General features: G+C 45.5%; 1 protein-coding gene across 1 annotated transcript; it reads left to right on the top strand.

The window, feature by feature from the left end:
• The first annotated feature begins 61,845 nt into the window (after window positions 1-61,845).
• LOC126532033 (cell surface glycoprotein MUC18-like) lies at window positions 61,846-135,499 on the top strand. Its single transcript, XM_050179732.3, has 12 exons — window positions 61,846-61,858; window positions 77,987-78,307; window positions 100,501-100,617; window positions 107,549-107,752; window positions 110,663-110,959; window positions 113,408-113,698; window positions 114,971-115,365; window positions 116,848-117,160; window positions 128,044-128,071; window positions 128,296-128,384; window positions 129,665-129,762; window positions 131,834-135,499. The coding sequence occupies exons 1-12, from the start codon at window positions 61,846-61,848 to the stop codon at window positions 132,065-132,067; spliced, it is 2,400 nt and encodes a 799-aa protein (XP_050035689.1). The 3' UTR covers window positions 132,068-135,499.
• The last annotated feature ends 8,680 nt before the right edge of the window (window positions 135,500-144,179 follow it).

Here is a 144,179-nt window from a genome sequence, read left to right as displayed (position 1 = left end):
CATAAGAAATGGGACGCCAAAGACTTGAAAAATTATAGACCGATCAGCTTACTGTCCGTTGCCTACAAAGTATTTACTAAGGTAATCGCAAATAGAATCAGGAATACCTTAGACTTCTGTCAACCAAAGGACCAGGCCGGATTCCGTAAAGGCTACTCAACAATAGACCATATTCACACTATCAATCAGGTGATAGAGAAATGTGCGGAATATAACCAACCCTTATATATAGCCTTCATTGATTACGAAAAAGCATTTGATTCAGTCGAAACCTCAGCAGTCATGGAGGCACTACGGAATCAGGGTGTAGATGAGCCATATGTAAAGATACTGGAAGCTATCTATAGCGGTTCCACAGCCACCGTAATCCTCCACAAAGAAAGCAACAAAATCCCAATAAAGAAAGGCGTCAGACAGGGAGATACGATATCTCCAATGCTATTCACAGCGTGTTTACAGGAGGTATTCAGAGACCTGGAGTGGGAAGAATTGGGGATAAAAGTTGATGGAGAATACCTTAGCAACTTGCGATTCGCTGATGATATTGCCTTGCTTAGTAACTCAGGAGACCAATTGCAATGCATGCTCACTGACCTGGAGAGGCAAAGCAGAAGGGTGGGTCTGAAAATTAATCTACAGAGAACTAAAGTAATGTTTAACAGTCTCGGAAGAGAACAGCAGTTTACGATAGGTAGCGAGGCACTGGAAGTGGTAAGGGAATACATCTACTTAGGGCAGGTAGTGACCACGGATCCGGATCATGAGACTGAAATAACCAGAAGAATAAGAATGGGCTGGGGTGCGTTTGGCAGGCACTCTCAAATCATGAACAGCAGGTTGCCACTATCCCTCAAGAGGAAAGTGTGTAACAGCTGTGTCTTACCAGTACTCACCTACGGGGCAGAAACCTGGAGGCTTACGAAAAGGGCTCTGCTGAAATTGAGGACGACGCAACAAGCCATGGAAAGAAGAATGATAGGTGTAACGTTAAGGGATAAGAAAAGAGCAGATAGGGTGATGGAACAAACGCGGGTAAATGACATCTTAGTTGAAATCAAGAAAAAGAAATGGGCATGGGCCGGACATGTAATGAGGAGGGAAGATAACCGATGGTCATTAAGGGTTACGGACTGGATTCCAAGGGAAGGAAAGCGTAGTAGGGGGCGGCAGAAAGTTAGGTGGGCGGATGACATTAAGACGTTTGCAGGTACAAAATGGCCACAATTAGTACATGACCGGGGTAGTTGGAGAAGTATGGGAGAGGCCTTTGCCCTGCAGTGGGCGTAACTAGGCTGATGATGATGATGATGATGATGATGACTCCCACTGAAAGTAACTATACGTTACCGACAGCGATATGAGAGAAACGTCAGTGTAATTTAAGATCACGAGGTGATTGTCCCTTATCGGACTGTCGTTCGGCTATTACGAACAGATGTAATCAGAGAAACCGCATACCACAAGGTTTTAGAACTTTTGAAAGTGAGTATAGTGAAGCAGAAGCAGTAGATTGTATTAAGGTTTACTGCCGTTATTATAAACAGAAACTTCTTTTCAAAGAATCAACGGAATCAAATTCCTTCGTTATGATTTGAAATGGTTAGAATTCAAGCACACATGTTGGAAACCTACAAACTGCTGGTATTTGAACAGCACTAATGTCGCCCAAATTTGGCCACCCTTTACGAATAGTGTCTAGGCACGTACGCTTATTCAAACAGCAAAGCACCTTCGAGGTATTGAGCAGCAATTGCTCTCCGCACATGCTATCTGATGTCAGCGCGATGTGTTACGTCTTTCTGCCACCTTACCGCATTTTAACGTGTCTAAGAAGCGGTTTCCTTTCTAAAATGTTTGATGGTGCGCCTAATATAACGGTGCGTCTTATATATGAAACTGACCCTAATGAACATGTCGCATGGATTCACTAATGAATTAGCGAATCAGTTCGCTGATTCGCAAGCCGCAAATCAGAAGATGAGGGAGATTTGCCGAATTCATTGTCACCTGAACCTGCCCAGCTGTGCAGGAGTGCGTCGGTAGAAGATTTTGATGGCTTCGACTAAACAACGTGCACTTGACGTGAATAAATAAATTTCCTTTGGTGCACGTGGAAAACAGTGTTAGATCTTTTTCTAGGATTGCCTAAATTTCTGGTAATTATAGCGGTGCGTAGCAGTACCGTGCGTAAGAATCGGATAAGGACGGCATTTTCCGACAAAGATACGTGCATATGAACCCGTTGGTATCTCTGTGCAAGGTATGTACCTTTGTATAGAAAATGCGTCTTATACAAAGACACGTATTATATACCAGCTTTTTCATAAAAATGGCTGTTTTTAAGGAGGGGGCGTCTCATACAAGGGTGCGAATTATTCTCTGGGAAATGACGCTCTTAAAATTGGAAAGAAATAATACACGAGGCCTGCTCTAAAAAGGCAGCAGCCTTATTATAGTAGTTCCCATGCTTACTTCAAATCCACATTAGTCTACCACAGAGCCCATAGTAGCATAGATTTTACGTTCATGTTTTTACGTTCCGGATTAGCGAAAAAACCTATTCGCACTGAGATGTAGTGCGTACCGCATCACCGTGCATAGTAATCTGCGCGCTACCACCATACAGACCGTCATTCAACGGCTCGTGCTCCTTCTAGCGTCCCTGCAATATAAAGTGTCGTGCCATCGCTGTAGTGTTGTACCCAAAACGTCTGTCCCTTTTTGTTAGTTTGAAGGAAACATGCCATCATGGTTGCGCGCTTGGCACGCATTGACGACTTATTCAATTACAACCAGCGACTCACAGGGGCGTACGCTGAGGGCGGTTCCTCTAAGGTAACTATTTCTAGCTCGCGCACTCGGAACTCCTCGGTACCTGTTGTTGAGTGGGGAAGTCAACAAAAACGACAGCGTGAAGGAAACAAAAAGCAGGAAAAGAAAAGGTGCGACGCTGTAGTCATGTGTATGCAGCGTGCCTTTTCTCAGCGATAACAGGGAAACGAGAAAATAGTCTGCAGGAAAGTGCGAGCGAAAGAAGAAACAGGGGTTTCCCCTCTTTCTCTGCGTCTATTTTACCACTTGCCTTGCTAAGGGCGTTGATCCTCGCAACTCAAGTCTGTTCTGCATGCCCCGTCTTACCGCTGAACGTGACTTGAATTCTACTTGAACAAGTACGATAGGAATGGGCTGTGTGGAGGAAGTTGAGGTTGTTATGCAGCGCACAAGTCGGAACCGACGTGTGCAGCCCGCTGGGTTTGAAAATTTCTGCTTGTGCATAGGCATGCCCTTTCGAGCGCTACAAATTGTGCTTCGTGAAATGGGCAGAGCCTGTGTGTGGCCAAAGTTGTTTTGATGTGAGGCAGCTGATACTGCCGGAAGAGCTTCAGTTGAGAAGTCCTGAGTGGGAAACGATAGGCATCCACACGTGTATATATACGTGAATGCACAACGCATCCTGATTCTCCGTCTCCAATACCAGCATGTTCACCTGCCTTCAGGGTGCAGACATTGAACAAAAAGGCAGAGAGGCGTCTTGACGGATAGGCGCAGGAAAATAGAGTTGTTCCGTGTTTTTGTACTGTCCCCCGGGAAGTGCTTTGAAAAAATGTAAACGAGACAAATGAATAAAGTAAGTTGCGGTTTCGCCCGATAGGCGAAGCATCCATTGCGATAGCAAACTGGTGGACCGCGATAGGAAATAAACATAGTAGTTTTATCGGCGCTATACACTTCTAAATATAAACACACTGACCAATTTAACAAGCATGGTGTCACGCGTGTAAAAGCAAACATCAACACATCCGACTCGATGACCGAGGAAACTCGCTGTCATAACGGTGGCGCGAGAAAACGAGGCAGCAGCTGCGAGCGAAGTGACATTCGTGCCGTCCATCGCTTCAAGGAAAAGTGAGTGCCGAGAACCCACAGCACGCACAAAGCTACGAGCCGCCGGCACACCTGAACTCTGGCCCCAAGGCATATCGCTCTCAAGATATGGCCGGGCGACCGCGCGCAGCCGCAACATGCGCAGTTGGCAGCTGGAGAAGAACGCCGCACCCCCCCCCCCCCCTTCCTCCGCTCCTCCCGGTGCCTCACAACGTTGGGTGCCTCGCGCACAAAGGGAGAAGGCGCGCTTCCCGCCCGCCTTCGTCTCTTTCGCGCGGGCGAGAATGAGCCGCGATTGTCGGCTCCCCATGCGTGCCTTCACTCGCACACACAGCGTAGGGTGCGCGACAACGGTGTTATCGCCCTTGAACTTTATACGGGACCTCACGGCGACGCCGATGGCGGAAATGCATTTGGAGTGTCCCTATATTTGATAAAAATTATCCTCGTCGATGGTATCCTGTGGGCGAAAGCAGACCTTGTGTTCGCAAAACAAAACCTATACGCACGCAGACTACATTTATGCATTTCACGCGAGCTACTCTCAACATATTTGTCTACTCTTCTTGTGTCCCTAACACGGAATGTATGTTTCTTATTTCCCTCACATCGCTTATACATACATGAGAACCTCTTCAGGATCCGCGGAACGGATGAACTTATGTGGCGTTTAGCCCAGTGATACCTTCTCTTCTGGTCCCCTCTACTTTTTTTTTCTTGAGCGTCCTTTTCGGATGACAGCTGCATAGTACAGAGTAAATCTCGTAAGTGAGAGAGAGAGAATTTATTTAAAAGAAGGCAGAGAGGCCGGCCTGAGCGAGCTCGCTCTAGCCTGCTCTCTTGCGAGGGAGCTATCACATTATCTATGACTTGAACGTCGCTCAAGATAAAGCGGCTTTGTCCTTTTCGTTTTCATTCATTGTCTTATAATAATTTTAATAATAATACGGGCTTTTTTCACAGCTGCGTCCAGTTTCTTTCAGTGATGGGATGTAATACGCTTTTGCTTTACTTCCATGCTCTTACTGTGCTAACATCATTGTCAAACCTGATATACATAGGCGCGCGATTACATGTTGAAGCTCGCACGAAAAAAGAATAAATACTTCAGCTGAGACTCAACATTTTTTATCTTAAAAACGGCAATATGCGCTCGTTTTTTATTTTTTTTATGCGCTCGATATGTATCCGAATAGCACAACGAAAAAAAAAAAACGTATCCAAATACAAGCATTTAGCTTCTTACTTTTTGTGGATAGGACAGAAGTATTTTATTACTTAATAACCACGAGACCTTACTCACACTTTCCGGGATGATCTGTTCGTTAGCTTAACAGACATGGTAATCTTTTCGTCTTTATTCCGAAGCGTATCAAAGGCACATTCACTGCGAATTCCAAAGCATAATATAATAAAGGCACTATTGCGCATGGTCCTGGTATGGTGTACTTTTAGTTCAGGTTAACAAAAATAAGCAAAAGGTAACCCTGAATGAACGCGCACTCGTGCTTGCTCAATAAACCCCTTTTATTATCCTTTTAACGAAAGTTATTATTATTATTATTATTGGAAGGGAGAAACAACGACAAGCGACTTAAACCTATGTAGCTGTCGCTGAAGTTAACAATGAGAGTGGACGCAACGTCTTGTTGCTATGCAGTTAACCGATCTCACATGGTAAAGATCTGGATAAACGTGATAAAGCCGATTGAAGTTCAGCGTTATATGTTTGATATTTTTGTAGATTTACACAGGAACACTACACTGATACTGTTTTGGCAGTATGGTGGTAAAACATAATAAGCAGAAATAAAAGGGATAACATGCGACAACTAATAATTATAGAGTGCGCGAATCCAAATAAAAAAAATGTATGAAAGCTCCTACAGTAAACATTCAGCCTGACAGACACTTCTACAGACCGGGAATTTTTTTGTATATATGTTATTGGTCATCATGGAAGTATGTCAAGAATATTTTTGAGGAACTCTGCTGTTTATAGATGAACCAGTTCACTAGGATTTCTCCTACACATTTCCCCGACAGGCCCCACGCTGTTGTTTCACGACAAATGAGACATACGAAACCGCTTATTGACTTCTGACCACAGACGGGGAATCAAACAATACACCGTCACCATCAGCGTAGCTCTATAACATAAATGGCAAGTCAAAGTTGGTTTTGAATAAAAAGAAAAAAGAAACTTCCCAGAATAAGTCTCGCATCACGCCACATATTCGCATATTTGCATATTCATCTTATCCGCGCATATGCGTAACTCTGGACACTAATACTGTGTGATGTGCACTAGAAGCAAGCATGTCTTCTTGTAGCTCGCGTTGCTAACGTAACCGAAGATTCGCTGCCATCCTGCGTCATTTCCTTTGACTATAGTCAGCTTGGTCGTGAGGATCAGCGCTTAATTATACTTGATGGCAAAGCTCCGCCGGTGTAGACCTAAATAAATTAGCACATACGGACAGCATATCATTGCAGTTGTTTACTTAACGAAGCGTAGCCGTGAGAACGTTGTAGATCAGTAGCGTGGCCCTCTGGGAGAGGGGGAGAGTTCTTGATCGGAAGAGATGGGCTTGGCAGATGGGTATTATCGCACGTAGTTTTATGGCAGCTATCCCTGGTATGCAGAAGTTTCACAGTGGGGGGGGGGGGGGGGGGGGACTGGCTTGTGCCGGTGCATTACCCCCCCCCCCCTATCGCTACACCCCTATTGTGGACTACATCAGCGGAATCAACTGTCCGACAGCGTTTATGTAACCACTTTCCATTACCATTGGCGATTATTTTTGGAGTAAACTAAGATTACATTCAACCAGATCGAAACACTGCAGAACACAATGCACAATCGACACGTCAGTCAAAATTGCACTTGCAAACTTGTAACGCAAAAATTACGCGCAGTTTATCAAGCGCAACACCCTTATGCCCATATAGGTATATCTACCCTAACAGGCAAATTGAAATTTGAATTCAAACTAAGCAATAAAAAAAAACAATGTCACAATTTTGTAAACTAGACTTGTAAGCTTCTCTAAGGCAATAAGATCTGCTGCATTATACGCCGCCCTGAAATGTACCATAATATTGTGATTAGGGCTCTTTACAACCTCTTGTAAACACTATAATACTTTCAGGTAACTAACTTTTCACATAGCGTTTGTTTGCTTGATTAGCTTTAACAGGTGCAGTGTACAGAATTACGATATATATTTTCGGTGCTGAATTACAGATCTGTAAATTTCGTGCATCTATCTTTATTAAATTTGCCAACATTTAAAATTCAACGAACACCTCATACATTCCCTAAAAATGGGAGCACCTCAGAATACGTCGAAGTGGGTGGCGCGGGGATTCTGTTTAATAAAATTTAGCCTGTATTGAAAGACACAGCTTCGCACTCATATTGCTGTGCATCACGTTTTGATTCCTGCGACTTCGGAAAGGCCTACTTCCCGCTGCTCCCTTCTTTTTCATCTCTCTAGTTTTCACAATTCCAACGCCGTGCCTTCCAGTGCATTGTCAGAACGCTACTTTACATTGCTTCAGAAACGAGAGTAATAGTCCTAATAAGAAATGACCAAAAAAGAAGGGTTGAAGCTGATCAAACGTTGTGCAACAGTTGCCCTCTTACATTTCGGTGCGGTTATGCAGGCAGTTAATCCTTGATCTGACCGCAGTCATTAAAAACCTTGCGAAAGCAGGATTCTCGGCGCATAAATGCATGCGTACGAGCGCCAAATAATCAGTTCAGCGAAAGGTACAACTCCTCCCTGCAGACATTCAATTAACAGCATGAAAGATGACGTCGCAGCTTCGTTTCAAGATTCTGCGAGGCTCTGAAGGCAGTCAAGCCGTCGATGCTGTCATGCGAAAATGGGCTCTTTTGCGCTTTGTGTGCTCGTTTTTATTCCAAACTGGCATTTGTTAGAGCGGTTTCTTCAAGCCGCAACGCAGCCATAGAAGAAAAAGTTCTTGCTCACTAATGAAACGCCGGGGCAGTGACTCGCGCCCCAAGATTGATGGTACCCGGGTGTGCCGCATTGCTCGGTAATGGGTGCTGCGAAACACCGTGACCGAGATTTTTCTGCTGCTATGTTTGACCTTATAGTAGCTTTTTCGGCAGAGACTCAAAATAAAAAGTGGAGCACAATACTTCTGATAGTGACTGAACATACCGTGCCTCGAAGATTCCGTCATGCAGGAACAGTTGCGCACGGCTGGAGAATATATTGCGTTCCAGCGTACTGTGAAAGGTGACAAGAACTGCCTTGAACGGGTTATACTATGTCGACTTCGGCTCTCCGCTGCGTTTCTGCATGACGTCATCCTCTGCGATCACATTCTTGTATATCTAAGCCTATACATGTGAAAGGGTGGAGATGACATTGATCATTCTCACGCTTTCGTGTACAGGTGCCAGCAAAGGGTTTTCACAATCCGAGTAACAAAAATGAGGGGCTCGTGAAGGGAAGTTATGAGATGTCAGCAGAAAATGCATACATGCAATGTAGGTTTTGGCACAATGAACGTTTTATCAGTCGCGACCTGCTTTTGAAGTCCAGGATTTTATTGTTACCCATTCGGTGCGCCGGAGATATCAGAGGTACTCGCACTTTGTTGTGAAGCTCTGCAGATTCCGTAATTGAAGCACATTCGTCAGGGCAGTTCCTACAGCCCACTTATAGACCCAACACTCTGAGGCTCTGTTCCAATAGTGCAGACGCCTTTTAACTCCTCCGATCAATATTCCGGCCTCAGCTCCACTCAACCGTCTAGTGCTGAACTCCTAATTAAACGTCCTGACAGACCCTACACCCTTTCCTTTTCCTCCTATCTCCCAGTGTAGGGCAGCAGACCTGGTGTTACCTGATTAGCCGCCTTGCCTGTCCTTTTCTTTCTCTCTCTCTCTCTCTTTGTGAACCGACACTCTAGTGCCTCATTTCGCCTGTTTCGGACACTGCGATTGATTGTAGCAATCTTTTTCACAGCTTCACTGCGCAATACTTGAATATAGATAAGGGGCTCTATTGGATACTTGCGCTGTTGCAAATTGCCGTGCACTGCATGAAGGAAGAGGAAGGTTGTTGTTGTGGCCTCAACGTATATTTCATATCCACTAAGATGATTGGCCACACAGAGGTATTGAAAAGTGCACACAGCATACAACAAAAGGAAAACCAAAAAGCAACCAAAAAGGAGATAACGTGTCACTTCAGTACAAAAAAAAATTCATAAGTCTACCACACACACACACACACACACACACACACACACGCACACGCACACGCACGCACGCACGCGCACACACGCACACACACACACACATACACAGAGAAATTATGCAGAAACTCCACGGGAGTTCTCTCAGTAAATAGGTTTAGCTTGTCGGGTATTCGGGTAAACGCAGGTGGCCGTGGCGTTGGGGTGTTGGGGCCGAGGCGTAAACGTGAGCGGCATGCATGGTGCAGCCACCTGGTGGCGCAGAGCTCCAAGAGAATAAAACAGCTAATATTGCATGATCCCAGTGCATTCTACACTGCTACTGGTGTAAATTTTCGGCACTGGCATAATCGCGTCGCTGCCAAAAATTTATAGCCGCAGCTAAGTGAAATACATTTGGTTATTGCAATATTAGCTGTTTTTGTCTGTTTGAGCTCTGCGCCACCAGGTTCTTTTTTCTTTATTGCCTGACTTTGACAAAGGTTGAACAGCAATATCAGTACACAAAACAAAATATACAGGATACAATGACCACATCGTATTGACATAATCAGCCTGGTAGGGCTTCGTCACATTAAAGTTCATTTAGGGCCATCAATGGCTCCACCCTTGACAGCCACTCGGGAGTATCGCCACCGGCCTTCAAAATCTCAACAAACCGATGCACAGTTTCACGGAAATAAATTCGCGTAGGTCGTGCGTCGGGATCGCAGTAGTATCCTGCCATTCGAGAGCGCCACCAGGTATCTGCACCATGCAGGCCGCTACCGTTAAAACCTCCGCCCCAACGCTCCAACGGTGCGCCCCGTCCGCCTGCGTTTACCCGAACACCGGACAAGCTAAACCTCTTTAGTACACGTAAGCATTGTGCGATTTGGTCATCACGCATACTACGCGACGCATGTTGTTCACCGCGATTGACGAAGCAGTAGACGGTTCAATAAATGCATGCTTTATCGGCCTTGTAATCTGTTTTTGGCTCTTCATCCACCAGTATAATTCCTTGTTAACCCTTATCGGTCACTATGAACTTGATCGGACTCGATACAGTCCTTATCGACCCTTATCAATCTTTGTTGGTCGTTGTCAACCTTATCGAACTCGATTCGACCCTTTTCAACCTTATCGGAAATGATCCAACCATTAAGAACCCTTATCGGTCATGATCAGCCTTTTCGGCCTCAATCCGACCTTTATCAACCCTTATCGCTCCTTATCAAGCTTATCGGGCATAATCCGACCTTATCAACTCTTATCGGTCCTTATTTAGCTTATCGGACTTAATCCGACCCATTCAATCCTTATCGATCCTTATCAATCTTATGGGAATTTCTCCCACCATTTAAGACTTTATCACTCTTTGCACCTTGTCCATCCGCGTCAAACCATTATCAACCGTGATTAGACCAATATAAACCCCTCATGACTTCTTGTCATCCTGATAAACTCATTGCTTGCATTTATAACCATCGGATTTCTTTTTGCTTGTTTAGTTTATTTTTTATTATAGTAGTATTTTTCTTACGCAGCGTAAGCGTCACTCATCACGCGTTATGAGACAGATGGACAGACGATTTTTCTGGGTGAGGTGACATAGAAATGCTTACGCATTTAAAATAATAAAGTACGTTACTGTCGCAACTCTTAGCAGCGTAACCTTCCGGGAGCTTCAGTGAACTTATGTAGAGTACCTGTAAGTGACTTGTGGCTATTATCCTATGGACACGCGCCAAAGCAGAACAGGTTGACTGAATAAAGCCTACATTACTAGCCAGCACGTGGAAGTAACAGTAACATTCTACGGAGGGCGAAGAAAAGTTGGCATGAAATAAATTATTGGTCGATCGTTTCTGGATAACTACAAAAAGAAGTAAGCTATTGAGATACAACATCTACAAAGAGGAAGTTGAAGGCACTCGGCCTTCGCTGGCGAGTCTTGGACCGTGATACTGCGCAAGTTTCGACGGTTTCGCGATGGTTACTATTAAAGCCTGCAGATGCACTTTTCCCACATTTTATCACGGTGCCGAATGCTTGGTAACCCAGCCTTTAACACTAAGAGCTGTTCCGTTTGGTGACCAACCTCCTTCTGCAACCAGACCATCATGGAGCGTGCTAAGAGCAAGCGGGCGCCACGCCAATCACCGCGTACAAAGATTGTGAACGAGGTAAAACAGCTCTTTCAAACCGAACCGCTTGACTTTTGTGCGCTCCAACCGACGCTTCATGAATGTAATCTCACAGCGAGAGAGTACATGCCGTCAGGGTATAACTTTTCCCAAGAAACCGGCCACGGCGTCCGCCATTTGCGCGCGCCGGCGCATGAATCCATTGGAGGCCACGGAGCAGCGCGCCCGCTTGTTTGCAACACCTCCAGGTGGCACTCGCCTCGGCCACATCGCGAAGAACGACTGAGGAATATGAAAGAAAGTGAATGGGCTGGGAAAGTGTTGAAGTATCTGTACAAGAAAAACATTTATTCACAGTGGAGCAAAAGAACTAAGAAGCATACCAGCAAGTATGCGGCCTGTAGGGTGGGCAACACAGCAACAAAGAACGTCAAGCGCAAAGTCAGAGAGACTGAAATAATCTCATGGGTGGCGGTAATGGAAAAGAAACCTGGCACGAGTAACTATACCTAAGAGGAAAAAAGCAAAATCAGGAAAGAAACAATTTATGATAGCTCAAAGGAAGCTCATTACTTTTCGAAGCGAGATCAGAATGCCTTAGATCACGCACCTATCAAGCGAGATATAAGAAAAGCATGTGTTTGCTACGGTAAAGCTAGCAAAACGATGGAGCCTGTTTTATAGAATGTGAAGACATCTGCCCAGCGGTCGATTTAGGCACCATTGGCCTCCTTGAAGCCCTTGGGTTCACCTAGAGCAGGGGAAAGGCAACCATGTCCGCAATAGAGATTAGTAAGAGGCGATTGGAAGATTGATGGAAGAAAAGTAGGAAAATGACAAAAACGCAGACGTACAAAAGCAAAGTTCGCAATAGGGGGTCGGAAAATGTGGTTGTGGGAGTTCATAGTGTTTTTTTTTTCTTTTTCTCTTTTTTCACTTGGGTAGGATATTAGGCAGTATAATAGCAAGAGCTTGGTGGCGCAACCCACCACCCCATTTCAAAGGGGACGCTCATAACATCCATCCGTCCATCCATCCATCGCGGCCCACGTAAGAGGCCCCGTTTCAATCATAAAGCCCGCCTTTGCGCATCACCAGTGTTTCCCGGTAAACTTTACGGTTGCGTACACTCCAGTTGCTGGGAAGCGGGAGAAGCATTCAGGGATCTTTTAATGCTGTCGCGTTCCACTCTTAAAGGCGAAGCTTAAGCGCCCTCCATTTTCTCTCTTTCTTTAGCTGCACCAAATTTTTACAGCTAAGCTGCTTATGTGGAACCTGTGCCATCGTTGTCGGACTTCGCTAAATAGGGGCCACGTGGCCACGTGAAGAAAAAAAAGTGCTTAACAGGGGGAAATGGGTTGGAGCGACCCCTTTCCCCCTGTGAGAATGTAAACCCATGCTGGCCGGAATAAAAAGTAAATAAAATTAATAAAATGGCGTGGCAGTTGTGGCGGGAAAACATGGGGATGCGTTCCCGCGGTAGCCGCCGCAATGTGTAAGAACAGGATTGTGCATTGCAGAGGTAGATCATTGCAACGGTTGTAAATAAAAAAAATGGGAAAAGTGGGAACATCCCGCATTGTGCACACGGCCGAAGAACAAGCCGAGTACAAGGAGAGGCGCCCCCCCCCCCCCCCCCGACAGCAGAGAGGCCACTATAACAAACGACAACGTGCCCGCGCGAAAGCGAAGAATGCTCCCAGTGACTTTTCCTCCGAAGAACGTCCGCAAGAGCAGATACGAGAGTCTAATTGTCGGCGTCGAGCTCAAGCTACCGATGAAGATCGCGCACTGGAGGCCGCTCGTAAGCTTCCAGCTATAGGTCGTTCGAGTCTGCGTCCAAGCGGCAGAAGCGCGAGTTGCCACCTCCTTTCGAGTTTCACCGGTGCGATTTCCAAATTCAAGACAATGTTTCTTGTTGCGGAGTTTGGCCGTAGTTGCTCGGTCTGCGATCGACAGCTTCGCTGGTTAATCCGCCACTAAATGAATGGTTCGGCCCGAAATTACTGAATGTCGCTATTGGATATATTGGAAATGACAAATAAAACTTCACGTACTAGACGTTACAGCTATAGAGTGATATTGGGAATAAACATTAGGAAGAACTCGGAAGCAATAGTTTTGTAAGTTTTTTGGGCAGTAACTAGCGTATGTAATGCGGTCCTATACAAAAGGTGGGGGGCCAGAAATTGCATTTTCTTAATTTTTGTCTAGTTGCCCGGATGATCATATGGGTTGATCTCGTTTTGTGCTCGCAAAAATAAGAAAAGTCGGAAGCAGTGACTGCGTCGCCACTGCCGTTGGCAGAAAGGGCTTTCTTCATTAAGAACGTATTGGGCAGTAAACTGTGGTTTGCTGCAAGGGTAACTGTCCCGCCGTGACCAACAGTACGAGTAGTAAACTCACTTATTTTCTCATGGTTCTGGCTAAACAAGTCGCAATACGTAGCGCAGCAATTTTGCGTCGGCCGAAATCCACCGGAGGATGGCGCTTGCCGTGCATAGTTACATTCGGTAGGCTGTTGTGCACTAAGCGTACATGTGATCTACTTGAGGATGATGAGTACCCTGGTAGGCGAATGTTCCTTTATTGGCTGGGCCATTACCGTCGAATGCTTATGCCGCAGAGTACAGGCAACTTGCTTCCGACGGCGGTAACGCCAGCACCGCAGTATGCGGCGGCTGCGCGCTTGCAAAGCCAGCTTGTACAACTAATAATTACAAAGTGGTGTGTGACACCAGTTTCCAGGCTTTGTGAAATGTTGTGTGAGATAGCTGTACCTCCACGGACAGCTACACAAACATGGACAGCCGTGCTTTCACCTGATTTGCCCTCTCAAGTGAAGGATTTTCATTGGCACTATCAGTGGGGCATTCTACCTACAAGAGACAGGCTTGAACGCTGGCATAGGGTAGCGAATAATAAATGCATATATTGCGCACAAACAGAGACCAACGCGCATGTAATAAAGGAGTGAGTTGTAGCACGCACCTTCTGGAAGCTAGTTGCAAGTATGTTGGGAATATCCATCGTGCGGCCACCACAGCGACGAGATCGGTTTGCAAGTCTCGTCTACTACAGCGCTAGTTACGTTTTGTGGTGCTTCCGCAACATCGCAGAACGATCTCGGCAGTCAAATAGAGCAATGTACCCCAGAATGCGAAAACTAAGGGTGATAGTATGGTGTCATTTTGAAGAACAGCATTTTTTTTGTTGCGATAAAGACTTGCCCTTAAGGCATAATTCTTGGTGCGTATATGTGTATTATATGTGTGCTGTGAGGCCTGTGTTGTGTATGAATTGAAGCAGTGTTTTGTGGAATCTGTTGTCATGTATCCAGCGGTCATAGCTGGTTGTCACACTGTAGCGGAGGCCGGCTTGCAGTAGGAGACGCGAGCGTTCCGATTTTAAACTAGGACATGTCCATATTAGGTGGTATGCATCTGCTTCCAGTTGTTCAAACTCGGTGAAGCCAAGTTTCGTCGCCGCTGGTCTACGCGGTACATAACCGTCTCCCGAGGCAAAGTCTTTCTACAGCCAGAATAATGCTCAATTCCGTTGCGTGAGTTAAGACTGCATTTGTATGTGCCCCGGGTATCTTTCATAAATTAGAGGCTGACAATAATGCTTTTGCGCGCACGCTGTAATGAGTTTTGTTTTTGTTATGTGGCAAAGCCAGTGTCAAGTAGACACCATTTATTATTTTATTTGCTAATCTGTTTTGTTTACATCAAGTATGATGTATTACATGTGCTGTACCTTATATTGTACTTTTCGGTCATACCACAGTTGTAAGTGTGCCTACAGGTGAATAAATTTCCTTGTCAGCAACGATGCCCGGATGTTCTCGTTTCGTTCTCGTCTCGAGTGCCCGGTGTTAGGATCGGCCTGCATGGGTACTGCTCCGCAAAGCTATTTCAGCCCGCTGCACGTGCTTCGATCGACCCGCGGTGCTGGCGCCCTTCGGAGAACCAGCGAGGACGACAGCGGTAATCCACCATGCGCCTCGTTCGGAGAATCGGTGATGACAGCAGGGCGGGCCACGTTTGACACCCAACGTATTGTTGGTTGATTTGCCGGGTCGTCATGGTTTCTCTGCAGCAAGAAGAGCTTTCCATAACAAAAGGAGGCTTTACGGTACAGGGGCCCCAGGATTCGTCACAGTCTGCTGACACTCGTGGCGACTACAGGAGAAAGGCAGCTCTGGAATTTAGAGGCGCAAGACAATGGGCAACCGGCAGCCGCGCTGCGGGAGTCAGCTCGGAGAATCGACGCGCCTTTCAAGAATCAAGATAATGGACAACCGGCGGGTCAACTTCGATGACTGGTCGAACGGTTCTTCCCCCTGGGGAACTAGGGACCAATGGAGTGTTTATAAGCAGCTGTTGTCGGCTGCTAGAGTGTGCTCGTCGTTGTGCTCGTGAGCTGCGTGCTATTCAGTGTGTTTGGAGCTGCGTGCTCGTTTGTTGTATGCTTCGTTTGCGTTCTCCATTTGGGAGTCACGCTAGACTGTCCAATGTATCTTGTTTAAAATGTAAATACACTAAATAAATCCTGTATGACTAATTCCTCCCAAGTTCCTCTCTACGACCTACAATCCCTTCAACTGGTGGCAGCGGCGAGATCGTCCGACAACTCTTACAACTGTATGCCAGCGGTGGGATCGTCCTTCGAACTCTAACACCGGATGACAGCTCTGGCTTCTGGCTCAAAGTCACTTGAACTTCGCCGGCAACGGGAGCCAAAAGCATTTCATGCTTTTTCGTGATTTTTTTATACCAGCAGCGCTGGCAACTTATGGTCTCACGAAGAGTTTGTGTATATTTGGCGCTATCGACATTGATGTACATGGTTGTCCGGCGACTGTGTGATGTACGCTGCTGTTTTGCAAAATTGCAAGATTCGTAGCTTCCTATTAAAGGTAGCTTCCTATTATAGCTGGCGCAGCAGACACGCGTCCTCGAAATGCAATTTTAGCTCCTCTCATCGCGCCTTCCTGTTTGTTCCGAACGCAGCAACGAGAGGAGTAAAAAATGCTACAAGCGCCTTCCTTTCTCGCCTCTCCGCAATGCGGAAGCGGACAGGCTAATTACCGGAGCTAGTCCATCCCGTTCTATCGCGTTGGAGTTCTCTCAGACTGCGGCATCCTGGTTTATTAACTTCTTCTTTCATCCTAGTTTTCTGTTTAGCTGCGCGCTATAGTTTCTTGTTATTCCCATACAAGAACAAAATTTGCAGGCCTTGGCGTGCTCTATCTGTGCAATATATCTTGAAGTTCAGGGCTTTGTGGACTTCTCCCATTTCCTGGGCAGTTTACACTTCCCAAGGAGTTTACTTTCACCCAATATATCTTGCTGTCTGAAAGCACTTGATTTTTAAGAGAGCAAATTTGGTTGTCGGGATGCGTCACCTTCGGGTGCGTTGTTTTCCTCACGACTGCCTAAATGAAGGCCGTGCGTTCCTCCTCAGATGCCTCCAATAAACACCGACTACATCAAGTAGAAGGAATGAAAACCTAGCTGCGTTCAGGTTGCAGCTGATCTTAGAGTGGTGGCATGGTCGCCCTATTTCTCCTTGTTCTTACGTCTACTTCTCTCTTTCTCTCTTCTGCAAGATTCTTCTCTCAGGTTCTTTTATACGAGAGAACGTAACTATTCAGCCACTAAAAAACACCAGTGCAATTGATTTTAACTAAGCGCATGATGTACGAGTTCTACTCGCCTCCGTACGTTTGCAGGTGAACACAACACCGTGGGTAAGCGAATGTGACATCGTGCAAGCGAGCACAAATTCACCAATTTCATGTTAAACATAAACATAAAGTATTTTAATGACTGGAAAATGTAGAGAGGTTGGTCGGATAATGGAGCATCTGGCCTGCTACTCTACGTAAGGGAAGGGGAAGAGGGGAAGAAAAAGGGTCACAATGGGGGATGATATGGGAGGAACGAGGTAAAGGACACATTACATAACTGGTATCACAGGCGTGAGTCAGACGCTGACTAAACTGTCCGCGTACAGCGTGGTTCATTGAGATTCGCACATACCAATGTGCGAATCTCGCTTTGATGGCACTCAAGCTTGCAAGTGCCGGCTCAAGCTGTGCCAATGCACTGTGCAGGTGGAGAGAAAGGCAGCCGCGTCACCAAATGAAATGCAAGTCATCTAGCGCAAAGTCGGATCGGGTAATGTAACACTTGGCAAAGGGAAAAACATTTGTACGTTCTCAACTCTCATTTGCTACTTCTAACAGTGAACCACAGAATGAAGTACGCGTTAAATTATTCAACTCGTGAGAGATAGTCTAAACCCCTTACAAAAAATTATCTTTTTATTTCTCCGGTTTTTTTTTCGGACGTTGGAAAACAATATTTAGCCAGAGTTCAAATAGCAATAATAGAAATTAAATTGGAGTGCTTATATGCATTCTACTCATTCCTTGCGGACTACTTGGCGTTATTTAGGCCTGTTCTCTTCGCAATAGATAGTATTTGGACCGTTTGTAGAAAACGATAGTTAAGGAGTTTGCTATAGTTGGCCTAGCGTGGTACACGGACTTCCAAGCAAGGTGAAATTTATTAATTCTGGACTTTTACTATCCAAAACCTTCACATGAACTTGAAGCTCGCCGTAGAGCGAAAATCGAAAACATATTATGCCTGCCGCCGGTAGTTCATGTTTCGGTTCAGACATGCATTTTGCAAATTTCTATTGTTTGCGGCGAAAAAGACTCGAAATCGTGTGAAAAAAAAAATACGATTGGACAGCAAAGATCATCACTCGCAATGAATTTATTCTCAGAAGACTTCTGCACTTCTTGAGGCAGGAGCGAGCGTAGGCAAATAGAAGTGCGCACGTAACACAGACCACATAACAGTTTTTAGTTTTGATTTCATTTTCTAATTTGGTACATTTAGACATATTTACAACAAACCTTCGAGATGGTACAAAGGCGTTGCATGCCTCCTGACTAGCTTCGACACTCCGGGCAGTAAAATATCAAGATTACACTAAATTTTGGAGCTTTAGGCACGACGACCATGATCTGGTTCCAAGGCATGCCGTAGTAGAGGACTTAAATTTCGATCACCTAGTTCTTTACCATGCACCTAAATCTAAGTGAAACATAATTTTTACAGTTCGTCCGCACGAAATTGCGGCTGCCGTGGCCTGGATTGATCTCACGACCTAGAACGGAGCAGATAAGCGCCATAGCCACTAACCTACCGTGGCAGGTCATCCTAGGTAGTAAAAAGGCCAGTCAGCAGCTACTATGGAAATGGGAATTGAATTGCCAAAATGCACACTAAATAAAGTACACACTCGCAAAATTGATTTCCGTTGCTGCGCAGGGCAACAGACATATCGATGATACACAATGTCTGGTTTGCTGCTGACGTAATTTCTGCTGCTTGCCATAGCTCTCGTGACGAACTTCGGAAGCTGGAGAGGCGCTCGCTTTACCACTTTGCTGATTAAATAGGTGCAAATAATATCGTAAACTGTTTATACGCACTTCTTTAAGCAACCGTCGGTCGTTTCGTTGCAACCTAATGAAATTGATAGAGTCGCATAACGTCATCATTCCAAGTGAGGTAGCAAAACAAAAATTAAGCTTTCGTTTCAGACACCTGCCAATCACGATATGTTTCCAGGTCTATCCACAAAATCAGCAGTTGGCAAGCCCGCGTATGCGACAGGGAGGCGCCTACGGAAGCGACACTAAGCCGGATAACAGGAAGCACCGTACAGAGCGACAATCGAAAATTGCCCACCGACGCGCGACGAGTGCATTTGGAGCCGGCGGTTTCCTAGACGGTTGGGGAGGGATTTTGGACTTTGATCCTTTGGCTTCCATCTCGTGAGGCAGCAGCGGGTCTACAACTTTAGTCCGCGCACAACGACCCATCCTGTCAGCTTGCGTCGCGGGCGGACCGTTTTTACGTCGTGGCGGAAGAAATCACCGCGGGGTTCGTTCTAAACTCGTTTTCGGGGTTTGGAAAAGAAGCACTTTTCCTTAACGTAAAAGGGAAATGAATGGGTGAAACGGAAGCGTTATCCTGCGCTGTAGCGCCTCGCTTCGCAGCCGAAAACCTGCTCATTTATTCCAATCTTTCAGTTCGGCCCTCCCCCTCCTCCCTCCCCCTTTCCGTTTCCGCTTCCTCGTCCCTTCTCTGTCTGCGCTGAGCCAATCGGTTGAAAGTTCCGCCATTCTTTCGTCTCTCTCTCTCTCTCTCTAGATTGCTGTCAGATTCAAACGCGCCTCATAGCGTCGGCCCTCCATCAATTCGGTTCATCGGTCCCCGTCTCTCGTTCCCCTTCCGACAGTCCCTCGCATGACGCTGGAGTTTAGAAGAGCGGGGCGTTCCAGCAGACAGGTTCCCGCGCAGACTCCACCATTTTACCGTGACCTGCTTGCGCGGCTTTAACCATTCGCCGCTTTGTTTCAGCGCTGCAAGGCGAGCCGCGGAGCCGTTGGAAGCACCCTGATCAGAGTAAATGGGTCCTGACGGCATTCGAGAGTACGGATCCCCAGTGCCGGATATTAATGTCAATTGGCTGCTGCAGTCTAGGAGCTGAATATTGAAAACGCATTGGTGTTCTTTCTGTGTTTTTGGTTCTTTTATGGCCTAGGGGAGGGAGTGTACTAGAAACGTTTCCTCAGAGCATGCACTGCAGGAGTGCGAAGCGCCTCTACGAAGAGAAATTAAAAAAAAAACGCAGTTGAAAAATATTTTATCGGACTAAAGCGCACTGTGAGCAGCTTCTCGCGCCCCATGCGACACATGTAGACCGGTAAAGCGCAACGCACCGGCAGGATTTCGTCGCTTCCTTTATTTTATACATTGTTTTACGCGGTCCTTAGTGAAAAACGAAAGCTTGGCATGCGAGAATTATTGGCAATTGTTGGGCGTTAAATTTGATGTGCTGTCGCGGGAAACGAAATTCGTACGGCGGCATGCGTTGCCCGACGGATTCTCGCACCATCGCGCGAACTGTATGGGAACGCACAATTAGAACCTATATTCTCGAGCGGTAGGGACGGAGACGCGATATGATGATGATGAATAGAGTGTTCTGTGGCGCAATGGCCTAGTATGACCAAAAAGCGCCAGGCTAGGCCAGACCGACGACGCGAGAGGACGGCAACACAAGCACGACGTTGATATGTTGTCGCCTCCGTGTGGCGTTCCTGTTCTGTGGCAGTGGTATGTCGCATCATGTCAAGCCATCAAGCCTGACACAATGTCCCTGCCGCTCGGGAATGATGGTCCTAATTATGTGTTTCCATCCAGTTTATGTGATGGCGCGAGAATCCGTCAGGCTGCTGCATGACACGTCAACGTTACCACTGCTGCCTTTGCGCACTAAGCATCGCACTTGGTCGAAGGGACCGTCAACGACTTATTTTAAGATATACCGATGTCGAAGTTACTATCGGCACTTTTGCCTATACCAAATTAGCGCTGCATACCTAAAGTATTTCATGTGTATACGAAAGTTATAAAAAAAAGTTTTCGTGTAGAATTTCATGCACTTTTTTTTCAACAGCTCTGAAGTTTTTTTCCGAAACATATGGAGGTGAAATATTTTCAGAACAGTAAATAATCCCTCCTAGAAATGAATACCCTAGGCGGATGTTTAGTTACACTGTGGAGAATGGCAGAAGTGTACAGTCTAGTGCAAAAGTTTACAGACCATGGCATAATAATAATAATAATAATAATAATAATAACTTCTTCTAGCATAGCCATGCAACGTGAAATTGTATTACTGCATGACCCAGGCGCACGTAGGCAGTACCACTCGATTCCAGCTGTTATGCCTAGGCTGCGAAGAAAAACCAATTTAGTGAAAACTCTGGTTTTTAAACTTAATCACTCGACTGTACATAGTTGCTTTTTCAGCCAACAAGAAGAAAATATTAAATATGAAAAATGTAGGGAATTACTCTTAAAATGAAGCACGAATTAATTTCGGTTAAGCACATTTTTATATTTAAGGGCGAGAGCAACGAATGATGTCCATTACTCTGCTAGAGCTATAGAAAAAGAACCGCTCGCATGTACAACTGCATGACGTAATTCGTACTTCCACGGAGAAAAATAGCAGATGGTAGCACAATGGTTTCATAGCAATGTGCTACTATTTTTCTCCGTGGAAGTACGAATCGGAAGTACGAAACACTGACGGCTGTGTTTGACTGAACCCAATTCTGGGTGTGTATCAAGATGAAAAGCGTTCCTGGGAGATTTCATAAGAGCTGATTTCCATGCAACAACTTCCTGTAACTAGAATTGTTTGTAGACTTTTCAGTGTCGTCCATAGATGGAAAATTTAGTGAGCTGTTTGCCTTTGTCTGGAATGCATTATACTGGCTTAAGGGCGTTGCAAGTGCCTCAAAAATAATCATTTCTTTAATTATGTAAATAGTCAGTAAGCGTTCTATAAAATTGCTCAACCATGTTTTTTCAAATAAAATGAATGTCCATGCTGGGACAGTGCTGAACAAATTTGGAGGCGATAGCATGCAAGGAGTTCCAAGTGATTTTTACAGACGAAATAAGCATAATGGCTGAAGCAGATGTATTTCCGAAGCTTAGACGTTGGTGCTGTATAGGACGCAGTGTAAAGTATAATAAATATTTTTATGTTTCATAATGGGTCATTATGGGTGATTATGGGTCGTTTTTACGGGTCTGTGTATTTTCATCAGAACGCTTGCTTAAAACAAATTCACTTTACCATGAAAAACAATTTCAATGAGGGGGAAAGCTTATTGTGTCTTGATGCAATCCAGATTGCTTCTGTGTACATGTACCGCAAAGTATGAAGACAATCTTGACAGCAGCACATATAATGTTGTATTGGTATTACAAACATATCTCATACTCTGAGCGGTACTTCAGACAGTCAAGTGTGGTCGCCCTCACAGTTGAATTAGGCTATACGTTAATACATGATAACGTACGCCTAATGCAGCTCGGGCCACTGACCAACCACACACATAAATAAATAATGAAAAAGACACGGATGGGAATAAGATCTTTTAAATTTTAAAAGCTGGGGCCCAGAGTTGGTCCCAGCTTGATAAACGAACCTTGCTTATGTACTTTTTTATTGATTCCGGCAGCATTACATTCTGTGATGGTTTTCGCGATGATGACGATCTCAACTGGACGCGTTATGTTCTACCGACATTTCAACTACATGCATAGCCTTGCTCTAAATGAAGATGGCGCTTGCCTCAGTGGTCCTTGCATAATAACATCATCATCATCATCATCATCATCAGCCTGATTATGCCCATTGCAGGGCAAAGGTCTCTCCCATACTTCTCACCGTAAGAAACACCGTAATTTATATGAGCGTTATTTCGCAGCTCTATGCAGTATAGCGATTACTATTTATAGAGTGGCCGAAATGCCACATGGGTTGCTCCCAGTAAAGCTTGCGCCATACCCTCTTGTTGCAGCATTCCTATTGTAACAGCCATATCATACTTTGTTTTAGTTTATTCCGGGTCAAGCCCAAGCTTGGGAATATACACGCTTCCGCATTCGTGCCCAGTCATGCCGAATATACGCAAGGGGAGGCCTGCAGACCTCGTACACTATTGCTCCTAGATATGCGACGGGCAGCTTCATCGCAAATCGAATTTGCGTCCCTTCCATTTCGCTTCCTCCGCCCTATGGGATGTGTTTTCCGGCACTGATGTTCTGAGCGAAGCTTGAGTGCAATGTGCAAGTAAATCTATATGACGTGTAAGTCCGGAAGCTTACCAGAACTGACATTCGGGCGAGTTTGTGCAGAAGTGCCTGAAGTAACAGCAACGAAAAAAATAATAATGATAAAACACAGACACGAAAAAAAGTGCCTTTCTTGTTGCTTCTTCCATTCTTGCGATTGTCTTCTTTTTGCAGAGTTTGCCTTTGTTTACTAACAATCTCTGCGTCGTACACAGGCTGCATCGTGGGAATGTAAGCTTTGCTTTCACCTAGGTGCTACAAGTGCTGGCTGTTTGTATAGCTGAAGTGGCTATCTTGATTATTGACATTCTTGGTGTTAACAGCGTATGACAAAGAGCTGGATAGTGGGGTTATGTTGATTCTGTACGAATGAAAATGTGCAATTTGATGATGTTCGTATTAATTCCTCCTAGCGTATGAGACTAATTACTCTTGCTCTTCTTTGTTTTTTTTCTTCCTTTTATGCACACCGGTTTCATGACGCAGACAAAGGTGAGTGCTTAATATGCCTGTCGCTTCCTAATTTGACTCAGGGCCAGCAGATATGGCCAGAGTAGATGTTTCGTAAGTGACCCGCAGTATCGGAAGCACAAAACTAAATTATGGGGGTTGAGGTGTCGAAACTACAATCTGATTATGAAACACGCTGTATTGAGGGACTCCGGATTAATTTTGACCACCTTCGATTCTTTAACGTGCACCTAAATCTAGGTACATGTGTGTTTTGCATTTCGCCCCCATCGAGATGCGGCTGCCATGGCCGGGATATAATACCGCGACCTCGTGCTTAGCAGCGCAACACCAAAGCTACTAAGCAACCACGGTGGGTAGGAAGCACAGAACTAGAAAACACCTGTCATGCATTTTGTACAAATTATGCATGCTCCCTGCATACACTGCATAGATGTGCACACACGCATATACCTATATAAGCTCCGCTGCTTCAGGTGCTGTACAAATCATCCTCTGCATCAGTGTCTGCTCTCAGAATTTACCATAACACTTTGCTTCGTTATCTCCAATCTCAATTTTTCTCTCTCATTCATATTCGTTGCCCTGCATGTGACTTACAGCTAAACCCCCAAAACTTTAGTGAACTGCTGCGTATGCTATGGGGCCTCGTGACTGTCTATATCTTTGGCGTGTGTGCTTCATACAGTTTTCTCAGAGAAAGCTACAACGTGTCAAACCGCAAACAATATTTTCGTGAATATTTTTCGCTTCTTCGTAAATATCGCTTCAAAATGGCAAAAAGAACGACAAATGGTAAAATATTGTAATAAGAACGTGTTGCAATTTTTTTCTCTTATTGAATATTTTAAAACTATACGTATATGATCATGGAACACTTACTCAACCTACGACACTAGACTCGAACGTATAGGGGTTCCAGCAAGTACAGACACCAGCACAAGTAAAAGGAACGGACAAGACAACGCTGGACTTGAAAATGAAGGTACAACTGCTCGCGTCTACACTTGCCCTGGAGCCCCCTATAAGTTCAATTAACTTCAGTTGCAAGACCAGCGTTGTCCTATCCGTTCCTTTTACTTCTGCTCGCGTCTGTACGTGCTCGAACCCTCTGTGCGTTCACCATGCAGCAATTGGCCCAGCAAACCACACTACTACATTAGATTTGCTTTGGTATGAGAAAAGACAATAAGTATACTCGCAGTTTCGTTTCGCCGCACCTTGTGTTTATTATGATATACTATATCGGAAAGTAACTTTTGACATGTATCTTTACATGCATTTCATGGAATTCGTATGAGTTATGGGGGTGCCGGGAAGAAAGTTCTTAAGGAGAATGTTTAACTCACAATATTACACAAAAAAAAAGCACAGCAGCAATAGCATGAATTTTTTGTGAGAATATTTCAAAATTGGCTTACGTTTCTTCTGAAATGTTTGAGATGACTGAAGGAACTTCCTAAAATTATGTGACGTTACGTGCCGTGTCGTACAAATAATCAAAAATAGCCTGCTTCATCACTGTGGAAAGTTTACAGGCTCTAGTCATTTGCATACTTTGAAGTAAGCCCATCAGTTGGCATACATTTCCAGAACCGCTACAAGGCCCGAAGGTCGGCGGCCCCGCTATTATTTCAGGTATATCTTTCAGCGCGAACGGTGAAAAAACGTACAATATCCGAGTATTAAACAAGACAAGACTCATCCGGCTTCAAAGTACATAAACTGAAAGAAATCAGCATTTGATTATAAAAAAGACAGAGAACAAGAAACCTATATGAATAAAAAAGAAGCCTACTGAACAAAAGTAAAAAAAAGTGAAATATTTGATAATGAATTGTACAAAAAATAAATTTGCAAATATGAGCCACAAAGAAAGTTTTAATTAACAATATGACATTTTAAAACTGTGCAATGAGCTTGAAATGAAGGAAATGTGAAGTCTACTAATGCTCCGAAATAATTAGCTAAACAATCTACGTAAAGGTATATGGTATCCAAAGAAACTAATTCTAGCTGTAAGGCGTGGGCGTGCACAAAGAATAAGTAAGGGAGGGGGGGAGCGTCAATTGAATCAAGGCCACTGCCGAAGCACGTGTAAGAAGTGTCTATTTCTTAGTTATTTGTCTTCTGCTCGAATAAACACGGTTAAAGTTATTTCTTCTGCTAGCGGCATAACAGCATCGCTTAACACGTGGATGCATTTAAGATAGTAGCCTAATATTTTGCATGGTTGTCTTGGCGTTTAACGAGAACTTACGGAGGGCATGCAAGACTGGCGTGTTTCCGGAAATTGCCACAAATCAAGGGTAGATGATATTTTGCTGAGGGGATAAACGCTAGATGGAGTTATGCGACTGTGGCAGTCTCTGCCGCAGCTAGCTCTGCTCACGTAGAACGAACGGTACAGATTTATGACGCCAAACACTTTTCAGGTGACCTCATGCTTGCTGCGAAGTCAATTACTGAAAATGCAAAATTGTCAAAAGCATCAAGAGCACTAAAACAAATTGCCACAGGTGGGGAACGACACCCACGTCTTCGCAGTACGCGTGCGATACTCTCGCACGCGTAATGCGATGATGTGGGATCGTTCCCCACCTGCGGCAATTTGTCTTTTAACCCACTTTCATTGCCAATAATTTATCATTTAATTTTTCACTTAGTAAGTACAAGTACCGTCCTCTGTGTGTTCCTTAGTGTGTTTGTTGGCTTCTCATCATACAGAATACACTTTCACTTGCGAGGTAGTATGCTGAGACTGTTGCCCTGTTAATTGAAAACAAGAAAACAGCTCGTCTGGAAAACTCATGAAAGTAAATCTTGCAGATTGGAATGTTTTGGGTAATATTAGATGGCGCACATAGCCTTAGTCGCTTTCGTGCAGCGAAACCTAACTTATTTAACGAATTATTCTTAAATGACCGCGCATTCACAAATTCCACTAAAAAACGTGATTGGTGCTGCGTAAGTAATTTTTCTGATTGTCACTATGCTATTCGCAGTCCACATATTTCTAACTTCACGCCAGGATACTGTATGAAGTCGCAAATATCTGGCCATTGTATTAAGTAGTTATCGCTCTTTGCACCCAAAACGACATTCATGTGAGATGCACGAGCTAAAGATGCAAGAGAATGTATCTACCTTTCACACTGCAACCGTTAGCATCAATACTTTGTAAACTGTACACACATGACCAGCCACTGTGGCGCGCATGCAATTTATATTATGTCTGTCCACCTATGGCTAGAACTTTTCCATCCGGAAAGGGCATCTTTAGAAGACATTGCTCCTCCTGCCTTTATGCCATGTCTCATGGTAGACTAGGTCGAGAAGAGCATCAGGCAAGATAAATTTTTCTCTGTCCTTTGTGAACCTAAGCTCTTGCTCAAACTTCGTGCCACTCGGTGAAAGCGTAACTTGATTTCTGCTGTCAAAACTCGATTAGTGTTCCTAGGAGTGGCGTAGTAATTTGTCAAGCGGATGTCTTCTTTCCTATGTTTGCAGCAAAACTTCACCGTTAGTCTGAATGGCATTTTCGTCACTTTCCACTTACATAATTGCAGTTTGCAATAACTTTGCTTCTGCTGAGCTGCCTTAATAGAAAAGTGAAGCAAGCTCGTAGTGGGGAAACATTACTTACGCGCTTGGTCTTTTTGTTGGGAACGTAAATGTTTGTTCCTGCATTTGAAGTTTTTGTGACCAAAATCACCCCTTTTCTAGAGTGGTCGCTAGAAGAAAAAGAAGTGAAGTAATATGATTCTTCTCAAATGTTCTGCACAAAGCACAAAGAATAACCACATTTTATAACTTCGTATTTGTACGTCGTTTTATGTGCACGAACATTAGGCAGAGACAGCGAAAGCACAGGAGCCATTTGCTTATTATTTGCACAGCTCCTTTAACCTGTCCGCTTTCATGCAACAGCATGTACTCAGTGAACGAAGCTCGAGTCGCCGACTTTATTCTCTTGAGAGATTTCTTTTTCTCGGAAGTCAGGGATGTAGACAGGCAAACTGAAGATATGTTATCGAATTTAAGCGAAAGCCCTTCTAACGACTAAAGAATAGACCTGTGGAGAAGCATGAATCGTGTGCTCTAACCGCTGCACCCAAGTACAAGGATTTATTTAACTGATCTACATGTTAGAATGCTAGTATTTTTTTAAGGTTGATGCGGCAGAAAAGCCAATAAATCTTGTTTACATAAACTGCGTAACCCAAGTTCTAGCGAAGACAGAGTCCTCGTTGCTTTTCGTGAAGAGCGTCGAGTGCTTTTAGGTAGTTCTTAAGCACGCTTTCTTTATAAAGCTTAAGAAATGGTGTTTTCATACATCTGGCTAACTAAAGTAACAATAATAGAACATGTAAGCGGGACTCAACGAGGTCGTAGAAAGAGACACCGGGACAGCGCTGTTTTTGTGTGTAAACTTCTTTCTACGTCCTTGTTCAGTAGCGCTTACACATTCTATCATAGGTTCAAACCGACTAGCCTGTCAAATTCTTTTAAACAAATTAACCAGGATGGCGTCACGCGCACACAGGTAAACATGAACACATGTTGCTCGATGAGCGCGGAAACTCGCTGCAAACGAATTGACTGTCATGCATGTCTCGGTTCAGCGCGAACGAAACGTCGAGAGCACAGCTCATACGAAGCTACGGGCACTACGCGCACTCTGCAAACATTGCAGATCGCTTTGGAGGTGAGGACCCCGCGCGCGCGCAAATTAGACACGTCGCAGATTGCTTTCAATATACACGAGCGCCGGCAACGCGTCACTACGGCGTCCGCCAAAGCTTCTACTACAGCGTCTGCAATTCGCGTGACCAACGCCGTAGTAGACGTCGCGGTTGTCTCCGCTATGCACGGAGCGGTGGCCGAGGGAGACATCGAGGCGCCCTAGCAGCCGCCGGAGAAGAACGCCCTTCCTCCCTCGCCTCAGCCCCCCTGCCTCGCGCGCCACAGGAGAGGGCAAGCATACGAGTCGCGTTCCTCACTCGCGCACGCGAGATTGAGACGCGTTCGCCGGCTCACCCTCACAAGCTTTCACTCATACGGCATCTCACGGTGACGCCAACGGCAATGGCAGAAATGCGCCTGGAGTGTCCATGTAATTGCTATCGAACTAAAAACACTGAAGTTAGGAAGCGCGGAAGCAGCAACGAGCGAATTGACTTTCATGTTCACTCTCGCTTCAACGCTAACATCGAAAGCACATCGCATGCGAAGCTGCCGGCATTCAGCGCACGCACTTTGTGCACATCGCAGATCACTTTGAAGATGAAGCCCGGGCGGGCGCGCAGTTTGTCCAAAGCACACAGACCGCTTTCAATATGCGCGCCCACGCCGTAAGCAGAAGCCGCCGGAGTAGAACGACCCCCCCCCTCCCCCCACTCTCTCTCTCGCCTCCCCTCCTCCCGTGCTTCGCGCGGAAAAGAATACGGTGCGCTTCCGCCGCGCATTCTTCCCTCTCACGCGCGAGAGTGAGTCGCGATCGACGGCTGACCCTCCCAAGCTATCACTCGCGCGTACGGCACGCGGCGACAATGTCATCGGGTTTGGGCTTTATACGGATCGTCATGGCGACGGCAGAAATGCGCTTGGTGTGGCCATATAGTTGCTATCGCAATAAATGTAAACAGACAGCTAGTTGCACTGTGCGCTCAAGGAATAATAAATATATCTACTTAGTGTGACAGGGAGAGTAACATACTAACGTACATAATCTGTACCTTTACATGCAGTTGCTAAACAGCCTATGAGGAAGCCGGAATCCTGTCTCTAAATTCATTTTGCGACGGATAGCGCACCTGAAAGTTAATCACCAATAGAGATCGATTCATCATTCATAGGCGATTTATCGGCGATATTGAAGTAAGCTGGAGACGGGAGTTAAGCGGCGCCGCGCTGCAATGAACCTCCCTCTCACCGGTCGCAAGATATAATAAATGATATTATTCTCCATGTTCTTCCATGGCTTCCGTTTGTTTTCTTTCAGGATGCCTTGAAAATCGGCAACAGCGGTCATAAGGGGCGTCAGTATAAAGCACCGCTGGGACAGGGGAGACTTCTTTCTTCGAGATTACTACAGGTGCAGGCTTTGTGCACGTATACTTGCGTTTCAACAGGGGGCGTGTGTCTTTCTCCGGGCATGAATACGACTCCATATATTAGGGTATCTTACATCAATTTCAAGGAACTACCCAGCACAAGAATAGGCACGGCACGTGAGAGTGCGTGAGACCGCGCAATTGCATACGACAGATTACAAAAATTTAATTCACTTGTTTTAGCTGCCGCAACGACAATATGACTGTTGCGGAGGCCATAGTGAGGGACTCCGGCTTAGTTTTGAGCCCCTGTAGTTCTTTATCGTGGACCTAAATTTAGGAACACGGGTGTTTTAGCATTTCGCCCCCATCGAAACGTGGCCGCCGTGTCTGGGATCGAATGCCAACTTTGTGCTCAGAACGGCCACGCCTTAGCCAATGGGTACCACGTCGGCTATGAGTGAGCTAACAATGAATAAAAGGCAGCCTCTGTTGTAACGCTTGTGAAATACCTAGGTGAATGCCAATGTGATGTTCTCACACCCACAAAACAGCGCTTGTTTGCATGCGTATATTATTGTTATAATTCTACACGACCTAAAATACGGACCACTCTAACTATATTCTCGAATTAGCTGTATGCCCACAATTGCTTTGTAGATATGAATTGAAGGAAAATACGTGGTTTGAGACAGTATAACTCATAAAGGGATCAATAAATTCAACGCTTTAGTCATCAGAGTCTGCTAAAAGGAAGTCATACAGAACGAATACAGGGCGTTCCCTAGTTGTTGTTTTTTTTTTGTTGTTGTTCTCTCTCCCTTCCGACGCGAAAACGGCATGTGGCCCATTAGCGAAAAAGCCGGCGTCTGTAGTCCGTTGCAGCGAAACAGCACCTAAACTCGCGCTGCCATGGGCTGTTACGACACGTCGCGAGCTGCGTCTCGACGGAGCAAAGCGGGCGCAAGTGAACCCCTGCGACCGCATTAGCGCGCCAGGTGTTGTGTGAGGGATGTGGCATTGCCGCGACGCCACATCACCCTCGCTCTCACACTCGTACCGAGTGCTCCTCGACGAATCACAGCTAGATATCCGGCCTGTACACTTTTATTTATAACGTCCTACTACTTAGACCAAAATTTCCGCTGTCAAGCTTTGCGTGACGAAAGCGGCGACATCAAAATCACCGCGCCTTAGTCGGGAGTGTTCTCATTAGGTTCTATATCACTCGGGCAAGGTAGCATGACGGCATGGATCGAAATGCACAGGCCTTGTGTCATCTAGGAAGCGCTGGCTGAGCGGGCGAAAGGGAAGACATGCTGCCGCCTTAGAACTCCGGGTTTTGCCTGAGGGAAGAGGACAGCGCCGTGTCGGTGGCATGCGGCGTTGTCACCGCTGGCTATTGCTGCTGCTACTTGCAGGATCGAGCAGCACGTACCACCATGGCACACTACTCTCAGCGCGAAAATTGAAGGACAGCCGTTCAATTAGACAGTAATGCTTTCGCATTCACATCTCAGAAGAAGTGCTTAGGTGTCCTCGGATTTTAATTTGAATCCTCATAATTTCGCCTGGGGCCGCAATCCAAGCCTACCGCGAAGCTAACCTGATAATAATAAACTTTTCATCTGTCTCATCCTCTGTCTGTACCTTTTACCACGTGGCATTGTTTATTTACTTGCGTCCACTTATATTTGTATAGACGAGCGTTTCTACACATCTCCCCAGAGGTAATGCCCCTAATATGTGCGCGAATCGTTTTTCCTGATACAAGGGCGAATCAAAGTATTTCTCCCTATTTTATTAGGCAAATCACTGCTGTAAATGCGAACTCAACACATCCATACCAGGCGGCCGACATTTCTTGGACTGCCAGCCTTATTTCCCAGCGGTTCTGCGGCATAGCGCTGTTGTCAGTTGTTGAAGGTGGTGGTTGTGCTTCACAGGTTCAAGGTGTACGAGCAACGAAGTGTGATTCGTTTTCTAGGGAGCAAGGGAAGAATTTCCATCGAACTCCACAGGGAAATGACGCCCGCCTATGGGTAAAGGCGTCTCACTTCCAGAAGTGTGAGGTGCTGGTGTTGCGAGTTCGCAAAGGGCCTTGAGGACTTGTATGACCATGAGTTTTCTGGGGGCCGCGTGCGTCGCTCACTGACGACAACATGGCACGAGGGCGCCACAAATTTAGTGGTGCGATGGGACAAATGTCTCAAACGGTGTGGGGACTACGTGGGAAACTAGTGAAAGGTACGTAGGTTAGTACGTATATTTGTAATTACCCGTATGCGCCCGATTTCGGCTAATAAAGATATGGCGAAAGACTTTCTAATTGGCCCTAGTAATAACTGATGTATGGTTCTCGCGCCCTGTAATTCATGTACCGTGAACGCGAATTCATGCAGCTATAATGAGCAACCGGAATTGTCTGGTGAACTTTTGTTGCAAATAAGGGCTAATGAATGGTAAACTAGGTAGCATGCTAGAAATATTTTGTCGTTTATATTTTCTTTGTTACCGCAGGCCTGCCATTCTGCTCTTTATAAGAAAAAATGTGATTTCTTCGTTCAGTGAAACTAGTGCCTTAATTATGCGCATATGCTGTTATTCTTAATAACATTTGGAAGTTGTCTTCAATGCTGTTTTTGTAATGTTATTTTAATGCACAGCTTTAGCGCATACTATTGTTGTCTTCGCTTGTTTACTGCCACGGATGTTTTGAATTGGTCGTACCGTTACAGTGGTTTGAGAAGGTGTGTTATTCTGTATACAACGCTCCTATTTATACAATGAAAAGAAATAAAGAAAAACATTCTAAATCAGCGAACCCTGTAAGACACTCTTATTTATGCAATGAAAAGAAATAGAGGAAAACATTCTAAATCAGCGAACTCTACAAGATGTCTCGCATTCGTGTTGGCACAAACTATCGGCGACCGTGCAACCATAAACTATATAAATTAATTTATTAGAGAATGAGAGGTTGGAACAAGAGAGTCGGGGATGCGCTTCAACGAGCACCACTTCGTGGCGGTGCGATCGTTACACCGTAAAACTGTTGCCAAATGAAAACAAGCTCATTACAAGCAGCCTCGGTAGAAGCAGGCTTTCCCGCAACAACGCGGAGCGATTGCCGGGAATATTTCATGGAACGTAGGCTTATACTTCGTCGACATTAACATGCATGCCCTGGTAAAACGCATTCCCGAGACGGCGCCCGTTGTTAGGGTAGGCGTAAAACATAACCCCGGAACAGGCAGCCCGGCGTATATGGCCAGGTCGTAAGAAGTTTGCAGCAAATATGAGTTTTCGGACAGCTACACCGCAGAATTTTAGAACCAGCGCGCAGCGGCATCGCGTTGGAAAGTACAGGCCGGCGTGCGGGTGGTGGGGGTTGGTGCTCCTCCTCACCATCACTCAGTGCAGAGTTCAGGCAGGCGCGCTGAATTTTCGTCGTTCGGCCGGCGCTGCAGGCCAGCCATTGTGCCAGACGTTCGTATCAAGTGGAGAGTAATGACACTGCCTCGGCGTCTGTGTTCCGGACGGCCGATCAGTTAGCGCTATCTGCGAGTCAACCCGTGTGGGTACCGCGAAACAAGATTTTTCATGCAGCGTGGAAGGCACCGCCAGAGGGTAGAAAACAAGGGGTCTTCGGATGCTGGCTACTCATGCACGCATAACGCTGAAATGCAATATTTCTTGTCGAGAAGCATTGACTAGTATTTTTAAAATGCTCGCGGCAATAAACTCTGCCTTTCCTATCCGGAAAGCGCGTGTTGCGCTGCTCCCCAACCGCCATCGTATCCCGACGACCCAGATTCACGGGCATGTTTAGTATAGGAACTGCGACTCCTTGCTGAAGCCTTTGCTCATAACCCGTGTCATTTATAGCCTTCGCGCATCGTTGAGACTTCTCCTCTCAATATTTCACATCTATTTACGTATTTTTACTCATTCTCCACACCGCAGCCAACATATTTTGCCGAAGACGAGCCAACGTGCTCCAGTAAAGATTTGGCAACAAGACAAAGTATGTAAGTGTTTTGGGCTGCGGTGAGAGAGAGAGAGACAGACACAGAGATTAAATTTATGGCCCAAACATTCAGTGTCCGAGCCATCGTCGCTGGTAACACGTGAGATGCTTGAGACACTGGCAGAAGATTAATCTTCACAGATACAATTGCATTTGCTTCTCCTTCACTTTACAGTCAAAGCTACCTGACACGGTAGGTGGTGAAGTATTAGCTTCATTTCCATTTTCTGTTTAAACTCCGAGTCATTGTTGGAGTTGGAAGTTCAGCAAAGGACGCTGGGCCGATTGGCATAGCGGGCTCTCGGTAAACATCAAAGACTACGGAATGCAGGGTGACATGGGTGGGGCCTCCTTTGATGTCAGAGAAGCGCAGAACAAAATTATTTTTGATCAAACACTCACAAACATGGAATCAGATAAAAAGGCAGCTAATGTGCACAAATATGTCTACCTCAAAAGTGTGGGCGAAGAATGGAGGAAGAATTCAAGAAACTTGGTTACCAAGTAGTGGGCGATCCAAAGTGTAAATGGACAACCTGGAGTCATCAAAAATGAAAGAAAGCAAGAAAAACAGAGGCAGCAAATTCGCTGCAAAAGATGGAAACAAAAATGTCCATAGAAATTTGTAAAGACTACAGGCAAGAAATCAGGAGGGCAAACCTGTACGACATCACAGACAACAGTGTTTTTCTATTTGAGGCTCGAGCTGGTTGTATAAGGGACAAAAGGAAAACATACCGGAGGAAATATTTGTAACATGGTGAGATATGTGCGTTCCACATCAGAAGTCAGGAGACCACTCAGTACATCCTAATGGAATGCGAAGTGATTCACCCAGTAAGACCCCTTGGTAGGGTCCGCTTTCAAGAAGCGCTTGAGTTCAAATCCGATGGAAGCATTCCCTCGATAGCACTCGAGATAAGCACTCAATGTTTAGGCTGTTATAGAAAAATATGCAAGGTAACCATGAAGCATTGGTGTTTTGCGAATTTCTTGCTGTATGAGGTGGTTTCTTTCATTTTCTTACTACTCATATTTTTATATTCTTGTTTTTGTTATGCAAGAAGGAGTAGCCACCACTATTATACGGAGACTACATCGCTTTCTTTTATTTTCATTTCAATAAAAGAAAGCCTGGCTCATCGCAGGCATTGTCAACGGTACAATATAAACATAGAGGTTTTAATGAAGATAGAGAATATAAACTAGAAGCTCCTAGGCTGCATGGGATGTATAAAAGCTGATCAGCACAAGCAAGGTAGGTCGCTATTCGTCGCTGCCCTGTTTCAAAGGAGCTGCTAACAAAATCATCAGCGCCATCCTAATTAACATGATCATTATAATGATGCCTATTTCAAGCCTATTTCTTTCTCTTTCTTATTGTGCACCTCGACAACTGCTATGGCACTTAATTCCAGCGGTAGATATGTATATCTGCGTACATCTCCTCAAGGCAAGGAAGACATATTGAATTCAGACATTTCAAAAAATATGCACTACATGTTTTTCCAAGAAGAGGCGCGTGTCAGAAAGGTAAAGAAACCATTTTTTTACTCGGTTGCTGCATCTGAACATTTTTTTGCAACTAATACTATAGCTTGCATATGCTAGCACCACATCGTTTGTTCGCTTAAAAGGCGGTAATTGGAGACGATCACTCCATACGGATTGAAACGCGGCGAGTTGACTTTTCCCACAAAGGAATTTATCTGAAAAATTCGAACAGCGACACCAGAAACTGCTTTTAAGGCTCGCCACCGTTTTACGCTGCAGCGCTAGACCTGCCATTTGCATTTTTCTTTCATATGTTTGGAGCTGTTTTCACAGTGCAATCACTAGAGATGAAATCTTGGCGCACTTCTTTGTAATGAATAAAAACGCTAGAGAAGAGAGAAGAGAGAAAGAAACGTTTATTGTACGAAACAGTGTCCCGAGCGAGGACGGGTATCACCCTAAGGTGGGAAGGCTCCTTAGTCCAGGAACCCTCTGGCTTCGACTGCCCTCTTGGCCCTGGCGACGAGTTGTCGTTGGTCTTCCAGGTCCCCGAGGGTTAGCTTGGCCTCCCACGTTTCGAATAGGTCGTTTGCTTCAATTGCTCGTTTTGCGTGCGTCTCTGGTTGCATTTCGCTGCCTTCCTGCCACGGGCATTCCAGGAGCAAGTGTGCCAGAGTGTCGGGTACGTTGCAGAGCGGGCAGAGGTATCCGTAGAGCGTCGGGTAGAGGCGATGCATTATCATACCGTGCGTGTACGTATTACTTTGCAGGCGTCTGAGGATCAGGCTTTCTTCTCTGTCGAGTTTAGGGTGCGGTGGAGGGTACATTCGACGCTCGAGCCTGTAATGTTGCAATATGGCCGAATAGTTGGTGGGTACGGCCTCCGTCTCTTCTGTCGCGGGTCCGAGAGCGCGTGGGGAGAGGGGAGCCCGGCTGACGTACTCGCGGGCAGCGGCGTGGGCCGCTTCGTTCCCCTCTAGTCCCTCGTGTCCGGGTACCCACGTTACGGAGGTGTACGGGAGCGGAGTGCTTCGTCTTTGCAGTATCTTGAGTGCATCGGCCGAGATGCGGCCCCTCAAGAAGTTTCTGCAGGCGGCCTGGGAGTCGGTGAATATAACCGCTGAGTCTGTGCATGTAGTGGTGGCGAGAGCGATTGCCGCTTCTTCAGCCGTTTCCGGGTTGCGTGCCTTGATGGTTGCCGATGCTAGCTCGGAGCCTTGGGAGTCTACGACGCTGAGAGCGTACGCGTTTCGATGCGGATACTTGGCCGCGTCGGTGTAGCGGGCATTCGGGTCATGCTTGAAACTTCGTTTGATGGCGTTGGCTCTAGCCTGTCTTCTACTCTTGTGATATATGGGATGCATGTTGCGCGGGACACATGCGATGCAAATGCACTCTCGAACGTCCGGTGGTATTCGCTCTTTCTTGTCCGTGTCTGCGACATACGTCTCGCTGTAATTCAGGTGTCGCAGTACTGATCTCCCTGTGGGCGTGAGCTTGAGTCGTTCTAGCTGGCTGTTCTTGTGCGCTTCGGCGAGCTCTTACCACGTGTTGTGGACGCCCATCTTAAGGAGACGTGATGTAGAGGCCATGGCGGGGAGTCCCAGGGCGACTTTGATTGCCTTCCTTATCATGATGTTGAGCTTTTCTATTTCACCGTTCTTTAAAGCCAGGTACGGCGTGCCGTATGTGATGCGGCTGGTGAGCAGTGCTTGTATTATGCTTAGAGTGTCTTGCTCCTTGAGCCCGCTTCTTTGGCTTGAGATCCTCTTGACAAGGTGCGTGAGTTGCGAAAGGGTGCGTTCTAGTCTCGGTAGGCTTGCAGCTCCCGATCCGTCTTTGTGGATGTGCAGTCCAAGTATTCGCATGGTGTCGACTTTCGGGATTGTTGTCCCGTTGAGTGTGATGGTAGGGTCGGGCTCTTCGTAGTTGGGTGGTCGGCCTCTCGTTCTTGCTTTCAGGACGAGGTGCTCAGATTTCTCTGGGGCGCAGCGGAGACCGCAGTTTCGGAGATAGCTTTCGATGGTGTCGACGGCTTCTTGTAAGCTACTTTCTTGCCTTCCAACGTTCGCAGCTCTGGTCCAGAGCGTGACGCCATCAGCATACATCGCGTGACGCAGATCTGGTATGGTCTCGAAGAGTGGGGGTAGCTTGATCATAGCTACGTTAAAGAGTAGCGGTGAAATGACCGACCCTTGCGGGGTGCCTCTGTTTGGAAGTAGGAAGCTTTCACTGCGGATGTTGCAGATTCCGACTGTTGCCGTGCGGTCCATCAGAAAGTTTTTGACGTATGCGTAGGTCCTGGCACCGCAGCCGGTGTCTTCGAGATTGGTGAGGATCGCGTCGTGGCTAACGTTATCAAAGGCTCCCTTGACGTCTACTGCCACTATGGAGTATTTGCTTCGATTGTTTAGGTGATCTAGAAGGCCTTCTTTTAGTTGTAATAGCACGTCCTGCGTTGAGAGGTGCTGCCTGAAGCCGAACATGGTGTCTGGTAGGTGGCCGTTGTCCTCCAGGTACTGGGTAATGCGATCGTGAACCATATGTTCGAAAAGCTTTCCCGCGCACGAGGTGAGGGAAATTGGGCGTAGGTTGTCCAAGCTGAGAGGTTTGTTGGGCTTGGGGATCATGGTGATGTCCGAGTGTTTCCACACAGCAGGCAGTTCTCCTTTCTCCCAGCACTCATTGTAGTAACGGAGGAGAGCCTCGGTAGCCTGCGGCGGTAGGTTGCGTAGGTGTTTGTTAATGATCCGGTCTTTACCAGGGCTAGTATTTGTAGTCAGCTTGGATAGGGCTACGTTGATTTCGGCCTGCGTGAAGGGTCGGTCGAGTTCTGGATTCGGTTTTCCAGAGTATTCTTTGCTGCGAGTTGCCGCGGTAGAGGGTGCGTCTCCGCATAGTTTCTTTTGTAGTTATCGCAGGAGGTGTTCTTCTGATCCGGCGTGGTTGTGGATAAGACTGTGAAGATGTTGCTTCTGTTTCGTTTTGGTGGGTTCAGTGGCCAGGAGTGCGCGTAGGAGGTGCCAGGTCCTCTTCGTGCTCAGAGTCCCCTGTAGCTTGTCACAAAAAGCGTGCCAGTTCTGCCTGGCGAGGTGGTCCGCATAGTCTTGAGCCTGCTTGGTCAGGAGAGCGATACGTGTTTTTAGCTTTCTGTTAAGCTTTTGTCGCTTCCATCTCTTCAGGAGGCCACGTCTTGCCTCCCAGAGATGGAGGAGGTGCGTGTCGACCGCGGGTTTATCGGCATCGAGTTGTATGATCTTGGTGTAACGTTCTGCTGTGTCTAATACATTTTTGAGCCACTCGTCAATGTCAGTGATGCTTGCTCCGGAATCTAGCTTGTCCCTAAAGGATTTCCATTCGGTTAGCCGTGCAGTTCCGGTCTTGGTCTGTTTACGGGTGTGTGCTACATCTAATTGGAGGATATGGTGATCGCTACCTAAGGTTTCCTGGAGTCGACTCCACTCTGCCCAGGGGACGTCCGCAGTAAAGGTTAGATCGGGGTTTGTGTCCCTCGAGACGCTGTTTCCAATCCTCGTGGTCTGGAGAGGATCATTCCAGAGGGTGAGTCTGTGTTTCTGGGCAGCATCATGCACTCTAGCACCCTTCTTTGTGGTGGTATGATAGCCCCATGCCGTGTGCGAGGCGTTGAAGTCTCCCACTATGACGAGTTGGTGTCCATTCGTGGATTTCCTAATTTTTCGCACAAAGTGATCGAAGTCCGGTAGCTGGTCATGAGGCGGGCTGTACACGCTGGCCACGAATAGGCTTTTCTGCGTCTTTCGTTCCGGTAAAACCTCGATTAAGGTGTGTTCGGTCTGGGTGTCCTCTACGTCATGTTTTTGGGCTGTGAAAGTTTTCTTCACCAGTATGGCAGTTCGTCGGGTTTGTGCATATGTGGCGTATCCTTGCAGTCGGACGTTCTGCGTGTTGGTTTCCTGTAGTGCTATGACATCGGGTTGATTCAGCTTGACGAATTCTTGTAGAGTGGCGTGTCGAGGGCGGTATGATCGACAGTTCCATTGCCATATGCGTATAGTTGAATGCTGGTTCTTTGCCTTGTGGTTAGGGGTCGCCATCGTCGTAGGATTCGAATTCGCGTCGGCGATCGCGAGTGGGCGAGACCGAGTGAGAGTCACTGTGGCTGTTCGCCCGTGCCTTCTTCCGAGTCGTGGGGCGCGAATTGTCGAGCTGTGCCTTGGTGATGTAGTTGTTCTTTACATGCGCGATAAAATTGCTGAGCTGTGGTGCGATCCCATCAATTTTGGCGTTTAACGTAGCGATCTTGTTTTCGAAGGTAGCGGCTGTTTTTTCGACTGCTGATTGGACAACTTTTTCCATTGTGGCGTTAATGTTCTTCATGAAGGCTTCTTGAAATATCAGGCACCTTGCATCTACTATGGCTTCAACGTCGGCCTTGGTCAACGTCGTTCCCGGCTGTCTGTTTATGTTTTCGAGCTCCTGGCATTTTTGATGCAGCTTGTCTGTGAATTCTTGTTGTTCTTTGCATTTTTGAAGCAGTTTGTCGGTGAGCTCTTGCTGTTTCTGTTGACTGCGGAGTAGTTTGTCTATGAGGTCTTGCTGGCTTTGTAATTGGCTGTGCTGATTCTGCAGTTTGCTCTGCTGGTTCTGCTGCTTGTTTTCTAGGACCCGTATGACTGCCGCTTCGGCCGATGCATCCAAGCTGCCCGTACCACCCGAGTCGCTCGAGCCGTTTACCGCATCGGCGTAGCTCGCGCGTTTGACTGAGCGGGAGCGAGAGCGTGAGCGTGAGCGCGAAGCACTTCGCAGTATTGGCTTGGAGCTGCTGCGCCTGGGCGAGCTGCCCGCACTGACACTGCTCGAACTGGTGGCCGAGGTGCCCAGCTCCGGGAACTCTTCACTGCTGGAGCTCCAGCGGTTGTCTCTTTCTTGTAGTCTGTTAAGGCGCTGTTGCCGTATATTGTAGGGCGGAGGGCTTGGCTTCAGTCTCTTCTTGCACTCTGTACTTGCAGTTTCGTGCGCTTCTCCGCAGAGCTTGCAGGTCGGTTTGCAGTCATGGTCTTGTGGTTGTCCAGTCTTGCCGCACTTGTAGCAAAAATCTGGGATGGGTTTCGGACAGACGTCTTGGCGGTGTCCCGTGTTGCCACAGGTGCGGCAGTACTGCACTGACTTGCGATATGGTCTGCAGCGGAAGTCTACGCTCTGGAAGATGATGTAGTAGGGAACGTGCGGTCCTTCGAAGAATACGATTGCCGCGGTCGACTCACCCATCATTCGGGCGTGAAGGACGGTGTATCGTGCCGGTGCTCGGATTCCAGCCATAAGTTCTGCGGTGCTTGTTCCTGGTATGAGGCCATTGATGTCGCCTCGGGAGACGTCGTCAGGGGTTCGTATGTTGCCTTTGACGTTGTGGTAAGTACCTCCGAGCTGTATTCTGTTGATGCTGACCAGCATCTTGGCGTCTTCCTTGTCGGCCGTGCTTGCGATGATTAAATTTTCGATTCTCTGTACTTGTACGCGTACTTTATCATTGAAGTCCTGCTGTGATAGTCCACTCGCTCTACCGATGGCGTGCACGACTGCGACGGTATTCGATTTGGCGAGGTCGAGACCTGCTTGCGGGCGGTAGACGATCTTAAAGTCGTCAAGTGGCAGGGGCGGCATCCTGGGTCTGCGTTGTTGCTGTAAAGGTGCTGCATTGGGCGTTTGCTCATCGGTTGGTTTTTTTGCCGGCGTCTTTAAATTCGAGGTGTCCTTCTTGGCTTTCTTGCTTCTTGTGATCCAGGCGCTTTCCGCTTCGATTGTTCGGCCGCTTTCTGCATCATAGTTCCAGGTACCTTCCCCGGTGTTTTCTTCCGTCCGGTCTGTTTGCATAGCATTTGCTTCATCTTCTTTCTGGTTTCACATTTCGCTTGCAGCAGCTGCTTCTCGGCTCATCGTAGGGGCTCTTCGCCGCGGCGTGGGCGAGCGCTCGTGTGCTCGTGCTCACGCGGCGCGCGGCGCGAGGGTGTTTCTGCCGATGAGATCGCGGGAGCTGGTTCTGGCGTTAGGCTTAACCGGGCGGGTGGGCGGTCGTCGGGAATAACGCTTTATAATTTGAGATAACGTGCACTCACCCGAAAGTGGCTAGTGTCCGCCGGTTATTCTCGTCTTGCCGGTGGCACCGGTGCAAAACTTGGGTTCGTCACTGGCCTTGTTCCGGGTTGAGAAGCACGAGAAGCGGGAGCCCATGTGAGACACTCAAAACGCTAGAGAATAAATTTTATACAAATCATTGAGTTAAGTGCGTTGTCATTTATACTTTAACTTCTCGCCTGTTATGAAGCACTTGCGACAGGGGCCAGTATATTGGCAGTATATTTGGCTAGCAAATTTGCTTGTTCCGTTCTTGGCAGTAGTTGGACTCGCTTTGCTTAGGTGCCCACTGTCACTCACTTTGCGACGTTGACATATGTTTTGACGTGTAGTGTTCTCAATACTTCCCATAAATTTGTAACTGTGACTATCGTTTTTGTCTTTCGGAAAGCTGAACCGAAGCGTCGCGCTCCTAATAACTTAAAATAAGGGCTGAGAACAGGGCCCGTATGAATCAGAGGGCCGCAAGGGCCGTCATCCGAACATGAATTGGAGTTAAAACAATCACTCGTTCTGCTTTTGTGTAATTCAGACGATTTAATTTTTACCACACCTGCTCCAGCTTTAAAAAAGGTGGCTGCCAACCTTCGATAACGTCCCATATGAAAATAACCAAAAAATTCGTCAAATAATTTCTGAAATTCAACGTAAATCGTATGCAGCGCAACCAATCCAAAATACAAAGAAGGATGGCTTCACGGGCCGACCACGTTCGCCTATACTGACGCCATGAGAGGCTTACACGTTCGCTGCAATGACCAGCATCTTCTACTCGGCACGACATTACATCGCCTGCTTGCAAGGTCATTCGCGCTGACAAAAAGTGCTTGCACAGCGGTCAGGTACCTCACAAGCCCAGAAGGCGATACGGGCATTACTGCAGTTCCTGTAGTCGCATACCTCAGTGAGCGACTTTAGATCTGATGCGAACCAGCCGGCAAATTGACCCTCTTAGTGTTCGATCCTTTCCTTTCTTGTTCGCATTCCTTAACACCCTTTCTCCTGCGTAGGCTAGCGAACAGGCTGCACCGTCGGGTTTACCTCCCTGCCTTTCCTTCAATTTCTTAAACATATCTGCCCTTACACTGATTCGCCAATTATTTACGCTCATCCCCAGGCTCTCTTCGGACATGTGGTTTGGAATTGGAAGCGCAAGGTAGAAGAATTGCGCGTGCTGGGATGGCGCAAAAGAGTAGAAGGGCGGGGAGGAGGCGTTTCATTTGTGCCAGCAGGATTCCCACCTGCGATCGATTCAGCTCAAACACGCCGAGAGGGCGCGCAGTAACGTGCTTGAAAGTGCGAGGAGCGCCATCCCGTAATTGCAGGTTAGAGCCTATTCTCGGCATGCGAGCCAAATGAGACGGAGAAATGAATCGAGAACGTCGCCACGTGCGCGCGGTTTTTTCGGTCACGCGCGCGTTCAACCGATGCAGCAGCCCCCCGCTGTCGCCGCGTACGTTTTTGTCTGCGGCTTTTGCGCTAGGATTGATCGTGACAAGCACCAATCTAGGGCTCCCGCTTTCTCTCGTCACGGTAGGCCTAGCATACTTGTTCCCCGGTTAGGCTTCGCCTCGGAATCCTCAATTAGAGTCGGGACAACGAGTTGCCTCGCGAGCGCTCTCTCGGAAGACCTGCAGTTCCGTTTCTTCCAGCGAGTTTTGCAGTCAGATGGTACGAAATTACTGCATGAATGGAAATAAAGGAATGTCACACAAGGCGAGACGTATAGGAACAGTGTAAGCGCAAATTAGCAACTGGTTTCACTGAAGTGAAACAAAAAAAAGCAAGAAGGAAGTTAATTTTATCGGAAACCATCACTAAATCTTCGCGTGCGAGCAGCTGTGCCGTAACACGTGACCTAGCGAATGGCGGAAACTGTCTTCAGTAGCACACCACATGATTTAAGACTACCATATTCAACGCTCCCTTTTCAGGCACGTGTGTTCAGCTCCTGACCCGACTGCGCACAGACCTGTGAGAAAGTATAGAAGCGCATGCTCTCCTAGCTACGCTCAAGGCATTGAGGAAAGAAACAAAAGAGGAGAGGCCCTGACGTCACGTTTTTGAAGCCGCAAATGCATCCATTATGGTGTATCATCTGCCTTTGCGCCTCCAATCAGCTCGCCGGAGCAGATAGGCGCGAGCTTTGAACTTGTACTGCTACGAGCCGTCGGAAGTGTGTGCTGCCGACGGGCGTCAGAACAAAGCCGACGAAGCCAACTCACTCGGGTAGATGCCTTGGTTTCGACTCAGTTCATCCGGCAGCCCACAAGTGCTCAGTGGTTCGTTGGTTAGTTTAACGGGCCATCCGCCCCTGTTCTGATGCAAGCAGCCTGCAAGAGGAGCTTCGGATCATTGATGAGGACCTAACGAAGAATGGGTACGCCAAGCATTTTATTCGGAGGACATCGAAGTTCCTGATGAGTAATCAGCAGACTGAAAAACAAACCATGGGTGCTTCAGCACCGAGACAGAAGCGCGCTGCAGTGCCGTATATTCGAGGTGTTAGCGAAGCCCTAGCTCGTGTATTTAAGAAACGTGGTGTAAAAATCGTGCATATACGAGCAAGCAAGGTTAAAGATGACTTGATGAACGTGATGAATCCTCTCCGCCGGGTACCTTTTCCTGGCGTTGTATACAAGATTCCATGCACTGATTGCGAATCGGTGTATATTGGGGAAAGCGGAAATTTCTGCAGGCGTCTCAAAGAACACAAGAATCGTGTCGCAAAAAGCCACACAGTGACAAATTCCCTCGCAGAGCATGCCGAGAACACGGGTCACGAGATAAACTGGGGCAACGCGCGCGTCGTGGGCACAAAGAAAAACTTGTCAGCGAGGCTCAGTCTGTAATCGCTAATAATAAATGTAAGCATAACTACACATTTCATAAACATAAAAACCCGAGTGCGGAGCAATGGGAGGGCCTGCTCACCAGCAGCGAGCTCACCGCCCAAAGGGGCAGCGCGCGTGCGAAGTGGCCAGGCTCAGTGGAGCCCTGGAATAGGGGCACACCCGTGCTGAAGAGCCAGGCAGCAAGCGCAAGACGGCTCACCGCTAAACCCCTTGATAGCATCAATAAAGTTTCTCTCTCTCTCTCTCTCTCAAACGACAAATACGAAAATCAATAGATCACCTGAACTTTGTGTCATGTGCTGAACGTTATTTAACAACCTTGCGCTTAGCCGCGACATTCCATTGTGAACAAGGAATCTGTACAGATCACGAAACGTAATTTTATTTTTATTTTGACCTTGGTCAGTGACCTGCTTCGTTTTCTAACAATGGTTTTACAAGACCAGACGGTATTGTATGGAACCCTTGACTACTAAAGCCTACGATCTTCTGTAGTAGTTTTAGTGAAGAAACCGCGCTCATGTGCATTTCTGTGGCACGTTGACGAAGAGGACGAAGACCCGCGCCGTAATTAGTTGAGTATCTGCATTGCTGGCTAACACGCTCATAGACCCTAAACACTAATTTCAAGCTCGCCCACTACGCTCGAAAGTCAGCTTGCCTCGCGAACAGATTGCGCTGCGAGAAAGACACGGCCAGGAGAAGGAGGAGGAAATAGCTATATTGCGTGTCCTGCGAGTTGGTGGGGAGCGCCAAAGGCCCCGCCTAGGTGAGAGCCAGGAGTGCGTGTGTCCTGGCGGCACCGTTGGCCCGCTGGACGGCCCACAGTTGATTCTCGAGGGCGGGGCTGAGTTGCATGGCCTCCAAGCGTGTCCGAAGGCTGTTGCTAGAGGCCACGTTCTCGTTGTTGTTACTTAGCCCTCGACATTCCCGTTATATATGCTCCAGAGTGGCTCTGGATTCACATTTGTTGCATCTGTCCGTTTGGTATATATCCGGATATATGAAGTGCGAGGGCGCAGGATTCGGACACGTCTTAGTATCCGGATCCTGGGAATATGCGGGAATATGCGTCGCGGTAATATGCCCCTCTGTAACCTATAGTGTTTTTTGATGTCGTTATATCTAGTCGCGCTGTCCTCTCTTTTCCACCCATCAACCTCGCCGTCACGTCCGGAGGGCGCCGGGGCGTCACTTGCGACCGCGGCTCGGTCCGTAAGACCTCGAGCCGCGCCGTGTGTCGTCTCGTTGTTGCCGTCCTCCGCGAAGGCGTGAGCGTGTGTCCATGTCAAGTATATCTTCCTTTTCCACTCTTGACCTACTGCAAGAATAATGCGTTGTGCCTCCGGGGAGATTCGGCCGTCGGCAAAGTTTCTCATTGTCGTCTGAGAGTCGCTGACTATCACGGTTGCGTTAGTCTGAGCTACTGCGAGCGCTATGGCTACTTCTTCCGCTGTCTCGCTACTTGTGGTGCGTATCGTCGCGCACGTCTTACCGTGTTCCTCGCTATCGAGTACGGCGTATTGGGCGAAAAATCTTATCACACTTCTCAGAGGCCGAGAGCCGCAGCGACAGCTTCAGAAGCGCGGTTGGCATGGCAACACTGACGTTTGGGGTACCAGTCCCAGTGCTCCTTTGCGGAAAACAGCACGTGACTTTCGCCACACTTTCTCCAACACGTCCGTGCGAGCCGGGCCCTCTCCTAAGCTTTCCGTTATCCATGGCTGATGGCCATCGACGCTAGAGTTTTCCGTTGGACTTACTAGAGGAAACCCTGGAATTGTTCAGCTATCATGAGAATGATGGCTACTACATAGGTTTGCGTAAAATCTCGTGCTTTTCGCTTCAGAAGTTTTTTTTTTGTGTTATTATCGGCCCAAATTTCAAATCAATCGTATATTTTTGACCACATAAAGGCAATAACTTGTTGCCGACTACTGAGAATTCATTGTCAACAAAAAACAATTAGGGCGTTAAAGATGAAGTTAGTCAGGTAGTGAATCAGGATTACGCAAAACACATGAAACGTCCTTTTGTCCACCTTTGCTACTTGGAGGTGTGCACTTTATGCATGAAAACTTCCTCACCAGCTTTCAATTTCACAGAATATCCATCGCGAAATTTTTGTATATGCCACATAGCAATTAAAGCGCAATTTTGATTTCCAGAATAGCGTACACGCTTGCGGTCTGATGCAGCATATGAGATGAGAAATGATGAAGGAATAAAACAAGAAGTGGGCGAATTTTTGGTTCTCCTAAAAGAGTACGAATAATAAATATTGAATATTGTGATGATTATCCAATCGTAAAACAAAGATGCAGATTATATATATATATATATATATATATATATATATATATATATATATATATATATATATATATATATATAATATGCATCTTCGTTTTACGATTTATAATATATAGATTGGTTTCAGGAAGTTTCTGAAAAAGCATGATCAGCTTTCGCAAAATATAAAAGAGTATGATTTCTGAGAATGGACCATAAGCTTCGACAAAAGAAAACAGCTGCTGAAAGCCAAAAGGACTTCTTGGGCAAGTTGGTGCTCAGATTTCCTAGGGATACTTCATTGTGGTGCCATTTGTGTAGCAGATATAGGTAAAATGGCCTGTTGCAAGAAAAACATCACATGTCTGAGTGCAAAAGATAAAGATACTAAATAGACCTGCCAGTAAGACTAAATGACAACCTGCAAAATAATATTACGGGCTGTCACGTAGGCTTCCATCCCAAGACCCAAAACAAAGCTTGCATTTCCCATTTTATTATTCCATTGCTGATAAAATACTGTCGTGTAACTATCGATTACTTGCAGTACTTCCGAGGATTTACGAACTAGACTGTAACATTTGGTGGTTGCAAAATGTTTGGTTAGTTCGGTATATTCGAAAATGCCAACTACTTCCTTTTCGAATACGAATACGAATAGTTTGTGTGTAGTACTCGATTTGTTAATCAAAACTTTGAATAATCGGACACTTCTAAAACAAACACGAGGCTTGCATTTTTATCGCTTATCCAATAGCGATTCCGGCAAAATCTATACGTATATGACTTGCATACATTGCAATAATGACATTGCATAAGTGTTACGGCCGGAAAAGCTGGCTAATTTACCGGCGCGTTAATCGGAGGGTCTTATAATCTTCGTACAAGTGGTAATTACACGAGGCAGCTGAGCAACGTGTCTCCTACCTCGTTTATTTTGTGCACATTACAAGTTCTTCCAGCAGGTTCTAGCTACTTCTAGCTATATATTTTTTATTCTACCCTCCCGATAACAGAATACAGGCTAAGGGCATAGTCGCTTTTATAATCAGTTTTTATTAGATTGGTGCACTAAGAGTGTGAGAAGCGCAGTCTTTATTTAATGGTATGGTTAGGTGATCAAAACAAAGTCTCCATTTAGGTACATAAAATAACCCTCTCCTTCTTAATGTTCTTGTAAAAACCGCCATTGTTTTCTTAAACGCAGAATTGCATATGCAAAACTGTATGGTGTGTTGTTACCGTTAATGTAGCATCATATAATCTCATGTTGGCAGCGATTTAGAAAGGTGTTTTCGCTGTCTGTGATGAGACGGCTGTCTAAATCAACGCAGTCCCAATCCCCTAAAAATATGACGGCCAAGATTAGAATAAAACCACTCTCGTATGGATTCACATAGATCTGACTTATTATCCTGTATGAAAAATTTACGGAGCCCACTTCAGTGTTAACTTACGTCAGTTTCAGAGAGATGATGACGTAAAAGGTTTTTAACGTATAAGGGCTCCCAGGAGTCTCAATAAAATTACCTAGGATTCAATTCTATTGGTGAATCAACGATTTACGACCTAGGGATGCACAAGGCGAGTCTCCGTCGTCAGCGAGGCTTACAGAAAATCCTGAACGCTGCTGCCTTTGTTCAGAGGCAGCACAATTTTCAAGATGGAGGAATGTCGTACACTAGAGGGGAGAGGCGCGCTTTATTTGGCTTAGGCTTTGTCGGCAAAAGTCAATTCTAAATACGTTATACTCTTTGAAGTGGAAAAGAGAACAAAATAGTTGAATAGAAGAATTATGATATTTGAATGTGATGATAATACCACTGAAGCCGTCAATTGTTAAAAAAGCAGCACATATCCTCAGGAAGCATTACCTGACCACCTTAAAATGATTATACAAAACGGTGACCGAAAGCACGGACGCGCTGGAGAACGATTCCGGGGCTGAGGTTGTAGGGCAGCGAAAACTTTCATTGAACGAAATTGATTTAAATTAACTCTGAGCTTTTACGTGCCAAAACCCCAATATGATTATGAGGCATGCCGCAGGGGGGAAGGGGGGGAGGAGGAGTTCAGGATTAATATTGACCACCTGTTGATCTTGAACGTGCACCCAATGCCCGGTACACAGGCGTGTTTACATTTCTATCCCTTCGGAATGTAGGCGCCATTGGGCTTAGCAGTGCAACGCCAGAATCACTACGGTACCACGCAGGTAAAATGAAATTGATAAAACAATATTTCCCAAGAGAAAGTATATGATGAGAGGAAGTTTAGGTACTTATGCGAAAGGGCCTGAGATAAAATAGGATAAGTTGTCACGGCTTTAGTGCAATTTCATTCATGCAAATTTCCAAGTCAAGAAGTTTATGCCAAAACAAAGTGACAATGCTACAATTTTTACAAAGGTTGTTTCAAGCTCTTACCAGACAGCACCGAATCTCCGTAATCAGGCCCGGTCGCTGCCGTGAAATGCCCTGATGCAGTATGGGCGCCTTCTGCTTTTGTATGTTCGGCAGTCCTGTCGATATGATAATGTCTAACGTTGCGTTTATCCCGCTTTATGCATTACTCTTAGCTTTATGTCGCGCTCACTATGAACTTTCTCTTTCTCTCTATCTCTACTTTTTGTCCCTGTTCCTCTGGCGCACTGCGAGGGCTTGCAGGAGCAAGGCACTACCAAGCCCGAACACACAGCCACACCGCTCGTCGTGTCCACTTCGTCTTACGTCCCGTCTGAGGTCGCCATTATTCACCTCTTTAAACACAGCAACCTTTTCTTTTTCTGCGAATATACTTCTTTCGTCGAGCATTCTTTTTAAGTTTACCATGGCATGCTTTCTATGGTGCCTTCTTTTTCTTTTATTCCAGTCCACGCTCTACTTATTTTGTCTTGCGACATGCCGAGGCTGCCATGTGGTGTCAAATTTCGCATGACAAAGTATCGTGTACCCTTCATCCTCGAGCAGATTCCTACACGCCTTATTTGTGATGTTCATTCATGTAGAAGGCCCGACATGCTTTCAAACACGGCAAGGAGCCATGTGCGCTTTAGCAAGCTTTTCAGCAACTTAGGTTTGGCATGGGGTGTACTGTATATATTGCTCTCAAGGCCTGAAACGATGGCCTGAAGAGATGGCCTGAAAAGATGAACATTCGCAAAGAGAAAAACCAAACAGAAAAAAGAAAGAAAAACTATGGGGGCTCTTAAACCATTATGGTGTGCAAATACGAGGGCATTACCTGTCGCCGAATGTGTCACCGAGTTGTGTCACCGAGTTTAGCGCTGCTGCGTTGAACGTGCATCCTGATTGAAGTCGCCCACGACGAGCATGGACGTGCCGCAGTTTAGAGCCGAAGGCTCATTCCTGTACACGAGCGCTGCCTCCTCCGTTTGAGACAGATTTGGCGCCACGTATACGCACACAACCCCCAGTCCCGTATCTACGAACAGTACAGCGCACCTATCTCCGTCTGCACCGAAGCAGTCTCCGAGCTGGATGGGTGGAAGTTGAAGTCCTGGCTTGGCGTATACGGAGCAGCCGGCGGCCACATTGTCGGGTCACTGAGCGGCGTGCAGGAACGATAATCCCGAGATCTCTCTTTTGTAATCCGGGCTCATCCATGCCTCTGTGAGACAAAGTATGTCACCTCTGTTGACGTTCACATCGTGCGACACGTCGTCCATGTGTTTCGGTAGAGAATGCACTTTGAGGCATGCGACGAGGCATGCTGCCCGATCCGCTATGCGCTTGGACTGTGCCGTGCAGCATCTAGTGAATCCCCCGCAAGGTAGAGCCCAAGCACGTGCACAGCCTCGAAGATATTCACCACTGTCGCCTGTTGGAATGGTGGCGCAGTGGTTAGCGCAGTCGGCTACGGAGCGGTTTCCAGTAGCGGTGGGGCAGGGGCTTGAATCCTCACCGTGTCGACCGCTTTAACTAGATAAATATGTCGTAATTGGTTTGCCGTTCTTCTGTAAGTTTTTTTTTTCTGTCACGGCTGTCTCACGACGGCGGGGCCACACAATGAGCCAAGTAATTCTCTCGCAATAAAAATACAAGTGCAGCAGCAGCGGGACTTTTTTATGAGACTCTCACGTAGCTCGCTTATCTTATATCACCCGCGCCAAATTCTATATGATGCATAGCCTGTTTGCGTGTGAACGTTTGCCATTTTCAGCATTCATGTTGTGTTTTATGGAGTGCGCGCAAGCCCATGTGCGTATAAGGCGCATATAATTCACACATGAACTAACATAATAAGACCAAAAGCATGAAAGTAACATAAATCACGAGGAAAGTTCGAAATAGACATTAGAATGAAAGTAATATTTTGCGCCTGCAAACAGAGACTCTAAAGCAGAGTGCCGAAAAAAGAACAATGTGTGGAACTCAGTTTGTTACGCGCATCATCTTACCTACAAAACAAGTGCAGCCAAAGACATCTCCGTTTGTAAGCCACGATGCTGTTGAATACGAAGAACAAACATAGTCTTTAAAAACTGTATTTATGTTTCACCGAAATGGATTCTTCTTCACTGACAAGAATAAAGAAAAAAAATGCAGAAGGACCATACAGGTTTTGTTGCATGCAATATGAGATATCGGAAAAAAATTTGCTGAGGAGAAACGTATTGCCTTGCAAATGCCACCACCCTCGGAGAAGCTCAAGCCCATACTGCCATCTTCATACCACCGCAGTGGCCTCTGAAACTCCCGGATTCATATTACGGCCACTGTCAAATTTAATGTTGCTCTGACCTAGGCTTTTAGAGTATTCTGCTACGTGGTGCGCACGTACTAAATCCAAACAATTCGAGGCGGCAGCACACAAGCCATGTCAGCAACAGTTTATCATCTTAGGACAAGAGGCAGAGTTTTCAACACCGGACGACCTGCGTGACATTTACTTCAGAAGGATAATTCCATGCGCCAAGTTCGCCGTGTTTACCTTCAGCCACGTGCGGTGTTGGATCGATGCACGCCGTGGGTGGCAGCGAAACTTCAACAAGTAACACGACAAGTGCCTCTTTAAGCTACGCCCAGTACAGCGATTGCCTTTCTTACGAAAGATAAAAATATGCTCTTTTGCTTCACATGTACATGATCTGTAGCCTAATTTAAATAAGTCGCTAACTTTAAATACTAATCATCTGCTGGGAAGTTTATAGCATGAAGGAATTCCACGCTATGACAAACACAATCTGTCTATGATTAAAGGAAGAGAAAAGCGTATGCACAGAAATTACGAGCATTGCACTATCTGCCACAGGCAATTAAAAAAATTGGAAGTGTTCGCTGGATAGGATAGGAATAAACTTTATTTGTCCAACGGTTGTTGATGTTGGTGCCCGGGGCTAGGCTGCCAGGGGTCCATCGCCCGAGGAAGATCTTTCGAGATCCTCGGCAACGGCCCTGGCCCGCTGCACGGCCCACTCCTGGTCTTCGGGTGCCTCGCTGAGGAGGGCGGCTTGCCATCTCTCAGCGAGGCGCCCCGCTTCAGAGGGTTCTGCTGTTGTATTCCCCCTTCCTCTTTGTCCTTGTTTCACGTGGCGTTGGCATTCCCAAAGCACATGGGCCATATGGGCCCGTTCGTGCTCGCACCACGGGCAGCCGGGCGACGGGTGCAGCGCGGGCCACAGGCGGTGCAGGTGGTAGGGGTTTGTAAACGTGCCCGTCTGCAACCGTCTCAGGTCGACCGACGGGGACCTGTCTAGACGCCCGTGGGGCTGTGGATATTTTCTTCGTTGTTTTCTATAGTGACCAAGCACCTCTCTGTACGTTGCCGGAAACTCCTTGACATCGCAGTCGGTGTCCGCGTGATCCCCAGCTCCGTCCGCCGCGATTTGTGTTGTATTGGTAACGACAGCGGCCGCGTCAGACGGGGTGGCAGCCGCCGTCGCCGTCACTCCTCCGCTGGGGTCCCGCACAACAACGGCAGCGGCTGCCCTCTGGGTGACCGCGTCACGGCGGGTAAGCTGCCTTGCGACGAGGTGGGCGCGCTCGTTGTGGTTGGGTGGAGTGACGTTGCTTCTTCGGCCGTTAGCAATGTTGGTGTCATTATTGTAGTGGCTGTTGTTGCTGTTACTGCCAAGCTCCCCGACGTGCGCGGGGAACCACTTGAGGGACTTGTTTGTAATGGTGCCGGATCCGAAGTCCCCGGCCCGGGCGTTGAGCATGCGCGCCACATCCGCGGACATCCAACCTTTGATGTAATTCCGAATCGCTGATTTGGAGTCGCTGATAATCAGGTTATCCTCCGCACCTCCGGGGAGTACCGCGAGGGCTATGGCCATCTCTTCCGCTGCTTCGGCCGACGGCAGCCTCGCTGATGCCGTGACTCGGATCGTTCCCTTTGTATCTACGACTGCCATGGAGAAGGCGGGCGCCGCCGCCGTCGGCCGGCCGTGTCGATGTTGCCGTTGTTGCTGCTGCCGTTTTTGTCGTAGTAGAAGTAGTGGTGGTGGTGCTGGTAACTGCGGCTCGCCTCGCACATTTCCTTGTAGCGGTGGTGGTGGTCGACGTTCCTCGTCGCCATCAGAGTCACCGACTGGCCGCGGGTACCTGGCTGCATCGACGAAGAGGACGCCTTCTTGTCTTCCATGCTTCTCGAGGATTGCTACCGCCCTGCGTATACGTCTTTGCACGTCATGCACCGGGTGCATATTTTTCGGCATGTTTTCCGTCTGTATGGCGTCCCTGACTTCCGGTAGCAGTGATTCTTTCAGTCCACGCGCCTCGTGATATCGAATCCCGAGTAAGTCCAGGATTCGTCTTCCCGTTACGGTGCTCGACAGCCTCTCCAGCTGCGCGATTCTCTGCGCCTCGGCGATCTCCTCGAGCGTATTGTGTACGCCCAACTCGAGGAGCCTGTGGGTAGGCGTGTACTGGGGTACTCCCAGGGCGGTCTTGAACGCCCTGCGGATCGCCACGTTCAGCTTGTCGGTTTCGTTCCTGTTCCAGTCGGCGTATGCGGCGACGTACGCTATGTGGCTCAGCGCGTACGCCTGTATCAGCCTCGTAACGTTGTGTTCCTTCCTTCCTTTCCTCCTGTTCGCGACCCGCCGCACGAGGTGTGTGGCGGCGGCCACCTTCTTCTGCAGTCGGGCAACCAGCTCGCGGTTGGCACCGTTCTCTTCCAGCCACAGGCCGAGCACTCGCAACTTGGACACCGCCTGTATTCGGGTCCCCGCCCTCGTCGTGACGCGGACGCCCAAACGACGAGCGTCTAGCACGGCCTGCGGAAGGGGTCCTTTCTTGCGCGGCCTGTGGAGCAGGATCTCCGACTTGTCGGGTGAGCAGACGAGTGCCGTGTCTTCGAGGTGCCGCTCCACCTCCCGGACGGCCCGCTGCAGTCGGTCTTGCATTTCGCCGACGCTCGTGTTCTCCGTGGTCCACACCGTCGCATCATCTGCGTATATCGTATGATTGACGCCCTCTATCGCGTCAAGACGCTCCGGCAGGCCGATCATGACGAGGTTGAAAAGCATGGGGGAGAGTACGGAGCCCTGCGGCGTTCCCGCACCACCCATTCGGACCGTTCGTGGTGGGGCCCCGTCGATCTTGACTGTCGCCTCGCGCCCATTCAGGAAGCTGCTGACATATCGGTGGAACCTCACCCCGAGATCGAGTCGGCTGATCTTGTCCAGTATGGCCATGTGCTTCACAGTGTCGAAGGCGCTCTTGAGGTCTAGCCCGAGTAGGGCGCGCACGTGCGTGCTCGGAGCATTCACGACCTGTTCCTTGATCTGCAGCATGGCGTCCTGCGTTGAAAGGCCCTTCCGGAAACCGATGATGTGGGTGCCGAAGGCGTCCTGCTTCTCGAGCAGCGTCGTCACCCTGTTAAGGCAGGCATGCTTCATCACTTTCCCGACGCGGTTTGCCCGGCTTTGGTATCTGTATAACGTCCGCGGTCTTCCACTCTTGCGGAATTCGGCCCTCCTTCCAGCACGCGTTGATGTACTCGCAGAGCTTCTCGATGGCGTCGTCGTTCAGGTTCCTCAGGATTTTGTTGGTGATCCTGTCAGGACCGGGCGCCGAGTTTGGTCTTCAGTAGCTGGAGGACCGTTCTAATTTCCTGCACGGAAAAGTCCGCGTCCAGCTCCTCTTTGGGAGCCCCGCAGTACTCTGGGTGACTCTGCCCTTCCGGGCGTGCGAGGTGCGTCTGCCCGATCTCGTCCGTGAAGGCCTCTGGGTCGTCCTTGTACTTGTGTCGCAGCTTGGCTATCTCTGTACGGGTCGCCGTTCTGGTGCTTGCCAGGTCGAGCAGGTGCCTGAGAATCTTCCAGGTGCGTCCAACGCTCATGTTCCCGTTCATCGTGTCGCACAGCTCTTGCCATTCTTGCTCGCACAGGCGGGTGCAATGCGTCTCGATCTCCCGGTTGATTTCGGCGATCTTCTTGCGTAGCTTCCTGTTGAGTTTTTGCCTACTCGCTCTCCGTTGCATGGATTTCTTGGCCGCAACAAGATGTGCCAGCCGGCTGTCCACTCTGGACGGTTGGGGAGCGCCGTCGCACACGGCTCCGCGGGATCTGTCTGCCTCTTCTTTGGGTGGCTCTTGTCGCTAGTCCGTCCATTCGATCTCATCGGTGGCTTTCTCTACGTCCGCGAGTAGTACTCTGCACCATTCGCTGATGTCTTCGATCGGGCCCTCCTTCTTGTCTTGCTCTCTATTTTTCCGGAATCTGTCCCAGTCTACGATTCTCGCCTTTCGGCAGACGCCCTCCTCGCTTTCATCCTCTCCCACGGTCACACACAGCATCCTGTGGTCACTCCCCAGGTCCTCGAAGGAGTTCGACCAAGTGACCACGCCCGCGCCTGACCAGACGGAGAGGTCGGGGGACGTGTCGCGGCACACTCCCTGTCCGATCCTGGTGTGCGAAGCAGGTTCGTTGAGTACAGTCAGGCCGAGCTCGTCCATCAGTCCGGCTAGCCTCTTCCCTTTCGGCGAGTCGGCTCCGTATCCCCATTGCGTGTGCGGCGCATTGAAGTCTCCGCATATCAGCAAGGGACTGGAGGCGGCTTTGGCCATCGCTTCGCGAAAGAGGGCGTCGAAAGTGTGAGTGCGGTATCTTTGCGAGGGGGAGCTATATACGTTGAGCCCGAAAAGGCCGGTTTTCCTACTTCCAATGCTCGGCACGACTTCGATCAGTACATGGTCTATGTCCGACTCTTCGTGGAGCACGAGTTCGTGTTCGATGAAGGCCGTCCCGCGCTTAACCAGGGTGCACACCCTGACTTCCCTCCCCATGGATTCGTAGGGGGGACCGCACGTCACATAACCCGGAAGCTGGGCCCGGTCGAAGGGTTCTTGCAAGGCAATCACGACAGGAAGTTTGTTATTGGCAAGCGTTTTCATGTATTGTACCATCGTTGCTTTCCTGTTTTTGAAGCCCCTGCAATTCCACTGCCAGACTATGCGTCTGTTGTCGGACTTGCGGGACACAGCCATGATTGTTATGCAGAGGTGTTGGGGGGACACAACTGTCCGTGCGTCCCTCCTGCCCTGGTGCGGGTGGTGTTGGCGTTGTTGTCGCTGGCGAGGATGGCCGGTGCGTTTACCACTTGTGGCGATGGTAACACGACCCTTCCAGGCAGGTGGTGGTGATGTTGCTGTTGCTGCAGATACATCGTCCCGTGTTCCAAATCTTCGATTCGCTTATTCATGGCCGCGAGTTGGGTGTTGACCGCTGCGTACTGCGCGTTCCGTCCCGCGTCGGATTCATTCAGCCTTGTCAGGAGTATGTCAAACATTCGCTCCGTCTTGTCCGTCAGTTTGTTCACCATCTCTTCGATCGCGTCTATCTGTCTGGCTCCTGACCTGGGTCTCTTCAGTGCTTGTGCGTGGTCCAAAGCGTCTTCCGTAGGTGGCGTATCGCTCGTGCCCTTGCGCTTGGAGCCCGCTGCCGCTGGCGCTTCTTCCTCGCCACAACACATTTTCATCTGGCCTACTTCGCCTCCTGTCGCGGTCGCATCGCCTCGCTCGGCGGCCTCGTGGGAGGTGAAGGAGGGGATCCTCTCATGAGGGGATTCTCTCATGCCCTTCAAGATTTCGTTGAGCGTCTGTTGTAGCTCGTCGATTTTCCTTGCGGATTGTTCGTTCTGCTTTCTGGCCCTGCCCAGCTCTTCTCGAAGTTCCTTATTTTCTCGCTCCATTTTCTCCATCCTCGACGCCAGGAGGGAGTCGGGGGCTTTCTTCGTGCTGCCAGAAAAGGGGGTGCTCTTTACAGAGTATCCATTTCTTTCCGCGACTATGTCGGACCAGGTGACCTTGCGCGACCCTGTCTGTATCTCGCCATGTGTGGCCCGCACGCCGTCTGGCATGGGGCGGTTTCGGTTGCGGCTTCCCCTCCGACTCCGGCTTCAACTTCTGTTCTTAGGTCTGTTACGACTTCGGCTACGTCTTCTTATCGGCGAGAGGGATCCGGATCTCGAGCGACTTTGGCCTTTTCCCTGCGCCATACTGTACCCCGATGGTGATAGGGTCCGCTGAGGGGTCTTTCCTTCTTCCAGTGTGTGTTCCCTTTCTTCTCTGCTTCTTGCCCGCCACCTTCTCTCCTTCACTATGTGTGACAACTTATATTTTGCCTTGCACATTCGGTCGGCCGTGGGATGCGCCTCGCCGCAGATCCGGCACTTGGGCGTGCACTCGTGTTCGATGCTCGGGTTCTTCGATCCGCAGGCCGGGCATAGTTTGATCTCCGGTTTAGGGCATACGTCGGGTCGATGGCCGAGCCTGCCGCACTCTTTGCAAAAGTCAATCTGTTTCCGATACAATGATACTCTTATCATGATGCTATTGAAGTAAGCCCATGTGGGGACTCTGTTTCCCTCATACAGCAATATCACGGTGGTCGTACTGCCGAGCCGCTTGGCGTATGTTAAAGAGGGGTTTCTCGAGTTCACCAGAGCATGCATGAGCTGGTCTTGCGTGTACTTCAGGGGAATGTTGCGGATAATCCTTTTTGCCATTTGTTCGGGCGCCGAAACGTACGCGTTGTTCTCGTGCCTCTTTCCGATGATCGTCAAAACCTTGATCTTAGCGATTTTCGTCGCAGTTGTCTCGTCCGGTGTGCTTATCACCAGGATGTTTTGCATGGGATTGGGACAGATCGTGATCATCTCGTCGTCGCCCACTACCGCTTCTTTGCGTATCGCCTCGTCGAGACTCGTTCCGCACGTGTTCCTTATATTCAGACCGTCTTTCGGTCGAACAATTATCTTGATATCATCCCTGGGTAGTCTGGGCATCCTACTTGCTCGTAGAACTTTGTTCACTATGCTTCGGCCGCCTCGGGGCATCGGGCTTCGCGAGCGGGTGTCGTCCTTTCCCGCCATCTGGGTAGCGTTCGTGCGGTGCCTTCTTCTGTGTGTAACTTCGATCCAACCGTCCGCAACGCCTTCAGCGTCTTCTCCCACGGAAACGCGTTTTGCGTGGTTGGGTCCGTTGTCCGGGGTCTCCCCAGTTCCTGCCTCGTCTATCTCCATCTCGGTGGTGTTTCGTTCAATCCCCGAGTCCAACGCAGGATGCGCCAGGCCCAACCATCGTTAGGCCTGGCCGCGCTCACACGGGACTCGTGCGATTTTCGTGCCGTAAAAAGTCGCAAATTTCACGCTCACCCAAAAAGTTGGTATCCCTGGGTTCGTGATGACTTGATCTTTCAGATGATATGCCGCTTTCGGGTGTAGCGCTCAAAAAAACTGCAGAAACACTCATAAATCGATGGAGCCGAGAAGCTTTCGCTCCCACTGGCGACTTCTTCTTCCTTGTGTCGTGTTCGCTGAAACACCCGGTATATATACGCACACATCAGTCCAAGGATCGAAGCATATGCGCGACCAAAAGCTAATCATCTCTTTGTAGCCAGATAATCTCTCTTTATACAGTAGTAGATTAGAAAGAAGACTAGGTGGTGCGACGAAATTAGGAAATTTGCGAGTGCTAGTTGGAATCGGTTGGCGCAGGACAGGGGTAATTAGAATTGGCCTTCGTCCGGCAGTGGACATAAATATGATGATGATGATGATGAATAAAAGGTTTGATTATAAATCTGCAAAAAGTTGCCAAGTTTTCTTTTGCGCATGTGCCGCAATTATTTTATATGATATATGTTCTTCCGTTTCTATTTTCTATATTTCAAATAAACTTTGTAGCGAGCTCAGCACTATTGTCTTCTATTTCTGTCCGTATTCAACCATGCCGCGGAGTATTACTTCTACGATCAATATAAACCAACTTGAGCATATCACCATTTCTGCTTTAGTAAAGTCTGTTACCTCGTCTGGGCGTCGTCTAGTATACCGTGATTGTGACAGTATTAGGCCAAATTCAGATAAATTAAGTTCCTTCACTACTATGTATTAAAAGCTTATGGGCCACATCGTAGCACATATACATACAGATCAAAAGCTATAGGAATTTGGGCCCAAAATTTTGATTATTTATCCACATACAAAGGCGCTCACCCGTACACCACGTGCTGCCCTAAAGTATGTGATAAATGGTCTTGAAGTTGCTCTTAGTGTACGTCTCACGCAGCACCTATGTTTAATACAGAAAGAAAAAGTGGCGTAGCACAGCTGTTTTTGAGCGCGTGATTTCATTTATTGTTCCTTCATGGCTCCATGTACATTATTACCCGAAGTCATTGTACCATAATATCCATGGTAAACGCTACTCATACCAATAATTGATGCTTAATACATATAACAAAGGATGCATTTCCTATATTTTTAATGGCTTAAGTGAACTTTGTTATACTATTACAATAGCACCGACACAATGTGACCATGAAAGCGGCATTCGTAATCTGATTACGCCCCAGTAAACTGTTGGTAATGTTGTTTTAGCTGAGTTGGTAACTTTACTAACGAGGCAGTGAGTATCGTCTAAAACGATTACTAACGTATAGTTAGTATTTACAACTATTTTTAACTAAAAATGTGAATTATTCATTTTAGACTATTTCTCGCTTCAGCAGGTAGTAAATATTACGAACTATAAATGGTTTAATAAGAAGGTAGCATTTTTTTGTTCAAGATAACCTGTAAGTCCTTAGTTAGGCAATATATTGACTGTTTCTGAGGCACTGTCGAACAACGCCTAATGTTTTCCTGTTTTAATATTATAAGCTTGTAACTTTAGTTGATGAAGTTAGCGCTCTATGCGGTGCCATAATCAGTTCTGACTTCTAGCCTAAACGCTAACGAGTGTACAAAAACTTCGTTACAGATTAATACTATGTCTTTGGTTTCGGCGTTTCAGTTCAAAAAATAAAATAAAACATAAGCAGTGATTATATAGTGGTCATAACATTTTTCTAAATTTATGCTGTGGCTCTGCAAGAACACTTCCAGATTTTTTTCGTTTCTTGGTCATCACATTGCATTGGTTACACATGTATAATTCTGCATATGTTTTGCATTCGCAGTTGCCTTTTTGGGGCCACAACCTTATGTTACTCTTTGCGTCACCGTGCAAAATCCTATTTATTGTAGCATAGCCTACTGTTATATGCAAAAATAAAAAAAGAAGCACAGACCATCTGTGAGTATAATTTTTGCTTTTCAAACAGTAAAGTAGCAGCTGTGAAAAGCACAGTTTTATTTATGAAAGCTTCCTCACTAAAATTCTGTAGCGGAATGCTTGATATGCTACATGCGATTTCTCCGGAAACATCATGGCGACAAGTGAAGTCGCCGAGAAGAAGGAAACTTGCTTTGGAAATAAATTTTCCAACGGAAAAATACTCGTTAGAAAAAACAGCAAGCGCTAAAAACTGCTTTGGACTACTCTGGAAAACACAGCACGTCGGAAGAGTCTGGCGCGCCTTGGCAAAACAGTACGTCGCGTCAAACAGCTCGATCTACAGACCAAAGGTCACTTTGGAAGAACAACGAATAAAAAGAAAAGAAAAGAAAACAGAAAAAGAATCTGTGGAAACAAAGACAAGCGATGTGTTGGGAGGCAAAGCCTGAGGGGAAAGCGGGCGCCTAACAGAGAGAACCTTTTGTCGCACTAACTGAGGCTTCCAATGTGCTGGTGTCCCATAAACGTACGACTTGGGTGTAGCGCCGGAAGGAACAATGTGTAATGCGGTGCTCTCAGGCTCAAAGCACAGAGAGAGAGAGGAGGGGGGGGGGGAGAGAAAGAGAGAGGAAGTGAAAGAGAGAGAGGAAACAACTCTCTTAAGTAGTTATTGTCGAGTAGAGAACGCGAAGTCCTGTCAGTGACATCGCGTGAGGAAAAACGAGAAAGCAAACGCTGGCAAGGCTAGGATCCCCTACGACACCCTTTTCATTGTGTGCTGAGGCGGAGTGCTTGATGTGCCTGCTGTTGATGTCTACTGCAACGCTGCTTTCATGCTCATGTTTTCATAGTAGTAAGGAAGAAAACGCCACACAGTGCTCGCAGCGACTTTGAGTGCACTGTGCTTTCGTGCACAGCCGTTGACCACTTCCACGGACACGGCTTCGCGAGTTCTGCTTTATTGACAATAAGGTGTCCTTGTCTAAACGAAGTGTAATCAAGGACGTCTTGTTTACTCGTGCTCGGTCATTGTAGGAAAGCAGGGAGGAACTTCGTACTTGGAGACTTTAGTTATACAGACACTGGAAACAAATTAGGAGCGTATTTTAACGTTGCTGCTAAGAATGTGGCTGAAACGGGCATTGCCATTGAGCGATGATAAAAAAAAAAAGGTGAGGAGGCATTTGAAATAAAATCTAGATGAACTAAGAATACATAATTAATGCATTAGGAAGCCTTGTTCTCCTATACAACTAATCAACCCACTATTTGTTGCTATAAGCGAGTAGAGTACTTTATATTCTAATTCTTTGAAGGCGTAAGAAAAAGTGTTCAGCAAAAATCTGAATAGAGATCAGCAATACACGGCACTAAACAGACGCGACACGAGTGTTCAGGTCGTGTCTTTTTAGGCTATGTCTATATTTATATTGTGCCATATTATTTCCTTTTTAAGACAAATCAATTATCCTTCTGAAACCAAGAATTGCTGCCCTACTGGTGCGTATTTGTGGCTGTTGTTTACATGAAAGCAACCAGAAGAAAGAAAAGTTATTAAGGGGTCCTGAATTGTTCCGCATTCCTCTTGTGCGGTGTAAACATAAAGACCTGGATGGACAGGACGTAGAGGAGGACGTGTGGGTGTAAAACCTCAAACCTGAAGTCGTAGAGCAAGCTTGTGTGCTGTTGTTGTCCGCAAGAATGCGCTCCAAATGACAACTTGAGGTTAAGCAAAAGTTAAAGCATTAGTATCTCTGAATAAAAGACTGTAACTTGTTATATAATACCAGCTGCAGGTCTCAAACTGAAGTTTATTGTTTTTTGGTCCAGTTGCGACCCTTAGGAGTAAAACCACGTCGTTTTGTTTCCTACTGTCGGAGAGCGCTCGTGCCAAAGACATGCACGTATCTCAATTCGTTCGGTGCATCTGAAATTTCTAGAATTCGAACAAATGACCGGTAAAAGTAGAATGAAGAGGTCAACGGCGTTCATAAACTCAAGATGGAGTTTGAAGGTATGTAGGAACAATCCAGGCAGCCGTGTCTTTTTGTTCCTGCTTTCCTGAACTAGGTAAAAAAAATTGTCATCTTTTTTCCCCTTTAATAAAAACACATGCACACGGGAGTTCGTGAGCTTGGAAAATTCCACCACTCAGCTCAGAATAGGGTTCACATCTATGCAGTCCAGATTGTACGCTTTTACTACTGATGAAATGTTCCATATCCGTAATATACGCTTGCTTCAGATGTGCCAGGCGTGCAGTTTCTTGTGAGATGAGCTTAAACTGAAAAAATTAACACGTTTCTTTTTTTACACAAATTTCTGTTGGGATGGGAGCCACATGGATAGCAACCAGCTGGGTCCACTGGTCACTTTATTACAGTGGTCGGGTGGAGGTAGTCTCGGCCCATTGCATCGTACTTCGGACGAAGTCTCATTTGACTAACTTGTCCTGCAAACTGACCGTAGTTCTGACCTCAGGCATTTGCCACGGTGCATGCCGCCATCACTGATTATTAGCTGCAATCATGTATCGATGGCTATAGCAACCTTCTTCTGAGCACATAGTCAGAAGTTTATTTCTCAGCTATGAAGATTTCTTTTCTGATGGGGCGGAAAACAGGAGTGGAAGTGTGCCCATGTTTTGCATGCAGTATAAACATCATGTACTGATCATTATTGAAAAGTCCTGCGCTGCGGCTTCTATAATAGTCCAGACGTTGCTACCCGGAACGTTAGGTACAGTCAATACATCCCTTCATTAACCTCCTCCCACTGTTGCGTTGAAAGCAGCCGCATAATTGCCTGAGCTATGCTGATACGTGTGTCCCGCATGACGACCAATACTTTCTGTACAATAACCTTCCATGAAATGCAGAAAGTAGGTATTCGGTTTCCTTACCTAATTTTTCTTATTTCCAGCTTCTGGTCAAATTGGCACTGTTGGGCTAGTTCGTTAGTCATGATGCAATATGGCAGCGCACTTCGACACAACGACGTTACACCGAATGAAGAAGCACAGCGCGTTTTGTTAATTCTATATTGCGTCGTTGTTTCGAAGTGTACACTGTCGCATTCCATCTATTTTTTTTTGTTCATCTTGCTATCGCCGTCAGTCAGTTTATGCTCGCTACAAGGCGAACCTCTTTCCTAGTTATGAGCAATATTGTTTACATTCCTACCCTAGACCTGTAAAGTTGACTTACCCTATCCAGGAAACACAGTTGTAAGACATCGACCGTAGGAAAATGGTGGCATTGGGTAAGACGTAAATAGTATTATACATCATCGTAAGGAGCCTCAATTTTTTAGGCTACTGCGGAAGGAAGGCCTCTCCAAGCTGTCTCGAATTGTTCCTATCTTCATTCAGCTTATTAAATTCTACGCATGGAAATTTTGCAATCTGATTACACCACAGTATTTATTGCCCTCTTGGATTACGTTAACTTTTACTTGGCTTCCAACCTCGTACCTTAATGAACCATCGGTTATTTGCGCTACGCATTACATAAGCCACACAAAATCGTCATTCCTCGTCTTAGGAACATTCAAGCAACGAGCTAATTCTGGGGGCTCTACGATTAGAAAAAGATCATCTATTTAGGTTTTCTGACTGCTGTTTTGAAGATGTCCTTCAGTGAAATAAATAAATCAGGTGAAATATAAACACCTCAGGCTAACTGAAAGCTTTGACATGTGCTATTATTGAAAATGAGGATTTACATATCATTTGTTCCGTGCATGCATACCCGTAAATATGTCGTATCAAAAAGACGGCGTCGCGAAAATTGCGGTGAAACTCCTGGGTAAGAGCCGTGAAGCCGCCGCTGCCATTATGACGCGACCTTCCCGCCTGCCTTACTTCGTTAGACCATAGTCACAGAAAAATCACTCCACTCACGACATCAAACGCATTGCAATAAGGAGGTGGGTGGGTGGTGTACAAATAATGCTTCCAGGGAATGTGATGCAGGATTTAATTGATAAAGACTCCAGAAACACGGTTGTTGCAAATACGTAGAGGACTAGGAGGTTTCTGGTGACGTGCGCAAACGACTAGTGTGCCGTTTGAAAAGTTCCTTGCGAACCTATCGCTGGGTTATCGTGACCGCGGCGGCTGCGTGGCTGTTCTCTAATCTAACAGACCAACCAATCACACCGGAGGAAGGGATCCACATCGGCACTGTGTTTCTTGCACCACCACCAGACGCTGATCGCCTTCGCGCATCCCGCGTCGGTGGCATTGCACTAGCCTCTCAACACTGCCTCAACAAAGCCTGCGGACATTCAATAAACACAAATTCGTGCTTCGACTCTTTGTGCACTAACACAAAGCTTCGCTGTATATGGACTCCAACTCGTTGGATCTGCTGCATTTTGTGCCTTTCGGTTTCCGGTGCATTGCATACAGCGTCGAAGTTTCTTGTGATTTCCCGAGAACAATGTATCTATCACGGGGCCATTGAGCAGCACCACAGGCATGCAAAATGTTTGTCAAATTCCTGCAGCTGCGCAGAAGTTCGACTAACGCCCGTACATCTTTTTGTTCATGCGAACGTAAACACGCATCTCAGAAATTGGTCCAAAGTGTCCTGGCAGTCTACGCAAGAACGTAACTAAATAGTTAGTATAGTCAAGAGAAATTCGCTCTCTGAAGCTCAAAGCTAGCTGCTGGAGACAGTAAAGAGCAAAATATTCTTTAATTCAATTGGCGAGGGTGTACTCGTAAGCTTATCCCAAGTCATCCCCAGCCATTCGTTCATTCCTTTCTTAATCCTGTAAAGCGTGCACCGCCGTCAGCGTTAAAATAGTGCAGAAAAACTACTGGTAGTACTAAGGAAAGTAAGCGGGAGACAGCTGCTAAATGGCGTAGAAACATGCAGTGGAGTAAAAAATATAAACATAAATTGCTCGTTTTGTTAACTATTTTTGTCAGTTACTGTTCTGTCTACCATTTCACGTTTTTGTACACACAAGGACAAATCACTGTCCGTAACAGGTCCGGAAAGGTCTGGAAGGAAACCTAATAAACACCCATTCCTGCACTGTTATCACGTCCTGCGCCTGCTGTGGAATCCTTCTTAGTGAAAAAATGCGAAGCAAACGAAAGTGTCAGACTTTTGACCGTGGCGTGGTACTAAGAGATACTCAGGGTATGTCAGATTTATTTCACACAACAGCAGACAGCAAAAGAACCGCTCCAGAGAATGTCGACACAACCGGCTTGTGTGATGCGGTTAAAAATGCGATCACAGCGAGTGCCTTAAAAGCCCCGAGGAACAAAGCGCGAGGGAAAGGATCGGTGCCCTCAGGACAACGCAAAGGACCACGATCGTTCTTATCGGAGCCAATGCGGCCTCGACGTTCACCGCGCCCGTACGTGTACTCTACACCCTCTCCCCTCCCCTCCCCCCGAAAGCCGCAGACGGAAAAAAAAAGTCGGTGGTCTTGGATAAAAAGTGAGGGACAAGAAAACCACATGTAGAGCGAAAGCACTCGGTTTCATTGGGCCCGCAGGGGAAAAATCGACAGACACGGAATGGTTGTAAAATCTATATAAATGTACAAAGAAATGAGAGATCCACGACGAGGCAGAAAAAAGTCGGCTCATCTATTTCGACATGCTTTTTAACCTTTTTTTTTTTCTACCGTGGTACAAGAAAGAGTAACTGTAAAAAATAATAAAAGCCAGAAAGTATAAACATTGCCGCGCGCACCAGAATAGATGTGAGGAGTGGGTGTGCGCGCGCAGGACGTTAGGTGATCGGAAGATGGCCGATGCACGCGAGCATGAGAGAGCGAAAAGAAGAAGGAATACTGACATTTTCATTTTTTGAATTTCTTCTGGTCTGCACTTCGCCTGCCAAAAGATGAAAGCACGCGTGATAAGAACGCTATTTTCCGCCGGCGACCCAATTTTTTCTGCGTGCCCCTCTCTTGCATTTTCTATGGAACCCGACCTCGCGCTTTCTTGATCTTCGGTGGTCGATGAACTCCCATTCTCGTCAGTTTCTGCTCTCTCTTTTCTGTTGCGTTCGGGCTCATAGAGAATTACTTGCAATTTCTATCCAAGTAGAGAATGCGTAGCGGGTTAATTACCTACGACTTTTATAAACTTGTGCCACTATCCAGCACTTGTGGAAACTAATTCTAGAGGGTGTAGAACAGATCTCATAAAGATAAATATATCTGGTTATTGCAGTACTTGGCACCTTATCAGTAAGAACTTCTGAATTACAATATCATAAAGTTTGGGAACGTAACAGAGTGAAGCGATCAGTGAGACGTTCGCAAAGAGGAAGGAAACTTATTGAGAAAACACAGAGTGGTTGGCTTGAGGTAATAGTCCTCTATCGGGCTACTATCCTCAGAGAGAGATAGAGATAGAGAGAGGAATACAGGAAGGCAGGGATGCTAACTAGTCAAGAGTCTGGTTGGCTAGCCTACGCTGAGGGAAGGGAGAAGGGGAAGTGAGAGAAGGGAGACAGGAGGTATAGAGACAAGCACGGACAGTACTTGAGTTAGAGCAGCTTGCGCAAACCAGACGTTCTGAGAAAGCACAAAAGTGCCTTCACTGCCTTCCGAGCCGATTATCGGTGGGCACGGTGCTCTAGTACTATCTGTTCACTCAAAGGACGATCATCTAATTTCCTCAATGTGTTGGAGAAATATTGTCCTTGTGGTTGAAATTGGGGAAATGACACAGCACGGGGTCAATGTTCTCCTCGCATCCACAAACATCCCATGTAGGACTATCAGCCTTTCCAATTAGTGCTGAGTAGGCATCCGTGAAGGCAACTCCAAGCCACAACCGCCACAGAAAAGACGCTTCACGTCGGTGCAGTCCGGCCGGAGGTCTGAGTGGCAGTGAAGGGTTTAGTCAGTGCATATGTATGTGAGGTATTCCACTCTGCTAAGGAGATCGTGCGTGCTAGAATGCGAAGTTGTTTCGCAGCGTCGGTCCTTGAGAGTCATCAGAGGGAAACGGTGGAAAAGAGGACTATGGAGAGGTATTGTGAGGATAGACAGTAGGATGCAATATATAAATGCTTGTGTCCAAAGGGCCCGTTCGCAGCCTTGAATCTCGGTCTTTGTTGAAAGAGAGCCTTGATGACTCGCTTCGTTCATTGGTTAAAAGTTAAGTTTATTTAGAGGAAAGACGAAAGCTACCTTACCCGGTATTCGTGTGTTCATGAACTGGGCACAACAGGGATAAACAGCGGCTGAGCGAGAGATGTCTTTAGAGCCAATGTTAAGAAACAGGGTTTCACCAGAAACAAGTACTTAACGAAGGCCCTTGCTGAAACGTTGGCTTCGACGACATCTCCTCTTAGAGCACTGCTGATTATTTAAGTCTCCATCGTCTTGTGAACCTTAGTATTGTCTGCATATAGCTGGTGCTTGGGAAAAAATTCAAACATTACCGTGCGCGGCAATGTGTAGAAGAGAGACCCAAACTCACAATGCCTTTCAGTTGCAGTTTCATGCTGACAGATTTTAGCTTTTTTTTTAGCATGTCATAAAGGAAATGGCTTGTAAACAAGACTTTTGCATTTTTCAGCACCTTAAAACACTTACATGGCTGCTTGCTTCTACTCAGCTCCCCCAAATGTACATTATAAACATCTGATTTCTGATTGCTATAAACTACAGTTAAGTGACTGCAGCGCACACATTGATAAATTAACGCGACGGCGTTAAGGAGCTCGCGTCGCAGAAAAGCTGGTGTCGTCAGCGTCGGTGGCGTTGGCCGTGAGCGAATAATCCAGCAGGGCAATTCATAAATAAAAACAACTTGCAAGATGGGCTGGGTGGGAATCGAACCAGGGTCTCCGGAGGGTGAGACGGAGACGCTACCACTCAGCCATGAGTTCGATGGTTCAAAGCGCGACAAATCGCCTGTAGTGAATGCGGTGTTGCCTTAGAAATGTGCAGTAGAAAGTTATACTGCGGTGTATATCGGTAATTATTAGCATGTAAATTACAGAAGTCGCCGTTAAACGAGTAGCGAAGTACGTTTTCGCTACATTTCTTCTGCGCTTGGCGCACACGCAGAGTCATCTTGCGGCAAACACAGAAGACCCCTCCTCGCAATGTACGGCGCTGCCCCAACAGGTGGCGCGCCACTCGCCCACTTCTCCACTTCGTCTCGTTTGAGCGCATTGGGGCCGTGTGGGGACCGCTGCGAGGATGCTCCAAAGTTGTGCTGTGGACTTAGAAGTGTTGTATATGAAACCTATGTCTTTGTGGGACTCAATAGCATGCCTAGCGAAAGAGTGGGCAGTGCGAACGGGGTGCGATAACGCTATCGCGTTCCACTCTTGAAGGCGAAGCTTAAGCGTCCTCCAATTTTTTAGAGCGTCGTTAAAAAATATTAGTCAGAAGAAGAAACATCGACCTGAAACACTCGGATGCACACAACTGTTCAACTATTGTTATTGCTGTTATCAGGGAAACAACGTTGGAGCTGTAATGCTTGTACACACCATTTCCCCCAACCCCTTTTCTTTATTGAACTACAGAAACATGTTCTCTGTATAGATACGCGTAATAGAGTAGAGTATACGAAGTTACTAAGTTGTGCTCAGGCAAAGCGCTGAAAAACAAAGTCTCTGTCCTTGTGCAGAACTTGGGGAGCTATAATGTAAAGCTAGTCCAACTCTTTTTATTCCACTTCTGTTATTAGGCCTCCATGATTGATAAACTTTCCGGCCATGCCCTTTCAAGTCTGTCACGTGAGGCCGCAAATATTGCGAAAACGACCCATCTCATATGACGAGCACAGACTGATATGCATGATTAGCCTGACCAATGAAATACGTTCTTTCAGAGTTTACGCCTTTTGCGGCATTAGCCTTCTCCATACCTGTCTAAATATTTCGGGGTACTGACTTCACCTGTCTGTCTCTCGACGTCATAAAAGTACAACACCTCGCCACGTCAAAGTGACGTGTACGCTGTAAAGGTGCATTATGACGACGAACAATGGTGATTTTGTTTACGCAATAGCCAGCGATCGCCCCTTTCTAAAAGGAATAGAATATGGATAACCGCCGATCGCTCTGGCACCGGTTACTCGGCGTTGACGGCAAGAATGCGGTTCTTTTCGTATTGCTTTGCATGACAGTACAAAGTTGTGGATCCCTTTCGACATGTATACGACACTGTTCTGCCAACTCTACTTTGCTGAGGACCCCGTTTAGGCGGCATTTTTAGCTCCCGTTACGAACCAATCACAGACGCTGGGACCACTGCACTCACCGAGTTACCTTGTTTCACTGCGTTGACTCAGCCCCGCCGACACTTTCCACTTCTGCGTGCTTCTCGCCTCTTCTCAGTCAATTAGATAAGAATAACCTGTCGAGGTAAGTCGTGCTATTTGACTTGAAAGCAAACAAAAGTGACCTAGAAACAAAGAAAGTGTTAGGTTGAGCTCTTGAAATAATGTAAATTTGACATCAGGACAATTCAATAAAATCGAAATGGAGTAGTTTTACGCCATATGGCCCTTTATACAGTTCTTTGTATAACGTATTAGGCACTCTTGAACGTAAAGGGGAGGATAAAATGTGAATGACGGGAATACCGAGACAAAGAAACCTAAGTATGTCTTCGTTCCAGCCTTGTGGAAAAAGGCGCGAGCACGTGAAAAATAGCCTCGTCTCCCCCATGTTGCGCGATGCCACGTCGACATACGAAAACAAAGGAAAACAACTACGCTGTTACTTTATTTGCCAGCACCGCCATCGCGAACGTTATTCTTTCTAGTTGCACAGCCCCACTATAACTGTCACTAATTTGGAAGCAATTGCAAGGTGCGAGGGATGAGCTTGGCTCGCAGCATGATCACTTTATCAGATTCCTTCCACTTTTCTCCGCTCGCTTTCAGTATCAATGCGGGAAAAAGAAAACGTGCAAGAAGGGGTGCAGGTACTAGAAAGAATGGCACCACTTTCTCGCTTTCCTTTCTTTTTGAAGCTTCTCGCTGCGTGACGCAACGTTCAGACGATGAGGCTCTTGGCTACGCGTTGCTTGCATATTTTCTAATAGACGACGAGAGTACATTAAAGCCGCCTCTCATGCTCTTTGGCTGACAGGAACAACGGACCACTTTTCATTCGCCTATAGGAGTAAGTTCTAGGAGGCACTCGTCTTTTCAGAACAAGAAAATCAGTGGTAGATTGCAAATCACGTTCCTTGGCCGCTGCTTCATGTTTTAGCTTCCTTACGTGCCACGCTTACAGAATCGTATGATTCGGAAAAAGGATTCTCGCAGGTCGCTTCATTTATACGTGTGCGTTATACTTGCAGTGCGAAAAGTCATAAACGGATGCTACAAGTACAGAAAGAGACAGCACGGGCAATCCTACTCTTTCTTCTTTTTCTCGTTCTGTATATGCTTGTTTTTTGTGTGCGTCATATTTGCTTGATCAGCGAGTAATATCTTAGAAGCATGTATTTTAATATATCCTAGTGACAATAATTTGACTGTACTCATGCTCACGGCAAAATTAGCACGAACGCATAATAGAGAAGCTATAGGCTGTCAGAAATGTCTCCAAAAAGGGAGAAACTATAAAGCATCAAAATTCTCGTATCCCGAGAAACCACCAACTCGCATTCCAATGAAAAGTGAGCTGAAGAAATGTCACCACAGTTAGCCCCGTCGCAAGTTCTACGGATACATACGAGCACATGAGAAGCTCTGTGCGTGCTATCATCAATGTTTGCATTAAGCGCCAAGCTGACACACTTGTGTTCGGTCAGTTATTCTGCGGATTGAAGAAGTAGCAAAACGATTCAAATAAAAATAATTTAAACCGCGTCTATTTCTGATAATTGTGTCGGCCATACTTAGGTCACGTCGCAAGTTGCGCCGGTAGCCAATTACTCACAGCAGTCCTGATGTACACCAGCAGTAGGAGTGCATTCAACGTCTTATGAAACATTCCAGCCGACGAGGCAGCTTGTTCGACTGCTGGGGGGAAAAGAATAGCACACCGAAGTTTCTGTGCTCATTAAAGAAATTAATGTGCCACCCTCCGATTGCCACGTCTACCGTAACCCTTGAGAAGTCGGACGCAAAAGGCTGACGTCTATAAACTTGTTATCCAATGAGGTGCGTAAAACCACCGAACAGAAAGGAAGTATCGTTTCAACGTTAACTTTTTCTAACACAAGTCACATACGAACGGTAGGTATACTGTTCAAATAGTCAAACGGAGACGCATATATTTAGAGCAGGAATATTTATTTCGGTGTAACTATGTACAGCGTCCATATTGACAAGTGCAAAAGACAGCTAGCTATTAGGTACAAAGGATCAGTTTTATACTCAATAACAGTAATTGTCAATAAAAACGTACAATAATAGCCTCTCAACAAATTGAGAGCGTGATTGCAAATAATATTTCCAAGAAATATTGGCTACTACATGACCAGCTTTCCAAAAACATTGTATAGATGGTTCCCGAAAACAGATCATAAGTTGCGATGAAAAAAAAAAAAAGCTAGTAACGTACCCGTGTGCTGTATACATTTGTAAAAGCACCCGTTGCAAGCGATATCTCGCGTCTTGTAGCACAAAAACTAAAGGAACTACGTAAATAGACTGCCAAAAAGACTGATTAAATGACAAACTAAACAAAAAGATTACGGTCTGTCGTGCAGGCTTCTCCCGGAAAACCGAAACGAAATCTCGCATGTCCCGTTTTGCTTCTGCATTGCTGCAAAAATTTTGTCATGTAAAATTTTATGATTTGCGCTATCTGTGATAATTTGCGAACTGGACTTTAACATTCGTTTATGGCGAAATATTTTGTTAGTTTGGAATATAGGAAGATACCGAATAGTTCCCTTTCGAATTTGAATGCGAATAGTTAGTGTGTAGTAGTCGATTGATATTCGAAACTTCGAACATTTGCCCACTCCTACTCGGAAAAGAAAGAGCGTGGTAATATAGTTTGATATATATTTATTATGTCTCAATATTATGCCTCGATGGATATTCAAGCGCATAACAATCTGAGTATTCTCGGGTCGACGTTAAAGAACATAAAAGAAAAAGAAATACCACGAAAGTAGTCTAGACTAAATAATGCGACAAGGAAGAGCCGCCGAACGTTCCGATGTGATAAATTACAGAAGTAGTAATTCACGCTCCACTGTACCACTTGGCATTACAATGCTTATGTGCACCTGAGCACAAATTTACAGATGACGAATCACACCGGGTTTCCGTTATTCGGCTTTCAAATAAAAATATATATATAAATAAAATGCCTCACGTTCTCAATTCCAGCGGGAAATGCGAGCAGTTCGCTATTTCCGTCTTTCTCGGCGCCACCAAGTGTAGCTTGCATTGTCGGCTTCTCTCGCACGAATAGCTCGAGCGAGCCGGAAGAAAACCCTGATTTGGTTGGCTTCAAAAACTATGGCTTCCTTCCGGCAGCGCATTCTCTCTCGATTTTTTCGCTTTCATGACTTTTTTTATTGTCACGTAGATGATGCCATTTCTCCTTAGTTCTGAAGAGTGTAATGCTATTCTTGGCAAATAAGCTCGCAGGAGTGGCAAAATACATAGCGAAGCAGGAAATGTTGGCATGGTTACAGTAGCCAAAGAACAACGTGTTCTAACAAAAAGACACTAACATAACGAGCTACTTATCAATAACCTGAAATATTGCGAAATAGAGTTAAAATCAGAACATGTTTGTATTTTCGTTGCCACGTGCCCTTTTTATTTCTCTTTTTGTTATTATTATAATCGTTTCTTTCTGTTTTACTTTTTCTGCATTTCTTTTACCGCTTTGCACTTCTGTGGTCCTTTGTTTATTTTGTTTGTTAGGTTGTTTCCACAATTACGCATAAATACAGAATTTTCATCATTCCCAATGGTTTCCGTAGTTAGAGTCCAGTGCAGCAGTGCTTTTGACGACTCCTAGCGGAATACGCTTCTCGCGTTTTCATCCTGTCATTGGTTCTTTCTGCTGATTGCTGCTGCTCCGTTGCTGATCTAGCGTAATCAGTTTTCTTCCCGTTTTTACTGTTTACGCTTTGTAGTATTGCCGCTGTGCGGTTCTCGCCAGCATGCATGCGCGTATGTTAGAATATTGTGTCGTGAACAAATTTTTATTATCTCTCTGGTGAGCGCCATATCGCACCTTTGATATTCGCCTTCATGCTTAATTCGCTTTTGCTCGTTCTCCTCGTTGTCCTTTGAGCAGAGCTTACTGAAACATTGAACAATGGCTACGCGAAGCGTGAGTGGGCTCACAGAGAAGAACCACCTCATTTCTTCCGTTTCCTTTTCTTCCAAATAATAAGACGCAGTGGGGAATGTTTCGTTAGAGGCAAACAATAAGTGGCTGAGGTTGAACGCACGAAATATTTGTAATAAACTTAATACGCGCTGTAGAGTGGGAAGCATATAGCTTTTAAGTTCAGACTGGTAAGCCTGCTTTATTATATGCGTGCTAAGTTTTTGTGCTTTGTGCCGTGGGCATTGCGTGAGTGGCAGAAGGAACAAAAAGAACAGTCTTTTTCCTTATTAGTAAAGGTGTTCCGGAGCCCTCGAGATTCATAAGGCAGCTCGAGAAAAGAAGTAAGAAACAGAAGGAACAAAAATACGCAAGACCGGAAAGAAAACGAAGAAGCGAAGCGGAATTTGACAGGTGGTTTTAATAACGGAGGGGGCTGCTTTCCAGCTCGCTTATGGCCGATGCTTGCTTGAATGAAGTTTGCAGCATTTCATTTTTACCTTAATGGCGATATCAATTACATGGACACTTGAGGAGCCATCGCGCGGTCGCCGTCAGGCTGTCACGGTCCATGGTGCATGCACCGCACGGGCATGGAGGGTTATAATGTCTTCAGATGCACAAGAGACACGCAGTGCGTTTCGATGCCAAAATGAGGGCAAGCACTTTCAGTGACTCTGGCGGCCCGCCTGATCGTGGGAGCGTTGTCACGAGTCAGTCACTGAACACTAATTTCTTTTTTGTTTTCTGCTGTTTAGTTTCAAGCAAGCTTCGCCTTATTTCCTTTGGTATTAGATCTCATAGCTTGCGATTCACCAATATTTTCTTCCCTTACCGTCAGGCAACATTGTCATAACATGGCCGAATTCCCAAATCTTTCGCCGTATTTATCCCCCAGTGATGTGGCTCAGTGGCTACGACCCTTTTCTGCTGTCTACAATGTCTCAAGCTCGATTGCTGGTTGCCGCAACAGCATTCCGATTCTGGCAAGATGGATGAACTTCCGCGTGCAGAAACTTAGGCAGGTGACAAATAGCCTCAGTTCATGAATATTGACATCGCTACTTAATCGTCTTTCTCCGTTGACCGCTTTTTCACCGGCTAACAAATGTTAAACGTAATCGTTCAGCGCAGGACACGCCTGCATGTATGGGAAGCTTCTCAAATGTTATCAATAGCTCTATCTATTGTGTGTTGGCACCGAATATTGTGTAATCTGACTGTATACGCCACGTAGATTGCGTAGTACTTTCTGGAAGGCACGCAGCCACCGGCGATTACGCCAGAACGTTCGACGAATCATGTTTGAACGCCAACGCACTTGATCCGCTGATCAGATTTTCGACCATCGCTGACTGCTCGCCGTTATCGTTGTACTTTAGTGTAACTTGTTTTTCCGGGGCACAGGTTGGACCAATTAAGAGCCAATCTGTGATTCACAGATCTTGCTGTGTTCATCGTCACTACAACTTGACACTATGAACCATTTAACCTTCGTTTTCCGCTACGCCTCATCGACCAGTAGGCGTAAACTGTTCTACAGGAAGATAGGCATAGTCTCGCATACATGCATTCCCAGCCGCAACTTAGCTGTTGTCAGGCCGCTGTTTCGCTAGCTGCTTTGGATGGCGGGCAAGATACAAATTCGCATAACACCGTCTGGTACTCAGGAATTCCATCATAGAATGGCGTAGCGAGCCTAGAGATAGCGAGCATAACGAAAGCAATGAGAACGCCGCCACTAAAACACGCATGCGCGGTGAAATGGCCCCGAACGATGTCTGGTTTCGGCGCCAGGAATTCCCCGAGAGGAATACGTTAGGCATGCTGCCACAGTCGTTTTGGTCAGGTGCTTCCCCGTATCACGGAACCCATAACGCGCTGGTAACCGGGATTATACAGCTCGGGTGTGAACGTTGCAGTTGCCCGATTTTCTTATCATGCTTTGCAGGCGATCCTGCGCGTTCATACATTATTACTAACTGAGGACATTCACGAGCGGCAAACTGTTGCGTGGTGGTGCATCGCGGGACAGCTAAAGCACTCAACTACGAGCGCGAGGCTATGCGGCGTGGCGTATAACAGGAGTAACTACATGCACATAGGTGCGAAGGTCTGGCTATATGTGGGCAGCTAAGCCTGCTATGCATGATGAAAATTTTATTCCAGTCAATTTTGCAAAGGAAACGAATTTTTTGCCTTATGGTCATAGTTCATAATATGGCAGAAAAATTTTCGTTTGACAGCAGGGAAGAAGTTTGGGCGTGTTGGTAGTTCAATCGTAAAGTGGGATACATAGCGCAAAAAATGACACAAGGAAAAAGCAGGAACACGGGGCGAACGCTAAAGCGCTCCTACCGTGTTCCTGCTTCCTTTTTGTGTCATTTTTTGCGCTATGTATCCCAGTTTACGTTCGTTGGAGAGATTATTCGAAATGTTATCGAATGAGTGATACACTCATATATATATATATATATATATATATATATATATATATATATATATATATATATATATATATATACATATTTCAGCTTTTTTAAAATCTGACAACTCTCAAAAGAGGCCGTGATATTCAAAGCTAAAAGTACGTTAGTGACCTCCCAAGACATCTTACTGAAAGCAATTAGTGTTTCGCGTCAAAGCTAAAGGTATTGTACGAACCATGTCCGCAAGAAGTTGTGTGAAAATTAAGTTTCGTGAAACAGAACACATGGTGTTGGGCTGGTGTCGCGGGATCGAATCCCGGCGACGGCGGCCGCATTTCGATGGAGGCGAAATGCGAAAACACCCGTGTACTTACATTTAGGTGCACGTTAAAGATCCCCGGGTGGTCAAAATTTCCGGAGTCCTCCACTACGGTGTGCCTCATATTCAGAAGGTGGTTTTGGCGCGTAAAACCACCTAATTTAATTTAATTTTACATACAACACAAACAGTAATGGTGCTTACTCTGAGGTGTGATTCAGGGACCTGTAGGCGGGATCTGTTCCTGTTGCTATTAAAGCGAAAGCCTTACTTGGCTCCTACCACCGACGGCTTGGAAAAACCTGGCATGCAGTACAGAAGGTCAGGTGAGCTCGTCTCGTGCAGAGACATGCTCGTGCCAGTGCTCGCGCGTTCGTCGTCACCTTCTTCCACAGCTTACTCCGATGCCGCTCATCATGCCGAAAAAGAAAGCCAAACTTAATTTTAAGATTTAGTTAATTCGGGCGCTAGAACCCACGACCTTCCGTGGGAGTCGAGCGCTCGAGAATATGAGGAAGTCGAACCCGCAAACATTGGTGTTAAGGCCAAGTTAATTACGGCACGCTTAATATAGAGTTAAGACACACGAACCCACGACCTTTGGTGGGAGTCGTACCCTCGACCTTTGATGTAAATTACGGCGAAGTTTATCAACGCACAGATAAATAAGGTAGCGTCAATTAAGGCCCGCGAACCCAGGACCTTTAGTGGGAAAAAAGAAGTGATGAGTAGCAACCCATTCGAATGAGAATGTCAAGTAATTTAATGAGTGCGTCTTCAGCACGCAGACTTTGCCTTCACTCTCTGGCGTATGCTAAAGTGACTGTCAATTTTTTTTCATGTTGGTGACAGAAGGACAATAGAGGAAGAGTGGAATGAGCTAAAGACAGTTCTATGAGTTTGATATGACAATAAAGCAGTTACCTGGTGACGGAATCGAGGATCGACCCCGCCTAATGAAATAAATAAATAAATAAATAGGGGGAACCGCAGAAAGACAATAACGTTACCTGATGTCTGAAACAGAAACTGAAGAAAAAGGATAATAGAAGCAGCGAGTCCACATTTATAAAAAAGAAAAAAAAAGCTAAGCTTCCGTTATGTTTTCAACACATACATTCATTGACAAAATACGTGACGAAAGAAGAAAAAAATGCTGCATAATTCGCACCTTATTCTAGGCAATTGCTGAACAGCATCAGTTAAATACATCTGAAAATATGTGGTTTCTTTAGGTTTTAACAAGTAAAATTAATGAATGGCAGCTAATATACTCTGCCTATATAAAAAAAAATAATAATAAATAAGTTCGGTGGACGCAGTCCAAGGTTTGATGCGGATTATGCTAAATGTGGAACTAGGTGAAAAAATTGCACTAGACAGGGCTCCGCCACCTGATTATTGGAAAAACCACATCTGCACTCACTGGGAAAAGGAATGGCCATTGAAAATATACAAAAATTCGCTCCGCGAAATAAGAGAGCGTAGGACGTAGTGAATATCTTGGGTAATTCCCTGCCACTGAGGCAGGCCCGAGGTGATGGACGGTCAGCGAAGGCAGGCGTTGTCCAGCGGTCAGCTGTTATTATGCCGAAAAATACGATGACACTGATGGTGGGAACTGTTTGACATTGTGCGACTGATGACATGTACACATCTGCTGCAAAGTTGTCAAGTCCTGCTTTCCCGTGAAGTACGACAAACTTAATATACCGAACTACAACTCCTCTAACCTTTCTCAAAACACACGACGCCACAAGCTTTTATTTTTATTTTCTGATATCAATGTACCAGCAGCATGAGTAAGTGAAACTGATATTCAAATTCAAATTAACATTACAGTCGATCAGAAAAGCAACAAACAACCACGCATACATGAACTGAACGGTCTCCGGACTTCGGGACTTTCTTATGATTATTCCCTCCTTAATCCAGGTCATAAACAACTGAGATTAAACTTGAAACGTGAACTGTTTCTCTCTATTCTCTCAGAAATACATCTTTTCTGCCTTGAGAGTTCCTCAAACCGCTTTGCCTAACCCTTGCAGGCTCGTGCGCTAAGCCACGGGTGTATTACACGTTTGCACAGCACCCAGTCAACTGACCACATGTTTCCGCGCTCTCTGTCCACGCAGTCGCGCACGTCACAGCGCTCGCCGGCGGCGAGGCACTCCTTCCGTGCGACCTGTCCCCGGACAACGACTCGGTGGCGCTGGTGCTGTGGTACAAGGACGCGCTGCCCACGCCCGTCTACTCGGTGGACGCCCGACGAGGGGACGTGTCGCAGGCGCGACACTCGTCCATCGCCTGGGGGACGCGCGCCTACTTCGTCACCCAGCCGACGCCCGGACTGCGGCTGCAGGCTCTCGCCGTGACGGACTCGGGCGTGTACAGGTGCCGCGTCGACTTCCGCAAGGACCGGACGCGCAACCACGAGAGCTCGCTGCTTGTCATCGGTGAGTGACGAATTTGTGAGGCCGCCTATACGTGCCCCGCAGTGCCCACGTATGCGGTGAACGGAGTCGGCGGAATCGCGTGCGTGGTTTCCTCGTTTGGGCAGTGAATATTGGCAATAGCTGGCTTAGAAGTAAACTTAGCAACGTTAAAGATTGGGGTAGTTTTACGATTGAAAGTATAACAGCGTGACTGCATGACGAGGAGAAAACCAAAGACGCAAGCGCGGACTTTTAACGGCGAATAATAATTGATAACGGGAGATATTTACGTGCTCTGAAACGGAAACGAATGGCAAAGAAAGATGCGAGAACATAAGCACAGGTTTAATACCAAATGAAAGCACGGCTTGTTATCGCTTATACCGCATTCCCGCACTCTCTCAAAAAGGACAGTTTTTTCGGCGATTAAAAGAGGATAGCGAATATTATATATATATATATATATATATATATATATAAAGAGAGAGAGAGAGAGAAATAGAAGGCAGGAAAGTCACGGAGGTTATTCAGACGCACGTCCGGTTTGCTACCCTGAGCTAGGGGAAGGGGGTATAGGGATGAAGAGAGAGAGAGGAGCAAATATTTTGTTAAATTACGCCAAGATTCTACATCAACAGCAAATGCATTGATGAAAGTAATAATTTTTAAAACATGTGGCGCACATATTGAGACACTGCTGACTGGAACTGTGTGGCAAGCTTGAATAAAAAAAATGTACAATATATTTTAGTAAGACGAGAGGTAAGTGAGACGGCCGGGTATATTGTGTCGGTGTGAGTGTGTCTTTGTATGCAGCGGGTTCACTTCTTTCAATGTTTTCCACAATGCGTTGCACCAGCCATAACTTTCAAGTGGGCCGATAGGTACAGTGTTTTCATATCTCATATTTCTGCAGTTGGTTTTCACATGGAGTCCGCATTTTGTAAACTTGACAAAACTCAATAAGGAATCGAAAATTGTTATTGTATTCTGGAACTGTACGCTTTTTATGATCCTAAAGATGTAAGAAATGTGGTGAAATGAAGTTTTACATCGACAGAAGTAACCGCAGCCTGAAAAGGTTAATAGGAGATGTTCGCTGCGCATTTATATTATTATGTCAGAATGCTATCAAATTAGTAGCTAATAGCTTGCAATAATTTGCGTGTGTTGCCGAGGTTTCTTGTGAGTTGTAAGTCGACGCCATTGTTCCTTTTTCTAGTTTCGAGCATCGCGCTCCACGTGTTGTGAGAAGCCATACACTAGGTTTTAGTGAAAAAGCACGAACGAGGCAGTTCATGATAAACTTCAAGAATAGTTCCTCAGTAAAGAGCTGATTTGATAATACCTGCCGGAAAAAAAAAAAAACACAAGAAGAAAGAGAAGCAGTACAATGTAATCTGTTGTGCCATAGTTTCTTTTCATTTTGGGGTCAGGACTTAACTAATTTGTTTTTCCTATTTTCTTTGAAGGCAACGGCCAGTGTCGTATCACCGAAATGGTAAAGTGCGCGTAAAATATAAACAAGCAAAAAGAAGATAAAGGGCACGCTGCGCGGGACATTTCTGCTACTTTCGAGGCGAAAAAACACTTGCAGCCCCCGCTTTGTTTTTGCTGTTTTATTTTTGTGTCCGATGAGAATTTCCAAGTCATTGTAGCAACAATATCTTGTTTTCGCCGTTTCCCTGATTTGCTCAATGAATATAAAGAGAAAAAAATCAAGATTTTGTCTTGGCAATGTTTTGCCGCCTTTTCCTCTGCTTCTTCTCTTGACATGAGAAGCGCCCTGTTCACATGAGAAACAAGGCGTCAAACACGTTTTACCTAAATGCAACGATGGCCTATATGCTACAAGCTGTTTTGCAAGCAGGTGTACAATGTCACTAACGTGAGCAGCATAGCCGCATGCAGAGGACGTTGATTTACGTCCAGAACAGCACTGAATGTGAGGCAGTCCCGTGGCTTCTGCTAAACCAACCGCAGAGAAATCACGGAATCCAGCTAGTCCGAGTGGACAAAACTGCAATTTGGCTTGTTTAGGTAACACCTGTTTAAGACCACTACAGTTGACCAGAGTACCTTCTCCTTCTCTGTACTGCACAAGACAAAGGAATGCTGCAAAAAAATAAAGCAAAGAAAGATACCATGCCATCATCATCATCATCATCATCATCCTGGTTACGCCCACTGCAGGGCAAAGGCCTCTCCCATACTTCGACAACCTCGATCATGTACTAAGTGTGGCCATGTCGTCCCTGCAAACTTCTTAATCTCATCCGCCCACCTAACTTTCTGCCGCCCCCTGCTACGCTTCTCTTCCCTTGGAATCCAGTCCGTAACCCTTAATGACCATCGATTATCTTCCCTCCTCATTACATGTCCTGCCCATGCCCATTTCTTTTCCTTGATTTCAACTAAGATGTCATTCACTCGCGTTTTTCCCTCATCCATTCTGCTCTTTTCTTACCCTTAACGTTACACCCATCAATCTTCTTTCCATAGCTCGTTGCGTCGTCCTCAATTTAAGTAGAACCCTTTTCGTAAGCCTCCAGGTTTCTGCCCCGTAGGTGAGTACTGATAAGACACAGCTATTATACACTTTTCTCTGGTGGCATAATGGCAACCTGCTATTCATGATCTGAGAATGCCTACCAAACGCACCCCAGCCCATTCTTATTCTTCTGATTATTTCCGCCTGATGATCCGGATCTGCAGTCACTACCTGTCCTAAGTAGATGTATTCCCTTACCACTTCCGGTGCCTCGGTACCTATTGTATATTGCTGTTCTCTTCCGAAACTGTTAAACATTACTTTAGTTTTCTGCAGATTAACTTTTAGACCCGCTCTTCTGCTTTGCCTCTCCAGGTCAGTGAGCATGCATTGCAATTTGTCCCCTGAGTTACTAAGCAAGGCAATATCATCAGTTAATAGCAAGTTACTAAGGTATTCTCCATTAACTTTTATCCCCAATTCTTCCCAATCCAGGTCTCTGAATACCTCCTGTAAACACGCTGTGAATAGCATTGGAGAGATCGTATCTCCCTGCCTGACGCCTTTCATTATTGGGGCTTTGTTGCTTTCTTTATGGAGGACTACGGTGGCTGTGGAGCCGCTGTAGATATCTTTCAGTATTTTTACATATGGCTCGTCTACACCCTGATTCCGTAATGCATCCATGACTGCTGAGGTTTCGACAGAATCAAACGCTTTCTCGTAATCAATGAAAGCTATATATAAGGGTTGGTTATATTCCGCACATTTCTCTATCACCTGATTGATAGTGTAAATATGGTCTACTGTTGAGTAGCCTTTACGGAATCCTGCCTGGTCCTTTGCTTGACAGAAGTTTAAGGTGTTCCTGATTCTATTTGCGATTACCTTAGTAAATACTTTGTAGGCAACTGACAGTAAGCTGATCGGTCTATAATTTTTCAAGTCGTTGGCGTCCCTTTTCTTATGAATTAGGATTATGTTAGCGTTCTTCCAAGATTCCGGTACGCTCGAGGTCATGAGGCATTGCGTATAGAGCGTGGCCACTTTCTCTAGAACAATCTGCCCCCCATCCTTCAACAAATCTGCTGTTACCATGCCATGCCAAACGTTCGTCTTAAGAGGCATTCACGCAACGCCCTTTCCAGGAAATGTTGCCCATTTACTCCAAGTGCAGCAGCCCATTCTCCTAAGCTCCTAAACTCCTAAGCATCCTGGCCACCTGAGTAGCGCCTCAGTGATAGGCATAGCAGCAACTCCGCGGGGCCATATTATCAGTAACAGGCTCTTTGAGCTTGGCCTTGTCGTGTTTTATTAGGACAGCCAGCGTAGGCCGACATTGCGAAACCTGATAGATGGCGTGTGCACCAATCAAGGGATTATTGTTCTTGCCCTCAAGCCTTAGATGCTTTCAACTCAAGTGATTTGACGTCATCAACTACTGAACATAACGACAGGTGATTCGCGATTTTAGTGCATAGCTCTGATTTGACCTAAACCGACCCCCTGTGTTTATGCTCAAAATTGCCTTTAGCAAATGAAAATTTCTTATTTAATTTATAGGAAGTAAAATGCTATCCCGAAATGGCAGGAAACTGAACTAATTAGTACACGCTCGAGAGATTGCTTAGAAATGGAAAGAAAAAGAAAGGTTAGACATATCTACAAAAATGAACAGTTTCCTTCAGGTCATATCCCATTTGTCCGTGCCGTTCCCAAGTAATCATGCTAATAGCATCCCGATCGCAAAAGCGTTTCCTAAAGCAGCCTGCACTTATTTTAGAGCGCAGCCGTTGGGCGCCCGTTCCTGTGGCGAGCCTCGGCTAACTGAGCGAACGAGCACAACGACAGATGAAAGAGTGAACGCGGAGCGCAGCGGGGGATGAAAGACGCGAGGAGGAAAGTGGAGGAAGAGGCTGCAGCGGAACAATGATCCGGAGAGCGGAGGACTATGATGTGGCGAAAGCGTGATAAGAAAAGCGTGGTGCGGCGGCGATGGGGCTACGAGTTGGTTGGTGAGGTCGTCGCGTCGCACTTTCCTCCCTATGCAACGCGCCGCACCAAACAAATTGTCGGCGCCAGTTAAGATACCGCGAAATAAAAACACGTATAGAGCTGCACTCCACTTTCGCATTATTGAGCATCGTGATAATCCGTGAATTTTTTCGGAGACATGCTTTGGATTCATTCGGAAGGGATAAGGCTGGTTTTTCCATTACAAACTACATATTGCAATAGTATTCCACTTTATACTAAGGGCACTTTTTCATCCAATTACAAGTTTTCTACCCCTTCGCCTTTAGAGCCTTGATCACACGCACAGAAATCCGTGTTCTGTCTGTGTGATTAGAATAGCATTATTTCGCATTGTTCGGAGAACTTGCGACCACCTTCTAGGTAGCCTCATGTTTCCACCTATGTAATATATGTTTCAGTGAAGAGCAGTGTACAGTCCTGGACATATATTATTATTTTGCGTATTGGATATTGTAACGCAGAAGTGATGGTGAAAAAGTGGAGAGTAGTACAACTGGAAACCATGAAAGTAACTTGTTATTGGACGAGCTTGTGCCCATAAAAACAAATACTACTCGAAGCACAACGATAGCGGCTAGCACCCTTGTCGGCCGTCGAAATACGACCTACGGACCAAATGCACCGGCCATTTTTATACGTTACTCGCCGTGCTATAATTCCAGTGTAATCGCTGGTCCTCGGACGCGTTGTAGAAGGCAGGCGTACATCAGTATTCGCGTCTGGCACGCAGTATAATTGGACAAGGTTCCGTCGCTATAAGATGAGCGCCAATATTCTTGGCAATTCTAATACACGAAGATGCGTCTTTCAACGAGCGATAACCTTGAAACAGTTGTCAGCCGCTGAAAGACGGTCACCGCAAAATGACGAACAAGTTCGCGTGTCAATATTTTTGTCAAAGCATTGAACCTACTGTCAACCACAAAAGTTAACGGCACAGAGGATTTGAGAAAAAAAATTCCGGGCATTAAAACCGAACCGCGTAATGTGGCTTGCGTATTCTAGTAGAGGTTGGAAATGCGAATACCAGGCTGCGTTCCTAGACTGAGGAGGACATTCAGCTTTTTCTGAGATACCACGGTCCGTAAATTTTTTGATCAACTTAGTGTTCATATGATCCAAAACACCGTATCTTTAAACTCCTGGGCATTCCACGAATGCTAGAGCCGTAAAGAGATCTATTCAGTAATATTACATGTGCATTGTTCACAAAATGAACTAAACAATGATGAATAAACTTTTCTGCATTTGGGCTATGCAACAGCTTGCTTCTTGAAACTAACGTGTTAAAGGAAATAAACAAGATAGCCATCCAATTAGAAATGAGTGGGATTTCATTTTACCTTAAATAATGTTTGAGGCAATCCTGAGCCATACCAATCAGCGACTGTAAAGCTTTTAAGACAGTTTAAATTTATTATCTAGTACAGGATTCTTTGTTTCAGGTTAACGCTCACGATTACTTCTTATTGTTTTGTGCTAATGCTTTATAATATTTGACGGAATCTTGAATGATTACTCATAGTGAGCAATAGTTGGAACCACTGTTTCCCGAACACTTTTGCTATGTTTTCTGGTTTCGACATCATTACCTTAGAGCGAATAATCGATTTGCCGCGCGAAGTGCTTTTGGCTTGTTATCCCCATTTTTGGACTTACAGCATCACAGTTCTTCCATACTTGTTCGCGTGCCCAATGAAACAAAATGAATTCTACCATGTTTGTCTTATCCACGGAAAAAAAAAAAGCTTGTAGTTGTTGTGAATCTGAGGAATCTTATGTTATTAAAACGGCGCTTTGTCTGAATGTGTCGAAGAACGAAGGCTCGAATGACTCATTCCGAGTTGCCTTTGTCTGCTTACAAGAACTTCTTTTCTTTTAGCTGACACAGAGCGCTTTTCATTAAGTTTCTTGGAATTATGATGAAACTCCTAGAATAATGACCATGCAGACTACCTCGAATATCAGCCTCAGGATAAGCAGGCCCTCTCCTGCAGTTTTCCTTAACATACGACGATGCAGACGCTAATCGATTTTGGTACGTTTTCTAATGTAATGCGTTTCATGAATACGTAACTTGCTATATGTAAATTCTTCCATGTAACGTTGCTTTTCCCTGGAAGCCAATGGGAAGCAATGCGGAAGTCGAACTCAAAGGAACCGAGTCATCAAACAAGCCCACACTCCCAATCGAAGCGCTTGCCTCTCGGCGCTTGTCGTTGGGACGATGCGGAAGTGCTGCGTTTCAGTCGAAAGGGAGGCGTAGTCTTCACACAGACAAGAAATTGAGAGAGGGCGCAGCAAACAGTAAAGTACAAAAATCTGAGCTTTCAAACTCCGCATACACAGCATGGCGCAGCAAACTCTGCGTCGTAGGATAATGAATGCATGCGTATTGCTGACAGGGCAGTAAGAGCACTGCAGGCGGCTGAGATAAGTAATCAGTCGGAGCTCGTTTTGAAACTACAGCAATGTCTGAGTAGGACACAAACTAATCTTCTTGATGATTATGTATGGGGAAGGGAAATGATTTGAAGGCACCAGATGCTGCCACTACATAAAAAAAATTTTTGGGTGTAATAAATTGCGAAGGCATCACTTCTTTAAAAGTTATTTCAATGTTCTTGTCTTTCATTTTCTTTAGCTATGGAAGCAAACTCTGTGTAGGCTTTCCGAGTTTACGGAATACGCTAAAGCACTATGATTTAGCCGGCTGCGCTAGAGAAGACCTTTGGCAAAGCGCCAATTTACGTGTTCTCATCTTTCTTCACTTCGAGACTGTAGTTTGTCTTAACACTGCCTTTGTATCAGCCGCTCAAAGAAACGACATCAGAGGAAAAGGCCGCTCACATGGAATGTAGTTTTATAATGTGTCCCCTATAGCGCCGTATTCAAGGAGAGATGACCTTTAGGAACAAGTAAATTTATAGAGTTTAGGCATGGTGTTTCATCTTTGTATATATTTTTACGTTATATATACAGAAGTAAAGATGTATTTAGAATATTTATGTAAAGAAGTTAGATAAAGATGTATTCACAACATCTACACGAGAGACAACGATGCTCAAACAAGATGGCGGTCGAGAATGATTCTACCTTTACACGTCAAATCGTCTTCTTCTGACTGGCGCCACTCTGGATTGTGCCGTAACACCCGCCTGTAAAGGCGCCGTCTCGGCGCTAACTATAAGGGATGTAGCAGCTGCTTTCCAGACAAGCGGACGAGGCGACATGGTGTGCATAGGAGGACAACGGATTCAAGAGGAAATCGAACGTCCCGGTGTCGGCTGTCGTAACGGATCGTCTGCGGGGCCATAGACTCAGCGAGGCGGGAGCCGACAAGCTGGTGTGCCGTGCAAGCCTGAGTGAAGACGTTTTGAGCATATTCACTGGAAGTGCTGTGGAAGGAAGTAGTGTGTCAAAGGGCAAAGAAGGGTGGTGGCCGAACAGAAGGTAAAAGGGTAAAAAGCCAGTGTTCTCATGACGGGACGAATTATAGGCGAAGGTCACGAAGGGTAACGTGCTATCCCAAACAATCTGGTCGTCAGAAACGTACATAGACAGCATTTCTGTCAACGTGCGATTGTGCCGTTCCGTCAGTCCATTTGTCTGCTGGTGGTAGGCGGTGGAAAGCTTGTGCTCGGCAGAACAGAAGCGAAGTAGGTCTCCAACTACCCGGGACAAGGAGGTGCGGCCGCGATCAGTGAGGAGCTGCCGGGGTGCACCATGATGGAGGATGATGTCATGTAAAAGGAAATCTGCCACCTCAGCTGCACAGCTTGTGCGCAAAGCTCACGTGATCGCGTAGGTCGCGTAATCATTCGTGGCAACGACTCACTTATTGCCATATTGGACCACGCAGTGGTTGAAGTTGTTGATTCGCAAACATACCCAGTGGCACATTCGCAGTCGGACATAACCAAGGCCCAAGTTGTCGTTTTGGAAATATACACAGTGGCACATTCCAGGTTGTACAAACCCAGTGGTCAAAGTTGTTAATTGGCAAACATGCCCAGCGGCAGATGCCCAATTGCACATAACCAGATACTCAAGCTATCTATTTGGAAATGCACCCTGTGACACGCGCTCGGTTGCCCATACTGAGTGACCGAAGTTGTCTATCCGTATATAAACTCTGGCAGATTCCCATATTTGTACATACCAACCGACTCTAGTTGTCCGTTTGTTCAAGTACCTAATTGGAAATACCCTGTAACCTGAGTTGTGCGCATAACCAACAGGGCAGCGGCAGCCAGCACCAGTAAAGCGGGCTAAAGAAGCAAAGAAAGCTTCACTTAAATAATAAAAAAAAGAGATAAACAAAGCAGTATATCCCAGCAGACCTTATTAAGGCTTGTTCCACAAGAAAGAAAAAGTGTCATAGACAGGCCACGTATAGTAATACGCAAAGTTGGTTTCTTGAACTTTGTTTTGAATGGTGCACGACGAAAATTAAAATCCGCCGCCGGGAAACCACACTGAAAATGAGAACGATCTGAGTGGTTTTGCATTATATACCAGAAGCGTTAAATTGCAGTATTCCAGTTTACCTTGCATTTTATTTTAGAATTATCTCTCGCAACGAGTGACTGAGCCCACTAAAGCCTGTCGTGGGATTCCTGCGTACCTATTTTATATGACTAAAAGCAGAAAAGAAGGCAAACAAAATGAATCATTACACGTCATGAGGTTAGTAATATTGTCTGAGTCAATATTCGCTAGAATTTCGAAGATTTAGGTAACATTGTTTGAAAGAGAAAGATCGGTTTATTAAATAAAGTAACTGAAAGGAAACCAAAAGATGGGCGTCTTGAAAACAAAAACACCGGCTACGGTGTTCCCAGGGCAAAACGGATATGGCAGTAAATGAATACATGCACTCTTAAGCAAAAGTACACCCTTTGGGTCGTATCTTGCCACACAATAATAATTGTCATCTTGTCCGGATTTTCTTTCTTTAACGCTGCGAACCCTGTGCTTCCAAATCACGAACGGCATGCGCGTTATTAGCAGTACAGAGCATTCTCGACAGGAAAGTAGTGAGCGCAGCGTTTTGAGCAAAGGAAACGCGAGCAAGACAGATGACGATTATCGTTGTGTGGCAAGATACAACCCAAAGGTTGTACATGTGTTTAAGAGTGTAGCGCATACAAAGAGCACGAGTGAAAAAGAGAAGACAGGAAAGCAGGTGAAATGAATAGAAAGAGTGTCATGTATTACATCAGGAAATGTGTAAGAAAGTATATTGAAACATGCTCACTATAGCACGCACATTATTAACCGAAGAAAATCGTGCTCAAGATTACCAGCTCGCGGAATGATATTAAGCCAGAAAAGTTAGGTACGCATGGCGATAACAGTGCATGGTAATTGCGAAGAGCTTAAGGACCACTTTCGCACGCCCATTTCGGTTGCTTTGAATGACCTTTCTGACGCAATTTACCTTCGCATATAGATATTACCATGTGGTGAACTTGCGCTCTATTACCTAAATGGAAGGTGGTGCCCGCTTTCCTTCCACAAAAAAGAAAACGTTTTATAATTATCATCAAAAACCAATACAAAAAAAAACTCTTACTGAGAACAAACAATTTCAGGCGTAAAGCATGTCCATAAACATACAGTGGAGTTTCTGAATGACGGCAAAATATGGCCAAGCAGAGGTGTTTCTATGTAATACTTACGCGTTGTTACGTTTTGCCTAAAGGTCATCGTCGAAAAGAGCCTCTAATGCAGGGCTGCGGCTGGCAAAATTCAGTGAAATGCGAAAGTGATTAAAGGAGTGAATACTGCTGTGTGAAACGTAATAACTTTTTGGCCCCGCTCACGGTACATTACTTCGCCGCGAAAATTCTCGTCTGCCCTAAAGACGAGTTCAGGGCACGCAAATCGACGTTTAGGGTAATCAAGGTTCACTTCTCTTGGGCCACTTTGCTGTAGTAAATTTTGTATTTGTACTCTTCAGAGTTTTTTTATTTATAACTCTTCCAGTACTAAGTGCTTTGTTACCTTTTCAGGCGTACACTTCTTTTTCATTATGCTGAGCACGATGTTCACTATCAATGCCGAACGCTTATTTCCTCGTTTCTCTTTCGTTTTCCGGCCCATCTGCATGGCTTGTTGGCTTGGTGCGATGTTTCATTTTGGTCGTGTTCTTCGTTCCCGAGTTCCCGTGCGATGCCTAATGTTCTAGTCCTTCCACGAGAAATGCATTTGGTGATGCGTATTAATACAATAGACCCCTCCCCCCCTTTCCCGGTAGTATTGCTGCTAGGAGGAGTCCAAACATGTTCCTTACCTTTAATCTTTTGTTTGTATTTCCGCTGAATGTCGCAGTGAGTTTCTTATGTGAACCGTAATGCATAAGGCGGTTTCTCAGTGGGAGTGGGTGTCTTAATGCTTTTTCAACTGCAATATGCGCGCTAGGGGAAATGCATCATTACCAGCTACGTACCATTTCCTAGAAATTCGATTACATCTTAATGGTTCGTTGTGGTCGATCATTATAATAGCAAATGTAATCACATCTCTCTGTAGACCAGTTATATTTGTACTTTGCGTGCCAAGTCAGATGATTCTCTCATGATAGTGACGAGGCCTGTGCCTACGGCGTGGCAAACAGCAATGACGGAAGTCAGTTCACTCAGGTCATGCAGAGGCTACGTTTTTCGCAGGTCATGCATAGCACAGTCTCCAGACCTCTTGCAAGTTCTAGGCAGCATTCACCCTGTCTTGACCTAGTGCGCCTATTTTGCCGTGTTCTACAGCACCGTGATCTAGAACAAAGTTGTTAAAAAGTGTGTTAAAAGTGCGTATTCGGTAGAGAAGGAAATGGCCCAAACAGGAAACATACGCCGACCAAGCTGAATTCTTCATTCTAAAAAAGAAAACACGCCTTCCAGCGTAGAAAATAGGCAGAAATATCACTTAATGGTTGGATTTTGCATTGTACGTGAGACTCTTCAGGGAGAACAGCAAAGACGCTGTTTGTTTGAGAAGCGCTCGTGCAGATGGCAGTAAAGAACAAACATATTTTGCAGATTAAAGAGCGCTTTAAGGTGTTTAGTCAGTTACATTAGTTGCCCAGCGGCTCAGCACATTCAGTTGTCTATTTGTGTCACTGTAGCAGTGTCAGAAGAATTATATTTGCTTCTGCATTTCCAATGTTATTGTTCTGCTCTACTACCCTTTGATTTAAAAAAAAAGGCCGGGGGGGGGGGGGGGGGACAAAGCAAGGTACACAGTGGAGTGTTGCACTTTCACTACGCGCATGAAACATATTTTGTAAAGCACTTTTTTATGCCTTGAATGGTGTATTTAAATATGTACCCCGGACGCAAGCACAACGATGACATCGCCGATCTTATGATAGCTTCCACCGGCAGATCCGGAGCAAGCTTTCTTGATCTGGAGCGAAGTATCAGTACTCAAACTTAAGTATTCCATGTTCAGTAGATTTGGAGCGGATTCACGTGTTCCACTGGTCGTTTCGGATCAACTCGCTACGCGATGAAGCGATCTCTCTAGCGCAGCCATCTGGGCACGAATTCCGCCAGAACTTCAAGGGCATCGTGCACGTCACTTCGGGCCTGTTAAAAAGAGTAGGGAGGACGACAGGAGTTTGATGTTCACGGTATCGTCGGCTCTTCGAAGTCGTTCATAAGATCGCCGTGACAGAAAATCGGTGTCGCCTCGAAGGTAGCATCCATGCGGATTGTTGCAAATTCAACACAAACGTCGAGCACAGGATGTCAAAAAACACACTCGGGAACAACGACTAGCCATGGGAACACAGTGCGTGGAAACGAAACCCAATTTTTGGGAGCGGTTGCGTGCGATGGCTTCAGTCGTGATCCGGCGCCGATACACTGCCCGATTCGTATTTGTGAAATACGAGGACCCGCTAGAGGATTCTGACGACTACTGCCGATCTACCAGTAGAATTTCTCATTTGTCTAAGCAAGGGGCATGATACGGCTATTAGCAGGAAGACCATTCGGCCGTGTTTTGCATGGAGCTATCGTGTGTAGAATTTGTCTAATGTGTACACCAGAGCTGGTGGGTCTGGCTGCCCCTACTCGCAAGTTGACCTTCTTCCCACTTTCATTGCTTCCTTCCCTTATTATTTGTACATTTCAATTTTAAAAAAAATATGCATTCATGTGCTACTCTTGGTTCTATATGGTCATTACAAAAAGTGCCTCTAGGTTCACCCTTGAGATGGCATAAGAGATCTTATTGGCCACTTGCCCGTTTCCAACCAAGTTGACGTACTCCGTTAGGCCTGCGGTTGAAAGGCTGTTCCGCATCCACCACCTTGGCAGGAATGCCTTACATTGCCAGGGTTAGGTTAGGCGCATATACAGGGTTTTCCAGCGATCACTTTCAAAACCTTTTTTTTTTTTTTTACTCTTGTGTGCGGCACATAGCATAGTTCTGGTTCGTAACCTGGTCTACTAGAAGAGGCAGACATTACTGATTAAATATGTCTAATTAAGTTTGTAACTAATTACTTTACGGCACATATTGCAATTTCGAAATTCTAGTGGGTGAGACTTCAAGGCATATCCACTTGAAAATAATTGTGCGAATGACATCATTTACGAGATAGGCGCCGTATTTGTTTTGAACACATATACACATATACACAGGTATCAGGAAAGGGAAAGCGAGGAGCAGGCTGGCAACTGCCACCGGAAGGGGCACAACGCCTGCCTACTCCTCTGAAGGGAGGTGACAGCAACACAGAAATGGAAGATAGGAGGGAGGGGAGGAAAAAGGAAAGAAGAAAGGAGAGCAACAGGACAAACCTAAAGACCAATGTAGAACACTGCAACAGGTCAAATCTAAAGACTAAAGTAGAACTCTGCAGCCGGAATTAAAGTGACGCCGCGTCGAACAGCCTCCACAATTATCAACCACCTCCATGGCTAGTTCGCTATACGGCTAATTGTGTTCTCCACGATGAGACGCCAAGTAAAGCTGCATGTAATCACCGTTTCACCGGTAGTCGGTTCACAAAGTACACTATAAGGTGTTTGAACCCGCCACCTCCCATCTTCGAAGGAAGAAGCGTTAGGGTACAGTACTGATCACACACAGTAGAGTCGGTCACTGAAGGTCACGCTACTACAGAATGTTGAATGTTCATGCTACAAACGTGAACCTAAGTTAGTTAGTTCTATAAAGTTTAGTAGGGCGCGATGGGCCTGATCACGTTTGGATGCACAGCCACTGGGGTATAAACATGCCTCGAGTGTCGCACACCGCAGGCCAAGGAGATGATAGTTTCTCACTAGCGACATGCGCTGCGCACTGAAAGCGGGACACTCAAATATAAGGTGCTGAAGTGTCTCGTAGCAGCCACGAGACGTACACAATGGACATTCCGCACGCCCTTGTCTGTATAAACGTTCGTGCACGTTCACGCAACCAACCCTCAGCTTGAGCAGTTGTGACGAGGCAAGCCTCGACCACGAACACGGGGCGGGAACGTTCCATTTGTGACGCGCTGATCTAGATGCTGCTTGAGTAGGTGGCGCCGTAAAACGTGCGGTAAAAATGCACAGTCGTTCCACTTAGCTTCTTAAAACGTCGTTTTGAGCATTGAAGCACAATAATAACTCGAACGCAGTACATTTTCCACAAAGTCCGAGAATTAATATCCCCAAACTAGTTCCATCCAGAGAATGCGATCCAAGTGAATCCGCTTTGTGAACTCTTCGGCTAGAATTTGTAAACTGCAATATGTGAGACAAGTTAATGAGCTATACACTTAAGTAGTGAAGTTTCGTGAATTATACGATTTTGCATTCCAATTGTTTGTGAAAGTAAAGCCCACATCTTCGAGTAGACCAGCTCATAGACTAGATTTAGTCTATCTACCACAGGAAATTTATAAACAATTCACTCGCCATCCCGACCCTAGAAGTTTGTTATAATTAGATTGTTTTCGGTTAAAAGCGTTTAAATCTTACTTCTTCGAGAAAGTCTTGAGGATGTATAAAAATTAATTTGCAGTTCAGACTTGTAGTTCACTTCACTTGCATTTCAGATTTGCAGTTCAGTTTTCGGTTAAAAGCGTTTAAATCTTACTTCTTCGAGAAAGTCTTGAGGATGTATAAAAAGCAATTTGCAGTTCAGACCGCAAGTCGAAGCACTGATTGTGATAGCAAATTAGTAAATAGCTCTAGCAAGTAAGGATAGTAGTTTTATCAGCCATATAAACTTGTGAACGTTCACTTACTAACCAAATTAACAATGATAGAATATGTAGGCGTGACTCAGCGAGGACGCAGAAAGAAACAGAGACCATGAGACAGCCCTGTCTTTGTTTATCTGCTTCGTTCTACGTCCTTATTCAGTCGCGCTTACACCTCTATTATGGATTAAAACCAACTAGCCCGTCAAAGTGTTTTAACTAATTTAACCAGCACGGTGTCACGCGCGCACACGCACAAGTACACATGAATACATCTCACCCGATGAGCGCGGAATCCTGCTCTGAAAATTCTGGAGTTAGGAATTGCGCAGCAACTATGAGCCAATTGACCTCCCTGCATCTGTCGCTTCAACGAGAACGAAACACCGAAAGGACAGTGCATACAAAGCTGCCGGCACTACGCGCGCTCTGCAAGCATCGCAGGTCGCTATGAAGATGAGGCCCGCGCGTGCGTGCACTTCGGCCACGTCGCAGATCGCTTTCAAGAGACACGAGCGCCGGCAACGCGCCCCCTACGGCGTCCGCCAGATGCGTCTACTACGGCACCCGCGATTCCCGTGTCCAACGCCGTAGTAGACGCCGCGGTTGTATCCCCTTTGTACGGAGCGGTGGGCGAGGAGGACATCGAGGCACCTTAGCAGCCACTGGAGAAGGACGCTCCTCCTCCCTCGCCTTACCTCCCTGCCTCGCGCGCAATAGGAAAGGGCTCGCATCCGGGCCGCGTTCCTCACTTGTGCACGCGAGATTGAACCGCGTTTGCCGGCTCGACCTCACAGGCTTTCACTCATACGGAACCGCACGGCGACGGCGACGGCAGAAATGCGCCTGGAGCGTTCATATAATTGCTATCGCCATAAAATATACATACACATTGAAATTTCAGAGGTAAATATTTCTAACGAATCAAGTGTGAACACATCACGTTTCTATAAGCGAGTCAAATGAGGCGCGAAAACACTTTGAGGGGTGTTGATTGGTGATTTGTAGGTTTTATTTTCTTCCACTAAAATTTACGTTGATAGAAACACTTGATCTTGCTTTTTGTAAACGTATCATGGTACTTTCAAAATTCCATTGCACGCTTAGGAGGGTAACATACTCATACCCAGACTCACCTAAATGGTGTTTCAACGCGTATACACGTTGAAACAGCTTACAGACAGATCTGACCGCCTGCCGAATTTTGTAATTCGTGCTGATAGAGTTGATTGAAACAGGTCGCTGAGGAAGCGTCCCTAAAGGTAAACAAATGGTTGTGAAATAAAGAAGTATGGGGATAAATTATCTGCCGAATCAGACGAATGCTTTTGCTGGCGAAATTTATCACCTGCCATCGCCAATTTTGCTGGCCGCATACCAAGAGTGAGCACATACACTATCGGTTCTAACATAATCGCCTGCTTCTTTGGGTTCGGTGTTCATGTTTCGGCAAGCAATGTCAACACATTTAAAGAACAAATAAAAGAAAGGAATACCTTTGACATTGCTTCTTCTCTATTAACCAAGAAGCACGGTCATCCATATATCTGATTCCACCGTAAAATAAGCTATATGGGGGTAAAAAAATTATAAACATCATGTATTCTATATATCAGACGCGCTCAAAAGGCAGTGGCCAAATTTTGCGCTATAACCGTTCTCCTTTGGCAAAAGGAAGGTCTCAAAGTGAGCCCAATGTTTGGAATTCATGCCATTTCTTTACTAGCAGTGCTATATACACAAAGCCACAATATGCTATTTCGTATGATTGCAGGAGCTGATTTAGCAAAGCCGCGAAAGGAGACGCACATGGGGAGCAAGAGTCGCACCTATTTAAAAAGCATTCCAACGTAAGCAGATGTGAACCAAATGCAGTGAGAGTCACCATGGTGTGCTAGTGTCAGCGTTATATTCTCGGGAAATTCAAATGCACATTAGTATTCCATGGTGCATACGCCTTCCGCTTATCTTTGTCTGCTAGCACTATAATGCTATCGGGCGTGAATTTACCAACACGCCTAGCACACGACTGCACGGCTAGTGTAACACGCCAATTATAAATTGAGGAAAGATGAATTCCCCAAGGACAAACAAGCGTGGCCATGAAAAAAAAAAAGGATAAAAGAGCAAGAATAAAGGCAGAGGTCCTGAGAATAAAAAAAAGCAATACAAAGGTCGTTCAATGCATAAATGTGGGTATTGCCATTGCTCTGTTAACTCAAAGGCCATTTCCAGCTCATGCCAGTTTGGGTCTCGACTATTACGCTAAGCTCCCATTGGCGCTGACCACAATTGGCTAGTTGCACGGAAACGCCTCGTTACTGCAACTATCAGGCACCACGTCTGTATACGCTCTTAAGGGATCAGCACTCTTACAACACACAACTCTCTAAGTGAGCAGGCGTGCTTGATGCGAGTCTGGGAGTGCGCGGCCGAATTCGCCTTCCGTCATTTCCCTTGTGGTTCCTTCTCTTGCACGTTGCCTTCGGCCCTCCTCCTGGGAACACATCAACCTCGCTCTATCTCAGCAAAAGACTGCAGCGTTGCCTAGACAACTCGCTAACTAGCCAGCGATAGAAAACTGGGAAAAAGAGCGACAAGAATCACTTCCGTGTGGCGTTCTTCCGCGAACTTCTTATTAAGTTTGCCACACGCGAGGAGCTTGCTTCAGCCAACCTTGAATAGCATGATTGATGTTTGTTGAGAAAATCTCAAATACGTGTTTCGGAACCGGATAATAAACGGTTCGTGCCATTTATAAGCACCGCGTAGATTTTGGCCTTTCAGGAATTATGGTACGAAAGTACCTTTCGTGTGATTCTGGCCGTTTACATCTAGCAAACCTGTCACAAGGAACCAAGAGATGAAGATAAAACACAAATACTTTATATTTAAAGAAATGCAGATCCAATGAAATCAGCGAAATCTATGATATGCAAAGGTTTAGTAAAGCAGTTAGTTAAATGCTGTACAAATAACGATGAATTTTCATCCTACGCAACCTATTACCCTGCGATGTTCGCGTTAACGGACAACATTGTTCACAACTTTCCTCTGATTCAAATTTTTGGGAGGCTTGTTGAGGCAAAGGAATCTTCCCTCAATGTAGAAAGAAAAGCGATATGACTGACATCTTGAAGTTTCCCTTTTGGGTGGAATTACAATACTTCTCTGTAAGCGGTTTGGTCAAGAAGGCCGACTAAATTGCCATCTTCATGAGAAAAAAAACATGCAATATTTGCTGAGGAACAAGGTAATACTGCATGACTGGATGACAGCAGGTTCTTAATTCTTATTCTGGCCAATAGTTGACGAAAGACAAAGAGGAGCCTTTGGCCGTTCTTGTTCACAATAAAAATTACGAACGTAGTGACAACTAAGGTTGACTACCTGCACTAACATAAATTGGTAATTTCGGGAAAACTTGCAATAAATCGCAAAGCACCATGCCTTTTTTTCTTTCTTTCTCTTTTTTTATATTTTTTGTTTGGAATATTATTCGCCTAAAGAGAAGGAGTGCCAAAAATATATCTAAATTTTTATGTTCATCGTCATTGAGCAATTTTCGTTAAATTTCACATCACCACTTCTAGCCCTTCTGGTGGGAGGTATGAATTATGTGAGAAAAAAAAGTCTGATATAATGCGACTTCTTAGCACTACGAAATGAACAATCTCCTGTTGGCCACGTTTCGCACTCGCGCACAGTCAAGCACTCTATAAAATGGCAACCAACAAATGTGCCCACATCTCGCGCCATTTCGGGGACACAAACCAAAGAGCTGCACACGGGCTCTCAGCGGGAGACAAATAGGAAGACAAATAGAAAAATAAAGGACGCAGAAAAATGTTTACCGAATTGCGAATGTTTACAGAATTGTGAATATTTTAATCAAAACCCTGGCGTTGTACACGGATAGAGTGCAGCGGAAGTTATGGAGGGAAAGGTGGCAGAGGCTCTGAATGTAAGCTATTGAGGGCTTGGGGCGCTTTTTGTCGTCTTGGCACGGAATTCGGAGTAGTGGGGAATTCTCTTCGAGCCATCTACTGCTGAGATAATTGGGACTTCCATCGACGTCCGCAATTAACGGATTGGCTGCCCCAGACCATGCGTGGCGGCCGAGGAAAAAGGGGGGGGGGGAGTCGAAGCGCTGTGTTGGGCAGCCAACATCGTTAGCGGCTCTTGCGCTGAAGTGTTGGTCAGATCCGCCGTGCAGTGTGCATCTGGAGCCCCCTTCAGATTCAGGCTGTGCGGCTGGTAACTACAGCTCAGCATTAGCTCATTTTAAAACCGGGAAGTGGCATCTGTTGGGCTGGTCGGGTATGCCGCGCTAATTAAGTACGCAGGCGCGGACAAGAAGTGAAAGAGCACTCGGTCTCAATCAGCATCGCATTTATCCTTATTGCACTTTTTTCGCATCTAACTGCGAGGTTTTTGCCACCCAAACGCCCAGGCAATATATCGTGGTGCCCAACCTAAAGGTGTTCATACACACTTACAGTCGTTTTGGGTTAGCGCCAGATACGCACCGAAAGCTCGCGCGAGGTGACGAGAAAGCGCGTGGATGTGCTGTCGCGCGATCATCGCGATACGCATGATGTGTGCGTGTCGGCCTTAATTTCGTACCTAGTGAAACATTTAATTTATGAGAAGTCCTCGATTAATATTTGCGACGTTTTTCGCCTCTCACTACCTGCCATAACAAGTTACCCTTATTATGCTACGTATGCAGAAATGGGCAAAATAAGGTAAGAGTTTCTATCTCCACTTTCTCGAAAATCCTTACTAATTCAAGGGAACGCCAGCAAATTACATTTGTGGGCAAGGATGTTTTAGTTATGAACATTTGCAATTGATGCGCCGCAGCTATACTAGTATTGTAAAATCGCCAAGATCGTCTGCAAGGACACGATCCCTTTTATTCACAGTTATAAAACCTCTTGTGTCCGCATAACGTCGCAACGAGTTTGCCCACTTTCTAGCTCAAGGCGTACAAGAAGCTATGCCTTAAGAAAATGCATACTAATCTGTAATAGCAAGAGCTCTATTAATAGGTTCTAATAGAAAGGAAGTTGCGCATTTCGGCACTGCCATGCTTCTTTTGCTTAACAGCAAAATTTCGCAGAGGCGGGAGGCTCTTACCACTGTGGCGTAGTCTTACTTCTTTAATTTACCTCCCTCGCTTAAAATACAGCTCTCGCCAATGACAGGCCCCATACTTCTCGTAAGTGAGAAATAAGGCACTTTCGAGGATTAATTCTGGAAGTGAGAGTGCTGGAGAGGGGCCAAGTTTACCTTGATACTGCGGAAAGACCTACTGTAATTCTTCCGCTACACCCACATGCTAGAATTCAAAACAAATCGCATGCGTTGAGAACTAGCCGACACAATACAGTGAATGTATTTGACGTATGCTGCCAGTCTTGTGTAGAATAGAATACGGTATCTTTTTTTTTTCATCTTGTATTATCTGGATTTATTTTATTATGTGCATGCATTGTGTATTTGGTTTGCTTTTCGGCGATTTCTATTCCGTAAAAGTAACTGCATATTTCACTGTATTTCACTGTATTTCACTGTATTTCATGGTATTTGCATTGATATATTGTATCTGTGTCGGCACAAGATGTGTAATCATCTCTAAATAAGATTTAGTCCCTATGCTATCAGGGTGGCATAGACTGGTCAGGCTCTTTCCGGGCCTGTTGCTGTGCTTCCTGAGCCTATTTGTAAGAAATTGTCTCAACTAAAAGAGAAAGAAAGAGAGAAAGAAAGAAAGAAAGAATGCAGATTGTCCATATTCTTTTGGAAAGTTATCGTGCAGTGACTAAAATACTTGGATTGTCTTCCTCCTCATTCTTTATTTTTCAGTAAATACAATTTGACTGTTACACTTTTGAAAAGTCTAAACGAATATTTGCAAGAATGAACCACAAAATTCGCATAACTAGGAAAGCTCATCGCTACTAACGGCTGTGACGGTGCCCTGAAGCTGAGCTCATTACTTCACTAAGTTTCTATATGTTCGATGAGACTGCGTTCTGGGACGTTCTAGCAGTACGCGTGGGAATGTCCTTACCTAGCGCTATTTTACCGCCATCACTTCGAGAAATAGCACGCGCTAGCATTGCAGTCCAAAACAGTTTGCGCGAGCTTGCCACTATACCTCTGGCCTCAGCGACTTCCTTTACCCCTGCTTACTCAAACCCCTCCCCCTTCCTTCCCCTAAAGCTTACACAACACGTTCTTCACTCCAGAGTTTTCACAACTTGTTCAACGTCGTCAAACGGTTGGTATTTCGGAGGGTTCCCGGTCGGCCGAAAGCTGTGGAGCCTCCAGCAGTTTTGTATTGCATGGCGTCTTTAGTATTAACAGAAATTAAACGTACTGAGTTTCAATTTCTAGGGCGCAAAATGGCTGTATAATGCTTGCCTAGAAACCGGGAGGGTCTGCAATGCACAGGTGCTACACATGCTGCATAAGCGCAGCGGGACACTCGCATGCAGTAACACCACGAGCACACGAACCTTTGCCTTGCACATGTAAGCAATCTTTGGAAACGGCCACTGTTTGCCGCACTTTGCAGTAAACGTCATTGGTACTGACGACGGGGACAAATTTCTTTGAAGCGAGAATTCACCGAAGCGTTTGTGCCCCTCGTTCGTGCGTGGTCGGTGCTCTTAGAGGAATTACAGTTGATTAGTTGTTTCTGACACACGGTTTCTGCGTGTGAGTTTTATTAGTATGACTGGTGCGTCCGATAAGTGAACGGCACGTTTCAGTGGACAGTGACGAAAGGCGTCAGCCATGCCACGAGCTCGCAGTAAAACTGTGCTTACGCTATGCTTATGCAGAAATCACTCCACATTCAGTGCCCCCATATTACGTGATGCTTTATCATGTGCAGAACTCTGCTTTTTGCCTCTGGAGTAGCTATCTCTAATAATGTCCTGTTGAAAAAAAATAAACGTACTGATACGCTGGCTCCATTCCTGCATAAATACAGCAATAATAAAAAGCAAAAAGAAAATGAGCGCTCACATTGCTGGACAACTTGGCTTCCGTTGCGTGGAATCAGTGGAATGGGTTGTGACGCCAGCTCGGCTTTCTCTGTAGAAAAAATTTAAAAAATCCGCAGCTAAGCGTTATCAAGCTTGGTATTTCATGGACTACAAATGGCCTTAAAAGAATTCTCTTAACTGCTACCGCTAATAAAAGCACACCACCTTGCCCTTTTCGTGCTCTGCTAAATTGCAGTAGTCGACGGGCTTCACCATCGATACACGTCGGAAAAAGAGTACGTCTCAAACAACTTGTGCTCAGGTGGTATATAGACAATATGAAATTATAAGTATATTGAGCAACCGAAACGTTCAACATTGAATGTAGACCAATCTTTTTGGTAAAGTCAACCGCCCTCCTTAGAAAGCGCTGTGCTCGGCTTACTGCTGCTCATCCTAAGACTGATCTCCTTTGGCTGTGCAGAACCACCAGGCACCCCTGTGATAAGGGAGGCCGTCGGCGACCGGGAGCCTCTTCGGAGTCTCATCGGTCCCTACAATGAAGGGGACAGCTTGGCACTAGTGTGCGACGTCGAGGGAGGTGAGTCGCATGTGTACAACGGTTGCATTCATCTAATAAGGTTATCTAAACACAGCGCTGTCCTTGTACTGCATAAAATGTGGACTGGTTGACGACGACTGCGCGTCATTGAAGAAGGCTACCCTTCATGACACAAGTCGTGCTCATAGATAAGGACCTAACTTATAAATAAAAAAAAAGAAAACATGACAGTGCTACTTAGCAATAGTTATACATACACAATGTGCGTAATATAACTACGTTCAGTTAACTCAGCAAAAATATGAACCGTCCTTAATACACCTGAGACAAGACGTCGATATACTAAGCGGTAGGAATTTCCAACCTGCTTTAACCCGACGACGCTATATTATTAAAAAATGGCGTATGTAAGAGCAGCAAACAAATTTCGGGATTTATAACGCATGTTAAAATTATGCGTTGGGTGGCGGGCGGATTTTACCTCGCTTCGCTACACGTTCTCGAACGGAAAAGCTATCGTCAACTAATTCCATTACTGGGTTTACGCTCCTGTTCAGCCTATCTACTAGCGGTCTTATGGGATGATTTCTTTGAAGCTTCAGTGCACTTATGGAAGCACAACATTACAATGTCTGCGTTAATCAACATGCACGGAAGTGAAGTGGTCAAAATCGCACTGTATTTCGCGAGGTGGCTCAGATGATATATCGTTCACTGCTGCTGCAGAGCACGAAATGGTTCTTTGTTTCTGGAACCATGACCGGATACGATTTGCGGTCGTTACGGCCGCGCTTTAATGGGAGCGGATGGCGTCAGAGACGCGCGCTGGTTAAGGCCATTCTGAAGCGATTAACTATTCCGAGCGCTAAACGAGGCGCACTGGTCAATGGTGCAACATTACGTTCGGACTACGTCCCTCGTGGTATAACTAACAGTTCTTTACACTTAAAATTCAAGTACCGATCAGTTTTGCACAAGGCTAAGTTGTATACCATGTGTGTGAGTACTTTGCTTCCTACAAAAAAAAATTGCACGATAAATATAACGCGTTTCCGCTTGTTCAAGCAGATTACCTAAAGAGGTGGAACTTACTTGCACGACCAATTGCAGTTTCGAAGAAGCTTTTAAAAAGATTCACAAAGTAATTTTCAAATTATTCACTTAGCGCGCATACTGCAATAGCAGAAGTGAAGCTGAGCTATTGTGAACTGATGGTCGCTTAGTAGATATGCTGAGATTGGCGCCACTTTCAGAATATTTGTCCCAAGAATCTGCTAAATAGCGTATCAACGTTGCAGTTAAGATCGCCTCGAAGATCATGACGCATGCTTTTGAAAAAGTGCAACGAACGCCAATGTACTCCGAAACACGCTTTAAGGTCGTATGTCTACTAAGTGACGCTAAACTTATGATTGCTGCTAAGCAAGCATGATTTTGCACTCCTCTGCTTTCATTCTAGAATTGCAACATCTGGAATAATGTAAATAATATTACGGTAATCGGTGACTTTTTAATTGGCTACTCGAATAATAAAATTTCTCATGCAGGTAACTATCACCTCTTCCAAAATCAATCTAAAAGGCAAAATAATTCGTTCCCTCACATGTGATTTCTAAAAAAATCTATTCGACCCGAAGAAAAATCTGGTATAAAGAAAACAGTGACTGATTACTAATCAGCCAGTAGAGAATACAAAGCACCACGAAAATGAAGAGAACGAGGAAGAAGTGAGCCGTTTAACCAGTAGCTCTTTTATATGGGATGGGATTATATGGGATGTCATGACAAATAATATAAACATGTGTATGTAGAGTAGCACCTTTTCACACGGGCATGTATACGTAATTTCCGAGTATCGAGAGCCGAGTGATATCAGTACAACGCTCAATTAAATTTCACCTGCCGTGGTGGCTTATTGGATCTGACATTGCGCTGCTAAGATTAAGGTCGTGAGCTCGATATTGGCCGCCGCGGTTACATTTCAATGTGAGCCAAATGCAAAAAGACAGGTTTACTTAGATTTATTTGCAGGTTAAAAAGAACCAAGAAAAAAATAACAGGTGTTTGAAATTCATTCGGTCCCCCCCCCCCTCCTTGCCTACGGCATGCCTCATAATCAAATGGGAAGTTTTCAACGTAAAACCCCTGAATTTATTTAGTTATTATTTTCCTTTCACTTCCTACTCGTACATCCAAGCAACAACGCTAAAAGATTGCGGTATTTGTTGTGAATGCGGTTGGCTGTTCTGGTCCACATTGCTGAAACAAAAGATGAAGGAGGTCGAGCACCAATGTTCTGGTTAAGTCAGTAAGCCCAACACGTTTTCCCACTGATTTGCTTGACTGTGAACGCGATTCCTTTAGTAAGCCGTTTAAACGGGGGACGTGCAGGGCAGAAGTTGAGACGCCGGCGGCGCTCGACGCGTGAGAGCAGGCTCAAATATTAAAAAAAAACACAGACAGAAAAGCGCTTCTCAGCACCGGCTCGACGCAGGAACTTTGCCGCCAGTTGTTCAGCACAGTGGAAAGTGGGCGGCTACCGCCGGACCCAAAGAGCAGCGCTCGTCACCTCTTAAACAATAGCCTCGCACAGGCGCTCGACTCCAGCGGTGGCGTCGGGGCATTCTCTTTCATGGCGAGCACAAAGCGGACCGGAAGAGGGTGGGACTACGCAGATAGCCTGCCGACTCTGGAGAGGCTCTCCTCGACACCGCGGCTCGTTAGCGCTAACGCTTTACGGCAGGCAGCCCGAAACAGGGGGATCTGGAAGCCACCGAAGCAAACACGCACAGAAAAAAACAACAACTACATTCGCTGTCACCTTGACACTTATGAAGATGCTGGGAGAAAAGCTACGCCTGCAACTGGAGGGCCTCCCGCGCGTGCCCCATTTGTCGTAAAAATGCAACGTTGCTGGGGAAGCTCCAGAACAGGAGCTGCGGATTTCCATCCGTTCAGAGGACTACTGTTTTCTTTTTATTTTTTTTGCCAACAGTGGCTTCGCTGCTCTGTTGCCTATGGGCTCTCCTTTCGCAAATGCTGCGATATAGCTTGCGGGTTTCTCTAACCTAATATGTTTCAACGCTTGCTCGTTTTTACGCCCTCAACTAGTCGGCATGCACACCGAGCGGCCCCGCCTCTCGCGCTCCGGACTCATTTTTGGCGACAACAGGGACAGCAGCATCTGAATAAAGCCTCGTTGTGCCTGTCCCCAGAGGCACAATTAATCGACCTGCCCGAGGCGCAGCCTCTGTCAGTCTTTTATACATTGTACCCCCCCCCCCCCCAACTTTGTACGCTCGTACACAATTTCCCGTCAGCCTTCGGGGCTTTCCTTTGTCCTACGTGCTGTATCCCCTCCCCCTCCCTTTTTTTCCTCTAACCAGTTTCATGTCTCGGAGTACTTCGAATTCGCTTTCATCGTATAGCACCCTAAAACAAGGCAGTCTTTAATGACGGTCGCTGTGCAGCGCTTTTCGTGTTTCCAGTGTTTAGCGTGAAATGACACGTGTTTCTGAGTGCTGACTATTAGGGAGACGGTGCTCTTTGTTCGCTACGCCTCGAAGCCGCTTTGTTATGTGCCTGCGTGTGCTGCATTTCTCTAGTCTCTTGCGCGTTACTCTTGAAAACGCATTAGCGAGCACCGAGCGCGCTGAACAAAGAGGAAGGGCGACGCAGGTCATGCGCACAGAACTACTCGCTCACGTGTTGCTGTAATGGTTGTGAATTTACCACGCTCGCAAGACGCATTGGCTTGATCAGTGCAAACATTGTTTCGAGCAGGTTGTTCGAGAATTTAGTGACACGAATCGCGCCTAGTTTCCTTGGAAAACTATCGTCTTGCGAAAACGAGATCAATGTCTGCTTTTGCGTATGTTGAACAGTCGATATTTGGGATTCAGGAGAATCTGGGAACTGAAGAGGAGCGAAAAGATTTTGTGCGATGCTGTTTGCGACTTGCGCGGGTAATTGGAACATTTAGGCGTGCCTGACAGACAAAAGATATATTACAACAACAGGCGACTATCTTACGTGTGCATTAATAAAGTGATGCCACCAATGCTGAAACAGGGACCTGAAGGATTCTGAGCCGTACGGTTTACACTTCTATCTGAATGCTTGTCGTAGGCATTTGATTGCAGCTACCTTACATTCGTAGACCAACAAGCTTAGTTTTGCTGTGACGTAGAGTTCTTGTGCGAAGACAAGAGAAGCATATGCTTATAAAATAACCCATAAGAGCTAGCGATGCAGTAACCCTAGAAAAATAAGACAACAAACAGGAGCATGAGAGATTCGACTCTAGTGCAATGTTTAATGCAATGTCACTCTATTGCAGTAACTCACCAACGCTATGATGTGGAACTGAGTACACGCAGTACACCAGAATTACATATAATTACGGGGTTTTACGGGTCAAAACCATCATATGCTCATAAGGGACGTCGCAGTGAAAGACTCCGGATTAAATTAGAACACCTGTGGTTTTTCCAATGTGCACCAAATGCAAGGCACACGGGCGTTCTCGCGTTTTCATTCCCGTTGAAATGCGGCCGCTGCGGCCGGGATTCTATCTCGGCCACGGCACAGGCACTTCTGACGCCACAGCTATAAACGCATTATCTTGATAGGTTATTTAAGCCCACATTTTTTTAATGCCTTTTCGGAAAAGCTATATGGTGGGCTGATTTAATTGTGCAATCACGAACTTGTGCAATCACGTAAACTTGTGCAATCACGCCAACTTGTGTGCAAGAAATCTCCCCCCCCACCCCCCTTTCCCCCTGCGCATTGCGTCTCGAGCACAACACTCATCATCGTGGATTCCCTTGGAATGGCAGTCGCGGTTGTCTCCTGAAATTGCACGGTTATACGAATAAGTAATTTTTAGTGCAAGACGCTTGCTTAAGACAATATTTGTGAAAGTATTGTACAGATGTCTTAGCTCCCACATAGAAAATGAAAACCACGTTGACGACCATAGCCACACAGCTTTGGCGGTGAATCCGGTGTTAAGCTCACTTCAGCGGAAGACAAATGTAACAAAAGGTTAAATATAAACTTTACGTGATAATCAGAGTCACCTTGCCGTCGGTTATGGTGTATTGACTAATATTTACGGGGCGATAACGCGCTATCTATGATTTATTATTGCACTTAATTGTTAACACGAAGGTTGTCGTTACAAGTTCAGGGCTCGTTTATTTAGGACCTTGTGTGTTCTGGGAGAAAGAAATTACGTTAAATTGCCAGAAGTTGACGATGCTATAGCGATGTACCCAGGGCAATTTGTGGGTTGTTTTACCAGGTAGCTTTGCAGCAGAGGCAATGCCAAGTTGACGAAGAGCCCCACAAACGCGCATAGTGATGGTGCAATGATGCGGGACGTTAAAGATTTTTTGTATCTATGCAGTGGTATCATTAATTAAGACGATACTTCTCGGAATCGCTACCGGCGGTGACGACCGCTTTGAACCGTCCTCTGCAATACTTTTGGATTGTATTGTCTTCTGACTTTTTCACAAATGATCGCCGTATAAGCCGTCACCCGCAATATTATTAAGCAATTCGACGGTGAAGAAGCGCAAACTTAACTTCTGTAGAAACGTCCCACGAAGAAATTCCCGTGGAAGTAGCTTGGCCATTCCAAAAACCGGCAGTTGGTAATAAGTGTGATTATATCTATACTCGTGTTCACTGTTTAAACTGAGTTCAATATCCCCTGTTACCTGGCGTTATCGAGAAAATGGCTTTCGAAAGTAAGCGTTTAGGTGCAATGCATGTGATCGTACTGTAAACTGTTGCTCAAAAGCAGTGCTTAAAGTCAAGAGGGGAGGGACCCAACTAGATTTCTTAAGCAGGTGCTCAGGCTCTCCTAGGCAGGTGAATTGTGCAACGGCAGCACCCATTTGTAAAGCGCTGGAGGTGACTTTATTACCAGTAGTGCCTTGTGCGGGGAAACTGTAACTCTTCAGTTTGTGGATCAATAATTTATTCGCAATTGAAAGGTATATGTGCCAAGAGCAAAAAACAGGAAATCAGGCATTTTCGTACTGCTACATGCATTTTCCCGAAGCATCGCATAGGACTGTTACCTTTCTTCGACTAAGATTCCTGGCACAGCATACTGCTTCATTTTAACGCGAATTTACCTGCTCGTGAATAACACAAGGGAGACCTTGGTTTCTTTAGGTGATCAGTTACTTTTCCTTCGTTTCGTCGTGCATTATCAGTGCTGTGGTATACCAACGACTAACGCAGTTCAACTTTTCTAGACATGTTGGTGCGAAACCACAAAACATGATGTTGTAGTGCCTGAGATTGTCAATGAAGCAATGCAACTAGTGCTCTGTGTTGCAGCTAGGCTTACTTCCTTTGAGTTCACATATCATTAAAACTTTGCACCACGACTTACTTTTGAAAAATACCTTTCCAAAATGCCAAATTTTTCTAGGTGCTTCATTGAATCAGTACATTAAATAAATTCCCGAAACATACTAGGAATAATATATTTATTTGCAGAAAACCCTTATATTTTCTTTATTCTTGAGAAAGTTAGTTTCACTGCACAGCTTGAAGTTGACTTTTTCAGTGCCAATGAAGTAAGCAAAAAGTCGACGCCCCAGACACAGCTTCTGTGACCTGTGAGTGTTGTCGCGAAACTGGCGGTCACGTAAATCACATTTAGCCTAGCATTCATGCAGTAAGATGCGCTCATCTTCACCTGTGTGCGTGACACGATGCTTGGTTATTTAGTAAACGAACGTTTAATAGAATATATGCGGCCGGTAAAAGCGCTAACCTTACTTCTTATAGCTGTCTAGTAATTTGCTGTCGCAAAGAATGGTTCGCCTTAAGCCCTGCTCAAAGGTAAGATTTAGCATTGGTGCTAGTCGACGCGCATGTCTTCGATTCACCAGAGGTGCCCTTTGCTTGGCCATTCCCACACGCGTGGTTCTTCCTTCGGCAGGCGTTCCCGAGCCCAGCGTCACCTGGTGGCGAGAGAGCGTGCCGCTGGAGAGCGTCCTCACCGAGCACCGGCCGGGCGTCCGCCGCAGTGCACTCGGGCCGTTCGTTCTGCGTCGCCAGGACCTGATGGCTGTGCTGGTGTGCCAGGCATCGAATTCCAACCTGACATCGCCGCTCACGACGTCTGTGACACTTGACATGAACTGTGAGTATAGCGCACTTACATCACTTTTATTTTATTTTCTTTGTTTGGGACTCTTCCAAACGACGCATTTCGAGTTTAGCAACGATGGTATTCAAATGAGGCATCTTATTTATTTGTAAATGTGCCTCAATTGAACTTCTCCACTATAATGGCAGCATTACAGCGGCAGCCTTACCTCCTTTGTTGAGAAGTGCACTATTTGAATTAACTCACCGACTGAAGGCCTATGTGTGCTTACTTCAAAAGCTATGGGATTGAACTCGAGTTACTGTACTTTGAAAATAGCCCCGGATTCGGTTACCGTCAGTGCTACCCAGGCTTCAAAGTATACGTTGCCTATAACCATTAATGCATATAATGTATTTCACGTGGCATATGCCTTTGAAGCAATGGCGTCATCACACTATTGGCCTCTTCGTTAAAATATTCACTAGACAGCACAGCCGACCAGCGATTTGCAGCAAACAAATGCTCAATGAAAAGTGTTAATCAATTCACTCGTATACCAGATGCAGGGTTGCTGCAAGGCAGTTTTCTTTTCATCTTAATAACTTTTCTATTTTAGGCGTTACAGTGGTTAATAAGCGATATTAACCCAGCATGCATAACTTGTCGGTGATGCCTAATGATGTCTATTTTCCTTCCTTGATATACATGCGGCCTTACATTGCTGAACGAGAGTTCCACTGACCGATAACTACAGCAACTGATATTACACACCCTATCAAACTGCTCGCTTCTAAAACCTTTCCGGTTTTCCCGTAGAACACCTTTTGGTTAAACTTGACCAGAGAGCTCTAAGGCTTCCATAAAAAACACGTGCAATCAAAATGTTTTTTTTTTTCTAAAGACTGTCTTTTTCAAAACGTTACACTCTCATGCTACAGAAACTCTCGCCTATATTAATCGGTGTGATGGAAAAATAGAAGACACCGCGAGAGCTTCGGTTATTATAAACAAGATAATCAAGCATCTGAGCTTGTTAATTCCGTTGGTTAGATTTATTTGCGTCGTTAGCTCTCCCAGAACTTCCATTCTCCTCGCTCAGCGGTTTGTTATCTTCAACGACGTAGTCTACAAAAGCGTATAGTTACATTCGGATAAGAGTTCGGGATCTGTTTTTCTTTTTTTTCGGAATGGAAACGGAACAAACAGTTAGATGGTACACAGGAAGGAAGAACCACTGGGTCGTACGAAATCCTTAGTGCTGTATGCATCTGAACGCCAGAGCAGGTCTCCAATCGAATTCTGTGGCAGCTCGGGTGCATTCTGTTTCATCGTTTTTTTTAAAGGCTCCCGAAAATTTACTTTGGGAAAAAAAAAACTATCTTTGGAGGAAAAGGAAACTTGCAGGCTCCGCAACCGCCCCGCATCATTTAGCGTGCTTACTTGTGCAAAGCGACCTGCTTTCACTCGGAAGCCAAATACAAAGAGCGGTTCAGCCACTGTATTTTGCGCTTATGTTTGGTGCCCTTATTTTCCTGTGCGATCAGATTTCGTTCGTTTCAGTCAGTGCATAAGCAGTCACACACAATGCCTGGCCGCTGCTGTAGCACACGTTAATGTTAAACCAAAATGAAATCTATATAACATAGCGCACATAAGTCCTAACGCGACTCTTCTTCATAATAATCATAACACCGCTACAGTCTTAAATGGTTTTGCTCGCTACGTCCAAGCAGTTCTCGTTAAGATAGGATTTTCATTTGGTGATTATGAATAGTGGAGTGGGTACCTATATGCTGCTTACAAACATGAACTATCTGTAGGTTTCATACGGGCAATATGCAAGCACTGCAGATGTTGCTTGCACAGTTTGTTTATGGGCTGAATTTCACGGTCACAACTTTCGGGAGCAAGTAGACTTTGCAAATACGTGATTAAAAATATTTTCAATTTTGCAATTAAATTTACGCTTATATTAAAAAAATTGAAGACACTCGCATTCGAACGCAAGTGCATGCTATTTTATCTTCTAGAGCTCTTGCGTTGTGAAATACTCATAATATAATTTGACATGAAGTACGCTAATTTCCCAATCAGTGACGGTAGATTTAACACAAACGGGGCCTACTATGTATGTGAACTATACGCACTTTTCATTTCATAGCTGGAAAATCATGGTCGAAGAACTTTTATGTATAACGGAGATTGGCATAGATCGATAAAAAAATATGATAGAGTTGATAAATGTGTGAGTCGTTGAATCCAACAAAGGAGCGTGACATGAATATTTATTTCAAAATATTACAGCGTAAAAACACAACGCATACGCTCACACACACAGTATACATATATATATATATATATATATATATATATATATATATATATATATATATATATATATATATATTACTTCCCCAATAAATATGGTATCGCTCTGCTTCGCAAGACGCGTAGCGTGTTACATCGCTTAATGCGATGATAACTTGATTCAGGCAGGTCATACGACAGAACATCAATACACAAATGACATACCGAACGCGACCGAATAAATAACACTACATACTGCATAAAGGCGCTTTTAACGCGTCTGCGAAAGACACGGCACTGTGAACGCAAAATCTACTGCGGACTGCTATTTGGGCAAGCTTTGTCTACAGAGTCACTAAAGCATTGCATTTTCTTATATATGCCTACATAATAAACAAACATTCACTTATATTTAGGTATTCTATTTCTTGTTTTTCTGTTTTTCTATTACTTCTTTTTTTTTGTCAATGCATCACTGTCATGGTGCCGAGGAAAAAAAGCAGCAGTGTGTTAACCCGCATTAGGCCCGCTACAAAAAATAACCGCCCCGCACTTCACCAGCCATAACGGCGATAATCACAGCTACCGTAAGCATCGAGTATCCTTCCTGTTCCTGCTTGCTTCCGAAAGGCCCGATCGCACACTTCTTCGCAGTCCGTCCGCTAGAGGTGAGCGTGGAGGCGGTGAGTCCCACGCTGGAAGCCGGCAAAACGGGCTGGCTTTCGTGCCGCGCCGTCGGCTCGCGCCCTCGATCGCGCATCACGTGGTTACTGGGCGATCAGGTGCTCACCGGGGCTCGACAGAACGAGTCGCTGGACGGCAACGTGACCCTCTCGTGGCTCGCACTTCGCCCAACTGCGCGACACCACGGACGCATGCTCCGATGCCGGGCCGACAACGACCTGATCCCCGGCTCGGACATCTTCGCAGAGTTCAGGCTGCAGGTGCTTTGTGAGTATACGTTATCCTTTTTTTTGTCATTTCTTTTCAGCTTGTTCTCTATGCGATTTCATGTTGTTTGCATATCGTATTGACCGCAAATGAAGACGCAGTAAAGACAGTTGAAAGTTACCACCCGTGTTGTTTTTGTGTTCTTTTTCGCTGTCGCCGTCTTTATTTGCGGTCAATATGATATGCATTAAAAACCAACTAGGCCAAACAGAAGTTCTTATTTGTGCTGTCTGCATATGACCCTTCTTGCCTGATCTGGTACCATCGTTGTATTTAGAGATTTATTAATCAAGGAGTGCGGAGAGAACAATCACTCAATAACCTCTGTTTCGGCCTGCTCCTGCTTTATTTATGCACGGGTGTCTACCCGGGATAGCTTTCGCCTTGCATCAGTTGCGACATGAACACAGACGGTCAGGCCCATATTCAAAATGTCAATATCCACAGAAACAATATTTAAGGAACGTGCATATACATAGCGCGCAACGTAACTTTAGCTAAACTTTAGAAATATGCAAATGCCACGTAGCTAGGCACAACCAAGGTAATCCTGTTTGTTGTCGCTTGGAGATAACAAGATTATTTTTACATTCTGCCAAAATACATTAGTTCTAATTATTTAATCAAGCCCTCAGTTAACATAATTAGATGAAGAATGTCAATGAGGAAATTGTGCAGGAACGTGAAAAACTCGCGGTACAGCTTTCTGTTGCTCAATACGTGCTACATAACAGTACTTTTCCGGGCGTGAAATAAGCATGCGAAAACACGCAAAGTGCCTCGGGCGGCCAGTTGCACGGCGATTTTTTTCCGTTGACCTGCCAACAACTTAGTTAGCGCACCTTGTTTATTCAGATTGCAAGCGCCACGGTTGGTGTAGTACTTGCTGGAAGGCATGCGGACATCCGCGATGGCGCTAAAACGTTCGACGAGTCATCCATAAAAGCCGACGCGCTTGACCCGCAGATCAGATTGTCAACGATCACTGGCTTCGCGCTCGCCGCTGTCGTTGTGCTTGAGTGTGGCTTGTTTTCCTGGGCACAAGTTCGGCCAATAAAGAGTTACATATGTAACTCGCGGTTTCGACACCACGTCGTTCTTCACCGTCAATACAACGTGACAGTATAACGAAAATCACTGATGGTGTTCAATGAACATTTCAAACGACTTCGTGTGCCGTTTCGATGACATGTTAAGGCGAATTAGAAAATTTGCGACCAATAATCACCAGACTGGTTTACCAGTAGTGACTCCACAGTATGCTGTTGTTTATCAAGTGCTGTTAGAGACCCTACTCATTGGTAATGCGTAAGCATCATTGTACTACTTCCCCCAAAATTTGTCCGTCCGTCTGCCTGTAACGACTCACGTGATGCGCCTCATAGGTGTACATGGGAATATATATATATATAGCTAACTTGGACCAAGATTGTAAAAATACCCAAGAGCTCTAGAGAAATCATACCGACTGCATATGGTAGCCGTAGTCGTATGTACTTACGGCCACCATTTTTTTCATCACGAAGTATTACCTGATTACTTTTTTTAGTGAACTCTTTAATTATGGCTTTAGTGAACTCTTTAATTATTATTACACAGTTGTGGAGCACCTTAAATAACCACTGAATCAAGTATTTATTTCGTGCTAAAGTGATCCTGGTTGTTTTTTCCAAGAAAAAATAAAAGCCCGCGAAATACGAAATAGATAAGAACTCTCACGCCTCTACTCAAGCGCCTACAAGCAACCATTGAAAAATATACGGCTGCATTCTCTTATCGCCGCATCGTTACAAGGCTCCGCAACGCTTATCAATGCGTCAGCGGCGTGTTCTCTTGGTGCCGCGACCATCACATAGCGTGAAGCCCTGTATCGAGCTGCCGTCGCTAGTAAAGCCGTGCGTCCGTAGCTATTCACTTGGGAGCGCTTGAGTAGAGGCGTAAGAGTTCGCATCTGTTTCGTATTTCGCGGGCTTTTGTTTTCTCTCGAAGAAAACCAATGAGGCAAAGCTGAGCACTAAACAAATGCTTGATTCGGAGGTTATTTGAGGTGCCCAACAACTTTGTAATTGATAGGTTTGCGATTCAAGCAATAATTTAAAAGTTCACAAATTAAAAATAATTGAGTAATACTTCGTGATGCAAAAAATACTGCCCGCAAATACATACGACTACGGCTATTATGCAGTCGGTACGATTTCTCTAGAGCTCTTGGGTATTCTTAAAATCTTGGTCCAAGTTAGCTGGGACGCCCTCTATGTATGTATGTATATATATATATATATATATATATATATATATATATATATATATATATATATACATTACACAATGCATGTGTGTGTGGTGCCGAGAAAGAATGCACTGACAAGTTCCACGAGAAAGTTTCTGGAGTAATTTTTCTGTTGTCGTCACATGCTGCGTTCCCTTTCTCTTGACAACAATTTCCAGTCCCACCGAAGCTCACGCTGCGCCTCGCGTCTAGCCTGCGACGCTCACAGCTGCGCGAGGGTCAAGACGTCTACCTAGAATGCGTTGTCGAGGCGAATCCTCCGGTCTCCGATGTGAGCTGGTGGTTCGGCGACCGTGAGCTGTTCACCGACTCCACGGGAGGCGTCCTCGTCAACAACCGATCATTAGTGCTTCAGAAGGTGCGTCTCGACGCCAGAGGGCCCTACAGTTGCAGCGCCGCAAATTCACAAGGGCAGGGTTCCAGCAACACGCTCTTCCTGAACTTCCATTGTAAGTACAGGACTCACGAACGTTTTCATTCGAAATTAGGTTCATGTTCTTTACAAATGTTTGTCCTTCTCTCTTTTATTTGTTTATTGACTGAAATTGAGTGAGGCAGTCCTTCTGACTTGTTCTTTTCCCTCAATAAATGTGCTGCGTTGCGTAATTGTCCACTGTAACTCCCTGCCCCTTGTTTCCTGTCACCTGCAATTTCATTATCATATTTTTTGGCATGTAACGCACCTCCTGCTGTGCAGGTTCTGTAGAAAGCGCTGAAAACTCTCGGTTGAACGTGTGCGCCGTAACCTGCTCGGATTTTTTGGCGAAGTAACTATGTTTACTCATGAATGAAACGAATCAACACACTTTCGTGCCAGCTAACCTTATCACTTACTTCCGTCAGTGCCTTTGTCCTAAATGGCTGTATATGTCGAAGCGGATCTCATAATTAACAACAAAATCATAGTCGGACTGTAAAAGAACGAGAAATAGACTGATCGCGAAATGCATGCGACAAAATGTTATTGCAAAGATGCAGAGGAGTGAAAAAACGCACTGTTGAGGATAACCTGAAGGCTAAATATCAGTAACTGAAAGACAGAAGGGCAACATAGTGTTATGATCTTATTATGCGTGATGAAGCACGCTCATACTCGCAACCAAAAGTTATGAAATAAATTTAGCAGCAGTGAGGATTGTGTTCTGAGCCAGCGGCTTTCCATCCAATCAGCGGCATATATGAAGAGTCGGTGCCAGCGACCTGTCTGTCTTACTAGAGTAGATGGTCGCCATGAGAAGTGGCAAGAAACAAATAACATTTCAGTTGCAGTATTTTCACTGGTTACCCTCCCTGCATTTCCTCTATCTGTATGGCTTCCTCTAGTGAACGGCATTTCTGATGGCACCTAAAATATCAACAGTTATTTTTCAGGCAGCAATGCTTGAGCTAGCATGGTCCCAACCAAAAATAGCCAAAGGAAGCAAAGAGATGGCTAATTAACCTGCCTGTGGTGATTTCAACCAATTGTGCAGCAGCATTAGAGTGTAGCAGATGGAGCCATTTACTTTGAGACGTAGACCACGCTTTCCTAAGTTATGCGAAATTCCACTATAACCTATAAGCAACCGCGAAAACCTTCGGTAGCTGAAAATAAACAGCTAAGAAGTATAAAAGGTAACCGACTACGTCGACCAAGTTACTTACAGCTGTAATCAGAATTTAATTATGACTGCTTTACACAAATAATTTCGCGTGCATGTTCCACTTGAAACTCCACGCAGATGCACCTGTTTGCCGCCGCGGGCAACCACAAGTGTACGGCGCGGCGTCCAACCAGCCAGTGCGGGTCAATTGCGAGGTGCAATCGGAGCCGGCTCCAACGTCGTTCCACTGGCGACTGGGCAACGAGTCACTGACCAACTTCACTAGTTTAGGCCACTCGAGTCATGTGACCTTGGTGCCCCGCCGCATACCCCAGGATCTCACTAAGCGGCTGCTTTGCTGGGCCACCAACGACGTTGGCACACAACGTGAGCCATGCGCTTTCAGCCTGGTGCCCGCGCGAGACCCGGAGACTCCGCGCAACTGCAGCCTACACAACCGAACCGCTAGTGCGTTCGCCGTAGAATGCGAGCCAGGCGATGACGGCGGCATGCCACCTGTGTACGTGCTTCAGGTGAGAAGTACAAGATACGGTGCTCGCACTATTGGTGGTCATTGTATGCGCACGTGATAAATGCATGGTTGTTTATGTTTGTGCGTATTCGTGTAGTATTATCGGTGTCTTCCTGGGCTTACCTGCAGAACGATATCTCGATTCATGCTCTTTGACTGTATTCAATGTACTGCGGTGCATTTTAGTGATTTCCTTTTGCTTGACTTGCGGTGAGGAGTAGCTAGAGCCCAAAAACAGTGCCTACTCCTTTAAAATCATGTCATTGAGATGACTAAACGGATCACTTCGCGCGTGGGAGGACGGTGCGGCGAGAGCGCGTAATCTAGAACGTTGTGCTGTGAATGAGGACGCAATAGAAATTTCCGCCACTTCTACGCAATTCTCAGTCCACTCACAGAGATATCTGCATCTTTGACAATGCAAACGTCAGTCTTTTCGATCTGACCCGTGCAGTTTACTGTCTTCTTCACGGGGGAAGGTTGGGAATTCGGAAAGCCCCAAAGCACATATGGCTGGCCGGAAATTGGCACGGATGGCAGCTGGGTAAATGACGCAGCTCCTAAGGATCAAGGAGAGTGCGGCGACGTCAACGTTTCTCGGTTTCCGTGATTTGCATACAGCGGTCTGATGGGGCCGACATTGATTCGCTAGATTATTCGGTTTTACGCGCCAAAATTCCGATCTGAATATGAGGCATGTCGCATTGGGGGACTCCGGACTAATTTTGACCTCATGGTGTTCTTTAACTTGCACTTAAATCTAAGTACACGGGTGTTTTCGCATTTCACCCCCATCTAAATGCGGCCGCCGTGGCCGAGATTCGATGCCGCGACCTCGTGCTTAGCGGCCCAACACTATATCAACTAAGCAACCACGGCGGGTAGACATTAGTTCGCTGCATCAAGGTAACTAACTATGCGCGAGCTACAGACTCGTCTTCTTCATTTGAATTGATCACATCGTAGGTTCGGTGGGGGAGTTGAGTTTACAAGCAAGCAAGTTAAGCGTCATTATGCGCCATTTACGAAGACTTGCCCGTTTTCGTCCTCGGTGGCTACAGAAGCTGCCTCAGGTCAAGTACATAGACCGGGGTGCGTTTTTACTTCAAAAAAGTAGGTTATGTGACAACCTGTTGAAGCAATGGTTGTAATGCAGCAAATAGTTGTTGTGGGTTTAGTCTTGAGGCTTAATAAGTCCATTAGACAAAGAAATATTTCTGGCGAGCGCCGTCTAGCAACCCATGTCATCTACCAAGATGGAGACAAAGTCTGAAAAGCGCAAATGGCTCACTGTACATACAAAGAACCATGAAACAACTTCGAAAGTAATCTTGTTAGTTCTACTTCTCGTGTAGTTCTATTTTACACGCGTGCTTTCCTTTCGGCGCGCACATTTCTTTCTTTTGCACATGAAAAGTGGCCAACTGAGGCTGCAAATTCGACATTGAGGACGTTGTTGCCTCTTGTGACGTTCGCTATCCAGGTGCTCGACCAGTTCAACAGGAGCGTGCTTCAAGCGAATGCCTCGGACCGCCCAGCCTGGACTGTGAGCGGCTTGAACAGCGGCACTCGCCTGTCGGTCATGCTATACGCCGTGACGTCGAAAGGCCGAAGCGCGCTCACCTTGCTTCGCATCAAGACACTGGCTGGCTCCCAGTCCCTGACCGAACCCCTGTGGTCGGGCAGCCTCAGCCCGATTTTAGTGGCACTCATCGCTTGCGCCGTGGGACTGGTAGCCATCGTGTTTCTCGTCACAGTACTGCTACGCTACCGCAGCGCCAAGGAGAGACACAAGCGTGAGTCTTTACGACAACTATTTTCGCTATTCGTGTCCCTGTGTCACAAATTGTGGAGATCAACAGTGGTGGAACAAGGAATGTGTAAAACTGGAGCCTACTGAAACGTTTAGCGTTCACTCGATTGGTTCTATATGTTTTCCGTACCATAGCTATGGGAATTACACTACTTCCCGAGTGAAACATTCAGATGACCCATAACTCCCATACCAATAATTCGATATGAAGCATGTAGGATACCATACAAAACCCGTTTTTCCTATTTTTCATGTGATGTTATTGGATATAGGTATTATGAGAAATACAAGGTTTTTTCCGTTGTGTTACATGGAATTCATAAGGATTTGTTAAGAATCATACGGAATGCACGCTAAAAATTGATGGAGTTGGAAGGGCATACGGAACGTTTCAGTAGGGAGCCATCGTTGCGACAAGGATACTTGTTTTCGCCAATGCAAAAGCAAGACCGATTTGTTGAAAGGTGGACTCCAGCCAGAGACGGCTCACGTTCACCCAGTCTTGGATACTTCAGGTATCTTCCAGTGAACCTGTCCTGTTTGGAATGAACGACAAAAAAAAAAGAAGAAAAGAAACGAATGCGCTCATTTCTTCTTTTTTTTTTTTTTTTGCGCGTTACACCTATTAGAAGACAGCAGGCAATGATGGGAACGATAGCATCGCTGACATTTACTTTTATCCGCATTGTAGAAATATTAAGAAAAAGGGAAATAACAGTTGACTAAAATGCCGCTTTTCTCGGATGGGAGCCTAACCCGCACCTTCCGCATTACCAGCGCGATGCTCCATCAAGTGAGCCTCGCACTGTTACGAGGGGAGCATAGCGGTGGCTACGCTCCCTTCCACAATCTTCGGTGTATTCATGCGTACTATATTTGCTCCTGGCAGTGTTAGCCAGGGCCGCTCTGTCGTGTTTGCCAGTCACAACGTGTGTTTGCTAACGTGTGTTTGCTAGCGTCTGTCCATTCACATGGTTCGTGATGATTCTGCTGCTAGTTCCCTACACATCATGTACGATTTAACGAAAGCATAAAATGGCCAATTGAGCGAGAAAGACGGAAGCTGTCGTCTGGAAAAACAAAAAAAAAAAGGCCCATAATTTCCCGTTGGCTGTGACGCCACGTCACTTGCACGCGGAGCGGGTGAAAGGGAACACCTACCGCCATCTTGGCGCACTAGGTGTTGCGTGAGGGGAGAAGGCATTGCCGTGACGCCACGTCACCCTCACTCTCGGAGGCCTGTGTTATCCGCGAGTGCTTTGTACGCGCAAGCTCTCACCTATGCGCTAACTGCGCCTCGGTAATCGCTAAAGAAATTGATGTGTAAAAAAACAAAATAAATTCGAAAGGAAAGACAATGGCGGTGGTGAGTTTCGAACCTACAACCCCACGCTCAGAAGCCGAGCGTCTTACCCACCGTGCTAAATCAGCGCCTCCTAAATAACGGGCCTCTGCACTCTGCTTGATGACGTCATGCTACTTGGACCGAAATTTCCATTGCCAAGCCCGACGGGACGAAAGAGGTGACGTCAAAATTACCTCGGCCTACTCAGTAGCGTCTCCGTTAGCTTCTATGGCAGTCGGGCAAGATTCCATGACGTCATGGATCAAAGTGCACCAGCCTTGGGCTATCTAGAAGGCGTTGTCCAAGCGTCAGAACGCGCTCACTTGCCCACAAGGAGCTCATAACTCAAAGGACCGCTCAGTGACGTTCAAATGAACTTTAATGGTTTCGCATTCATAACTAGCAAGAACTTAGGTGTCCTCAGATTGTTTTGGTAGTACGTGGGCCTGGTTTCTTGTAGGTTTTTTCTTACATCTTTTGACACCCGGCAGCATACTGAGACACCGAGTTAATCGACAAATAAAGCGCAAGTGAAATACGATGAACTTAGTAAATTTAGGGCGACACACATCCTGCATAACTGGTGCAATAAGACGTGCCGTTTGGTGGCAGTGGGCGGTGCACCCGCTCACCCCGCTTCGCACTAGAATTACCCTGTAGAAGAAAACAAAGTGCCTGTGCTGCATCTCAGAACTCTAGCCAACTCGCAGCTTCCATACGCTATGCGATTAGAAAGAAAGAGGTCTCCTTTACCAGCACTTTGAGAGATGTGTTGAATGATGTGTAGCCGTCCCTGCGGTACACCGTCATAGATTTGCAAACTTCTTCGATGTTGTTGAGTCAATTATGTCGAAGCCCCCATGGTGGCGGCTCCTTAGAGTATAGATCTGGTCTTGTACGGCGACTGACTTTGCTTCGGGCACCAAGTGCAATGTAACTGTAAAATATGCGCACGAAGTGAAAAGATATAATGCGTCGAACTGAATTGCAATAATATGAAACGTCGTGAACTTTAGCCCCAAGCTCTTGGCCGATAGTTTGGATGTAAATTTAATTCTAATATTAGGCTAGCTTTTCTTGTCTAGCTACTGTTATCTGGTGCACTTTTATGCATTCAACAAGAGTAAATATAAAGCATGAGGTATATGTGGCCCCAAGAAATGGTCACGATCAAAGAACACTTGTACCTGCTTTGCGGTTAATTTCTTCAAATCCCTATATGAGCACGCAGTCCTCAAATTGAGACAGCAAGTAAATAAACTTGCCATTTAACGAGTACTGCCGACACATTTTGACCGCCTTGTCCGTTTTTTTCGTTTTCATGGAAGTGGATTCTGAATAAAGCTAGCTTGTTAGGAAATAGTTAACAATAAGTAATGCGAACTTCATTGACAAAATAACTAGGCAGCGATCTCACCTAAAAAAAAACCCCGCTTTCGGGCAGCATGACTGATACATATATGGCAATGTAAGTTATTCTTTTTTTACCGACCCATGCTTTTAATTGAAGTATTTACCGACAGCCGAATGCAAACTTCCTTTATTTGTACACGAATGCACTTAATGCATCGATCCTGTCGGTGCCTCGTTTGAGCATCTTATAAGCCGAAATTTGATAGCAGAATTTTTATAGACATTACCAAATAACACTGCTTCCTGGTGACATAGTGCGGAATAATTCCCCCAGTGCAACTGGCAATTCGATTATTTATTGTGTGTTCCATGCGGACAAGAAACTCTTGAACTAAAATTTGTTTTACTATGATGAATTGTTTATCATGCTCCAAGATATAGGTTGATTATCAGGGCTTGGACGAGCTGTGTTATGTGAACGAGTGTAATTTCTAGATGCGGTACAATTTCATATTAGCGATGATGCTTGCGCAATCTGCGTGCTTCTGTGCAAAGGGCACCGGGAAGCATTCTAAACTAAAATGTTGTGCTGTGAACACCTGTGCGTCCTATATTAACGTTGTCGTGCAGCTATTCAAAAGAAGTTTCCTGTGAGGTAAGTAGGGGTGCATAATACTCTGCAATAATTTTTTTTTGTCTTTTTCCTAAAGTGTTAAAACTTTAGTGGTATATACCAGCTTCTTCATGCCATGAATAAAAAACTGTACTTCTACAATGGATTAAAAGTTTTGTGAAAAGCGTCGTACTTTGTTTCCACTGTCGTTTCCCTACTTCAACAGCGTTCAGTAATAATAAAATGTTCATCTGATGCGTTAGCTGCAAATGAATTACTGTAGATTAACGTAGCAGGATTGCATCCGTTCAGAAATAAAATAAATTAGACCAACTTTTGTTTCTCATTTTGTGACATAAGCAAATTTAGTTTTCAAAAAATAATTTCTACCTAAGGACACCAAAAATTTCGAATAATTTTATTTGCATTCCTATTCCGCTTTCCAATTATATAGCTTACAGAACTTTTACTGTTGAACGGTGAAAATAATCGATGGGGATTCTAAAGTACATAAAGCGAACCTATCTTTTTGTGTGTGTAGGCCGTTTGTTTGATAACGTTCGCATAAAAAACTGCTTAAAGTCGAGATATATTTGCCCCTGTTCTTATTTATTCATTTATTTATTTGCTTCTTGAAGCGTTAAAACAGAGTGAATGACTGCATGCCGGACTCCTGCGCTTCGTGGTTTCTTTTTTACATTTGTTTCAGCTCGTCTTTTCAATTCCCTTCCTTTCACTTCGAGGCAATGTCTGACAAACCCAGCCCTGTATCTTGTTTCTTTCCCCATGGAAGCGAAGTAATGCGGCGTTGATTTACGGCTCCCGAGTTAATTTTCGGCGCTGACTGGCGTTGCCGTGTTAGAAAAACCGAACAGTTTAAAGCAATAACTAATAAAACTTTAAAGAAAGAACATACCAAAAGTTCAAGTAGCTTTTAGAGGTGTTTGCTTATTACGCCCAGCTTTCATTTAAATGCTTTCCTGCTGAACGCTAGGTTCTTATTTGTTTGAAGGTGGGTCCTCGCTGATGTAGCGGCGCTTTCTTTCCGCGGTCGGAGACCAGAACTTTAATATGGAAAACGAGCCGGTCGGAACAAATTGAAATGCAGACGGCTCCTTCAGCCGCTCTGTCATGCGTTATCTCAGTTCATTAGATTCTACAGATAAGGACGGTTCTCGTTTGGAGGAACGATCTCGTGTTTCTGTCTTTCTTTAAGTTGATTGAAAATGAACGATCGCAAACGAGTGGCGAAATTCCGGATTTTGTTTCCTCCTACCCGCATCGGCTGTACTGTTCAGAGACCGGGCCGGCAAGCTCAGTAACCTTTAAGTACATGCGCAAAGGCTTCTTATCTGTACAGGGCGGCGTGTGAATGCCTTTAGCGTATGTGACGGCATTGAACCTTATATTTTTTTTTCTAAATTCTCGAGTAATGCTGCACTTCTTACAAAAATTGAATAAAATTGCCTCAGACGAGAATCTTTTTTAGAGCTTTTGTTTAAATATAGGGACCATTCTGATTTAAACAGAATAACGTAAATTAGAATTTGATATTACGCTGTGATACCATGTCGACGACTGATGCCAAAATGGAGTAATTACTGCGAAAGCATGATAAAGCAAAGCTATAATATGATTCGTTGAGGTTAGATGACATCGCTGCTGAGGGAGAAATGCCGGTCTTTGTTGAGACATGTCGAGTTACACAATATTAAGGTGCGCTTCATGAACGCTTTCTTTTTGTTAGCCACTTTTAAAAGAAGGGCAAGATATTTGTAAATACAGACGATAGTAGTTAATAAGACTACGGAGTAAGGCAAAAAGCAGCCGCCGTTCTTGGCCGAAGGTGCAAAATATTATTTTGGTTGAAAAGGCAAATTTATGCGGAAAATTTAGCAACATGCTTTCGTATGGTAACAGCTTACACCAAGCTATTAGACTCCTGAATACAATAATATTGATTGACGGGTACCCTAAAGCATATCTCAAAAACGGATAAGTCTGAACTTTACGTCTGCAATATGAGTGACAACGAGTTATTTCGTAACGAATCAAATTGATATTAAGAGTCGTATTTTAGAGCGCTGAATTTCCCTTTTTTATAGTTCGCTTCGTATCAGACGTCGCGCAGAGTTTCTGAAGCCAGAGATAACGACTGCGTGGTGGAGGAAGGGCGAACAGAATGGAAAAAGCAATTAATCGTAACAAAATTTGCTCTGGCGACCACATCAGTTTTCGAAGTTGTCAATCAAACATACCTGCCCACTGCAACCAGGAAGATACTTGGAAGCAATGTTGTGCGAAGTTTTAGCCTACGAAATGGAGCTGAGGCATGGAATTCGCTTTTGTATGAACGAATACGTGTAATTTATTTATTTATTTATTTATTTCGGGTACTTTCCTGTCCCGAAGGCATTAGAGAAACAGCACATAATTATATAGTAATAGGTATTACAACACGGCAGAAAATACAGCAGTCTTGAAGTTGTCAACGTCAGAAATGGCAGCGATGGAGGGAGGAAGGTCGTTCGAGTCGGCGCTGGTCTTAGGAATAAAAGAGCCATGGCACATTTTTGTTCAAAAAAATGGTACACCAACTTTAAACATGTGATTGGAACGGGATGAAATGTATGAAGGGCGAGTAAGAAGATGATCCTTTAATAGAGGGTTGTGGTGATACAGCCTGTGCAAAAGAGACAGTCTAAAACATTTACGGCGCAATGAAAGGTCCGGTAAAGTAAGTGTGTTTTTCATGGAAGTAATGCTGGCGTAACGGGAGTAGTTAGATAAGATGAAACTTGCTGCGCGATTGTGGATGAATTCTAGTGTGTTTATCAGTGTGATTTGATAGAGATCCCATACTGTGGATGCATATTCTAGCTTTGGTCGCAGTAATGTTTTGTAGAGGGTAAGCTTTAGGGGCACAGATGCAGCAGAGAAATTTCGACGCAAGTATCCAAGGACCCGGTTAGCGTTATTAGTGACGTGTTTTATGTGTGTATGCCATGATAAGTTACGTGAAATATGAACACCTAGCTTTTTGTACGAGTTGACGGATTCAAGAGAAGTATCGTAAGGTAAGTAAACACGCGTGTTATTAGTGTTATAGCGGCCTGATACATGCATTGTTTTATATTTATTAACGTTTAGTCGCATGAGCCATTTATCGCACCAGTTGGATATGTTTCTAAGATCGTCTTGAAGCCTATCAGAATCAGTGTGGTAAGTTATTTTGCGATAAATGACATAATTAGTTTCATGATTAACAGAACCATTACACAGCAACAAACGGGCCGTAGTTGTTTACTTAGACATACCAAAAGCCTTTGACACGGTTGACCATTCGATATTAGTACAGAAAATAGAGACTTACGGTTCAAAGGGAAAAATTTATGATTTAATTAAGAGTTACTTTTCTGGTCGAGAGCAATGCGTTTTTATCAGAGACTATACCTGCGCTCCTCAAAAAATCACACTTGGCGTGCCGGAGGGCTCTGTACTCGGGCCCTTCCTTTTTTCTATATACATCAATGACTTTCCATTGTTTCCGAACTATTCTGAAGCTGTTATATACGCTGATGACACTGCGCTAGCTTTTAAAGGAGATACATTAGATGATCTGGAGGGCAAGATTAACGAGGAAATTAGTAAAATTTCGCCGTGGTACGTAAACAATCGGCTCACACTTAACACCGAGAAAACAAAGTATACTTTATTTCACTCAAGGAAAAAAATATTAGCTGTGATAATTTATTTTTAACCTTAAATGGTACGTATTTGATTAATGTCTCCCACACCAAGTACTTGGGTATAGTCTTTGAATCGGACATGCATTGAAAGCAACAAATTAAAAATGTTTGCTCTAAGTTAGCTTATGGCTGTCACATTTTATTAAGAGCGAGGGAATGTTTTCGTGCACCGATTTTACGCATATTGTACTTCGCGTTTGTCCATAGTCACTTATGTTACTGCCTAGAGACATAGGGCGGTACCTATAAAACGTATTTAGAATCAATTTTACGCTTGCAGAAACGTGCTGTTCGTACCATAACCTTCGCAATGACAACCGGCCCTAGTCAACCACTCTTTCAAGAACCGCGAATATTAGCGGTATCAGTGGCCTACAAACTAAAGATAGCTCAAATAATAAACACAGTAATAAGAACTAGTGATTCATCTTACACTGTTTAGATCGCCACTGAGACAAACAAGAGCCGCCACTAATAATAGATTTAACCTACCGCCTTGTCATAACACGGTCAAAGGCCATTAGAGTGCAATGGTGCTCAGATATGGGGTGAGATGCTCGATGACATCAAACTCAAACATAATTTTTCGGGCTTATTGAAAAACATTTTTCTTTTCTGTCCAGAACTGTGGGACTATATACTTCTGTGTTTGGTTTTATATGTTTATAAACCTATTTTTTGTTGATTTTCAGAATATGTATGCGCTTTAGATATTTGCAATACCGCTATTGTAGTATCACGTCTTTTTTGTACGTGTAGTTTGAATATCGGCCATTTCTTTAGTGAATATCTTGTATTTGGCCCTTTCACAAGCCGAGCTGGCTTTGGGTCCAATCATGTTTTGTTGTATTGGTTTCATAAAATAAAATGATGATGATGCTGATGAGAAAATAACGGAGATACGCAGAAGTTGGAGTCAGACGTTTTCCTCCGTACGCTTCGCAGTGCATTTGCTTTTGATGTTCGACGCTCTCTATGAAATAACTACTTCATATGTTACAGGAACAAAATTGTGGATGTAAAGTTATGTCAAAGTACGAATAATCTGTGTCGTCTTTGAGGCCAGTTCGAATGATGTGTGGCCAGTACGCCACGTACTATGTATTCGCCGCCGGCTATATGGTGTGGCAGTTGGTTGCAGAAATGTGCGACTCCACTCATTCGGTGGTTAAAAGGTTCATGTCTTTGGCACCTTCCAGGTAATAGATACGTCTAATTTTTTTTACATAATGTTTCATGACACGTGGCATGACACATACTTATGTCTTTACGCAATATTTTTTGGTCACGAATGGGAGCCGGTTAGCCATTGCACCGTCGCCTGCTACGCATGAAACAGGTTATGCGAACCTTTTGCGTAAACCTGTCACTGAAATGAATCACAATAGCCATTTTAGCTCCACATTGCACACGCTACCCTTGAGCTACTGGCTAGTGCTCATAAATTGCCGCTTCAGGTGGAAGTTGAGGAACTTGCGCTTGATGGGAATAGGTACTGTACGTACAGACGCTCTATTCGCTGCGGTGCTGTATTTTGGCTTCCTTTAGATTGCCATCTGTGAACCAAGGCCCTTGCCTCCGAGATCACCATACATACCTTCGCGTCCGAGGTGCTTATTTTTTGTGAGCTCACACTTAGGACGTACAACGTGACACAATCCTTAGCCAATATTGCGGGTAATTTGCTATTGCATGTAAACATTCGCATGTTCACTCATCTCGGGGGCACATACGAGAAACACCAGGCTTCGAACAAGAGACTCTACGAATCAATAAGAACACTAGGCAGATGTTGCGATCACGTCTAAATAAAATAATGTTTCTGATAATACCGTTGCACTGTATCCTGGTGTGCTCATGAGACATTTCATAGCGATAAAAATGGACATGTGATTGTAGGAGTTGTCCAAATACAGCTTAGGAGAGATAATTCTGACTCATATGGCTCTTGCTCGCAGAAACAGCATCTTGCGTGGACAGTTGAATTTACTCGAGACTGTATCTTCATACGCGCTAGCAAGGCATTCTGCTCGTTAAAAGAAGAGTTTATTTAGGAGAAACAACAATAAAGAGCATACTTCTTCTGAGACATATTGCTGGACTCATATTAATGGACTTATTGGGTGAGTCGACATCAAAAATCACATAACTTCAGATTATTGTATTCATTTATTAAAATTTGAACAATCACCTGTATACTTTAGAAAACATGGTGCAATTACGAATGAAAGCGAGTAGGTTGTCAAGAAATGTCAACTTTCTAGAAAATAACCTCACCATATAGGTATCCGGACACAAACTTTTGGCGCCCTGGAATGGCATACCACTTAAAATTTACAATGAGAGCCTTTCATTACGAAGTGCGGGACAAAATTATCTAGAGTGAACACCCTGAATGAAGTGCCAGAGTATGGGCACCAATATTTCTGAACTTGCGCCAATACTCGCGACCTCATCACCGTATAGCTGAACCTCTGTGAATACATCAGCAGTTTATTTAATCTGTCCCACGATAGCTGACGTACCTCCGTACTCTTATGAAATAAAAAAAAAACAAGCTTTTGACTTTCATACAGAGAATGCTAGGTTATAGGGAGAAGCTTCTGCGTTATCCCAGTTATTAAGCCTATGACCTTGTTTAGCTTCTAGAACGCATAATCGGCAGACGATCGATTGTATTTGGTGGCACTTTGATAAAACACTGAACGAACACATGAGGCTTGGTACCGCACCACGATCCGTCCTACTCTCCCCTGCACAACTGCGTTGACAACCACGGTTACCAAGGTGATGCTATACCGAGGCGTCTACAACTTGTGCATCAGGTTCTTACTACATACGTTTTCTGCTCTTAAAGCATTTGCGTCTTCTATATGCGAGTGCGAATCAGAAAGTCACTGCCCCTATGTTTTAGCCAGCTTACGGCTGTAAATAGGAAGTCAACATATCCATTCCCAGCGGTGGGCATTTCTTGGACCCCTCCGGCCGGCCGGTAGCTCCGCGACACGACGAGGATAGCAATAGGGGCTTGTTGGTACGGCATATCTTATTTTGTTATAGCGACACAGCACTGCTGTCAGCTGATGATGATGGCGGTTGTGCTTCACACGTCCACGGCATACGAGCAACGAAGTGTGTTTAGCTCTCTATGCAGCAAGGGCCGAACGCCCATCGAAATCCACAGTGAAATGCAGCCCACGTATGGGGAAAGGTGTCTTGGTTTTGAGATCTGTGAGGTGGTAGTGTCGCGAGTTCGCAAAAGGCCGTGAAGACCGACGGTGGTTTCACAGTCAGCAGGAGGAATTCTACCATAGGGGCATCTCAACTTTATTGGTGCGATGGGACAAATGTCTGAACCGGTGTGGGTACTATGTGGAACAATAGTGTAAGGTACGTAGAATAGTATATAAACTTGCAATTATCTGTATGTACCTCATTTTGGCTAACGAAAGAATACGAGCAACGACTTTCTGATTCGCCCTCACAGGTAATAACCCTAGATCTGGAGCCAGTCACTTTTTTTTAATTATAGTAACAACGAATTAATCCAATTCGTATGTGTGTATCGCGCCCGAGCATCAAAAACTGAAGGTATTATGACTAGAAATTACGTAAAATGAGTGTTTTATGACATGTTTGTCATACTCTCCCAGCTATCTAGCAACAGATAGTTTATGAAGCGCTGATGATCGAATGACATTTAAGAAAAGAGCTCTTGAGGGTTTCGAAAGAAGAATGCCTGTTACATTACAGCATGTTGACATAATAACAATATTAATTCCTTATCACAAATTTTTTTCATGCAGCGGAACCAATCAAGGGAGATGACGAATTGTGAGTGACTTTCTCTTTACACTTTACACTAACATGTCATTGCGTCACGCAATAATTTCTGAATTTACCCCTTGAATAAATTCCGTCATCCATCTAACATAGTTAAAGAATGCGAGGACATAAAAATAAAAATTAAATGTCCCTTTTATTGGGCTTCTTATCCAATCAACAGTTCTTTATCTTTTTCTTTTCTCGAGGCATTACTGTTACTGCTTGTTTTTCAGGCAAATCGCCCCTCTTCACCAGTACCCTGATGGCGTGTTGAAACTCCGAAGCCCTCAGAGCGAAGAAAAGTGCCCGGATGTTGTGCTTGGTAGGCAAGTTTTCCCGGTGCTCTTTACTGCAATATATTGTTCCATACCGATAGTCCACTTTCAATAATAATTTATTCGACGGCAAATAGGCCCCACATAGCAGCAGTGACTGTGCAACTGTAGCAGTAATTGCAGTGCCTAAATGTAGAAATTAGCAGTATTTGTTAAGGTGGGAAACTCATGATTTCTTTTAATAGTAACTTTAATTCATTATTTGCATTTGTTCAGAGCCGTCCCTGCGATAAATGTCGTAGCACTTGTGTAGTGAAATTTTAAACGATATCCATCTCTGCAGAATTGAAGGCAGAAATTTAGTTTCCACTCAATGCAAGAGCAAAATAAATGAATTTTAGAAAGGAACGTAAGATAACGTTCAGAGTGAGAGTGCAGCAAAGAATGTTGTATGCACAACAGTGCTATTTATGAATTCTCCACCTTTTACGATGCGTTTTAGTATCAAATAAGTTGGCGAGCCGAAATGACTATGTTAAGGAACTAACAGAATTTGTATTTTGATGCTGACATTCTTATAGCGAATAATGCGGAAATTGTAAAGGCCTTAACAGTATTCTAAGAGCCGAAAAGAAATAGGCACCGTGATAATTTGCCCTATGACTTTAGAGCAACAGTTTTCTGCAGTGGACTTTACAACAACTGCTGTTTATTACATTATTAGCGGATGTTATAAGCCAGGTCGTAGCACCCTTCACCTACACACAAAAATGTCCTAACATTTTCAATATATTCCTAATCCTTGTTTGCAATATGAAGTTAATAAACTATGGAGCAACCCCGTGCTGCACATATTTTTGGTACAATAGAACATCCAATCAACCCTCGAAGTTATTTAATCATATATAGGTAGGTTGCTTATTTATAAATGGAACGCACTCTTATTCTGAAAAAAAAAAGAAGAATAGTCAGAGCGGCTTTGTACTCCGTAAAAAAAACGGAAGATTGGGTATAATAATACCAAATGGTTCTGAAAAATGTAACATATTTTAAAACCATTTAGCTGGAAATCTTAGATTTCGGATAGGATATTTTGTAATAGTTTACAGTTTTCGTACATTTTCTTTTGCAGCAGAATCATGTATTGTCGCGCGGGAATCTCACGTATGAAACTCGTTTCTTAAACAACTTTTGTTATAAAGTAACAGATAACTTAATTTGGGCGCGACAATCCCGCTTGAACCTATTTTCTCCGGCTGCCAATCTTAGGCGATACGAAACCTCGTTACGTGTGACTTCCTGTCCCACCTTCGTCTTTTTATTTCAGATGTCAGTGGCAGCGACGAGCGGCTCAAGGAAGAAGAGGATCGCCCGTCTGAAGCCGTGCGGTGGAAAGGCTGGACAGAAGCTGATGCTGAACACGACGTATGTGTCGCTGAGCCAATATTTTCTTTTTCTCTTCGTCGTGCTTTTATGCATCGTATACATACTGCTTGAGCCTGCAGTATAGTGTAATTATAAAAAAAGAGGTCTTGACGGGTACTGAACAGGATACACACACACACACACACACACACACACACACACACACACACACACACACACACACACACACACACACACACACACACACACACACACTCACAAAGCAAGCATAAGAAGCATAATAGACAAAATTGTTACACTTGAGGGACATAATTCACAACGTTGCCCTCTTGTCGTAGTCGCTGCGCGAATGATGGAGGAAAAAGAAAATTCCGCGGCTGTTGCCGCTACAAATTGTTAAGAAGCAGTGCGTAGAACCGCGAAAGTTTCGTTCGTTTCCTTTTATGACTGATTGCTCTCCGAAATGTTTTGCAAACCATGGTCACCAATACGCACCCGTCCTCAGTGTAAAAAAGTAAGTAGGCTTTATTGCAATGCACGCATTCACTGCAGAAAAGGCAAGTAACCGAGGCATGTATTGTAGGCATGCATTTGTAGTGTTGTTAGGAAGAGAAATACAAACGTTACAGGTTTTTACAGAGTTTTCTCACGTGGCGAGTACTCTGCTTATGCCATACAGTCAAACAGACCTCGGCAACAAATGACGGTGGGATCGGTATTGCCAGTGTCGTTCCCAAGCGGTCGCTAGCTTTTATTTTTCCTATATCTATTTTTACAACGTAGCAGTGCCACAGGTGAGGCCAGCCAGAGCGAGGTCATGGCACCGTGCCTTTAAATATAATAAACCTCTCGCGTATCCTCGATACCGTCGTCGTAATTTACGCGCCTCCATTTGAGGTGTACACAGCTACCCCGTATTGAAGTTTACATGCAGAATATATTAGGAACAGGTACATATATGATAGACACATTTCTTTTACACATTCGTGTAATTGCGTATTGGTTACTGACGTCACCTATTATGCTGCGTAATGATATAAAACGTGTTAAATGGCAGTTGTTTCAGACGATTAAGATTTGGTTAGGGTTTGGAAAGCGCATCGTGAAGAACCAATATAGACTACATAAGAGAAATACTTCTTCGCACTAGAGAGAAAAAAATTTAAAAGTACAATAATTACAATAAATGTGTTTTAACTTCAAAGGTGAAACATTAGGCTATAAATGTGCTCCGTATAGTATGGCTATGCGCTTGAACAGCGCTACTCCGCTACATAAAAAAAAAGCGAAGCCTTCGGCATGGTTTTCTACTTACACTTCACGGTTGTCAACCTTCCTTGCGTATCCTAAAGGAGGCAAAACAAGGGCATAAAACTATCAGAGACGGCTTTACGGCTTCTCAGCACCTACAGATGAAGTCGGATCAAATTAGATTTAGCAAATTAATAAATTCAGCGAAATGACGACTAGCCACACCTATAGAACGTAATATGTTTGTTTCAGCGACCATCGAAAGGAATGAACTCCTACGTAAAGCGTTGAGGTTCATCCTCCTTCTGAAGTTGGTGACTAGGAGCAACAACCGCTGACTCATTACAAATAAAATTTTTTTCAGGGCTTGGTAAATTTGCTTTCTAGAGTAAAATAATATTAAAAAGGAAACAATAAATTTTAAAAGAAGAGGAACACATAAGTCACATGAGTGCACATACAGAAGGCGGGAGCTGAACGTGTTCCGTCACTGCCCGGCACATTTTTTTAAAATCGAGAACTTCACACGCCTAAGCGGGAACACTTCTGATCATATGTAACCGCAGCGCAAAAACACTGGGCGCAATTCAAAAACAGCCGACACGACGGTTAGCAACCGTGTCTCGTGCACACCCTAAATTCTGTAATGATTATATTGCGCATACTGTTACACAGACGAACGTAAGGGACAGGACGCGGACGTACTTCAGCTACGTACGGCCGCGTCCTGTCCCTTACATTCGTCTGTGTAACACTAAGCGCAATATAATCCTGAACGTCCACCAACTAGCCCCTTCCATTGCTTTCCTACATCCTTTGCTTTCTCTCTGATTTGCCTTTCCCCCTTTCCCGTTTGCAGAAAGCAATGCTCGGACGATCGCCGCTGCAGGAATACCAATCCAAGAACGGAGGGCAGACTCGAGCTGTGCTGAACGAGCCGGTCTCCACTGTGGTCTCCACTGTGGTCCCCACGCCTGTGGCCGCTCCTGCCGTCGCCGTTCCCCCCGCACTGTGCGCCGAGACGACTGTGGACGAAGTGTCAGAGTGTGTCGTGGTGCCGCCTCCACTCAAGTATCGCCAGACAATAGTGTGAGAAGCGACGATGACGTGCGACGCTGTTCGTCCCGTACTATGTGACACCGCATGTGCTGTTGCTCCAGCCAGTGACACATCCGCTTTGGCGGAAAATGTCAAACTGAACTGAAGCCAGGAGCGAGCCACGACGAAAGGGCAGCAAGTGACAGCGCCATCCTCACTTCCAGGAGAGTGCTGCAAATGTGCTTAAAAACGTGAACTCGTTACTCTCGCTTCAGCGGTCGGTCGCGCGAGTGGTCGCCGTGTTGCGAAGTCTGACTTTCCGCGTTGGTTACCTTCTTCCGAGATCCAGTGGCGTTCGATGCAGTAAGTGCAACATGTGTCAGAAGGTCACCGCATAAGCTCGAATTGAATTCCGTGTCGTTCAGCCCTCCACGGAATCGTCCCGAGCACGAGAGCAGTGTACGCTACATTGCGTTAGACCTATGTATTCGGGGAACCAACTGGACACAAGAAATTTTACGCACTGCGGTGCACACGAGCGGAATATTTGTTCCTCGCGCCACTAGTTGCCCAAAACGTTGGCACAACCTGTCGATAGCACAGAATTTTATAAAAGCATTGCTAAGCAAGAAATTACGCGCACAAATCGCTGAGCTACTTTTGAGGTTTTAACTAGTACTCGTGCCGAGTTTTCTACCGTTTGGCACTGCTTCGTTCAGAAAGACCAACATAGGCACCTTCTTTATTTGTTTAGGCGAAGTTCTGCTGTCTATTAAGTCTATTGACTTATATTTCTTTTAATGAAATGAATAAATATATAAATAAATAAATAAATAAATAAATAAATAAATAAATATATTCACCAAACAGCTATACCAAATAACGGTACTCATTGTCAGGCAAACAACACATTCAAGTGTTAACTGTATCTCTAGTAAATATAAGCCAGGAAGAACAAGGAGCCCCGAGCGCGTGTGAAGCCGGCACCAAATTTATACATATCATTAACTTCTTGTTAATCCTATAGTTATTCACCAGGCTGAGAAATAACGCGTCCATAAATAACGCGAGCGGCTTCCATTTCTTTTAATGTTACGAAGAAAACAAAATATTGGGTTTTACGTGCCAAAACCACGATCTGATTATGAGGCACGCCTTAGTGGGGGACTCCGGAAATTTCGACCACTTGGAGTTCTTAACCTGCACCTAAATCTAAGTACTACAAGTGTGTCTTTGCATTTTCGAAATGTGGCCGCCGTGGCCGGTATTCGATCCCGTGACCTCGTTCTCAACAACCCGGCACCATAACCACTAAGCAACAACGGCAGGTATTCTTGTAATGTTCGTGAGCGCTACGTATTGTAAGGCATGAATGGGAGCGACGTGCTATTTGGATAAATCTGGCTAGCGAGCGAGTTTTCTCAAACCAACCCCCTCTTGAACATGGCGCAAACACAACTCGGCGTGCACTGCTGCCGTGTTCTAGATAAGTATGATGGGGGCTGTAATATTGCCTAAGGCGCTTCCCGATGGAACTTGCGGGAGGCGGAGAGATATACGTCGTTGTGATGATGGCTTCAGTGGTACAAAAAAAAAATATGTGTACGCTAGATGGCCCAGGGTGCGCCCAGCCGCGAGGTATACTAGCTTTATCTTTAGTAATTCACAATTACCGGGTTTCTAACAACCAAGACTTGTCTTGAGAAATCTTGGACACACGCCAGACCGAGCATTCAGGTGGTCTCCCTGACATACAGAATTTGTGACATTAAAAGGTGAAGTCCAGATTAAAGATGTGGTGAGGAGCCACGCGAAACCCACTTTTGCTTAGGTAACGTCAAGCTCGGTCTGCCTCTGGCATTTATTACGATCGTTCAGAGCTGGCACACTGTCGCAACACATGATCTTTATGGGTCGAACATCCAGCAACCTGTTAAATAGCTCTTATACTGGCCCCCCGGCTTGATATTCGCAAGACTCACCGCATGACCAGAGAAGTGGGAACTTGTGATGGGACCGGTTTCAACTAATGAGAGACCCATGCTTTCAAGATTGCGGTTGCTACTACTTGCCATGTATGAAAGATGTAGATACAAGAATCTTCAATGCGGTTGTGACATGGAGGAGTGGTGAGTAAATGATACTTTTCTAAAGCTCAAACATTAACTATTACTATCAAATCTCTAATGGGGCAGATCACAAATTGATATTGTAATCTACTTCCGGGGTCCTAACTGGAATGGTGCGTTTCCTGTTGAGATTATAAAAAAAGAACAGAGGCAAGTGTTGTAACTTTTGTGGGCATTTCATTTGCTTGACTAATTCATGATGCCAACAGAGAATAAACCGGAATCAAATATTGTAACGGAGATAAATGTTCCCGATACTGAATCATAGGCACAGTTCAAATTTACGTGTTGCTTGCGAGCCTTAATTAAATAATTTGGCTGTTCTATTCGAATGTTCCCTCCCAAAATGCTGATTAATGACGTATAAGCTTGCCCACGCTACGTTCACTGTTTTGTTTTCCACTTCTTTATGGAGTGGCACCATGAATACTTAAAAGCGTACAACGGCAGATGAGAACCGCGCCAGTCGTTAAAAGGCTCCGTTTAAACTAGAGTCTGTTCTATTTCTGCCTATTACTTGAACAAACGGCGTGCCATTAAAAAGTGAAATATACTACAGCAATGAAAAAGAATGCAAGGAACTTGATGACGCGCTCGTAAAGAAAGAAAGCTCGACAAACAGTAAACACTGACATGCGCTATTTTGTCCAAATGGTTTCTGGGCTAGTGTTTTAGTGTTGGATTTTCTTCGAGAACCGTGCACACTGTTTTCAGGCAGCAAGTTCAAATAATGAGAATTTGTTAAATTATGCTTGTTTTTGTTTGCATCTGGGAATAGTATAGCAATACGTGCACTATTTCGAGTAAATCCCGCTGCATTAAGTCATCAGCGTGTTTCTTAAAATAGACGGCACAGCCAAAACAAAATTCCAGGCATCAGCAAACGTTTCAATGCTCATGTTGGACTCTAGCTTTAAACACAACTCAGGTCGAAGGAAGTAATTTCCTTGTATAGGCGGCATCATCATTATACCTGTCCGCTGCAATGCGAAATCGCGTGGAATGTTGCGCCATTGTTCCCGGCCTTTTACGACGACGCCGTGGGAATCGTGGATCAGTGTGAAGCGAAGCACACTGCCTGTACAGTAAGCTGTGTTAAGACTGTTGTGACGTTTTCCTTATTACTAGTAACCTTGAGGCACTGTGATATCACGATTGACGGCGACAAGAGTGAATGAAGACGGCGCGAGGTGGACGTTGTTGTGCTTGACGCTTGGACACACTGTTAGTATTACGTTGTCCGGCCTCGAGTCTGTCTCGGTCTGTCTGTCTCCTTTTGTTTTCTTTTCGCAAAATGTGCTCTATCTAGTTTCGGGATATCTCTCTGATGTTAGAAATAAACTTCAAATTTCTGCTTGTTTCGGATTTTCCCTATTGTACATTGTCTACGGGGTGGCACGCATATGCACTCGTCCCGAAATTCAGTCTGTCCAAGGTAAGTAAATGTAGCTCATTATCTTCAACGTGGGCATGCAGTTAAGTATTAGTTATCGCAATCTAACAGCCCTACAGCATCGACTATGGCGAGAAGATGTGTATACGATATGCCTCGCGTGTTATCATTATTACGGCGGAGAGCGTCATAATGCGGGAATAATTCGCGTTGGGGTACCCTACTGAACACTGTGGAACTCCATGTTGTCAGATTTACAAGCTTGTCAGCTGTGATTTTCCCACAGAACACAGCCTATTTTATCGGCTAGAAGAGCCAGCATCGCAAAGCTCGACAGAAATTTAGCATTTGAGAGTGTCTAGAATATCTATTGACTAGCAGCTCAGATTGTAATATATATGTTAGTATGAGAAGAAAGGGGTTAACGGAGGGGCCCGATGTTTATGAGGAGCCAACAAACATACACGCCAAGGTCAACATAGGGGCATTACTTGTACTTACTAATTGAATTAAAGAAACGATAAATTGCTGGCAATGAAAGTGGATGAAAAAACAACTTGCCGCTGTTGGGGAACAATCCCACGTCTTCGCATTACGCGTGCGATGCTCTAGTAATATTAGAGCATCGCACGCGTAGTGCGAAGACGTGGGATCGTTCCCCCCTGTGGCAAGTTGTTTTTTCATCCACTTTCATTGCCATCAATTTATCATTTCTTTATTTCAATTAGTAAGTACAAGTAATTTACCCTATGTTATCCTTGGCGTACTTGTTTGCGGGGTTCTGATTGTGTATATGTTAGTGTTATAGATAAAAAAATGACAATCTTAAAGGATACGGGAACTGTGGAATGTCCCCAACAACCTGAGGCCAATGACCACCGCGTAGTGTTCACGCCTTTACTCGCTCTCCTTCAGTGTTCATTGTTCTCCTGAGTTTGCACACTTATCAGAAGCGATGGAAGTGCGTGCGTCTACACCAGAGACCTAGACTGCACATGCGGTATGTGCTTCTCGCTCGAGTGCTGTGAAAATGTGCCTGGGTTGGGTGATATTGATAAGCAACCGGTAAGAGTACGGGGGGGGGGGGAGGGGGGGTAGGCCACATGTTCGGACTCACCGTGGGTGTCGTCTCGGGCGCTGGGCTTCTACAGTTCTGGGTGCGTGTTTGCAAGTATTTACAAAAAGGTTGGTACGATAGAACTGCTTGTAAATGCAGACACAACTCAAACGCGATGTTGAGACATTGAGATGGGTTATTCCTGACCTGGTGCAGTGATGTGGCAGCTTTATCAATATTACTGGCCAAGTCGTCCTCCAAATACTGAACCGCACTTACAATCGAAAAGCTTTTTGAGGCCGGCCACTCGCCATTCCGCTCTCGGTGGTCTGGACCTTCTTCTGATAAACTTGCAGCCACGTGTCCGAAAGCGCCGACTTACTGGGTAGCGCGGGGAGGTTCCCGAGGCAAAACGCCTGTAGTTGACAGCGCCAGTGTGAGGATTTGTCAGTGGCAGCTTGGCTGAACACAACGCGAATTGTAGCTTGCCGGTAGGTTGAACTCTCCGCAAGCGTTTTGCAGTAGAAACGTGCCATCGACCGCCCCATTTCGTCGCGAAGTGCTTCCCACCAACTCTTGAGTAGGCAGAGAGTGTTTTTTTTTCTCTCAGCAATGTTGGTCTCGTCAGCGTTTCTGCATCAGTATTAAGTTCATGGTGCATTTTAGTTGTTCGCATCACCGAGAATATTCTGCTACGCTGTGACCCGTAGGGCCTTGCCGTTTCACGAGTCCTGCAACGTACTCCCGCACCCCTTTTTGAACGAAATAATTCGATTTCGTATGTTGGGGCACGTAGAGTTTCTCGTCGGGTGTGACTTTCGGACTCATACGCCGCTCTGTAGTGAAGGACTGGTCCTTTAAGTCTTAAATGAAACCACCACCACACAAGAATAGCCTACAAGATATCAACGTTGCCGTTAGGGTAATTGAGAAGAGAAAAATATTTAAAACTAATATTACATTTTGAAAGAAAATGAGGGCAAACTTACTCTGAAATAAGACGCATCTTGTAACTTGTCCGTATATTTTGGTAGTGCTAAGATTGAATACCGATACAACGTACGTGCGTTCAAGTAAGGAGGGTTCCTGCACCTGCACAGTGCAGGAGCTATACACTCGCGCCAACAAGTGTACAGTTGCTAGCGACAATAACCGCGGGTGAAACACTCCCAACAAATAGTAGAAGCACTTGATAGCACTAAGACAGCAGCAGAGTCTGTCTGCTCGACAGTTTGACGGAGAAGCAACGTTCGCACCTTTATGGCGAAACATGGCGATACATTCGTGGTGCATGCTGCTCGATGGCAGGCTAGCACCTCAAACACGCGACGCCACTTAGTGTCGCTTGTTGGGCAGGCGCAATATGGGATGTTGTGCCCTAGTGTGCGCCGCTTTGGTAGAATCGATCGGCCCTCATGGCCACCCCTCCCTGCACGTCATTCAGCGACTGTCTTAGAAGGAGGAAGTCTCCGGTGGATTGCAACTCCGATACAATGCCTAGACTGCGTGCTGCCGCTAGCACTCCTGTGTTCCCTTTGCTCGCCAGCTAGAGGCACTTAATCTATCTGCGCATAATTTGCGAACGTGCGTGGTATCTTTCACTCGAACTACGTGTTCAAGACATCAAGTCCCAGTCTTGTGGAAATTTTGTAACTCAATTTTGTCTTCGTCTCCTTATATTCGTCATGACTACCAAGCGCACGCGCATCCCTTCTCTCTCTTGCCCACACACACACAGACACGCACACATAAACGATGTAGTGCTCAAGGAGAACAGTAAGCTAGTCTTTAAAAAAGAAGAAAGTTATAGCACGCTAATGGCTGCTCGTGTATGTATATATATATATATGTGTATATATATATATATATATATATATATATATATATATATATATATATATATATATATATATATATATATATATATATATACACATACATACACACAAACACACATCTGTGTGTGTGTGTGTGTGTACACATACGGGCTGTCTCGGCTAACTAGCCGCAGTTTAAAGAAATGCGAATGCCACGTAGCTGGACGGGACCAAGGTAACGTTGTTTGTCGTCGCTTGGAGATACTCATTTTTTTTTTATTTCGCCTAATGGGATAATTAGTCTTAATTATTCAACTTCTCAAATGCTGTAATTAGGTTAAAAGTGTCAATGAGAAAACTGTAGAGCTACATGAAAAAATCCCGATACGGCTTTCTGTTGCTCGACACCAGTCTTTTTCGAGCATGAAAGAATCCTGCAAATACACGCAAAGTGCGTCGAGTGGCCAGTCGCGTGGCTATTTCGCCCGTATTTGAGGGCTTCTTTCACGCTCGGGAAAACACTTATATAGCACGTATTGAGCAACAAAAAGCTGGATCAGGTATTTTTCATGTCCTTCCACAATTTTCTCATTGACAGTTTTCATCGAATTATAATATTTGTGAAGTTGAATGCCTAATTAGGAATAATTATCTAAATCAAAATTAATTAACATATCGTATTTTACGCGCCAAACCACTTTCTGATTATGAGGCACGCCGTAGTGGGGGACTCCGGAAATTTCGACCACCTAGGGTTCCTTAACGTTCACCTAAATCTAAGTACACGGGTGTTTCGCATTTCGCCCCCACCGAAATGCGGCCGCCGTGGCCGGAATTCGATCCCGCGACTTCGTGCTTAGCAGCCCAACACCATATAATTATCTAATTAGGTGGAATAAAAACATATATTAGCATCCAATAAACAAATAACAGTACCTTGGTTCTGTCCAGCTACGTGGCATTAGCGTATTCTTAAACTCTGGCTAAAATGAGCTGGGACACCCTGTATATACTAGGGCACCATATTTTCACTGCCTCCTCGAAAGACTGCTAAATCTTGCAGATCCGTTCGTTGCACTCGTGCATTGTGCCAAGATCCATCAAGCGTTATGTTATTTTTGTGTAATGGTGGTCATCAAATCGGGTCATCGAAGTTCTCAATGCCGTCCTTAGTGGCTCGTATTTAGTACCGTATATATATATATATATATATATATTTGTCGCAGCCTAGTAGGAGCCGGGAAAGCCGGCGTAGAGGACGTATGAAAGCACTTTATCAGAGCAGTCAACGTGATGTCGTTGTCTCCGTTTTTCCACTCGCGCGCTAGTTCAGCGTCGTTCTCATCGCCTGGCACATACCCGCGGCGACCATATAGGATGTGGCATTTGCCCCCCCTTTGAAAAAAAAAAAGGCATCGTCCCGATGCACCAACCACCGAAGGCTGTGCACAGACGGTGCAAAGTTGAGGTCATGAGGAAATGTATGGCTTCATACGAAGCACGTGCACAACCTCGGGCAGATGCCATTGGCGTTTGGAGCAGTTATGGCTGTCGGGGACAACTTCATAATTCACATCGCTGATGCGGCGCAGAACTGTGCACGGGCCGAAGTATCTTCGCCGGAGCTTCTCAGACAGCCCCCGCCGACGAATCGGAGTCCAGACCCACACCTGGTCACCGATGTTGTATGTGACAGGTCTGTGCCGAAGATTGTAGTGTCGATCATCGTATTCCTGTTGTTCTTGGATTCGCAAACGCGCAAGCTGCCTGGCTTCCTCTGCGCGTTGCGTAAACTCCTCGGCACCAGTCTTGTCGTCACAGCACTCGTGCGGCAGCATTGCGTCCAACATGGTTGTCACTTCGCGTCCGCAGACGTGGTTGAAAGGCGTCACGCGTGTTGTCTCTTGGCGAGCCGTGTTATACGCAAATGTAACATATGGTAAAATCTCGTCCCAGTTCTTGTGGTCGACGTCGATGTACATACTCATCATGTCTGCCAGAGTCTTATTCATAGGTTCTGTCAGTCCATTGGTTTGGGGATGATAAGCCGTGGTCTTTCGGTGAGTGGTACCACTTAGTCGCAACACGGTATCCAGAAGCGCAACCGTGAACGCAGATCCTCTGTCTGTTATGACCACTGCGTGAGCGCCATGCCGTAGGACGACGGCTTCGACGAAAAAATCGCGCTGCTTCGGCTGCTGTTCTACGTTGGATAGCACCTGTTTCGGCGTATCGAGTAAGATAACCTGTGACGACGATTATCCATCTATTTCCGGCAGTAGACAGTGGAAACGGACCTAAAAAGTCCATGCCAATTTGTTCGAACGGCGCTTGCAGTATCTGAACAGCATGCAGCAGTACAGCTCCCTTGCCGGGTAGGACTTTGCGGCACTGGCAATCCAGGCATGTCTGTGTGTAATGTTTCACGATCGACGCAAGTCTTCGCCAATAGTACTTTAGCCTAATTCTTGCCAATGTGCGGATGTATCCCAAGTGACCAGCGGTCGGCTCGTTGTGACAGGCATGTAGGACTTCGTCGCGAAGAGATGCGGGAATGACGAGTAGGTAGCTGCTGCCATTAGGTGAAAAGTTCTTCTTATAGAGAACGTCGTGGTGTAAGCAAAATGAAGGCAGCCCTCTCGCAAATAACCTCGACACGCTGCTTGTTTTTCCCTCTAAGTAATCGAAAAGAGGAACCAGTTTTGCGTCCTCGCGTTGGTGGCGTGAAACGTCGACAGTATCTAGCACGCCTAGAAAACCCGCGTCATCATCGTTGTGGACTGCAGTCTCAAAAGGAGACCGACAGAGGCTGTCGGCGTCGGTGTGTTGTTTCCCCGATTTGTAAACAACTGTGAAGTCGAACTCTTGGAGCCGATGACTCCAGCGCGCAAGCCGACCAGCTGGATCTTTTAAATTAGTCAGCCAGCAAAGTGCATGATGATCACTGACAACGGTGAAACTCCGACCATACAAATATGGCCGAAATTTCAGGATGGCCCACACCAGTGCGAGACATTCTTTTTCTGTACTGGAGTAGTTAGCCTCCGTCCTTGATAGCGTCCTGCTGGCGTAAGCAATCACTCTTTCGGTGCTGTCCTGCTGCTGTACAAGCACTGCACCAAGGCCGACAGTACTAGCGTCGGTATGAAGAATCGTAGGAGCGTCTTCATCAAAGTGTGCGAGGACGGGAGGCGCCTGCAGCCGTTGCCGTAGGCCGTGAAATGCCCGTTGCTGGTCTTCACCCCACACGAATGGGACATCTTCTATGGTGAGATGTGTTAATGGCCATGCGATGCGCGAAAATTCCGCAATAAACCGTCGGTAGTAGGCGCAAAGGCCCAGAAAACGTAGCACGGCCTTTTTATCTGATGGCGGTGGGAAATTAGCAACGGCAGAGATTTTATCAGGGTCCGGTCGGACACCTTCACGACTAACGTGACCAAAAAATCGAAGTTCTTCAAAGCCAAAATGGCACTTTTCAGGTTTTAAAGTTATACCAGCTAAGCGTATTGCTTCAAAGACCATCTTTAGTCTCCGTAAGTGTTCCTCGAACATTACGGAGAAAACAATTACGTCGTCGAGGTATATATATATATATATATATATATATATATATATATAAATCTTTACCGTGAGGTATATGATCAGATCAAGGAAACAGTGGCCGACTTATGAAATACAGAAATCTCCCTATATTGCGTTAACGTGGGCGGTCGGCTTTTTCTGTCACCCAAAGGTCATTAGATGCGCATGCAATTTAGTTTAACGAAGACAGATTTTTTGACACTGTCATCACATACTAGAAATGAGAAGTATGATTAATGCGAAGACATCATATGCCCCATTGAGCGAAATCCGTCGTAGTCGGCGTGACCGCAAGAGTGTAACAAAAATGGCCGACGGCGCAATAAGTAAAAACACCTAAAGAAGTTCCCCCAGCATAACGATACTTCCTAATGCGAAATTTGAGCGCAGCTCCACACGTGTTTTCATTTCGCAATATATAGAGGCAAAGAATTGGAAAGAGACACGTAGTAGAGCCAACGATCGTCGAAAATCTGGTCAGCGGGTCAAGCGCGTCGGCTTTTATACATGAGCCGTTGAAAGTTCCAGTATAATCGCAGGTGTCACGTGGCTTCCAGAAAGTACTACACAATTCGCGTTGCGCATACAATCAGATTCCAAAAAAATCACAGCCATAACATTCGAAACAAGTGCTAACGAGAGCTGGCGCGAGTAGACGATAACACGAAACGAGCGGTCCTGCTGAGGCAGGTACGAATACATGACACCGGTTTCCCGCGCCCACGTCAATGAAGGAGAGCTCTCATTGGTCGCCGCCGTTGGCGGCTCGCGTCTTTTATCGCCCGCTCCACGTTCGCTCTTTCATCTTTCGCTGTGCTCGTTCGCTCGGTTGCGCCGCCGACGCCGACGACGCTCGCCGTAGGAACGGGTGCCTACGAGCTGCGCTCTAGAATGCTCGGATAGACGTCAAATTTCCCAGAGAGGTTCCTATAAACAGCGTAAATGAATGGCTCTGAAGAGAAAATTTCTTACACCTTGGTCTAGGTGGGAATCGAACACGGGCCTCCAGGGCGCGAGATAAGCACGCGTCCTCGACGGAACGGCGGCTCCGCAGTTCTGACTCACTAAAGGCGTACCTAGTGTGTGCGTCATTGGGCACGTGACGGCGCATCCAATAGGGAGGAGATGGCGCCATGCCATGAGTGTATAAAATGAACGCGTTCATGACGTTCAGAGTTCTATAAACGGTATAAGTGCTCGTATACCCACACGTAAGCAGCAGGAAGTGTCTCCGGCAATTTTTGTTTTGAATAGGACAAAGATGAGTGCCAGATTTACCGAGCACAGTTATGTGTGAGCGTTGGACAAAAGAGATGCACCTTTTAAGTTGCAGTGAGCCTGTGCTATTTTCTTACAATAACAACGGGTTATGCTGTTTTCTTCTTCTCTACTCTGTTTCTTTTTCCTGAGTGCTGTTCGGGACATTAGGATAGCCTTCCGTATACCTTACCATTTCTTTCTTTTACAAAAGAAGGAGACATGGCAGACGCACTTAAGATAGCTTACGTGTGGGAATGCGAAAGCATTATACAGTTTGTAGATCTCGGAGCCTGCCGAACGCGTTCATTCTAACTGCACCTCGGTTTGGCGAAATGAAAACGTGCCAAGCATCTCAACGTGCCAGTTTGTCCTCGATTAGTTTATAACTAAAAGGACTGCTCAGCGGCGTTCAAGTGCACATTAACGTTTCTTTATGCATTAATATTCTGCACTGATGATGGGGTGCCACTACGTCCCCATTGGCTGCGTCGTCACATGCTTAACGACGCACGCACTAGCCCACGCGTTTGGTCAACCAGATGTCTGCGATGTGACGTGTGCGATCGTGCCCGCACTAGGCACATCTTTAGTCAACCGGAACCGTGGAGCCACGACGGCGTCGGGGAAGCGTGCCCCTCTCAAGCCCCGGAGGCCCGGGCGCGATTCCAAGGCAGACCAAAATTTACCAAATCTTCTTCTCAAGGGCAAGAATTTACTTTGTTTACAGGTACCTCGCTAATAAATCTGATGTTTATCCGAGCATGTTTAGACGTGTATTTACTCTGCGCTGTGGGCCATTCATGGTGTCTTCATTCGGTAAGGCCGCCGACTACAACAGATTTTCGTGTAATGGGGCATATATTATTGTTTTCGTATTAAAAATTCGGCGCACTACGGTCAGGTTGTCGATGCAGAGGAGGAAAGCT

This window comes from Dermacentor andersoni, chromosome 5 (assembly GCF_023375885.2).
Source record: "Dermacentor andersoni chromosome 5, qqDerAnde1_hic_scaffold, whole genome shotgun sequence".
Taxonomy (NCBI): domain Eukaryota; kingdom Metazoa; phylum Arthropoda; class Arachnida; order Ixodida; family Ixodidae; genus Dermacentor; species Dermacentor andersoni.
This window is presented reverse-complemented; position numbering and strand designations above follow the sequence as displayed.

What these genes read in the sequence shown, in the direction of transcription:
- LOC126532033 (XM_050179732.3), top strand. An exon ending in GTTCAGGCTGCAGGTGCTTT is followed by an intron (nt 110,960 to 113,407) that starts GTGAGTATACGT and finishes AACAATTTCCAG; the next exon opens with TCCCACCGAAGCTCACGCTG. An exon ending in ATCAAGGGAGATGACGAATT is followed by an intron (nt 128,072 to 128,295) that starts GTGAGTGACTTT and finishes CTTGTTTTTCAG; the next exon opens with GCAAATCGCCCCTCTTCACC.